The sequence below is a fragment of the Pelodiscus sinensis genome, chromosome 9, assembly GCF_049634645.1.
Source record: "Pelodiscus sinensis isolate JC-2024 chromosome 9, ASM4963464v1, whole genome shotgun sequence".
Lineage (NCBI taxonomy): Eukaryota > Metazoa > Chordata > Testudines > Trionychidae > Pelodiscus > Pelodiscus sinensis.
In genome coordinates this window covers 50,112,394-50,256,572 of record NC_134719.1, presented here as the reverse complement: position 1 = coordinate 50,256,572, position 144,179 = coordinate 50,112,394, and the positions used below count along the sequence as shown (strand labels likewise).

Below are 144,179 nucleotides of genomic sequence, written 5' to 3'. Positions count from 1 at the left end.
GAGGAAATCTGTAGTAGAACCAGGAAATGAATCCCTGAGTCCTAGGCCAGTGTCCTCACCACCACAAGACCACCTTCTTCTCTATATTGTTAGGGATTAATGCTACTCGACCCAATCATTTTTGAGAGGGCTCACTTTTTCAACTTGACCCCTACTTCCAAAAAATAGCCCATTTTATGTTTCCTAACCTCTAAAATGTAATGGGTTGTCTCTTTTGCTGTTTTTATCTACAAAGTTTGTGCTACTTCCTTCTCTTGACCTCAGCGATCTCACTGTTATGTCAATGAGCTCTACTGATTACATGACTAATGTCCAGATTAAGATCCAGTGATGCACAAAGATACATATCTACCATAATCATCTATTGCACCACTTTACGTGCCTTAAGCTGCAAGGAAGTGATACAGCATCAGCTAGTGAAAAAACGTATAGGCAAAAAATATCCATATGAGGAGCAAAGTAATTATGCCAGCTGGGTAAAAACCAACCAACTGTACTTGAAATTGAAATACAAATATGTTTTTTATAATAAGATTAGAGTGGGAAGCTGATCTGCTATTTTACCCCATGTTATTATCTACATGGTACTCTTTTCATAAATTTCTCAAAATTTCTTTCATCTGCTTTGCCTCTTTTGCCCTCTATATAGCAGCAAAACATGAACTGACAAAGCTGACATTCAGTCGCTGTAAGAATAATAATGTTCTGATCAAAAGAAGAACCAAATGGAGTGACCTGACCTATGTACTTTCATGAAAAAAAAGCAGAAGTACAAAAAAAAAGGAATCAAATTCACATGACTGGGAAGCGTTTTACCAACAATGGTTTTAACAGATTGTTCCATGCTGAAAACTACAAACTAGAACAGAAACCTGACTTTCAGGTTTTCATGTATCAGATGATGATGTTCTGAAAATGTCAAGGTATTTACAGAGGGGTTTTTATTAATCATTATTATTTGTAAAAAGGAAGCTGAGATCAAGTATATACAAATGTTTCTTCCAGAATTGACTGAAAAAATGGTGTGGGAGATGGTATTATATTCATAGATCCCATTCAGAGATTGGACTGCTGTGGTATACTCTGACCTCTGTATAACACAGGCCACTGACCTTCCCAAAATAATTCATGGAGCACATTTTTTAGAAAAACATCTCTGGTGCAATCTCATATATGAAGCCAGAGTGAACAAAATCTAGAAGATGTGGGGCGGATGCAGAATACAAAGACCACTTCCCTTCCCCAAGATCCCTAGTCAGCTTCAACAAATGCCCAGAAATCCCTGTGCCCAGCAAACTCATTTCTTACCTTTAGCAGAAATCATTTACCTTCTACTTTTGGCAAAAATACTGCCAACTATGTGTAGCCAGTAAGAACGGTTGGACTCCACTTCCACAACACCAAGATTCCCCAAGAATCCCAAGGTCTCTAAGCTTGTAAATAGTATCAGTTATGTATGGGAGGTCCCTTATGGCACATTTTATAAATCATTGAACCATTTTTTGCATAGTAATATGGTTACTTTGGGAGCCAGAATGTTTAGATCCTAGAAGGCACTAAGCCCGTGACAAGGCCACATCACATCAAAGGAAAAAATCAAAGGAAAAGAAAGTGTTACGCACCTTGTGCAGTAACTGAGGTTCTTTGAGATGGTTGTCCCTGTGGGTGCTCCACAGAATGTGCAGAGGCCCAGGTGGCCGGGCCACATGTCAGTAAAAGGTGTACTCTTTAGAAACCCTGTAGAGGTTGCCATTGCTCTTGTGGAAAGGACATGTAGCTGTAGCAGAGGGTCCTCTCCAAAGGTACGGTAAAGCCAGTCGTATACAGTTTGAGATCCACTTGGACAGTCTCTGTTTGGAAATTACCATGCCCCTGGACTTCTCAGTCATTGATACAAATAATCTTGGTGATTTACATATCTGTCTAATTCTGTCAAAATAAAATGTGACCGCTCTGCGGACATCTAGCGTGTGCAATACAGCCTCCCTGTTATCTGCAAGGGGCTTCAGGAAAAAAAAACAGGCAAGTAAATAGGTTCATTTTAATGGAAGGTAGTGGGGACCTTAGGAAGGGTGTGGCTGAAGAATGGTCTGCCATAAGGGCCTCTAGCTCCTCTACTGTCCTCACAGAAGTAATTGCAACTAGGAAAGCCATCTTCATAGAAAGGTGTAACATGGAGCAAATAGCTAGAAGCTCAAAGGGCTTGCCAGTTAGCACTCTAAACACTACGTTGAGGTCCCAGGCTAGGACCGTGATCTTTATGGGTGGATAAGTATTCTGGAAGCTCCTCATAAAATGTTTGGTGGTGGGATGAGTGAACACCAATTTTTCTTCTATGGAAATGCAAATGGAAATGAAATTAAGTTATTGCCGCTGGGTGAACTTTCAGAGAACTAAATCATAGCCCTGACCTCCTCAGGGATAATAGGTATTCGAGTATGAAAGGAAACGAGGCAGATGTGGACATTATTTGTTTCTCTTGGCATCACACAGAGAATCTGAACCATTTATATAGGTATGACTTTCTAGTGATCAGTCTGCATCAGTTCAGGAGAATTTCTTGTACAGATGCCGAACAAGATGATTCTATTGAGGTGAGCAAGTCAGATACCATGCCCATAAGTGCAGCATCTGAATGTGAAAATGTTTTATCTGACTATTGTTCTGAGTCAGAGGATGTGGGAGCATCAGGAAGCACCATGGAGTCCTTGTGGACATCTATTGTAGGTAAGGGTACTGGGTCTGTCTGTACCAACAGGATGCTACTAAGAGAACTGTGGCTTTGTCTTGTTTTATTTTGTGAATTACTCGGTGAAGAAGAGGCATTGGTGGGAAAGCATACAAAATCAGTGCGTTCCACATCACTCTGAATGCAGCTCCCAGTGACTATGGTCCAATGCCCACATGAGAACAGTACTGTGGACACTTCATGTTGGCACTGGTTGCAAACAAGTCCATCACTGGAAATACCCATAGATTGAATACTGGGTGAGAAGATTGGTATCGATATCCCACTTGTGGTTCAAAGTAAAGTGCCTGCTGAGCTCTTCCACTATTGTATTGTCCTTGCCTGGCAGGTGTATGTTGTGTGGGATGCACCATTTCCATAGCTGAATGGCTTCCAAGGAGAATCGGTAAGATCTGGCCCTGCCTTAATGGTTTATGTAATACATCTTTGTTAGCTTGTCTGTAAAAATCTGTACTGACCTTTTCCAAATTAAGTGAAGGAAGTGATAACATGAGTGCTTACTGCTCTGAGTTCCAACACATTTATGTGTAACTTGGACTCCTCTGGAGACTTGTACCACTCATTGATTGATATGAGCACTCCAGCCTAGAGGGATTTTTGAAGATCTATTTGCAAGCCAAAATTCTGAAAAGTTTATCTTGTAATGTTGATTGCTCTTTCTGTATCATTATAGGTATGTGCTTTTAGCAGGCAGTCATCAAAGTATGGGAAGAGGTGACTCCCATTCTGTGGAGGTGTGCTGCTACAACAGAAAGAACTTTGGAAAACACCCATTCTGCTGAAGTGAGGCCAAAGGGAAGCACCTTGTACTGGAAGTGTTCATTGTGGACAGCAAACTATAGGCATTTTTTGTTTGCTAGAAGTACAGACATGTGAAAATACACATCTTGCAGGTTGAGGTTCAATAACCATCTAAAGCAGGGATTATTGTGGACAGGGTCAGCATCTCGACGCGTTGTGAAAGAATGTAGTGGTTGAGTTTTCTTAGGTTTAGAATTGGCCTATATCCTCCTGTTTTCTTTGTTGTAAGAAAATAATGGGAGTAGAATCCCCTTCCCCTGTGATGGAGAGATATGAGCTCTGCAGCTCCCAATTAGAGCAGATGGTTCAAGTCCTGTGTGAGGATGAGCTTGTGAGATGGGTTCCTGAATAAGGATGAAGAGGGAGGATGGGTAGGAGGGACAAATGAAAAAGAGAGGCAATAGTCAGTTATGACAATCCTTAGCACCTATTTGTGTGTGGTAATGGACTTCCAGTCTGGATAGAAGAGTGCCAGGAGATTGTCAAATGTTACCACGTTGTCCCAGTGCCTTAGAGACATTGGGGCTATCATATGCTCTACCAGACCTTGCCTGGATGTTGAAGACTGGTCTGCACTTTGTTTGAACCTGGTCTCACACTGTCTGTGCCTGGCCTCGTACTATCTCTGAAGCTGGTTAAACAGTGTGGTCTTATACCTCTGAGTGAAATATTTTCCCTTTTTTGTCCTGGTTAAAGGCACGTGTATTCCCAGTGTTTTTAAGGTTGAATGAGAGTCCTTGAGAGTGTGAAAGCAACACATCTGTGGACTCAGCAAACAATTTCTGAGCCCTCAAAAGGCAGGTCCTCTATAGTTGACTACACTATCCTTGGGAGCCCAGATAGATGGAGTCAAAATTTCATAACCACCGCTGTGGAAATCGATTGGACCATCCTATTGGCAGAGTTCAGAGCTGCTTGTATTGTGGTACACGAGATGAGGGCTCCTTTGTTTATGTTCGTCCTAAACTGCTCCCTCTTGTTGTCTGGCAAACTGTCAACAAAATTTCAGAGGGGTAGCCGAGTTAGTCTATAACACAAAAAACTTAAAGAACAACAAATAGTCTGGTAGCACTTTAAAGACTAACAAAACATCTGAAGAAGTGGGCTGTGACCATGAACGCTCTTGATACCATCTACATGTTTTGTTAGTCTTTAAAGAGCTACCAGACTATTTGTTGTTTTTTAAGATTTTTGTGTCAATAAAATGTAACATCTGTTTGAATATGTTGCAAATATATTTTGCCAGGAGGGCAGTATAATTGGCAATCTGGAACTGCAATGTAGATGACAAGTATGCTTTCCTCCCTAAGAGGTCTAGGTGCTTCCAGTTCCTGTCGTAGGGAGTGGTATGAACAATACTTTGCTTTCCCCTCTGGTTCACTGCCTCAACTACCAGGGAAACAAGGAATGGATCAGATAAAAGAAAATCAGCCAATTGTGGAGCTACATAATATTTTCCTCTCTGACCTTTTGAAGATTGAGGGAACGGTGGCTGAGGTCTGACAGATTGACTTGGCTGGGTCCTTCAGGGCTTGATTCATTGGCAGGATCAGCTTAGCCACATAACAGTGTGCTTGGCACCAAGGTGACCCATAGTTCTTCACTTGTGCTAAAGAGTCGTGATTCCATGCTAGTCAGTGCCAGCAATGGTACCAGGGAAGGTGTCAGCAAGTCAAGTTGCATCATGGGTGCCCAATGCTTGTGATTCTTTGGTGCTCATGGAGGTAGCGGCACTTGATGCCAAGCAAGAGTGCAACTTTTTTTGGTGCCAATGAGGACTTGGACAGTACCAGCAGCACCTATTTTGATTTCACATTGACTAGTGCCTTAGAGCTAGCCCTTGCAAGGTCCTTAGCTCCTCAAAACATCTTGGTATCTGACAGTCCCAGTGCCTCTTGTTCTGATGCCTTGGGTGCTACCAGTGCTGGGGGCATTTTCTGTGGTGGTGCCCACTTCTTTGAGGGGGCGTCACCTCTGGATGAACAGTGAGCTCATTTCTTGGCCTGATAATCAGAAGTCAAGTCCTTGGCACTCGATCCTGAGTGCCGTCTCCTACACCGCAATGAGAGACAGCTGTCTTGGTGGTGTGGAGTGTTTGGGAATTCCAGGCTGGCCACTCTGTGTTCTCCAGAAGCAAGAGTTTCAGTTGGAGCTCCCTGGCTTTTCTGATTCTCACACTTACTTGTAGAGTGTGCCTGTCCCAGGTACCAGATACGCTGCAAGTGACCATCTGAGACTGGGATAGAAAACCTGCAGGACAGGCCGCAGGCATCCCAGGGAAGAAAAAATTGGCCAAAAGGGAAAAGGCACAATAAAACAAAATTTTAAAAAACAAATTAACTAGAACAATCTAATAACACTAAAACTACAATAAACAACTATTAACAACTACTAACAACACTAACCAACTCCAATCAAAGATGTTTGAAAAATATCAGGAGGGCAGCTATCAGTTCCGACTAAAGCCAGTGGCAGCAGAGAAGGAAACAAAGGGACAGTTGGCTGTGCACGCGAAGAGCACTGATACCTAAATTCGCTCACTAGAGGTACAGCAGCACCTCAGACACTGAAGGTGCAGCACCCACAGGGACAGTCCTCAAAGAACCTCAGCTTTCATTTTTAAAAAGCCTTTTCCCTTGTGAAGCAACCTAGAAAACATGTAAACTGCTCACTAGGGCTAAAACCTGCTACCTAATAAATTCCTAAACACTTTGGTGTTCCTGGGGTATCTAGACACAAGGGAAAAGCCCAGAGTTAATTTATGTATCAAATATGATACTGGCAATACTGCCTGAGGGTATGTCTACACTACAAAGTTAATTCGAACTAATCGACGTTAGTTCGAATTAACTTTGATAGGCGCTACACTAGCGCTCCTCTAGTTCGAACTTAATTTGAACTAGCGGAGCAGTTAGTTCGAACTAGGTAAACCTCATTCTATAAGGACTAAGCCTAGTTCGAACTTACTAGTTCGAATTAAGGGGTGTGTAGCCCCTTAATTTGAACTAGTGGGAGGCTAGCCCTCCCCAGCTTTCCCTGGTGGCCACTATGGCCAACACCAGGGAAACTCGTCTGCCCCCCTCCCAGCCCTGGACCCCTTAAAGGGGCTCGGGCTGGCTACAGTGCCAGTGCCAGGTGCAAGCCTGCCAGCACCCAGCCAGCAGACCCTGCACCTGGCACAGCTCGAGCCAGCCACCCGATGCCCCCCAGCCCTCCCCCTGTTCCCGGGACCAGGCTGCCGGCTCCCGGGAGCTTGCCCAGGACCGCAAGAGGAGGGCACCCGCCTGGTCTAGTGCGGACATCGTGGACCTTGTCCACGACCTCCACACTAGGAACAGGAAAGTGGCCGTCTAGGGCAGGATAGCTGCCAGCCTGGCCACCCAGGAGCAGGTGTGCATGAAAATCAAGGTGGTCCACTGACACCCCCGACCCTGAGCCCTTAGCTTACAATGGCGGTACTGGGTCAGACCAAAGGTCCATCTAGCCCAGTAGCCTGTCTGCCGACAGCGGCCAACCCTAGGGACCCTGGAGGGGATGGACCGATGACAGTGACCAAGCCACTTGTCTCGTGCCATCCCTCTCCAGCCTTCCACAAACTTTGGGCAGGGACACCACTTCTACCCCCTGGCTAATACCACTCCATGGACCCAACCTCCATGACTTGATCTCACTTCTCTTTAAACTCTGTTCTAGTTCTAGCCTTCACAGCCTCCTGCAGCAAGGAATTCCACAGGTTGACTCTTTGCTTTGTGAAGAACAACTTTCTGTTTCTAGTTTGAAGCCTGCTACCCATTCCTTTCCTTTGGTGTCCTCTAGTCCTTCTATTATGGGAACTAATGAAGAACTTTTCTTGATGCACCCTCTCCACCGCACTCATGCTTTTATAGACCTGTATCCTATCCCCCCTCAGTCTCCTCTTTTCTAAACTGAAAAGTCCCAGTCTCTTTAGCCTCTCTTCATATGGGACCTCTTCCAAACCTCTGATCATTGTAGTTGCCCTCCCCCTCCTACCCTCTCTCTTCCCCTCTCCCACCTCCTTTTCCTAGTCTCCCCGAGATTTGTTCAATAAAGAGAGATTCTATTTTGACCACACGTTTTCTTTATTTTGTACATCAGGAAGGGGGGCTAAGGAAGGGTAAGTGGAAGAAGGTGAGGGAGGAATGGGGTACGAGCCCCTGATGGGGAGGACTGGGCTGGCTCTGCAGGCTTCTGGGGGTGGAAGCTCTCCTGCAGCCCCCCAATTGTCCCCTCTCCCCAGATGGCAGCCTGCGGCAAGTGCAGCCAGTCTGATGGCTGAGTGCTGTGATGTGCCCAGTGTGGGCACTCAGGGCACTCCAAGCCAGGACTGCTTTGCAAGTGGGGAACCCCTGAGAACTGTCTGTCCGGGGTGGGGGTTGGGTCCCTTTAAGCACAGCCCTCGGCTAGCCTGACAGCAGCTCCACGCTCTAAGTCCTCATCTGATGCCCTGCCGGCACTGCTTCTGGCCATCCTTAACCCCGGTTCAGGGTCCACTTAGTGTGGACATGCTCGTTTGAATTAGCAAAATGCTAATTCAAACTAGTTTTTAGTCCTAGATGCGTTAGTTCAAATTAGCGCTGTAGTGTAGACATACCCTGAGCTACTAATGATGGCACTACGGCATATGGCTACAAAGTGCCTATAGGCTACATAGATACAAGTGCCTATGGATACAAAGAGGAGCAACTAAATAGCGTGTGAGACATGCCCTTTTGTAGGGGACTAGACATGTGTCAACACATGTGGGGTAAGCCTTTTTGTTCCTGGCTCTGACACCAGTTTTTCTGTACTATGGTCAGTTGACTACCTTTCTACCTTATTCCCCCTCCCTTTACCAAATGGGGACAGTATTTTCCTACCAGAGAGGAGAGTTTGTAAAACACTCTGCAGTTCATTAGACATAAAACCCACAAGGGCCTGGTATCCTCTCACACGTGTGTCTCTTGGAAAATATTTTGTAGTGCTGGCAATTTTGCACAAACCCTATCAAGTAGCTGAGTTTGCTTGGACACAAACATACCCTTCTCTCCCACCCCCTCCTGGCAAATGAGTCCTACACATTCAGAATGGATTTCCAAGAATCACCTTGAATTTCCTAAATCCTGAGAATATGCTTATAGCAAGCAGTTAGAGAATGGTGGAAAGGAGTTGATGATGTTTTAGGAGTAGGGGAACCAAAACTTATTTCACAGACACATCAAAAAAACTGCTAATTCTGAATGGCTTCCCTTCTGCTAGACACTGCAAGTAGATACTGCAGGTCTATCTGAGTTTTGGAGCTTACACAAGCTAAATGTCATTGTTTGTTCTTTCCTAGTCCAGATGTTCTTTCTCATTTTGGCAATACATTTGGAAAGTAATTATTTCCAAGCTTTCCTTTAAAGACAAATATGTGCACCTTTTGGTTTTCTGACACACTCCCACAGTTATCACATCTGTCTCTGCAGCTATAAATAGAACAGCCTCAAAAAATGGAAGTTCACAGAATGAATCACTGTCTCGAATAATTTCTCAAACTTTTCAAACTTCCCTCTTGTACGATTTCTTAGATACTTTCATTCTTTTAAAGGAAAACCCAAGAACAGTACCTAATTTTGATGATATTTTCAGGGAAAGTTGCTATGAATATGGAGAAATTCTGGACTAAAGTCAGCAAGTGGTCAAATTAGGAAGAAAATGTAGCCCTTTGCTTTAGAACCTTCTGAAGTCAATTACAGGATCTCCAGTGATATCAAAGGGAGAAGGATCTGTGGTTGGTTTCAAGCGGACTTTCCCAAGGATTGGTTCTAGGGCTGGTTTTGTTCAACAACTTTATTAATGATCTGGATGAGGGGATGGATTGCACCCTCAGTAAGTTTGTGGATGACACTAAGCTAGGGAGAGAGAGAGACATTGGAAGGTAGGGATAGGGTCCAGAGTAACCTAGACAAATTGGAGGATTGGGACAAAAGAACTCTGATGTGGCTCAACAAAGACAAGTGCACAGTTTTGCTCTTGGGACGGAAGAATCCCAAGCATTGTTACAGACTGGGGACCAACTGGCTAAGTAGCAGTTCAGCAGAAAAGGACCGGGGGATAACAATAGATGAGAAGCTGGATATGAGTCAATAGTGTTCCCTGGTAGCCAAGAAGGCCAATGGCATATTAGGGAGCATTAGGAAGAGCTTTGCCAGCAGATCTAGAGAAGTTATTCTTCTTCTTTATTCAGCACTGATGAGGCGCCACATCTGGAGTATTGCGTCCAGTTCTGGCCCCCCCCCCCCCCCCACTGTGTAGAAATTATGTGGATACACTGTAGAGGGCCTAGTGGAGGGCAACCAAAATGATTAGGGGGCTGGAGCACATGATCTGTGAGGAGAGGCTGAGGGATTTGCACTTGTTTAGTCTGCAGAAGAGAAGAGTGAGGGGGGATTTGATAGCCGCTTTCAATTTCCTGAAGGGAGGTTCCAAAGAGAATGGAGAAAGGCTGTTCTCAGTAGTGACGGATGGCAGAATAAGGAGCAATGGTCTCAAGTTATAGTGGGAGAGGTCCAGGTTGGATATTAGGAAAAACTATTTCACTAGTAGGGTGGTGAAGCACTGGAATGGGTTACCTAGGGAAGTGGTGGAATCTTTATCTGTAGACATGTTTAAGTTTTGGCTTGACAAAGCCCTGGATGGGATGATTTAGTTGGGGTTGGTCCTGCTCTGGGCAAGGGGCTAGACTCGATGACCTCCTGAGGTCTCTTCCAGCCATAGGATTCTATGATTCTGTGATTTCTGACACACAAGTCTAAGCTGTCATTAATTTTACTCATCCTTAATGTGTTACCCTTCTCCCCACATCTCACCTCTGAGCCTCTTTTTTTTTTTTTTGTCTCATTCATGTTAGTATTGTCCAATGGACCATCAGCTCTTTAAGGCAGGAATTTCTATTTTCTACGTACAATGTCTACCCACAATGGGGTCTTTACTTCAATGGTCTTTAAGTGTTACTGAAATATGATGTTAAATAATCATGAAAAGTTGGAAAATTGAGGTAGGGAGAACAAACTAGAAGTGCACACACTGTAAGTCCTGTCAGATGGATTTATTTTCTTTCTCTCTTTCTTTCTATTTGTGGTGTTAAGTTATCTCAGCTTTTGCCTAATTTTATTTTTTGATCATGTGAAAAAAAAATGTGTAGTGCATTCAGAACTTGTGGGTATTAGGATCTTCTGAGAAGAAACCCCTAAAGCTAAGCACTTGAGAGTTGCTGGTGAGTCTTCTTTTACCTTTATCTCATAAATAAGAAAAGGTTACAAAGAAAGGAAACATGTGTGATCATGAACCTATAAAAGCAAGAAAGTATCATTCAGAGAAATATTATTCACAGACCGTTCAATGCACTGAAACACATGATTCTTCTTGAAATGAGCCTACTGATCAGTAGGTAAGGGAGATAATATTTTATTACAATAATATATTAGAACAACTAAAAAGTATGATACGTGAATAGTAATATTGTGGGGTCCGTGATTATGTTTTTCCAGTTGTTTTGCTTTGTGACTGGAAAACTCAGCCAGCCTTCTGCCTTGTTATATCACAGTTCCCAAATATTTATAATGTTCCATAGCAACACACAGCAAAACTAAACCAGATGACAATAGAGTTCCACTAGTTTACTCAGTGAGCATAAGATAAACCCAAAGAGAAGGGGATGGCTTTTAAACAATGTACTTCACTATAACATCAATAAAAAAGCCTCTAGAAAAATAACCAGGAGGTTTACACAGATCACACTTTGGCATTTCTAATGTTTCCTGCTTCATTTGGTTTCTTTCTTGCTCACTCTGTGGTATTAATTAGATCAGTTAAGTTTTAGGGCACTGTTTGTATGAAAGACATAATACATAATGAAAATGTACTAGACTAGGCATGTACCTTATATGTTTCTGTTCAGCCTCTCCTACTTTTTAAAGCCCTCTTTGATTGCCATGGACACTGATCTGTGAATTTCAGTTTTAGACCACTGAAGTAAAATAGCTTTGTTGGTGCTTTAATACCAGGAAGAACCCTGGACAAATTAGACCAGTGTTGACTGGTAATTAGGATATGCCACTGTTAGCCAAAAACAACCCTATTGATGCTGGTTAGTGAAGTACTTAGCTATGAGAATAATGTATTGCACAGAAGGTTTCTATCAGATTTGTTGCACTGATACACTACTATCTGTAGGCTTCTGCATTCTCACCACTATTTTACAACACTTTGGCTACGTCTACACTGGCCCCTTTTCCGGAAGGGGCATGTAAATTTCACTAGTCGTCGTAGGGAAATCCGCGGGGGATTTAAATATCCCCCGCGGCATTTAAATAAAAATGTCCGCCGCTTTTTTCCGGCTTTTAAAAAAGCCGGAAAAGAGCGTCTAGACTGGCCCCGATCCTCCGGAAAAAGTGCCCTTTTCCGGAGGCTCTTACTTTGAAGTAAGAATAAGAGCCTCCGGAAAAGGGCACTTTTTCCGGAGGATCGGGGCCAGTCTAGACGCTCTTTTCCGGCTTTTTTAAAAGCCGGAAAAAAGCGGCGGACATTTTTATTTAAATGCCGCGGGGGATATTTAAATCCCCCGCGGATTTCCCTACGACGACTAGTGAAATTTACATGCCCCTTCCGGAAAAGGGGCCAGTGTAGACGTAGCCTTTGAGGATCTGCTATCCAAAGAAACATGAAACATACCATGCCCAGATTTAAGGAAAAAACCTCATGAATGATTTCAGTTGAGAGTCAGCTTCAAAGCAAATGCCATGACCCTTTGTTAGATCTGTCATAGGAAAAGAACAATGGGTCAAGAAAGACTTTGCCATTATTGAGGGAAAATGGTAAAGGAATTACCCAGCCATTTGTCTCTCTCCAGCACAAATAAGGGCTATTTATTATTCAGCATTTGAAACTCTATCTTTACTTAATGATACCATCTACAGGAGCATCTAGGCTGGCAAGATTTTGCGCAAAAGGAATTGTTTTTGCGCAAAAACTTGCCAGCTGTCTACACTGGCCGCTTGAATTTGCGCAAGAGCACTGACTTTGTAATGTACAAAATCAGTGCATCTTGCGCAAATACTTTCATGCTCCCACTCAGGAAAAAGCCTTCTTGCGCAAGAATACTTGCTCAAGAGTGCTAGTGTAGACAGGGAAGAATTGTTTTGCACAAAAAAGCCCCGATGGCTAAAATGGCGATCGGGGCTTTCTTGCGCAAAATCGCATCTAGACTGGCCACGGATGCTTTTGCGCAAAAGCACTACATGTTTGCGCTAGACACAGCCTACATGTTTTGTTAGTCTATAAAGTGCTACCAGACCATTTGCTTGCTGTTTTTTTTCTGTAACACACTAACTCGGCTACCCCCTGAAGCTATCTTTACTCAGTTATTCACTTGAGTTTCAGCCACAGAGAAAGTCTCAGAGGGGTTTGGCTTTGTCTTGTTTTCACTTTCTAACAGAACAATAAAGATTACATTTCAGGTATGTCAACTCAGGAAAAATAAATTAAAAACCTGGTGGCCGTGAATATCAGGGCCTGAATCAACTAAGTCAGGCTTGCACCAATGGGCTAAAAATAACAGTGTAGCCACTCAGGCTCAGGTTAGAAGCTGGGCTGCAGACTCTTTTCCTCATTGGGTTTCTAAGCTTGAGGTACATCTGAAGTCCAAGAGTCTAAATTGCAATTTTTAGCAATGCAGAACAAGTCTGAGTCAGTTGGTCAGAGCTTTGAGAATTGCTGCTTGGGATGGGGTGATCAGCTGTTGATTTTTTGATTGGCGCACTTGATAGAAAAGAGATCTTGTCTGTTCTGGTCAGCACTACTGACCTGGCCGTTGACTGGTTGGCGGTACTGCACAGCGGGACTAGCAAGCTCCCTGCTAGCCTCTGTACCACGCCTATGCCTACCTATGGGTTTGCTATGTAGAGGTACCCTTAGTTTTATACATCTATTATAGAACAGGATCAACAAAATAAAGCAAGTTCTATAATCACAAGAAAAATCTGCTTTCTGATTAACCTTTGCCCTGGTCTACTCTAAGGAGTTATTTTGGAATAACCTCCCTTATTTCAAAATGATAAGTGGAACATCCACATTACCCAGCCCATTATTTCATCCAGTGTCAGCCTCCACGAGGGTGGGAGGAGGAAAAGGAGGAGGAGCAGGCCAGCCAGGCGACCGTGCCTACAAGCCAGGAGCTGCTCCTCACTCTAGAGACAGTCCTTTGCTCCCTGGATGTCTCCCAGGCATTGGACAAACCCAGGAGATGCACTTCAGGTGAATTCTATAACTTTCCCTATACACACGCAGGGGCTGCATGAGCCTCGCTTGGCCTACTCAGCCTGGGGGGGGTCACACAACAGCCTGTGCACTTGGGTGCAGATAGAGCGCCAGTCTGAAGCACTCAGCCCCATGACGCTCTCACACAGGAACTCCTTGATCCTTCTCACAAGCTCCCTTACTCCCAACTCTGTGATGGGACACTTTCCCATGACTCATAGACTCATAGACTTGAAGGTCAGAAGGGACCATTATGATCATCTAGTCTGACCCCCTACACAGTGCAGGCCACAGAATCTCTCCCACCCCTCCCAGAATAATCCTCTCACCTATATCTCAGATATTGAAGCCTTCAAATACTTTGAAGACCCCAAGATGACAAGCCTCCACCATCCAGCAGTGCTGCACACAGCACAGGGTCATGCCCGCACTCAGGCAGCATCCATTCCTGGTCAAGTGTGGCAAAGCAGAGGAGACCAATCCCCTGCATAGGAACTTACCAGAGAGAGGATGAGGAGGGGACTCCAGTAACACACTCTGGCAAGCAACATCCACTGATCCCATACCCTTTCCCAACACCCTCCTGTCCTCTCCAGTGGGCATGGACAGATGTTCTCTTTCTGTGGGATGCCAACAGTACTGAACCTGGAATGTGAATAGGAGGCAGCAGAGCTGCCCTATCCCCCCTTCCCACCCACAGGCTCCTGGCCTGGCCAGCACCTTCCCATGTGCCGTAGGTGTAGCGATACTCCCCTGGGATGTCCATGCCTCGCTGGAAAGTGTCCACTTTCTAGGCAATATATTGCCTTATCAAAGCACATCACCATCATCTGAACTGAGAACTTCAGTGTCAGTTCAGAGATTAGGACTAGGCTTCATACACAGTGACTCCTGGGGTGACTGCCCTTGTCACTTTTCTTTGAAGCTGGGTAAGCTGCAAGCATGGCACATCCACCACTTCCCACACCATCTCCCTGACTCCACAGCATCCACTGGAGGAAACACACCTGGAAAAACCTGATGCATGAGCAGGTGGCCTGCTTCCAGTCCCTCACCTGGGGCCTTGACGAGGCGCACTGGAAGCAGGCCACTAACTAGGAGGAGCACCAGGCTGACCATGAGCAGAGGAAGGCCACCTGGGACCAGCTGATACTCCAACACGAGGCCATGTGCTCCTCCCTCTCTTTGGTGATGGAGGGTATGGCCTTGTGCATGGAGTGGGCCACCAGCCAGCTCTCTGCCACTGTCCCACTCCCCCTCTCCCCCCCCATGGCTTGCCCCAGAACACAAGATGGTAGAAGCTCAAGGGCAGCCAAAGACTCATGAACTGACTAAGGCAGGTGCCAGTCCCAGACCTATCCCTGAGCCCCTCTCCCCCTACTCCCTCCTCCTTCTTTCCAGAAACTACTTTTCCAGTCCCTCTCCTGTTTCATATCTCCAATATAAACAGACTTGTTTTTCAAACAAAAAAAGGTTTGGGGTTTTTTTTTTTGCTCTGCAGGGGAGGAGGTAAGGTGGCAAAGGAGGGCAGGGGAAGGCACACATGGGGAATGCAGGGGCCCCTTGTGGAAAGGCACAGGGGAGAGTCTCATAGTTGGCTTTGGCTGAAACTTTCCCTCAAGGCCTCCCTAATGAGCACAGCCCCTCATCGAATGGCTCTGGTGTCCAGCTGCTTGTAAGTACCTGGCCAGTTGTTCAGTCTCTGCCCCTCAGCCTGGCAGAAAAGTCTTCCCATTGCTCTCACTGACGTTGTGAAGTACACCACAGGTCACCACCATGAAGGGGATGTTGTGCTTGTTGAGGTCCAGGTGGGTCAGGAGACTCCTGAACCTCCCCTTTAAGCAAACGAATGCATGCTCCACCACCATGTGGCACCTGCTCAGCCTTGTGTAGAAGCTCTCCTTGGTGGGGTCCAGGCTACCTATATAGAGCTTCATAAGTCAGGGAAGAAAAAGAAGGTAGGCTGCATTGCCCAGGATACAGATGGGCATGTTGTGATGGACCGAGCCGTGTCTGGGCATAGCTGAGGGTGTCCGCTCAGGGTGAATTGCTCAAATCCGGGGCTCCTTACAGCCCCCAGACTGGTGACCTTTCCAAACCAGCCACAAACCAGTCCCACGGAGTGCTTCAGCAGCCTGCCTGAAGCCTCACGAGCAAAACCCCTCCGACACCCCAGCAATATCCGTGCCCCAGATGGCCCCGGACCTCATACACAGGTGGGAGGTCCTAGCACCCAATCCCACCTACCCCGAACAAGTTGTGTCCGGTTCCAAGAAACCAGCCACAGATCCCTGGTCAATTTACCCTCTGGACCTTACCCACAAATCACGCTGGGCCAATCCTTTAGAATCTAAAACTAAAGGTTTATTATCACAAGAAAGAAAAGCCTGAGAGTCAGGTTGTTAAAGAATAGTACGTTACATGCACCGAATCTCCAAGTCCTCGATGCAGGCTCTAGCAGAGATGTTACAGCTGCTGGTTTAAAAGTTCTTGTTGCACATCCTAACATCAGGATGGGTTCACAGGTCTTCCGGGCTCTTCGATCCCTGCAGTGCTGCCTCTGGGATGAAGTGCTGAGCTGAGAACAAAATGGCATCGACCACATGGCCTCTTTATACCTCCTTCCTGGCCTCTTCTTGTATGCAGCAGGTCACCTGGTCAGAGGCCAATCTCTGTGTTTCCTGCTGGCTGCTCTCAGGTGACAGCCCCCATTCTTTGGGTGTGTCCTTGGCCCATCAAGTGCCATTGTCCTACAGGGCCTGGCTAATCAGCCTGTCCATAGCAATGCTTAACCACATTCAGAGAAATATTCAGCTTCCACACAGATTACAGATTCCTACCTACACACACAGACATTATACACTCACATAAATAGCGTACATAAGATCAGCAAACAATAAGCTCCCATTCAATACCCCACATGGCTCCCTTTTCTACCAATTTCTGGGGCAAACCCCCCCCCCCACCTACGGGTGCAGCAGCGATCTGGCTGCTTCCCTCCAATTCGGTAATGTGACACATGTCCACGTCCCCAACATTAATGGTGCAGTCAGGGAAGAATGTACCAGCTTGCGTCTTCTGGAACAGGCATGAGTTCTGGAAAATTTAGGCATCGTGCACCTTCCCTGACCAGCCAATGCTGATATTGGTGAAGCAACCCTTGTTGCTCATGAAGGCCTGCAGCACCATTGAGAAGTACCCCTTTCTTTTATGTAGTCTGGGAATGTCTACACTACCACCCTAGTTTGAACTATGGTGGTTAATGTAGGCAACCGAAGTTGCAAATGAAGCCCGAGATTTAAATATCCCGGGCTTCATTTGCATCTTGCCGGGCACCGTCATTTTTAAATCCCTGGTAGTTCGGACTCTGTGCCCGAGGCACGGAGTAGGTAGTTAGAATTAGGCTTTCTAATTCGAACTACCGTTACTCCTCATGGAATGAGGCATAACAATTAATCCGAACTAAAGATTTAGTTCGGATTAACTTTAAACTGCCGCATGTAGCCGCAGGCAGTTCGTTCGAACTAAGGGGGATTTAAAAATGGCAGCCGGACGGGAGCATGCAAATAAAGCCCGGGATATTTAAATTCTGGGCTTCATTTGCAACTCCGGTTGCCTGATTTGCCTATCTAGCTTGAATTAAAGAGCTAGACATACCCTAAGGAAATTTGCATATCTTCTTCCGATCACACTTTTGAAAGAAGATCTTTCAAAAGTGAAAGTAGTCTGGACGTGTTTTTTTCAGGGAAAAAACGCTCTTCCTTAAAAAAGGAGGTTTATGAGGTTTTTTTCGAAAAAGGGGATTTTTATCGAAAAACCCGCATCCAGACTACTTTCACTTTCGAAAGATCCACTTCCAAAAGTGAGATCAGAAGAAGATATGCAAATTTCTTTAAAAAATGTAGATTAGACGTGCCCTTTGTTAATACTACAGCGTTTAGCTGCAGAGATAGCTAATATTTGTTTGCCTTCCTTATTTCCTGCACATATACATACCTGTTTCTAGCAGAGCTTCTCACATGCCTCTAACTTTTAGTTTCTTTTTAAAAAATCTGAATTGAGACTATTAAACTGTTTCCAATTTCCACTTTTCTTAGATTTCCTGACTTTTAACTCATCCAATTGCCAGGCAAGCAGTTCTGGAGATGAAGGAAGCAAGTGAAAGAAGCAGTATTTTTACTGAGCTACTTTTTGTACTGAGTTTTCCACCCTATTTTTCTTCATTTGAAATATTAAACTATTCCCAAGAGTCATTCATTAAATTAAACAATGCAAACATTGAGTCATATGCTATAGTCCATAATCAGGCAAAACTTAACTTTAATGGGAATTTAAAATAAAGCTGAGAATTTTCCCCTTTAGGTAAAACAACAACAATAAGCACCACAGTTGTGGGCCTGATTGTCCTATCACTTACACCAGGGCTGCATCTAGATTGGCATGATTTTCCGGAAATGCTGTTAACGGAAAAGTTTTCCGTTAAAAGCATTTTCAGAACAGAGCATCTAGATTGGCACAGATGCTTTTCCACAAAAGCATTTTTTGTGGAAAAGCGTCCGTGCCAATCTAGATGCGCTTTTCCACAAAAAACCCCGATCGCCATTTTCGCAATTGGGGCTTTTTTGAGGAAAACAAATCTGAGCTGTCTACACTGGCCCTTTTGCGCAAAAGCTTTGTGCAAAAGGACTTTTGCCCGAATGGGAGAAGAATAGTATTTCCGCAAGAAGCACTGATTTCTTACAGTAGGAAGTCAGTGCTTTGGCGGAAATTCAAGTGGCCATTGTAGACTGCTGGCAAGTTTTTCCGGAAAAGCGGCTGATTTTCCGGAAAAACTGGCCAGTCTAGACACAGCCTAGCAGTAAAGCAATAATCATACTAGTTTTAATGAAGGTACTTATTAACACCCTTGCAAGTGAGGAGAAAATCAGGCCCAATATCATCAAAAAGAAAATTAAAACACCACACTAAGGCTACATCTAGACTTCACTGCTTTTCCAGGATATCAGCGGTATCCCAGAAAATCAATGTCGCATCCAAGGAATGTGTCTGCTTTTTCGGAAAAATTTTCAAAAAAGAAGTTGCACTCTTTCGCCATCCCTATAAACCTTGTTTTATGAGGAATAAGAGATGTGTGGTAAGAGCACATTTTTCTGAAATTTGGCACCGTGTAGATGCTCCAAATTTCAGAAAAGCCTCTTTCGACAGGAAAGCAGAAAAAGATACTCAATTTGCATATCTCAAATTGCATATCTTTTTCCGACTTGCCCCATTGCAGTGAAGACCTAGACTAAGTGTGAAATACTTAGCAAACTGCTCCTCCCATAACACAAGTACAGTGCCTTTTGCATCTTATCACTTAATAGGACACTAGAAATAATAAGGTACTGATTCTGTGTGACCATGCTTGTGAGTGCAATAAATGTGAGCTGTGCAATTAGAAATGCTATCAGTTTCCCAGCTAGTGCAGCTAGCTAAATACATTTCCGGGACTGCAAAACATCAGAAGCAGGAAACAAACCATCCATGCCCAGAAGATACTGTACTGTTAGGGTGAGGTTTTTTTTTTTTTTTCTCATCCAGGTGTCTCAGTGTGGCTAAGAACCAGAAATCCCCTGATTTCACAGAATTAAAACAGTTATATTAGATGGAAAGCCCCAAAATGAAAGGGATCAGACTTCTAATAAACTGTACAAGTTTATTACACTGTAACAAGAAATGACTATGAGAGAGGAGAATTACCGGGTTTCTCTATATCTTAAAGTAAATGAAATGTGCTTGAGAAATATCAGGAAATATTATTAAGACTAAAGATATTTATAATTAATATCCCTTCATGTTCCTCCGTAAATTATAAAAAATAGAAAGGGTTCATAAATAACTTTAGAAGATGTCTCTCCCATACAATAAATGTGTAACAAATGTACTTTTACATACCACACTGCATTTTTATCTAAGGATAGCTAACCACTTCAAAATCTGTAATTAATGATGACTCTCGACCACCATTTTAGGAAGATAGGGAGAACTTAAAATAGCATTCTCAAGGTGACAGAGACTTTAACCACCCCTCCTGTAGAAAAATTCAAAGGAGGGCATTGAAATGAAAGGAAATTCTGTGGTAATTTTTTTCCAGATCTTAACTTCAATTTGTCCCCATTGAGGGCAAGGAGTGAACTATGCTTCTGCCCCCTAATACTATGCCATCCACAAACAGGAAGTTTTCTGCATGGAAGCACTCTGTCTCCTCACTGTCTCCAAACATGTCCTTCACCCTCTGGCAACACAGCTCCAATGTGTTCCCCGTAGATATTTATCCTCCCTCTTTAAAATGGGCTATTCCCTCAGGCCATGTGTTCACTAGAAAATTATTTTAAAATTAGTAAATTTGACTCAAAAACTCCCAATTTAACAAATTTTAATTAATGTGTCCACTCTATGGGGAAGCTTCGAAATTAGTCCGAAGCAGGGTCCATTAATGTGGATATGCTACCTTGGACTTAGAGCCCCAGGAAGTACCAGGGAGTTGTTAGTTCCAATTACTCTCGGGAGTAATTATTTCAAAATACTGGCATTGGAGTGTCCAAACTACCATTATTTTGAAATTACTCTTTCAGAATTAACGTTATTGCTGATGAATGCACTGTTGGCATCCCATAGATTTTAAATTCCATGGCCCCTCATTTCAAAATTACAGGCTTGGCTGTGTGGTCACAGAATCCTAGAATCCTAGGGCTGGAAGAGACCTCAGGAGGTCATCGAGTCCAACCCTCTGCCAAAAGCAGGACCAACCCCAACTAAATCATCTCAGCCAGGGCTTTGTGAAGCCAAGACTTAAATACATCTAGGGATGGAGAATCCATCACCTCCCTAGGTAACCCATTCCAGTGCTTCACCATCCTCCTGGGAAATAGTTTTTCCTAATATCCAGTCTAGACCTCCCCCACTCTAACTTGAAACCATTGCTCCTTATTCTGCCATCCGTCACTACTGAGAACAGCCTCTCTCCATCCTCTTTGGAACCTCCCTTCAGGAAGTTGAAGGCTGCTATCAACTAACTTCTGCAGACTAAACAAGTGGAAATCCCTCAGCCTCTCCTCATAGGTTATGTTCTCCAGCCCCCTAATCATTTTGGTTGCCCTTTGCTGCAACCAAATCATTTTGGTTGCTCTCCAATGTGCCCACATCCTTTCTGTAGTGGGGGGCCCAGAACTGGACACAAAACTCCAGATGTGGCGCCTCACCAGTGCCGAATACAGAGGAATAATCACTTTTCTAGATCTGCTAGCAATACTCCTCCAAATGCACCCTAATATGGTGCATATTGGCTACAAGGGCACACTGTTGACTCATATCCATCTTCTCATCCACTGTAATCCCCAGGTCCTTTTCTCCTGAACTGTTACTTAGCCAGTCGGTCCCCAGCCTGTTATAATGCTTGGGATTTTTCCATCCCCAGAGCAGAACTCTGTCCTTGTCTTTGTAGAACCTCATCAGATTTCTTTTGGCCCAATCCTCTGCTCTGTCTAGGTCACTCTGGACCCTATCCCGGCCCTCCAACATAACTACCTCTCCTCCTAGCTTAGTGTCATCCGCAAATTTGCTGAGGGTACAATTATCAATAGTAAAACATCTGTGAAATTCATAGGAATCACGTTAAGCCAATGTTGAGAATGTCTGAAAATCCATTCAAAGATCTCTGTCTCAAATAAAAGGATTCAATATTCCAGAACAATCCATTGGTCTATTAAATATACTAGTAATTGGTCTATCAAATGCCATCAATTCTAACTATACCGTTCTTTGAAATACTGAGATAGTTTCAGTATATATAAATTGCTATGAATGCCTAGAAAATATTTAAATTAAGATGTGTGTTTCCAGAAAGCCTGAGTTTTAGAAAAATCTACTTCCTAGCAAAACTAACGTGTATGCCTCAGATTAAGAAGGATTCATGCAATTACTCTAAAGGAAATAGAATTCCTTTCCACAGTAACATGAAAAAAAACCCGTAAACAACGAATGGTTCTGCAGAACCTTAGAGACTAACAAAAAATGTAGATGGTATCATGAGCTTTAGTGGGCACACCTCACTTCTTCAGATGCTTGTGCCCAAGAAAGCTCATGATACTATCTACATTTTTTTTAGTCTCTAAGGTTCTGCAGGACCATTTGTTGTTTTTTATTCTTTTTCAGTTACACACTAACATGGCTACCCCTCTGAGACTTTCCAAAGTAACTTGTCTTTTTTAAAAAATTTCCTTTGAGTTCTTTCTATGTTTGTAAAGGGTAGCACAACCATCATTTAATCATGTGCTTAGTGTTAAGCACATATGCATCTCCATTTGCCTCAATTATTTCAGTAATCCTGCTAATATACTTAAACACATCCTTAATTTTTTTTTTCTGAATCAGAGACATATCTGTCTATTGAGGACTCAGTCCTCATTACTCAAAGGAATAGCCTCATTCAACTCAATGAAACTACACACAACCATAAGGTTATGAATACATGTAAATGCATGCAGGATTTCAGTTTAATAGTGGTCTCCACCAGACATAATTAGAAACCTAAAAAACAGTGGTGAAATCCTGGCCCACTGAAATTGGTGACAAAACTCCCATTGATTTCGGTGGAATCATATTTTTACCTTGGGGGCATCTGCATACTTCTATTAAAAAGAGTGAATTATTTAAACAGATGGGATTGGAATTAGGGCAAAAATAGCCAGGATGTTCTTGCAGCCTGCACACTTATACACTCACCATCTCGTTAACTTTTATCCTCCAAAACATTAGCTAAAATACTAAGCTGTTAAAAAAACAACTTCCTCTCATACAGAAACTAGATTCTATTTCCTTGAAGTGCCTCTCTTAAGAAAAGGAGAGATCTGCATCTTATTTCTTCAGGTCATGTAGAAGACAACTGAATTTCAGAGAAATCACTTGTTTTCATTGTTAAAACTATGCTTCCATGATTGGAGAGGATTTTTAGGGGAGAACATCATAATGCTATCTGACTATTTGACTCAAACTCCTCACAGTAATCATATTGACAGTAATCATATGGAAGAGTGGGAGCCAATACATTTTGATTAAACAAAATGTAGTATATAAGAACTGGAGTGAGGCCAGCAGACAATGAAAGTAGCGTTAAGGCTAGTTTAATGAGTGATTTGAGAAAGAAAAAGAATTACAGAGAAAGAAAGAAGCAAGATATCAGTTGGACAACCCAGTCCTGCATGTGGACATCCAATTCAGGAAGCAGCCACAAGAAGAAGTCATTTAACCCACATTCCCCGAACACAAATCTGAATATCCAAATGTGATATTTATTGTCCACTTCTGAAAACTGGACTTCAGCTTTTCCACCTAGCCCCACCCACACTTACCTGATGAATTATTTTATAAGCTACAAAATTCCCCCTAGTACTTAAGGAACAAAATATAACACTTAGGGTATGTCTACACAGCAAAGTTATTTAGAAAAAGCAGCCATTATTGCAAAATAACTTTACCAGCGTCTACACAGCCAAACAACTATTTCAAAATTAAATCAAAATAGCAGCGAGCTTATTTCAAAATTGGTAAATCTCATTCTACAAGGAATAGCACCAATTTCAAAATTGCTATTTTGAAATATGCTTTGTGTAGACGCTTATTTCGAAATAGGGGGCCTCCAGGTCTTCCCAGAGTGCCTTGCTGGCCACTCTGCGCACAACCAAGAAAACTCCTCCCCCTCTCCCCAGGGCCCTTAAAGGCATAGACTGTGGCCACAGTGCCTGTGCCAGCTCCAAGCCTGCCAGCCCAGAGCCAGTAGTCGCTACGCCTGACCCAGTGGCCCCAGCACAAGGCAGGCAGCCAGTGCCAGCCAGCTCAACACTGATCCCCAGAACCAGTCTGCCAGCTCTCACGAGCCTGCCAGGGTCCGGAAAAGCCGGGCACCTGCCTGGTCCAGTGCAGAGATCAGGGACCTAATTCAGGTTTGGGGGGATGCCGCCAAGATCCATGATCTCCGCACTAAACAGAGGAATGCAACCGTCTACAGGTGGATGGCTGCTAGTCTGGCCACCAAAGGCCACATGCGATTCCAGGAGCAGGTTCACATGAAAGTAAAGGAGCTGTGGAAGGCATATGCCTGGGCCATAGGGGGCAGCTCCCAACCAGGGGCAGATCCAGACCCTTGCCCCTATTTTGATGCCATGGACCACATCCTGGGGGACAGGATGGTCCATACCTCCAAGTGGTCATCAACCCAGGTGCAGAGCTTGCTGCCTCCTGCTGCTCCAGCCTCTGATGCCTCCCCAGCTACCACTCCTCCTCCCACTCCTTCTCCCTCTCCTGCTTCTTCCTCCCCACCCTCCCCACACCCCCAGAGATGCAAAGGACCCTGCACCTGTGGTGCTGGGAGACAGTTGGGCTAGCGAGACCCCCTACCCTGAGCCCTGAGCTTCTCCTCCCCCTTCCTCCCCTTGCCTCCCCCTGCAAGCTCCCTCCTCCAAAGTTTTACCCTCCCCTCTCCCATCCTCTCTCCTCCCCTCTCCCACCTTCTTTCCCCAGCGTCACCTCAGTTTCATTCCCCCCCCCCCGCAGTTTTGTTCAATAAAGAGGCTTTGTTGTAATGAACAAATGTGTCTTTTATTGTACAGCAGGAAGGGGAGTTAGGGAGGGGTAAGTGGAAGGACATGAGGGAGGAATGAGGAACAAGCCCCCAGTAGGGCACACCAGGTAGACTGTTACTGCCTGCAGAACATGATGCCAGGCTCGCAGTGTCACGTCCAGGAGAAGCACCAGAGTGCTTGGGGCGGCTCTGGCTCCATGCTGCAGAGTGCTGTGGTGTCCTGAGTGAGGGCAACCAGAGCATACAGAGAAAAAAAAATGCTTTGCTGTCCCTCAGTGAGGTAGGCAAGCAAGCAGGGAAACCTTAGAACTGGCTGTCCGGGAGGGCGGGGGCGGTACCTTTAAGCACAGATAGGCTCAGGCAGCAGCCACACAAGGTAACGCCTGACCTGATGCCCTGACAGAATCGGTTCCAGCTGGCCTTAAATGCGATTCAGCGTCCTCTCAGTGTGGGTGCACTATTTCAAAATAGTAAAACACTATTACGAAATGCATTTTGTGTCTAGACGCGTTATTTTGAAATAAGCTATTTCAAAATAACTATTTTGAAATAAGATTTTTCAAAATAACGCTGTAATGTAGACATGCCCTCAGACAATTAATAGCTTTATTATAAAAAAACAATTTTCTGAAAGCAAATCACTATGCTTTCTTCCCCTCTTAGCCCTGCATGAGGTCAAAGAGTTTGAGAGCATTTAGTAAATAACTTGCCTCTGCGCACTTCTTTGTTTATATAACCTGAGCGTCAAATGCACCACAGGAAGCATTCAGACCGAAACACTGAGATCATCATGAACATTAGGAGAGCCAAACTGTCATCATCCTGATATACTCAGCATGAAAATTATCTTTCATACATCATGTCTGAATGTTTATATCAACCACAGAGACCTAATTTTCATTCAGACTATATCCTCAATACCACACTTCTACAAAGTAATTTCAAAGAGGTGAGCAAGTTTTCAGTCACTGAGATTCCAAAGCAACCTGCTTCCATTATCCATTAGTTAATACTTACAGTTCAAAAAGTAAATGAAGGGTTTAAGAAAAGGAAACAGCTGAAATTTCAGATAAGACCATAGCTTTCTGGGAGCAACTAAATTAGACAGAAGTTTCCAAATCAGCATCCCAAAGAGATGGATGTAGATAACTCACATGTCTCTGGGGCTACGTATACACAGCAGTGTTATTACAGAATCACTGACATTATTCCGAAATAACATAGTGTGCATCTATACTACAGTTATTTTGACATAAAGCCGAAATAATGTCAAAATAACTTTGGCTAGAGGACTTCTTACTCTGACTCCTGTAACCCTCATTTCACAAGGAATAAGAAAAGTCAGAGGAAGAATTCTCTTTCTCTGACTTCCTGCTGTGTAGACAGCGCCAAAAGCCAAAATAAGCTATTTCGACTTAAGCTATGCAATTGACATAGCTCAAGTTGCATAGCTTATTTCAGCTTTATCTCTGCTGTGTAGATGTGCTCTTGGGGAAGGGTTATGACTCCTCCCCTCACCTATGGAGGCTTCCCTAATACCAGAACTAGTGCAAATTTGTAGTGAAAGGGGTGAGATCTGATTTTGTTTATGTCTACACTGCAATTAGACACCTGCAGCTTCCTGTGAGGTTCAGGCTGTGGGCATGTTTAATTACAATGTGGACAACCAGGCTCCAAAACCCTGAGAGATGGGAGGGTTCTAGAGCTCAGGCTTCAGCCTGAGCTGGAACTTCTACACCACAATTAAACAACCCCACAGCCCAAGCCCCAGTCAGCTGGCACTGGCCAATTGTAGATGTCTAATTGCAGTCAAGACCAATCCTGAGGGAATCTCTGCAAGATAGATAGAAGATCAATTCTATAGAAACTCCCTGGCTGTGTCTACACTGGCACCCTTTTCCGTAAAAGGGATGCTAATGAGACACTTAGGAATTGCAAATTCCACGGGGGATTTAAATATCCCCCGCGGAATTTGCATGAACATGGCTGCCGCTTTTTTCCGGCTTGGGGTTTTGCCCTTTTCCGGAAAATAAGCCCTTTTCCGGAAGATCCCTTATTCCTACTTGAAAGGAGTAGCACAAGGAGTAACGGTAGTTCAGATTAGAGAGCCTAATCCGAACTACCTACTCCGTGCCGCTTGTAGCCGCGGGCATGGAGTCCGAACTACCGGGGCTTTAAAAATGGCGGCGCCCAGCAAGATGCAAATGAAGCCCGGAATATTTAAATCCCGGGCTTCATTTGCAACTTCAGTTGCCTACATTAACCACCCTAGTTCAAACTAGGGTGGTAGTGTAGACATACCCTCAGTGTGTTATATGTTTTCTCTGCTTTCTTCAAACATCAGTTGATAACAGCAATTTAAAAATAATTCCATCACAGCATTACAAATGATGGAGACACCTATTAAATATGGTTTTGAGCTTCTACAATAAGCATGATATAAAATGCAGTAATTGGATCAAATTTATTCAAGACAACTCTTAAGACCTTTCCTACAAAAGCCAGTTTGAAACACTTCTGTGGTATTCATAGTTTAGTCCAAGCATAAATAAGCTTATTGCAGTACTGAACGCAGAATTCTGACAGAAGGAGCAATTAACATATATAGGTTGCAAATAAAGGGCTGTATATGAATCCAGAACTCTGGTGATAATACGTTTCCTGACTTATTTTCTGCTGCATCACAGCACCAGTCCATGTAAAGGTATGTAATGTATGCAGTGTTAGCACTGGGATATTAGAGAGACAAGGGAAGTGTGGTCATATCTTTTATTGGACCAAAGTCTGTCAGTGTGAGGGAGAAACGTTGGAATTTAACAGAGTTCTTCTTTAGGTGAGACATTCCAATCTCAAGAGGTTTGCCTTTTTCACTGACAGAATTTGGTCCAATTTGATATTCCCTCACCCATAACTGATCCATTACAGAATACAGCAGATGCACTCTAACTAGATTAAATTAATCTGGAACATATGGAAGCACATCTAACAGAAGTCCTGAAACATACTCATAATAGACTTTTTCAAAACACCAATCAGAGCTACACAAGATTTTTGTGCATTTTTAAATTTTACTTAGACTTTTTTTTTTTTTTGCCTCGCATAACAGACCCAGTTTCATCCGGTTCAGACTTCACCACAAGACCAATGCTGTTTTCTTTTTGAAAGACACACGTCACTGTACTCTGAAAAAGGGGAACTTCCACCTCTTGTGGTTACATTGCATGATAAACAGCTCTGTTCACACCAACTCGAGAGGTTGCTTGGACTAATAAAAAGCAACGGGCACCAGAGGCAGAAAGGAGATGTTTGTGGCTCTCGGGACTATTACTTCAGAAGTCAATCCCATACTGAGACTAAGCAATATGCCCGGATTGTTTTTTCCTCACAATCACCTATCCGAATTGAAAGAAGCTGATTGCAAACTTGCAGAAGGCAAGGGTCGTAAAAAGAAGCAAAATGCTTTGTAAGTATATGTGACTTACTGTCAAATGAAAATGAACTTGAATTGAAAAAAAACATTAGAAAATTCAGAATTAGTGTTCTTTTACAGAGTTTGCCCAAAGCAAAGCTGCGTTCAGAACTGTAAAATGATACCATTATTATAACAGAGATTGAACTGAAAGGGAACTGGATGACTAGGTCCTAATATAAAAAAGTAGTGAGTAGGAAAAAAGGAGCAATTGATCGTAATTACTTGCATAAGTATCCCATTGGTATCAACAATGGAACAGAATGATCTGGCCTTAAAGATTTAGAAGTCCTAAGACCTTCATGCAGAATACTACCTAAATGTAAATGTGTTTAACCATAACCATCCATTTCTGATCATTCATTTCAGTGGTGCAAATCTGAAAAGCTATTTGAAGTCCATGGTACCACATATTGAATCTAGCATCAAGTCTAACTCCAGAAATATGATGTAAGTACTAGACTTTAGAAATACACAGTAATTATGAATTAAGACTAGATTACCATATTTTGTCCTCACAAACAAGTCTTTGAATTTGCAGTCATGTACAAAGTACATGATGAGCCATACATTATTTTTAAGATCAACCTAATTTCATTTTCCTAGTTACAAAATGGGGTTTTATAAATTGAGTAACAACATACTAGAGGGTATAAATGGTATAAATGTTTTCCTTTTTTCACTCTTTTTTATTTATGGGACATTATGAGGTGCTAATCACCATACCTATCGATTAATATCCCACTTACATTATTAATAAATTACAGCTTGACAAAACTCTTGTGAAATAGAGAACTATTCCCATTCCCATTTTAAAGATAGGGATAACAGCGATATGCACAGATGAAATGTTTTGCCCAAAGCCACAGAAGAAGCTAATGAGTCATGGAATGAAAACCAGATCTACCCAGGACTTTATTAACAGACCCTCCATTCTCCTATCATTTACTTCAAGAATTCCATTGTTTTTGACTTGTCCCATTTATAGGGCAACAGCATGCCACTAATTTCATGAACAGCTCACTAAAGACTTTTTCAGCAATCAATGCATTTTCCTAACATTAAATAATCAGCTATAACCTTTAAGTATTCCACAGAAGATGTTAAATAACATAATTAAATAGTCAATACTTTGTTTCTTCTGTTACATTTTTTTTCTTTTGAACTTCACAGGCTTTCTGCAGAGGACGTGATGCAATGGTCCCAGTCTTTGGAAAAGCTACTTGCCAGCCAAAGTAAGTATTATTTTATCGGTGCAACTTTCTTGTATTAATCTAGTGAGCTTTCATGCAGACTAAGCCAGTAGCATTCCGTGAATAATGTTAAAAATAATGTCCAGTTTCCTTTCAGTAATTCACATCTTCACTGTCACAAGACTATCTATTATAATATAGTTCCTTAATTTTGCAGCCTGTCTTTACATAGGCCCAGTGCTTCTCCTATTGATGTAAATGGAAATAATCTCATTAAATTCAGTGGGATTGGATTAGATCCCAAATGCCCAAGTTCTTCTAAAGAATGCAGTTAAGAGTTGTGTTTGCATTTGGAGCTGAAGAAAGCCCATGCAGAGTTGAACAGACTCTCACTGACTTCACTAGCCTTTCCATTGAAGTGCCCTGCAAAAAATAAATAAATAAATAAATAAATAAATAAATAAATAAATAAATATCAACAAAATCTTACTACTATAATAGAAGACATCTATGTGCAATTTACTGTAACTGTATTTATTTTATACTCCCAAACTTAAGTTATAAATATAATATTATAACTGATTAAGTTTTCCTTGTTTGTTGTAGGTGGTCAAGGTGCCTTCAGGGACTTTCTGAAGTCAGAATTCAGTGAGGAGAACATTGAGTTCTGGCTGGCTTGTGAGGACTACAAAAAAACCCAGTCTGATCACTTGCAAGACAAGGCAGAGAAAATTTATGAAGAATTTGTTCAGATAGATGCAGCTAAACAAGTAAGTACAAAGTTAATCTGTATTGTGTTATACATGAAAGATTATGGGAACTGAAAAACTGGGTTAAAACAAAAACAAATAAACAAAAATCTCTCCTCCAAAAAAAGAAGAGAAAGAAAATGTTGGTAAAAATCTAACAGGAAGGTGAAGTGACTGTTGTTGATTCAGCAGGTGGTATTCTTCCCTCTAAGTCAGTATGGATTTCAGCAAGATGTTAAGGGCTAGTTCTGCTGATGGTGGCGCTGTCACCTGAATGAGACATGAAACCACTCTGGATCACTTGAGTCTCTTAACGATCCAAAGACACTCTGAATAACATAGAGGTGGTAGCACAGGCCACATTCTACACCAGATGCCTACCTTCTGCCAAAAATTCCCCCTGAAATTGAATTGGATATTTCATTCATCATTTCCTGTCATGATTTCTCCTTCTGATCCCAAAAGTGGGTATACTTCAGTAGTGAATGATAATTCCTGTGTATAGTTTGTATACCATTTTAAGTTCAACCAATTTTAAATGACAGGTATTATTTAAGGATATGTTAATTATTGTAGCTTAAAGAAATCTTGGACAGTTTTAAGTCTGTGTTTCCGAAAAAGTGACAGAAAAATGAAGTGAGAGGAAAAATTATTTTTAAAATATTAACAAAGTTTGATTTTCTCTTCCTAGATCAATATTGACCATCATACAAGGGAAACTACAGCTAAAAAGGCTCAAGACCCAACTTTCACAAGTTTTGATGAAGCCCAAAAAACTGTATATGTGTTAATGGAGCGGGATTCATATCCTAGATTCTTGAAATCAAAAGCCTATCTTAATCTTTTAAACAAGCTTCAGGTCAACAGTATTAAGTGAAGAGTTTGATGCCATGGAAAACTGATGGTAGACTTTGTGTGTCAACTAACCTACAGTGAGGAGATCCCCCTGTGCAGCTTGAATTCAGTGCACAGAATGGAAACATTTGTCTTTGAAGTGCTGGGGGAAGTGCAGATAAATGATCCTACACAAGAGCTCATAAAACCCAACATGATGAAGGCACTCATGCTAGATTTCCAATCTGAGAGAGCGGGAAGGGGGCTGAAAGAGTGGAAAGGCCCTCTATCCTTTGCCACTAAACTGAAAATGGATACATAGTTAGTTATTATTTGTATTGCACTGTTCTGACGTATTACTAAATCCCACAAGTTGGATAATAGTTTGGAAGAGTTAGGGTAATGCCCTTGTTTCTGAGAATAATGGGTAAAATAATTAATACTGGGAGGAAAAAAATACTTTTAAGTTGTCAATTTCTGAAATAACCACAGAAATGCATAAAGCAGACCAATATGTTAAATGAGATCTTGCCCAGGATATGAAATGTTAATACATGTGCAGCAGTTCTATTGTATTGAATGAAATGTATTATAAATGTGACAATTGAGAATAAGTTTCTATTTTAAGTTGTATAAGCTAGTTATTACTATTTATATATTCAGCACTAGGTACGTAGCACATTTTCACTGTTTAATTTATTGCAAAGTGTGAAATGACAAGCAATTCCTAAATTAAAGTTTTGTGACAAAAACATAACAGTTCTATGGTCATTTTTCCTCTACCATAAGGTGGTTTTGACACCTGAATTAAGGATTTAAATACTGATGCACAGGATTCTCTTCTGCCATACCCCAGTGCCCTCTCTGTTATCCTCTGAAATCTTTTCATTCTCACATTCTAATTCTCCTCTCTTGCCCTTTTCTCTTGCACCCTATTTACAGCGACATACCTCCATTTCAATGAGATGTACTCAAAATAAGATCAGAATCAGGTCTAAAGTTTCTTCTCATTTTTTGCACATCCCCAACCTTAGCTGTTAAGTCTTTCAACAAGTACTGAAGCAGAGAGGTGAAAAGTAATCTCAGCAGAGCAACTCCAGAGCTCACTCCACTTTTCACATTGTTGAACTGTTAAACATCCGGACCACTCATGCTTATTTATCAAGAGTAACAGTAACGGCTGAGGCTGATCAGTAAACTCCCTGCAGTGTAAGTACTACAGAGCCTTGGTAGATGATATGACAGAATCTAATTTACGTTACAAGTATTAAGAACAAAGATCATTTACATTTCATTCTGATTCTTGTGTTAAATTTGCTCTGTAAACTGTGCCGTGTCATGGACAGGCGAGCACCAAAGTGGGCAATAATTACCGGGGAGACGGCCAAAGCAGGAGATCAAAGTTGTGTACTTGAAGTTACTAACTAATTCCAAAACACAATTACTATCAAATCCAGAGTTCAGAGAGCTCATAAAAGTAGAGTTTATAATGAAAGTAAGTAACCATGAACACTGTTGTCAGTGAGTTCACTTTGTGTTCAGGATAAAATCTTGTACTTCCCTCACATGCAGAACTTTTTTTATCTCACTGTTTCAGTTTTTCCATTCTCCCAAAGATACAATCTTAGACTCTGGGTTTGACTCACTCAGCTAAGACCAGGAAGTGAAAACCCATTGCCCATGACAAAACGAGCAGCACTGACTTGGCCTTTGTCACTCTCTTGGGGAGAACATGCTATGTTTGCGATTTCACCGCTGTGAAAGAGTGTTAGAGAAGGGGGATGAGCAAACATGGTGGATAACAGGTAATTTTCAAAGTAAAATAACCAAAAGAGAAACAAACAATTATCAACATTGACAACTGGGAGAAACAATTAGGTAGAATTATTAATTACATGCTTCTAACGTGACTAGTTCAGGAAAAGCAAATCAAAAGATGGCATTATATTTATTACTGAGACTGAACTTAAAGGGTAAATCACAATTTTTTCTTCTCGTACACTAAGAGATGCCCCCAAAATAAACTTGAAACAGAAAATGTTTATTTAAGTAATTAAAAACAAAACAATTAACTCAACAAAAAGTATACATGTGAGATTGCTACAAGGAAAGAAAGGTACATAAAATGAATGCTAGCAATGTAGCAATACTTAAAACAACCTCTTAACTAAATAAAAAATTCTTAATCTATAAAGTAAATTAAACTTTTGCTGAATAGACTATTATTATTATTATTAAGAATAATAAATGAGCATAACATTTAAAAAGATATGAGCATCAATAACAATGGTGTTCATTTAGTTACTAAGAATGCTAATAACATTAACAAGTTTTTTTGTCCAAATTAAGATTCCCTATTAGCTAAGCATTATTAGCATACATCAACAGCTAAACTTAGAGAAATGTATCAAGGAGCTACATGGGTTGGTTATGACAATATAATTGGAAACAGTAAGTCAAGTCAAACAAAAGCTAGCAAACCATTCTTACTACTTTTATGTTTGTTTTAAGGAAATAGTATTCTGAGGGGTAAGCATGATTCTATAGTTTGAAATTAAGCAGTGTTTAGACACACACCTAGTTCAAGCATGTTACTGTGACAACTTTCCTTCTTCCTTGACCTAAGCCCATCAAATGGGGTCCATTCTATAAATCTTCTTCATCCAAAGCACTCAGTTCAATGCCAGAACATATATCACACCACATATCAATAGGTTTTCCTATGTGGCATGTTTTAACTACTTTTTAGAGCGGCCTCTTTTTCCTTCAGTCCTGAACTTTTGGATTCTTACACACTTAGTTGTCAAGACTGCTCTTTACATGACCAAATGACCTGAGCTTGTCTCTAGCACACACATTCCTCACCTGGCTTGTCTTGCTTCCAGCCTGTCATTCATCTCAACAATTGCATTTCTGTGGAACAGATCATTTGCTCATGTTTCTTCATTGTTCTTCACACAGCATCATCCATTAAAAGTGGATTAACTTTCCCTTTTATATCACTGATATCATCCTCTCTCTCTCTCTCTCTCTCTCTCTCTCTCCATCTGAACCAGACATTTCTTATCTTCACTCTAATTTCATCTTTCATTTCCCTGCATTCTGAAATTCAAATGCTTGAACCAGGTGGTTGGGCAACTTGGGACGCCAAACAGTGCATGCGGGAAAGCCCATCCTCATTCCCATGTTGGGTTCCAGCCCTGTGGTGCACCCTGAATTGAAAAGGTTGTAGGGAAACAAACCACTGGGTGACCCTTATTTTCCTTATTTCGCTGCATCTATTGCAGTGGGGCATGGTATGTCACCAAGACAAAACATCGCTCAAGGAGGTAATATCATAGGGCCTCCATGGCCCATTTTATGGCAAGGCACTCCCTCTCAACTACAGCATACTTGCACTCCCTTGGGAGCAGTTCCCTGCTAAGATACAATACTGGGTGTTCTTCTTTCCCAATTGTTTGTGATAGGACTGTCCCTAACCCCATGTCCGACGAGTCCATTGTGCTCAGGTGAGACTAATTGGGAAACAAGAAGGCATTAACCCTCTCTCCAAGATAGCTGCCTTCTATAAGATTTTTGCAGTTCACAGGCTGTGGTCTGCCACATTTCAAATAGGATGAGTGTTCCCTTTGTTCTCTGGCCTTGATGTAGGTCTGCCTCAGCTCCTTTATCTTCATCCACATCTGGTCCTGGGTGCCGGTATGCTCCTTCTGGACCAGGCTGGCAGCCCTTCAGCCACAGAAGTCGGCATTTCTGCTGAGGTATCTTCCGAGTCAAGCACCAGTCCCAACCCCATCCCTGAGACCGTCCATCCCCCTCACTAGGGAACACAATTCCAGTGCTTCACCAGTCTCCCAGGACAATAGTAAGAGAGTCAATATGTACCAGTTCTGACTTACATACAAATTCAATTTAAGAACAAACCTACAGTCCCTATCTTGTACGTAACCCGGGGACTACCTGTAGTTAATTTGGCAGTTATTATTTCAAAATATCTTATTTTGAAATAACCTTGTAGTGTAGCCATAACGTTACTGGAAAGAGATAAAAAAAATAAGATTTAAAAAAAACACGCACAATTATCTCCTCATTCAGATATATTAAGGTGACAGCACATTTCCAAAAAAGGATCTGTTTAGTGATTAAATTATTTTTATATTGAACAGTCCAATATTTTGGGCTGTGTACAGATTCTTTGTTGCAGGTTGCAAATCTACCAACTGGACAGGTTAAAGTCACTGCACATTTCCTACCCATCTACTAGCTTCAGAAGAGTCCACGTTTCCAAGAGTTCCCAGCCTCTCCTTGGAATTACTTAATTTCTTCTTTAGCATTGTTAATTAAAATGTAAAACAAACAGAACTTTTTTAATGTCTTCTGGTTCAATTTCTTTTGCTAACTTCTCCAGCAATTTAACAGGATAAATGCTCTATCACTTTGTTGTAATTTGGTTAGTTTCTTCTTACTCTATATTTGAAGTTGAGGAAAGTTTATCTCATCTTTTTCTTACATGTAGGAAGAATTTTCACCGATTTGATTTTTTTTGGAATTCACCAAATTCCAAATTAATTATAAAATCAATAAATTAATCACAAATAGAGTATTTAGCTTATTTTAAGCATTGTCCTTCATACAAATCAGTCACAACACAAGACCATTATTTTTTTTATAATAAAGTTTCTAATATAACTTCATACTTCCTATACTTAATCTTTATACAACTGTCACATTACTGGATTTTAAGGATATCAGACAGGTCACTGCTATACCCAAAGGGGGTGGGGATTGCCCCAAGGTATGTACAAAGGGGGCCATGTGAGATGTCAAATGAAAGCTTATGTTCTACTGATTTTATGTATGTTATTTATGTACTTGTGTGATATCTGTATGTGGAGTTATAAATATGTACTGTGTGTGAGACAGATCAATGGGCCAGGAATGTTCAGTCAGTGACTAACTAGCTGGGCTCCAGGGACAAGGCTCTCAGAGAAGCCAATACATACCTGAGGAATGTGTCTGGGACCTGCAAACCAGCCAATATCATGACTGTTGACATGGGACACAGGTATAGGTCACTGGACCTGCCTCAGCTTGGAAGATACCAGGGATGGATATAAAATGCCATGAGGCGGACTCCATCCGCCTTCAATTCTGCTACTGATTCCAGCCTTGCAAGGAACAGCGAGTCGGGAAGAATCGTTGGCCCATCCTGACATAGGATGTACACCAGAGACTTTTAAGATAGCAGTTTTTAACATCTCTGCCAAGAGCCTGCATTGAGAAATTGGTGATTCGATGCATGTAATATATTCTCCTTAACAACCTTACTCTCATGCTTTTCTTTATTTCATTAATAAACCTTTATTTTTTAGATTCTAAAGGATTGGCCCAGTGTGATCTTGTGGGTAAGATCCAAAGTGTTAATTGACTGGGAACTGTGGCTGGTTCTTTGGGACAGGAAAGATCCATTCAGGGTAGGTGAGGTTGGGTTCTATAATCCCTTACCTGTGTGGAAGGCCTGGGGCTGATTGCGGCACAGGGAGAGCTGTGGTGTCTGAGGGGTTTTGCTCATGAAGTTTCCTGCTGGTCAGATTGGCAGCTGAAGCACTCGGTGAGACTGGTTTGTGGCCTATTTGGGGAAGACCTCCAGTCAGGGGCTGTAAGGAGCCCTGAGTTTGAGCAATTCACCTTGAGCAGATGCCACCTGCAGAGCCCAGACCCGGTCCGGTATATCACAACAACATTTCTAGATTTACTAATATATGAACATCCCCTATGATTTTTTACCTAAAACTCCAACTTCAGTTCTACCTTCCCCACACAACCTTTGTTTGAATATCTTGAGTTTTATTGCTCCATAGATGTTTAAAATGGTGGTTGTTTACTTTTCTTTGTTGTATGAATTAAATACAGTTATAAGATTGTTTATTTCATTTGTTCATTTGTACATTACTAAGAAGTACATTAACGGTGGTGATGGAGCCACAGGCTGCATCTAGACTGGCATGATTTTGTGCAAATACTTTTAACGGAAAAGTTTTTCCATTAAAAGTATTTGCGCAAGAGAGCATCTATACTGGTATGTGCCTTTGTGCAAAAGATTTGCTTTTGCGCAAAAGCATCTGTGCCAGTGTAGACACTCTCTTGTGCAAAAAAGCTTTGATGGCCATTTTAGCCATCGGGCTTTCTTGCGCAAGAAATTAACATGGTGCAAGAATACTTGCACAAGAGGGCTTATTCCTGAGCAGGCGCGCTGGAGTATTTGCACAAGAACCACTGATTTTGTACATTACAAAGTCAGAGTTCTTACACAAATACTCGTGACCAGTGTAGACAGGCAGCAAGATTTTGCGCAAAAGCGGCAACTTTTGCACAAAATCATGCCCGTCTAGACGTAGCCACAATGTTTAGTTTGATCAGAAATAAGAATCTTTTCCCAAAATGCATAATATGTTTATCTTACAAGATAGATTAATGGTCTCACTTTGCTAACTAAACTTCTTTTATAGCTTCTTTATGTAAAACCTCAGTTATTTTAGCAGAATGACACTCCAGCAAGGACATACATTTCTGTCTCACTTATATTAAGTTCTTAACTGAAACAGCTGTTTGGATTTCAAACATATTTTAAGACTTTTTGGCATATTACATTTCATTTCCTAGTATTAGCTTTGGCTTAACACAAGCTTATTCCAAGTGTTTAATGGAATTCTAAAAGAGAGGATGAGAAGAACACTCCACTCTTTTAGCATCTGGAAAGTGTGGTGACGTTAAGAGGCCTTTGTTTATTTTTTTCCCCTTACAACCATATACTTCCTCTTAAAGGTAACAAGATAACATTCAAATAGATCATGATGCAGGAAAAAGGATAATAAACCCATTTAAAATATTTCTGAGTTGAGTTGTCAGTAACTTAATGTAAAATCAGGCCTTTGTTAGGTTTTAATGCAAGCATACATGGTTCAAGTGTGAGCTTAGAACTTGTAAGTAAAAAAGAGTATAAAAAAACACAGGAGACCCTCATGATTTGTGGACTCACTATTTGCAATTTGGTGTATTTGTGGGTCTCTCCATTCTCCCATTGTAACCCATTTCCCAGCTGGGGGCGGGGTCTGGGGGAGGGAGGGGACATAGTCTTGGGGGAAGACTGTTGCTGGATGGCAGCATTGGTCATGACCGCCCATCCACTGCACTCACCATGGCAGTTGAGAGCTGTGGAGAATTCACCATGTCTGCCAGGAGCTACAAGGAACTCATCATAGCAGCTGTGAGCCAAAGGCTCACAGCCCCTGCAGTGAGTTCTCTGAGGCTCCCAGAAGCCGTGATGTGTTCAGAAGCTGCAGGGAGCTCAGGACAGCAGCAGGGAGTCACTGCCCTCAGTATTTGCAGATTTAGCCATTTGCTGTGGTTTCAGGAACACATTCACTGTGAATGGTGAGGGTTTACTCTACTGAGGAGCCAAAGGTAAACCTTCCAAGCATCACAACTTCTGATAGAGGCTCACAGCATTAATGGACAGCTCAAGCTCCACTGGAATCAGCACAGCCTCTACCAGTCCTGGCCACCTGCCCCTGCACCTCAACCAAACACTCTGGGGATTTATTTTTATTAAATACTTATCACACCTATATGACTAAAGGAATCTTTGGTCCTGCAAGTGTAATCACCTTGTTGATGTTGCAACATTAACTAATCCCAATGTCAGTCTCTCTTAGGTGTATTAGTTCTGTAGAGCTAGCAGGAATAAAAACTAACTTTTGTTACTAAACGTAATAAAGAGGCATTTTAAGTTTATTTTTGTGACCATAACTGCATTTTAAATACAGTTGTAGGCTGTTGCTAACATAATTCTGATCTTAGTTTGAAGGAGACAGAACTATTAATTGTCTGTATGGTCAAGTCACCTGTTGCTTATCTATTGATTTAATAGATTCTGAGAGAGTGGCAACATTGCCAGGTGGTTTTCATGCCTGAAGTCAAAGCCTCTACCAGTCTCCAAGAAGCCCCTGTCAAGTCTCCCTGTCAGCCCAGTCCAGTATAGTTAGAATTTCCAAAAACAATAAAAAATGTAATAAAGCCTTTAAAATACAGTTTTAAAATGCCTTATGTATTTGATAAGTGAAATCTGGCCATACTACTGCTAACATAGGTAGAACTTCACAAAATAAATATAGCCCAAAACTATGTGACACTCAGCTGGTTTGGAGTTTCCTTACAGACTTAAACCTCAAATCATCTTTATCAAGAACTGTCCATTTTTGAAGGAACCTTCAAGCCAGAATGGCCCCACTCAAAATTGTATATACAAATCATCAATTTTGATGGTTCTGCCACAAAACCAAGGGAAAATCAATTTCCATGTAAGAACTTTGTACTAACATTTAGGTTTTGTGCAAACTCCAGACTCTCAGGCTGCATCTAGACTGGCAAGTTTTTCCGCAAAAGCGACCGCTTTTGTGCAAAAATTTGCCAGCTGTCTACACTGGCCGCTTGATTTTGCACAAAAGCACTGACGTTCTACTGTCTGAAATCAGTGCTTCTTGCACAAATGCTTTGATGTTCCCGTTCGGGCAAAAGCCCTTTTCCGGAAATGTTTTTGCGCAAGAGGGCCAGTGTAGACAGCTAAAAACTTTTGCGCAAAAAAGCCCCGATGGCGAAAATGGCGATCGGGGCTTTCTTGCGCAAAACCACGTCTAGATTGGCATGGACGCTTTTCCTCAAAAAGTTCTTTTGCGGAAAAACATCCGTGCCAATCTAGATGCTCTTTTCCGTAAATGCTTTTAATGGAAAAACTTTTCCGTTAAAAGAATTTGCAGAAAATCATGCCAGTCTAGACGTAGCCCAATGAATAGAGAAATGCTCAGAACCAAAGTAAAATATTTATCTGTGCTCTTGCTGACCAAAACTGCATTTCATACATTACTGAATCTTTTATTTCATATGCAGTAAAAAAGCAAAAATAATTGCAGATTCATCCCTAAAAGTCTACTTATGCCAGACATATTCCAGGCCACTTCAGCTTCCTTAGCAACCTTGCCATGTTCCTGTAAGGAATAAACAGCATAGCAAAAACGTAGAGTACTCTCCGTCATACTGCTATAACCTTTGTACTATATTTCTGTTGCTATAGCACAGCTATACAAAGCTATTATTTAAACATAGTCTGAGGGGCCTGAAAATATTTTAATGTGATTTAGAGTTGAATCTATGCTAATTTGTTTAATCAAATGGCTTTAAGCAGTAGATGAATGACCCGAACATCAACAATTTATTAACAGTATGTTGAATTCTTTCCATACAAAGATATATAATTTACCAATATGCAGGCCATAATGCTTACATTTTGCAATGAATTCTTTCTTTGGAATATGCCTGTATGGAGCTCCACTACTCTAAATTTACAAAAATTTAAGCAAATATAATAATTCAAAGGATTAAGCACTTGATTGATTAAATGAAATAATATTAGTGCTTTTTTAAGTTCTCAGTTTGTTTTCTATTGTATGTGCACTCAGTCAAATCCATTCCATTTTTTGTTACTAACCCTCCTGCCCACCCAACCCCTACATACATGACACAAGCACTGCTAGTGGTTTCACAACTGTGGGAAGTGTGACACTAAGATCTAGCAGAAGCTTCCAAAACTCTGTATTACAAACCAGAGTATGGAAACTGTGTCTATTCTGTACCAGCCCACGCTCAAAGGCAAAATAATCTATCTACAGTTCTTAAAAAGTACTTTAGTTCTTCTTCCATAACAACTGGAAAAATCAGATAAATTAGAATAAATTATGTATAATTGAAAAAGGGCTATACAAAGTTCTCAGCATAATTTTAGCCTCCTATTAAGGGCGTTAAGTGGGTTAGTCCTATATATTGGTGTGAACTTCACCCTTTACTTTTAAATTATAGCTCACTGGATGTACAGATTCATGCCAGAAATAATCAATATTATAATTTAGTCTGATTTCCCACATAATATTGATCAACTGGTGCAGGAAATGGGATAGTGACTCACACCTTTAGCCTTCAGAGTTCACTCTAGTATTCTTTGTCAACATCTTGGAACACAGACAAGTAAATGACATAGATTTATCTTTGAGACTTTTTTTACATATGGTATAACAATAAAAGTGTGTGGGATTTACGATATTTTTTTAATTTCAGATGAGACACTAACCAGAAAATGTTATGAAATACTGATATAGACAATAGAATGGCACCCAGTGCGTCCTGTAATTGGAGAAATTAATCCACTCTAGAACATAAGTGAATAGAGAAATTTACCATGAATGGAATGTAAGAAAACCTTCTGCCCTTGGAGTAAAGCTTTTGTTGGCCTGTACAAGAGGTGAGCAAAGATTATATATACAGCCATCTACATCGACACACAGAAATGCACACATATGTATATTGGGGAAAGACCTGCAGAGCTTCCCACCCTCATGAGACATTAACCAACGTGTGTACCAATACACCTCTTTGTGCATACAAGGTTGGCATTTTACAGACACAATAATCTACTCATTGGACAGGACTTTCAAAGCTTGATTCTAAAATGATCAGAGCAGAATCATTATTAACAGTATTCCAACATGAAACATGTTCACAAATGCCAGGTAGAAATTATTTGTCACATTGTATAAAAACTGTTAAGGAAATTACACTAGTGGCTTTTATCACTGTAACAACACTAAACTTACAAGTATAAAGAAAAATAAAGATTTTGATTCAGTGGTTAGGAAAGGGAGTCAAGAAATATGGGTTCTGCATTACTTGGAGCAAACGACTTCTCTCTGCATAATTTTAATCACATATGGAAAAAACTAGTAATTCAAAATACTCCCTGGGTGTAATGTGGTCAAGTTAAGGTTATTAAAAGGGATGGGAATCAAAATTATTTTCTGAGTAGGGAATGTTTATGGTTTTAGGGTGGGAAAAAAGTACTCACAATGTCAATATTGCATAAAAGTGTAATATTAATTTCAGTTTTATAATTAATTTCCATATTTTAAGGAAACAAGAAAAAAGACTAAACATTAATCTGGTCTCAGACTTACTTATGACAAAAACTTAAGCAACAGCAAAAGTAGAATAAATAAAACCTTAATAAAAGGATTATTTTTATTTTCTTTATTATTAGTCATTTAAATAATAGCAGTCTAAAATTAGTGTAAATGTTTTATTGCACTGATTTTAATTTCGTGTATAGAAACTCATTTTTGTTAGAGATGTTTGAATTTGATTCCCAGTTAAACTGGAGAGAAGCTTTTAGTGATAGAGAAACATTCTTAACAGCTTTTTACAAGATAACTTAGTGATATTTACCAGCACTGAACTGAATTAATTTTGTTAAAACTTTCCAAAACAACTGATTTTCGCCAAGTTTAACAGAAGTTTTGTCTGATGAAGGGCTGCAGGATCAGGCCATGTATCTAATGTATAATAAAGCATTGATTTTGTAGGTCAAAACTGTTGTTTTGATTTTTAGGGTCAGATTTAGTCTTCTAACTTCAGAACATTAATGTATCAGAAGAGAATAGAAACCTCCAGGGGTGCATCTAGATTGGCAAGATTTTGCGCAAAAGCGCGTGCTTTTGCGCAAAAACTTGCCAGCTGTCTACACTGGCTGCTTGAATTTGTGCAAGAGTACTGACATTCTAATGTAAGAATTCAGTGCTTCTTGCGCAAATGCTTTGATGCTCCCGCACAGGGATAAGCCCTCTTGCGCAAGAGCACCAGTGTAGACAGGCACCTTAATTTTTTGCGCAAGAAAGCCCAATGGCTAAAATGGCCATCGGAGCTTTCTTGCACAAAAGTGAGTCTATTCCGGGCATGGATGCTTTTGTGCAAAAGCACTTTTTCCGCAAAAGCATCCATGCCAATCTGGACACTCTTTTGCGGAAATACTTTTAATGGAAAAACTTTTCCATTAAAAGTATTTCCGCAAAATCATGCCAGTCTAGACGCAGCCCAGGTCTATTTGTGGGATTCAGTTAGAGTCATTGAATCAAATCAGTGATCAAGTACATTTCCCATAGGGAAAGATGACGATAAAAGTCTCAATTACTGTTCTGTTAAACTAATCTCACAATCTGTGTTGTCCCTGAAGGGAATATTTTCATTGTTTCAAAGTTTTAATTGATAAATTAATCTACTGATCATGGGAGGAACCATTAAAGCGTGAGAAGTGAGGATACTTCAGTAGAAGCAGGTATTTAAAACATGATGGCTGTGTCTAGACTGGCCAGTTTTTCCGGAAAATCAGCTACTTTTCCGGAAAAACTTGCCAGCTGACTACACTGGCTGCTTGAATTTCCGCAAAAGCACTGACGATCTCATGTAAGATTGTCAGTGTTCTTGCAGAAATACTATGCTGCTCCCGTTCGGGCAAAAGTCCTTTTGCGCAAAAGTTTTGCACAAAAGGGCCAGTGTAGACAGTTCAGATTTGTTTTCCACAAAAAAGCCCCGATCGCGAAAATGGCGATCGGGGCTTTTTTGCGGAAAAGCGCGTCTAGATTGGCACGGACGCTTTTTTGCAAAAAGTGCTTTTGCGGAAAAGCATCCTGCCAATCTAGATGCTCTGTTCTGAAAATGCTTTTAACGGTTAAAAGCATTTCCGGAAAATCATGCCAGTCTAGATGTAGCTGATGTGTTACCAGGGGAAGACGGAAATACTCTCTAGCTCCAAAGCATCAGCTTTTCAAGGAGGGTTATTTCTTTCAACAAACAGAAAATTGTCTCAAAACTCCATCCTTAACCCCAGGTTTCAGGGCCACCACCTCTCTATCACTTCTGAGGTCTCTGGCACTCCAGCTCCTGGCCAAAGCCAGCTTTGCTCCCTTCCTGGAGCAACAGCCACAGGGCTGCTTCCCTAAGCCCCCTGCTCCTTGCTATACAGACCCACCACAAGGGTTAGTGCCATTACAATGTGTTTTTACTTCCCTAGCACTCAGGCCTTTCTCCCCCTGCTGCTTTCTAGCTGCCCTTTAGGCCCAGGTGTAATCTAGACCTCTTTAATTAGCTGGACTGGGGTCAGCTGCTCTGGAACCATGCTTAATCTATCCATAGGGACCAGTTAACTTGTGACAGGGCACTAAATATACCAGCTTTGCAGGATTATGGCCCTAAAGGTGAATTTTTGGGAACTAACTTTAGGCATCCAGGGGTGCATCTACACTGCACCATAGATCGAAATAAGATATATAAATTGAGCTATGCAAATTGCGTATCTTATTTTGATGTTATTTCAAAATAGCTTATTTCAAAATTTGGTACTGTCTACACAGCACCTATTCTGAAATAAATTGCTATTCTGAAATGCTCCTTACTTCTCAGGAACATTGAAATAGCGAGGCTGTTATATTTCAAAATATTGGGCACAATCAAAAGACGCAGATTAGCTATTTTGGGATACAATGTAGACATAGCCCAGGTTTGAAACTCAGTCTGAAAGACTGTTCCCTATTGATTATCCTCAATGGCAGTTAGAACAATGAAGCACATTGCATGTGCCAGGCACATATAAGGCTGCCAACAGAAACGTGATATTAAAGGCATCACAATATTATGTACAAACAGGAAGACAATTTAAAGGTCAGTACACAGCTGCAGAGCACGATGTAATTCATCACCGTACCATGCTATCGACACTCCCATCATGTCTTGACTGTGAAGCAATGGACTTTGTGACTGTCACTCTTCCTTTGTGGTTGCTGGGTGGGTGTGAAAGATACCAAACAAAGAACATATGACAAATGGTGGAAATATTAAACATTCTAATCTAAAACTTCCCTTCAGAAACATGGGGGTTTTAGTGTAGAGAGGTGATTCCCTACAAATGAAATCTTTTTACAAAGGAAGACTTTAGTCACCAAAATTGAAAAACAAATGTCTGCTTAATATTTCATACAATTATTTTGCTGAGGGCTGTTGAAACACACAGGAGGGGGGGATAGATTTATGTTTGAGCCCCTTATTGCTTTGATACACAGGATTTCAAAGATCTCATTTGCAATTTTTTTTCTGCTTCTAAACATTGAAGTATCAGGTATTGCCTTCCCTCATGTTAGCAAGAAGTCTAACAAAGATAATGACACCACAATAGACTGAACAGAACATGCAGCTTTAAGCATGAAGGGATTTACAATCATTTAAACTATGTCTGTAAACTATGTCTGTTTATGTTAAATCTTCTTAATTCAAATCTCAGATAGTTGGGAGAAAAGCACTTTTTCTGAAAAATTTAAAATTCCTTCTTCTTCAACACAGCACACCTTAACTTTCAGTGTATTTTCTGATTCTTCAAACATAGCAGAAAACCAAAACTTTATATTCCTGATATTTATTTATTTATTTATTTGAGGGTGAAATGGTCACTAAGCCACTTTTATCATAAAGGAGCAGTCACTAGGAAAGATTTTTTCTCCTTGCAGTCATTTTTAATGGGTTAAAGAATTCTTCGGTCTCTCTCTCTTTTCCTTAACCAGGGAATACCTTCTTTTGTTTTTAAGGTATAAAGCTAAGAAAGGAAGTGAATCCACCAACAACCATCACATGTGAAATTAACCTGTTCGTTGTAATGTTAAATTGCCAAGGGAGAAAAAACAATTTATTGCTAAACTATTGGGAGAAATTTTACTGTTTGAAAGGACTCCAAAGAAGTTGAGTATTCAATTCCAATTGGGTTTTTGCCATAAACTCCTTTGAAATTTCCACTCATTATGCCTAGTTAAGAAAGTTAAGATAAACTGTTATTGTGTTGTAAGTAACAGTCCCACTTCAATCTATATATTTTAGAAATGTCAGTCTTTCTGTCTGGCCATCCATCTGTGGGTCCCTTTGTTCAAGAATTATCTTTAATGGTAACAACTAGGAGCGAATTTAATATTCAGTTTCCTCTTATAACTTAAAGCAAGGTCAGGGTTTGCTTGTGCCCAGATAATGGGATGTGTGCAGGATGCGACTATTTCATATCAAATGTAAAGGGAGGAGTATGGATATGTCTACACTAGCCCCCTAGGGAGGCTAATGTAGGCATTCGAAGTTGCAAATGAAGCCCGGGATTTAAATATCCCAGGCTTTATTTGCATCTTCCCGTCTGGGTACCATTTTTTAATCCCCCTAGTCTGAACTAACTGCCCGCAGCTACACACAGCAGTCAAACGTTAACTCGAACTAAGTCGAGTTACACCATGAGGTGTAACAGTTAACTCGAACTAAGGACTTAGTTTGAGTTAACATTTGACTGCCACGTGTAGCCGCAGGCAGTTAATTCGGACTAGGGGGATTTAAAAATGGTGCCCGGATGGAAAGATGCAAATAAAGCCTGGGATATTTAAATCCCAGGCTTCATTTGTAACTTCGAATGCCTACATTAGCCTCCCTATTTCGAACTAGAGGGCTAGTGTAGACATACCCTATGAGAGTAGGAAATTATAATTACTCATGACCACAGGGGGCAGTAAGCACAGGAAGAAGAATGACCACAGGAGGGCAGCAAGTGCCCCAATGAGCAGCCTCTGGCTGGTAGGACAGGCCTACACCCCCCACATCGCCACCCCCCAGCCCTGAAGAATCCAAGCAATGCTGGGTAAGTCTTCCAGTTACTGATAAATTTTAGTTCCATTTCTTGAACAAAATACTAAAAACACAAACATAAAATCATAAAAACTTGTGTGCAAACAAGACACAAATGCAGCAGTTTTGCAAAGTGTGTATTTAAAATTTGGGTCATATTCAATGCTCTAAAGTTAAACCAAACTCCTCTGAAAATGTCAAACAGCCATGAGGTCTGTTCTTAAATCATATTAGCCAGAGCACTTGTTCAGAGAGTGTGAGGATTGTTTCTTTGTACCTAATAGTAGCAAGTTAGAGCACCATGTAGTCAACACTCTAGTGGAAAAAGGCTGTGCTATATGTAGTGTAACAAACCCCTCCTCAACAGAAAAGGTCAAGCTAACCTTAAAGAAGCACAGAAGTGGGCAACAGGTTGTTTTTAATTTAAGTGAATTGTCAACTAACACATTAGTATTTATAGTCTGAACACTCAACACGTGTTTGTGGTTTACTCAAACTGAGCCCTAGGGTCAACCACAAGTTGGAACAAATGTTTATGGAGCATTCCATTTAACATGTAAATTCAGATAAGTTAACATAATTCAATTGGCAGTTAAGTCAAAAAATAATAATAACTAGCATAAACATACCCTACACATGTTTATATTTCTTTAATCGTAAATATGTTGCAATGACAGCAAAAGTTCTAAAAATCCAATCCATTGCCACATTTAGTGTCCAGATCTCCCAAAAAACTAAGTTTTGTGGTGGGGAAAGTGCTTGGTGTCTCTATCTGTCATCTCTGCTTCACAATTCTTTTCAGAGAGTGAAGTAACAGCAGAATGGCTAAATTAGCAGAAGAGTATGTATAATTTCCAGCTGATGTAGGCATACCCACGTTATTTGGTTGAGCTAATGCACTAAACATAGCAATGTAGTTGTGGCTATGTGGGTGCCAGGACGGACTTGTTACCCAGCTACAATTCTGTCTGAAACCATAGGAACTTACTCATACAGTGCTGGTTGAGAAGAAAGGAACTGCAACAGCGATTGGTTTAGCACTGCTCTATATGCTCTCAGTACACAGAAAGAGGATAGCAGGTGTGTGGACTATGTAGGCACTGCTGGACAAGAAATTCCCAAACAAAAGCGCATGAAGTTTATGAACATTTGAAATAGAGTGCTCATAAAGACTATCACTTGAAGAACTGATGACAGCTGTTCCAGCGGTTATAATCTCTCTTCCGGCTCAGATAGACCAAAGATGAACCAGGCTGTTCCTGGTTGCACCCCCACTCTCCACCCCACCCCCGTATCAGGAATGAAGGCATGAAGAAGGCAGGTACCAGAGTAATTAGAGGGATCATAATGTCTCTCAGGTGAGGGATGGCAGGCTAGAGTGAATGTGAGATGATAGCATGCTGGGCATCAGCAAACTCATTTATCAGTGTGGGTGGATGTGAAGAGAGTGGGCAGCAACAAAAGTGAAAGAGATTAGGGGAGCAAAGTGTGGGTGTGCACTAGACTGTGACGAGAGGAAAATGAGAGAGGTGTCCATTATGCAGCAAGAGGATAAATATTAAGAAGGACTATTGAGGCAAGCATGTGAGAAAAACAAAGGAAAGAAAGGAGGAGAAAGAGGAAACAGAAAAGGAAGTGGAGAGAGAGAGAGAAAGCAAAATTAAATGAGGGAACAAAATGAGATATCATATATGACCGGGGAGAGGAAAAATTGGAATGAAGGAACAGAAAAGAGAGAGGAAATAAAGCAAGACAGAGAGACCAACCTAATTCCATTAAATACTTTCCACTGCCAAAATGGTACAATAGCAAAAAGGCAAATGTTTGATTTACACATGAACAGCCTTTTGAGTGGCCCATAAAATTTGGCTGCAACCTCTTTCAGTTTCTCAGAGCTCTCTTGTAGGATCACTCTCTGAATAGTATGCACAAATGGTTCTGAGACCTTTAGGGAGTCATAAAAGAATTTTTCAAGTCATAAAGAAGATACGGTCTGAAGTACAGCTGCATCTCCATCAGGCCTGGAGAGAATGGGACAAAAGGAGGAATTATAGCTGTGGCTTGTGGAGAGGAACAAGAGCACAGTTGTAGATGGGATGTGAAAACACTATATCCAGAGCTAGTCAAAATAAATTGCCTAGGCTACTTTGTGTCTGTCAGTCAGGCCTTAGAGGAGAAAATGTCATTGATGTAGCAGCTATATTATAACTTTATTTTAATTAAAGATGCTCTATTGTGGTTCCTCTGCTGTTTGTTTTCTTTGAATTTTTTTGCAATGCCGAAAAATATCTTGGAGCTTTCTCCTACTGCAGTGGTTCCCAACCTGTGCTCCACACACCCCTGAAAGTCCACGACGGTACAGTAGGGGGTCTGTGGAAAGTTTAAAATAGAAATTAGAAAAAATGTATGGAGCCTCTCTCAGCAAGCACATCCTTCAACCCGCTTTGCTTCCTGCGGATCTGGAAGCAGCATGGGCTCAGGGACATGCTGGCTACCAGCACAGCTATATTGTTTGGGGGTCTGTGACGGCTTGCGTGGGTGCGAACACCCCCTCCCGGTGGGGGGAGAGGGTTCAGCGGACCCGCTTTCTAAGGTTCCCGGTCGTATGCCCCGCAGTTCGAGTGCGATCACCCGGCCAATGGTCCGGCCTGGGGTTCAGCGGACTCGTCGCCCCGGCCCGCCTCTGGAGGCCCCGGGGTCCTAGTCCGAGCGGGTGCTATGGGCGAGGGGACGGGGTCGCACCCAGCGGCCTGTACGGAGACAAGGTCCTCGCCGGGGCGGAAAAGGGGGGAGGCTTCGGTTGCTTAGGGTCTAATGGCACAGTTCCCGTCGTCCACTGTACCTCAAGTTGTTCACACCCGTGACGGGTGGTGCGAAGGTTGGGGGTTTGTGGGAGGGAGTGGGGTGTGGGGGACCCGGGCCCACTCTCTCCACCGGGTCCCAGCCCAGGGCCCTAAGTGGGGGAACAACGGGGACGTTCCTCCCACGACAGGTGGGGACTATCCCCGTAACGCACCTGTCCACGGGCACCAAAAGGACCCCGCCCCGGGCTCCTTCCACTCCCCACTCCCCTTAGCCCCGTCTGCGTGTCTGCCAGTGGCGCTTACCCCGCCTGAAGCGTTGGCCCCATCCCGCTGCCGTCGTGTGGGCTTGGGGGCTGGCTTTCCTATCTTCCAACGGGGGGGAGTCTCTGCCTGGTAGCGGGGTCGGTGACGGCTCCTCCGGGTGCCACTTCGCGCTGTTCTGTCCGGCCGCTTTTCAAGCGGCCCGGGCAAGGACGCCGGGGACGTCAGCTCCGCCCCCTCGGCGTCCCAACGCACCCTGCCGTCAGGGCCAGGATGGGCCGCCCTCCCGCTGGCCTTGCCTCTGTTTGGGCAGCATGCCGTTCGGGTTCCCTGCACACCTGCCGCGGCTGTTCCTGACCCCTCCTTCCCCAGCGTGGGGCTGGCCGCTCCATCCCGGGGTGGGTTGCCCCCCGGTTCAGGGCTCCCCCGCCTCCCGGGTTGCCTGCCGGTTCACTCGGCGTCATTGGGGGGGGGCTCCCTACCCCGGGGTAAGTGCGGACCCGCCTGGGTCCGTCACAGGGTCCATAAAATTTTAACAGATTGAAAAGGGGTCTGTATGCTCAAAAATGTTGGAAGCCACGGTCTTACTGCATACTTAAAGCCACAACTGATTTCTTCATGAGAGTTGGCTTCATGCTATTCCTGTTTTCTTGCACCAACTAGTAGAAACCTTGGAAGAAAGGGCCTCAATGAACAAGCCTATATGAAAAGTTATGTAGACACCAATATACTACATGGCTATGTTTAGACTGGCATGATTTTCCACAAATGCTTTTAACGGAAAAGTTTTCCGTTAAAAGCATTTGCGGAAAAGAGCGTCTAGATTTGCACGGATGCTTTTCCACAAAAGCATTTTTTGCAGAAAAGCGTCTGTGCCAATCTAGATGCGCTTTTGCGCAAAAAAGCCCTGATAGCCATTTTAGCCATCGAGGCTTTTTTGCGCAAAACAGTACTGTGCTGTCTACACTGGCCCTCTTGTGCAAATGATTTGCGCAAGAGGGCTTTTGCCCAAACGGGAGCAGCATAGTATTTCCGCAAGAAGCACTGATTTCTTACAGTAGGAAGTCAGTGTTCTTGTGGAAATTCAAGCAACCAGTGTAGACAGCTGGCAAGCTTTTCCACAAAAGCAGCTGATTTTGCAGAAAAACTTGCCAGTGTAGACACAGCCCAGATGTTTAATCTATTAAAACTCTAGGTAATACCGTATATAAGAATGTCTCTTTCAGGACTGAATTAATGAGCTTATTCGTTATAATCAAGCGACAGAGAACAGATTATCTAAGAAGCTCAGATTACTGATTCTAATCGAATCACTACCTCAGTTAAAATTCATGCATGATTGACAATTTGTTCTCATTTAAGAAGATTCATGATGACATCTAGTGGGGCATTTGTGTAACAAAAATGAAAGCTACAGTGTAAGTTTACTTGATCAGATTACCTTTCAGTTAGGGAAGATTTATTACTTCTGATAAAGGATCAAAACTCAAACTGTCCTATTGAAGGATATGGAAAAGCTACATTATGGGTAACTGACTGTCTAGAAAGAAGGGGCAAAGGTTAAAGTGTGCACTCTACAAGAAACAATTGTAAAATATTACATAATAAACAGTGGAAATAGTACTTCACAGACAAATGGAAATGAGATGAAGTTTATGAGTAAGATAATCAGTTTTGGGGATGAGGGAGAAGAAATGTACAACACATATGTCTACTCCATATTGGTATTCCCTAATTTTGGAGAATCCTCGGCTGAGCAAGTAGTGGCCTCTTTGCACTGAGCTGAGGACAGGATCTGGCTAACTCCAAAGAACCTGTTGTAACTTTAAGTGTAATAGTTCACGCTGCACAATATTTTATATTATGGCATCTGCTAGGGGTTGTTGTACAGCACCTACATGTGGGGGCTCTTTAGACCCTCCAGAGAAAACTTGCTTCTTCCTAATCAGATTCATTGCATTCGGTCAGAACTCTATTTGAGGTCTGACATGTGTAACTACAGTTTATAAACTGTTAACTTGCTTCCAGGTACAAAGTTGTGGATGGTACCCAAGTTAAATTTATTTTCAGTCTACAAACATGATTATTCAAATGTACAGCCTGTTCACAAAAACTTGTTTAGGAACAAATTATATTTTAATCCTCCCTCAAAGACTTCAAGACGAGATATGGGATTTATTTTAATATTAAATAGTGGAAGGAAAGATTTTAGTGAACTATTCCCTGAAAAAAAAATAAAGAGAGGATGATGTCTTCTGTGCATAAAAAGGATAGATAATTACCACAATAGGACACACAAAATCGTGTAATTTACCTAAATAAAAACTAGTGAAGATTCCTTTGCGGAAGTATCCAAAAATCTGGATGGTTATGCAAAGTCTGTTCATCTACCTTCTTTGTTCCAGAAATCTCATGGGATCAGGTTATGATCCCCAGAATTTACACCTAGAATTCTGTGTTACACCCAGAATTTCCCATTTTAGTTTAGGTTGGATATAAATAATATTTTTCTGCAGTTTCATATGAATTAATCAACAGTTTACATTTTTTTAAAATGTAAATTTTGGACCTGATGCTGCACCACTGCAATCAACATGAGCTTTGCCATTAGCTTCAATTATAAGAAAGATGTTGGACTACTTGTTATGGAGAATCATATTCTTTCTTAATCCACAGAACAGATCCAGTAAAGCACTGAAGCATCTTTTAGGATTGCTATCTATCTTTTCCAATAATTTCTTATAGCAAGGGGGGAATCAAGTCTCTGCTTAGATGTAAGTACCTTAAGGAAGGAATTTCTTTTTTTTGCTCTGTGGCTTTATACATCATCTAGCACAATGGAGTTCTGGTCAATGATTGAGTCTCCCAGGCACTACTACAAATACAAATAATGAATAAAAATATTCCCATTTTGACCTGGGGACTCCACTGAGACTGTCAACAGAAATGTTAGCAAGTGTCAATGTAAGGGTGCAATTTTTAAAAGAACAACTGTCCATTAGCAACTAGACTGAGACCAGCACATTCATTTCCTATAAGCCAGTAAGAAATCATATGGCAGTAGCAGTCTTTAGCCATTACAAATTTTTTCATACAGATTGAAACTCTCTAAACCGAGACTCTAGTCCAGCAACATCCATGGTCTATCAGGGATGCTGCAGTACCCCTGGTTAATGTAGAGGGAGGCCTGATGTTCCGGGGCACGGATGGGGATGTGCGTCCCGTCGATGGCCACACCACAGCTGGGGAAGCCGATAGTGTCGAACCCCTGGATGACCATGTCCGGGTTGGTGAAGTGGACCACCCTGCGGAGCAGCACCCGGTTGATGGCCTTGACCACCTGCAAAGAGATACACCAACCACAAATCACTGGGGCGCCCGGGTGGCTGGGAGTGTTCATTCCCACACCTGGAAGCAACCCCCACTGAGATCCTGGCCGTGGCGCGTGGCGTGTAGTACAGCCAGGACAGACTGAACCCTCCCGTGTGGGGCACTTTCACCTCCTCCCTCGCCCATTTTCCCTGTGGCGGCCCATCCCCTCCTTGCAGCCCCCCTCTCCCCTTGGCCCAGTGGCCAGTGAGTACCGTACCTGCATGAGCACTGAACCAACGGTGGATTTCCCCATGCTGAACTGGTGCTTCTGGAGGGGGATGGCAGGCCTCATGCGAGTGTCCTGTCACTGCAGAGCTGGGGTGAGCCACTCGCAGAGCTCCAGGAAGGTGTCCTTCTTCATCCTGAAGTTCTGGGTCCACTGTTGGTCTCCCCAGCACTCCAGGACGATGCGGTCCCACCAGTCGCTGCTGGTGTCCAGATGCCAGATGCAGCGGGGCTCACTGGTGTCCGGAGGCTGCTGCGAATCCTCCATGGCCCCCAGGAAGGCCAGGGGGAGAGGCAGGGGGCTGACGTGCACCAGATGGTACCTGACAGCCTCCAGCCATTGCTGGCAGGCTTGCAGCAAGCAGCAAGTCCAAAAACTGGAGCAGAATGCCCAGGGCGAGCTCTGGCTCCATGGTGCCAACTGCAGCAGCATCCCCAATGGGAACCACTGACACAGGCAGACATACCCTTACTTTAGTTAAGAATTCTGAATTCCCAATCCTCTGTAGCCTGTAGCTACATGTAGCTTGTGCAAACACATGTTATTTTTGTTCAGGTATGCAAATAAAATTGGGCGAAGCATCTTTACAATTTATACTGGCAAATAAGGAGCTCGAGTTACACTGCACAAATATTTGTCCAGGGCTCTCTGTGAAAAATAATTAAGTGACACTCTGCTCCAAAAGCCTATGGTAAGATATGAAGAGTAAACAAAAGCAGAAAGAATATATTGTTTTATAACAAATCCTTCATAAAGAGATTGCTTAGAATTATGAATTTTAAAAGATTCAGAGGCTCTAATAGAAAAGCACATTAGCCGGTTCACCCCCCAAGCTTATCAGAATTTGAATCTTTGGATGTTCCTTCCCTTTTCTCCACACAAAACTCCCTTCTCCAGCAGGGTTGGGTGAATTATGAAATACTTACACTCAGAACATTTGTAATCTCCTGTTTGCAAAATGAGGTGCCAGTCCTACAATGAGTTCCACAAAGGTAGACCCTCATATCTATGTAGTATCCCACTGAAGTCCGTGGCAAAGTGTTCTCTACCAAATTACACACTCTAGATCATTCTAGAATATAGAATATAGGACTTTCTATTTCTTCTTAAACAGAATAACAGGTGTTGGAACAGACAAGGTGGGTATACATATTTATACAAAGCAAAAAGCCATACAGTGGTGAAGCCATCTGCAATAAAATAGGCCTGGTATAATAAACTATTATGGTTTTAAAACCTGACATTAACTTAAATGAACTGGGTTCATGTTTTCCTTACATGAGACTGAGTAAAACAAAAAAGAGAACAAGGAACAAAAGATCAAATGAAAAAAATAAAGTATGGTAGGCTGAGGAGGTAGTCCCTTTAAAATGCCAATTTGGCAACACCAGAACATTTTTGTCTGGTTTACTCAAGTGTTCATATCAAAACCATGGGTATGTCTACACTACAAAGTTAATTCAAACTAACAGACGTTAGTTCGAATTAACTTTGATAGGCGCTACACATACAAACAGCTAGTTCAAACTTAATTCGAACTAGCGGCGGAGCGCTCAATTCGAACTAGGTAAACCTCATTCTACGAGGACTAACGCCTAGTTCGAATTAAGCAGTTTGAATTAAGGGCTGTGTGGACACTTAATTCGAACTAATGGGAGACTAGCCCTCCCCAGCTTTCCCTGGTGGCCACTCTGGCCAATACCAGGGAAACTCGTCTGCCCCCCTCCCGGCCCCGGAGCCCTTAAAGGGGCATGGGCTGGCAATGGTGCCCGTGCCAGGTGCAAGCCTGCCAGCACCCAGCCAGCAGACCCTGCACCTGGCATGGCTCGAGCCAGCCACCCGCTGCCACCCAGCCCTCCCCCTCTTCCCGGGACCAGGCTTCCGGCTCCTGGGAGCCTGCCCAGGTCCGCAAGAGGCGGGCACCCGCCTGGTCTAGTGCGGACATCGTGGACCTCATCCACGACTTCCGCACTAGGCACAGGAAAGTGGCCGTCTAGGGCAGGAGAGATGCCAGCCTGGCCACCCAGGAGCAGGTTTGCATGAAAATCAAGGTGGTCCAGTGAGACCCCGACCCTGAGTCCTGAGCTTAGAATGACTGTACTGGGTCAGACCAAAGGTCCATCTAGCCCAATAGCCTGTCTGCCGACAGTGGCCAACACTAGGGACGCTGGAGGGGATGGACCAAAACAATGACCAAGCCATTTGTCTTGTGCCTTCCATCTCCAGCCTTCCACAAACAGAGGCCAAGGACACCATTTCTACCCCCTGGCTAATACCACTCCATGGAGCCAACTTCCATGACTTTATCTCACATCTCTTTAAATTCTGTTATAGTTCTAGCCTTTACAGCCTCCTGCAGCAAGGAGTTCCACAGGTTGACTATTTGCTTTGTGAAGAACAACTTTCTGTTATTAGTTTGAAGCCTGCTACCAATTCATTTCATTTGGTGTCCTCTAGTCCTTCTATTATGGGAACTACTGAAGAACTTTTCTGTATGCACCCTCTCCACACCACTCCTGCTTTTATAGACCTCTATCCTATCCCCCCTCAGTCTCCTCTTTTCTAAGCTGAGAAGTCACAGTCTCTTTTGCCTCTCTTCATATGGGACCTGTTCCAAACCTCTGATCATTTTAGTTGCCCTCCCCTCTCCCACCCTCTCTCTTCCCCCTCCCACCTCCTTTTCCTAGTCTCCCCGAGTTTTGTTCAATAAAGAGAGTTTCTATTTTTGAACACACGTGTCCTTTATTTTGTACATCAGGAAGGGGGGCTAGGGAGAGGTAAGTGGAAGGAGGTTAGGGAGGAATGGGGTACGAGCCCCCATTGGGGAGGACTGGGCTGGCTCTGCGGGCTCCTCGGGGTAGAAGCTCTCCTGAAGCCCCTTGATTAACCCCCCCTCCGGATGGCAGCCTGCGGCAAGTGCAGCCGGGCTGATGGCCGAGTGCTGTGATGTGCCGAGTGTGGGCACTCAGGGCACTCCAAGCCAGGACTGCTTTGCAAGTGAGGAACCCCTGAGAACTGTCTGTCCGGGGTGGGGGTTGGGTCCCTTTAAGCACAGCCCTCGGCTAGCCTGATACAGTAGCTCCATGCTCTAAGTCCTAACCTGATGCCCTGCCGGCACTGCTTCCGGCCATCCTTAACCTCAGTTCAGGATCCACTCAGTGTGGACATGCTAGTTCGAATTAGCAAAACGCTAATTCGAATTAGTTTTTAAGTGTAGATGCGCTAATTCGAATTAGCTTAGTTCGAATTAGTGCTGTAGTGTAGACATACCCCATGAGAGTACACTGAAGGAAATCTTTCACCCTATCGCCTATCTCCTAGAATAGAGGTTCAAAACCAGCAGGGTAGGACTCATCTGACTTCCTTGGGGAACAAAAATAATCCTTCAAATGGTTCACTGTTTATGGTACAAGTGGAGGAACCAAGTGACAGGTCACAGAGCCATTCATTCAGGTTTGCCCCAATGTCATGACAGCTCTAGCGCTAATGGTCATAATGCCACCCAGATTTTGCTCAGCTGTCCTTGTCACCATAGGGAAAATCCACCACCATAGGCAGTTAATTCTTTAAAAGTGTGGGTCTACTTCATTCATTCCTACATGGTATTAACTTAGACTAAAACTTAAGCAACCAGAACTCATCATCTGCTGATTCAGACACGAACTGGTGCCACTCAAGTACCACTAATCCTGCAAGTACTGCTAATGCCACAATTTCCCTGTGTATGCAGGAGTGACATAAAAGTCCTCAGACAATTCTCGGAGAAAGAATTCAGCTACCTGAAGGAGGAGGAAGGAGGTTCCAAAGATGATAGAGAGAGGCTATTCTCAGTAGTGACGGATGGCAGAACAAGGAGCAATGGTCTCAAGTTGCAATGGTAGAGGGTCTAGATTGGATATTAGGAAAAACTATTTCACTAGGAGGGTGGTAAAGCACTGGAATGGGTTACCTAGGGAGGTGGAGGAATCTCCATCCCTAGAGGTTTTTAAGTCCCAGTTTGACAAAGCCCTGGCTGAGATGATTTAGTTGGGATTGATCCTGCTTTTAGCAGGAGGTTGAATTCAATCACCTCCTAAGGTCTTTTCCAATTCTCTGATTCTATTATTCTATGACTGAGGCTAACTTGAGAGAATAACTAAAGTGCAGATAATTTGATCTAACTCTGTACTGATGACATACCCTTCTTGCCAACTATGATGACAATGATAAAGTTCCTCACGCAATGTAAAAACAAGTCCTCCTTTAACATAGTGCTTCAGGCTCAAACACAGTGCAATATGTTTAAATAGATTGAAAATGCACATCTACAACACCTATCATACTAAAGAACTCAAAGAGAATATACTTTCCGAGCAGAAAAATAATACTAACCAAACAACTGTAGGTAATCACTTCTTTATCACAACTATTACATGAATTTGCCAGTTTTCACGGTGGAATGGTTATCTTTTTTCAACAGTGTTTTTCTAACTTTTTCGTACAGTGTCATTTGATCGAGAGATGGAAAATATTAGTCACAGAATGGGCCCTGACCGAGAATGCATAAAAGGATTTCAATAATGTAAAATACTTCTTCTTTTCAGTTGATCATTACAGAGGTCACAATAGTGCCAGAACACACAGCCTCTTTATCAGTGGTCCATCAGGAGCCCAATGGAACTTTATTTTTCATATTAGCCACATACACTATTTGCACATATGTTTTCAGGAAAGGAGTCAGGCAACAGCACAATCAGTGTGGATACAACCAAAGTATGACAATACTTCTGTTTTACAAGAATATAAAGAAGAATGCTAAGGATGGAATTTGGAAACTTGCCTCTCTGGACAAGTGTTAATACTAAATGAAACATTTAAAAGAGGGTGACAATCCAAGAAAAAAAATTGTAAGTATAAGATTTTGTACAGCTCTTTTTGGAATTTAAATTGAAGTTGAATATTTCCTTTGGCAGATAAAGGTATGGCTTTTCTCTCCAGGATATACTTCCCGTCACACACTTATAAGGTCACTCTTACGGCAGCAGGACCTGTTTTCTAAATGTGCAAACAAATGTACGTCCATATGAACCTTCTGTAATAAATTCTCAGTAGGTTAAGATCAATATGATTCTATGCAATAAACTGAAAACGGAGAGGTTAAACTGAAATTAAACTTTTATCATAAAGGTTTCCTTATGAAGTCTTCAATATACAAACCGTCAAAATAGCTGCATACTAATAGAGTAAATAGCTTCTTTACAGCCTGATAGGCCATAATCTTTTCATACTTGAATTAAATGTACTTTACAGTTTTATTCAAAATAATGGCCTTGCTTTTTGATCTATTAGCACATTTTTCTGTTTCACAGGATGTTCTCTCATTATAGATTATTTTAACGACAGTCATGAGAGACCTATATTAACAAATTACTCATATCCTTTCCATTTGTGAACAGCTCTAGATTTTAGATTAATTTACTACCAAAAGTGTGATTCATTCTCAGAATGTGTGGGACTACTTCATTCATTCATATATTGTACTAACTCAGCTAGGGCCCTGAGATTTGCCTTTTGGGAAATGAAATCTGCTGGAAATGCACAATCTTACATGCTAAAATACTTATCATGAGCTATGTGGAAAAGCTTTATCATAAACCGAAGAAGAGATTTGTGTAATTTGCACACAACATTGGAAAATAGAAAACACCTCCTCTGAACTAAATCCACAGTATTCCCTTTGAAACTCACATGAATGTAGCAGTTATCAACAGTATAGAATATTTTTGTGCTAGTCCAGAGCAAAACAACAAATATACCAATCGTATGTCTCGGAAGATTCATGTGTGGGGAAGGGCTATGAAAGAAAAAGGAATGGTGATGAAAAAGAACTGCATAAAAATTCTAGACTTGTAATTTACCATGTATTTCCATTAATATATTAATCTAACTTAGCATATTCATTCATTTTATTCTTATCTTATTATTTGTATGCCAGTGTTTTAAAAATATTATGAAAGAAATGTTTATATTGTTTCATTATGTAATTTATAAACAGACTCGTGTGTGGATACAGTAGCTAAAAACTGACAAATGAAATTTATTATGAACAGTCAGTGTTAGGCTCAGATAGGGAATGAAAGTATTAGGATAAAAATTGAGCTTTTACATACAGCTTTTAATAAGCAGTGCAAATAGGCTAAGCAGCAGAATGTCAGGGTGAGCAGTGTAAGGATTTTTTTTTTCTAAAAACCGTTTTTGCATGAGAAGTGGAATCTGCAAATGCTGAGACTTAAAAACCCAGGTCACCTCCTGAATGGTGCAGAGAGCACATCTGCTAAATTTGGGCACCCAACACTTTACAGGCTTAAGTTACCAAAGTTACCACAGGCTTTCCCATAATATGACACCCAAACAACCACACTTCTGCAGAACGAAGCACTTGAAACTTCATGAGAAGTGCAATAACACAACTAAGTGGGATAACCCATTTTTCACTAAAAATACAACATTTCAAACTGTATAAAAGAAAGAAAGAAAGAAAGAAAGAAAGAAAGAAAGAAAGAAAGAAAGAAAGAAAGAAAGAAAGAAAGAAAGAAAGAAAGAAAGAAAGAAAGAAAGAAAGAAAGAAAGAAAGCAAGCTCTGGAGAGGGAGAATGCAGTGACTCTTTCTGCCAAATTCTGCATATGAACTGAAACATAACTAGGTAACTTGACACTTGCGCAACATAAATTAGAGAGGGAAGCTTCTGTTTATAAAAGTACAGTATACAAAAAAAAACCTTTCAGATGCAGCGTTACATACACCATCAGTTTCAAGAAAGAATGGGTGTTAATATATTTAGTACAAATATTAAGCTACAAATATTAAAGTTAAATCCATAAACCAACTAAAGACCAAGCAGAAGCATGAAATAGAAAGAAATTTCAATAATCCAAAAAAAGCAAAATATTTAGGAAAAAGGTATTTTAATTTTGCAAACAGTCTCACAACTGATAACCTAGGATAAAATTCTGTCCTCATGAACTCAATGGTATTTTGGTTTTAGGCTCTTCAGATAGTCTAACTGCTGAGCATGACAGAGACTGAATTACTTAGAAGTGACCTCTTGAGGATGCATATGGTATTTCAGTGAGGGAAAGGCTGCACATAGATGTGCAGGCTGTATATATTCTATAGACAGAAAACCTTGATCTTGATGCAATTACCATTATTAAAAGGCAATTAAAATACAGTGATATAAAAGCAATAAATGAATGAAATTGCAAAACACAGGGTCCAAATCTTCGATGCTTTGCACCTTGTTCAGTGTAGGGCTGCCCAATTGGACTGACTGGTATCTGGCAACCCTATCGCAGGGTGCACACTTGGTACAGGTGTAAATGATTACATAAGTTGTTAAGTAGCCAATAAAACTAGGCTCTACATCAGGGATGGGCAAAAGAGCCTCCATGGGCAGGATCCGGCCCACTAAGCGAGTGGATCCAGCCCACAGAGGCCCTGCTGCTCCCCCATCCCTGCCAATTAGGACCTGGGGGTGGGAGAGCATGCAAAGCCTCCTCCCGCCCTGCTAGGAGCACGCGGCACTTTGAAGTGCTGTGCGCTGCTCTCAGGGTGGGGGAGAGCGGAGGAGGCTTTGCACCCTCCCGCACCCCCAGGCCCTAATGGGCCTGGGAGCAGGGGATCATGTGAAGCCTCCTCACCCTGCCTGCAGCATGTGGTGCTTTGAAGCACCGTGCGCTGCTCGCAGTGTGAGGGGAGACTGGAGGAGGCTTCGCGTGCTCCCCAGCCCCCAGGCCGTAATTGGTCTGGGGGCAGGGGAGTGCACAAAGACTCCTCCCACCCTGCCAGGAGCACATGGCGCTTTGAAGTACCGCATGCTGCTCACGAGGGGGGTGGCAGCATAGGAGGCTTCAGCGCACTCCCCCGGCCCCTAATTGGCCTAGGGGCAGAGAAGTGAGGGAAGTCTCTCATGCCAGGGGCATGGGCACCTTGGGGGAACATGGGATGGAGGCAAAGGCACTCCCTCAACCCCAGACCAATCATTTTCTGGGGTTGGGGAACCCGGACACATCTTGGCCATGCCCCTTCTGCTCAATGCCCCGCCCCTTCCTGTGCGGCCTGGGGCCACTTCAAACATTTCCAAAGTGACCCCCAGCAAAAAATTATTGCCCACCCCTGACATAATGGCAGCTTTCAAAAAATGACTCAGCTCTTACTGACTTTATATATTTGTTCTGATTACAGCCATTTGCAGCCTGCCACCAGTGTAACCCCCGGGTCAAAATACTAGGGCTTGATTCTGCAATGGTGTTCATTGGGATAATACTCTGCTCAAGTAAATGAAGCCACACTTAAGGGTCCAGTAGATGTGACCTAATGTAGGCAGCTGAAGCCACTCTTTGCACCAGTGGATCATCGCTTGATTGAAACTGGCATAAGAAGCACCAGAGTCAGGGCCACCGACAGGGCAAAAGGGGAAGTTGCCCCAGGGCCCAGTGATTTAGAAGAGCCTGAGGCTCCGTGCCACCACTGCTGTTACTGTGGCAGCAGCAGCAGTCAGAGCCCTGGGCCCTTTAAATTGCTGCCAGAGCCCCAGGTGGCACAGTCCAGGCAGTGATAAAGGCTGGCAGGGGGACATGTGCACCATCTGGGCAGTGCTGAGGACTAGCTGCCCCTATCGCTACCATTTCTGCAGGGCCCAGAGCCCCATCCCACCACATTGCAAAGGGCCCAGTGAAGTTTGAACCAGCCCTGACCAGACTAATGCAGCATACCCTGTCTACATTATGAGGTGCAACAGTACAGCTACACAAATAGCTAGTACCAATGGCTGAAACACAACCTAATCCTCTGTGCAGACAAGCCTTCCAGGGGGAAAAAAACAAATTGAGATAAAATGATCAAATTCATATAATAGTGCTTCAAAAAGTATATTAGATAACAGGCAAAGAAATACGGTGTATTATCAAATGTTTCAAACAAAGGAGTAGTGAACAGCACAGTATGTTAGGGTATGTCTACACTACAGCACTAAATCGAACTAACTTAATTCGAATTAGTTAATTCGAACTAAGCTAATTCCAACTAGTGCATCTAGACCTAAAAACTAGTTCAAATTAGCATTTTGCAGACCCTGAACCCCTGACCCTCAATTAGCACATTGAGTGGACCCTGAACCAAAGTTAAGGCTGGCCAGAAGCAGTGCTGGCAGGGCATCAGGTTAGGACTTAGAGCATGGAGCTGCTGTCTCAGGCTAGCCGAGGGCTGTGCTTAAAGGGACCCGACCCCGACCCCGAACAGACAGTTCTCAGGGTTCCCCGCTCACTTGTCTACCTCGATGAGGGACAGCAAAGCAATCCTGTCTTGGAGTGCCCTGAGTGCCCACACTCGGCACATCACAGCACTCGGACATCAGCCTGGCTGCACTTGCCGCAGGCTGCCATCCGGGGGGGTCAGTCGGGAGGGGCTGCAGGAGAGTTTCCATCCCGAGGAGTCCGCAGAGCCACCCCAGTCCTCCTCATCGGAGGCTTGTACCCCATTCCTCCCTCACATCCTTCCGCTTACCCCTTCCTAACCCCCCCCTTCCTGATGTACAAAATAAAGGACACGTGGTAAAAAATAGAAACTCTCTTTATTTAACAAAACTGGGGGAGACTGGGAAAAGGAGGTGGGAAAGGGGAAGAGAGAGGGGAGGGGGAAACCTGGGAGGAGGGAGCTGAAAGGGGGAAGACAAGGGAACAAGGAGGATGGAAAGTATCAAACTATGGTACGCCATATCTTCAGTACTGTGTACAGATGTGATCTCCTCACCCCAGAAAAGATATTTTGGCCTTGGAAAGGGTTCAGAAAAGGGCAACTAAAATGATCAGAGGTTTGGAACAGGTCCCATATGAAGAGAGGCTAAAGAGACTGTGACTTTTCAGCTTAGAAAAGAGGAGACTGAGGGGGGATATGATAGAGGTCTATAAAAGCACGAGTGGTGTGGAAAGGGTGCATAAAGAAAAGTTCTTCATTCATTCCTATAATAGAAGGACTAGAGGACACCAAATGAAATGAATTGGTAGCAGGCTTCAAACTAATAACAGACAGTTCTTCTTCACAAAGCAAATAGTCAACCTGTGGAATTCCTTGCCTCAGGAGGCTGTGAAGGTTAGAATTATAACAGAGTTTAAAGAGAAGTTAGATAAAGTCATGGAGATTAGGTCCATGGAGTGGTATTATCCAGGGGGTAGAAATGGTGTCCCTGGCCTCTGTTTGTGGAAGGCTGGAGATGGATGACACGAGACAAATGGCTTGGTCATTGTCTTCGGTCCATCCCTTCCAGGGTACCTAGTGTGGACCGCTGTCAGCAGACAGGCTACTGGGCTAGATGGCTCTTTGCTCTGACCCAGTATGGCCATTCTTATGTTCTTATGTTCTAAGCTCAGGGCTCAGGGTCGGGGTCTCACTCGACCAACTTGATTTTCATGCAAACCTGCTCCTGGGTGGCCAGGCTGGCAGCTATACTGCCCCAGACGGCTACTTTCCTGTGCCTAGTGCAGAGGTTGTGGACGTTGGACGCCTCCCCCAAACTTGGATGAGGTCCACGATCTCCGCACTAGACCAGGCGGGCGCCCGCCTCATGCGGCCCCGGGCAGGTTTCTGGGAGCCGCCAGCCTGGTCCTGGGAAGAGGTGGAGGGCTGGGTGGCAGTAGGTGGCTGGCTCGTGCCGTACCAGGTGCAGGGTCTGCTGGCTGGGTGCTGGCAGGCTTGCACCTGGCACGGGCACCATAGCCAGACCGTGCCCCTTTAAGGGCTCCGTGGCCGGGAGGGGGGCAGACAAGTTTCCCTGGTTGTGCCTAGAGTGGTCACCAGGGCAAGCTGGGAAGGGCTAGCCTCCCACTAGTTTGAATTAAGTGGCTACACAGCCCTTAATTCAAACTACTTAATTCGAACAAGGCGTTAGTCCTCGTAGAATGAGGTTTACCTAGTTCGAATTAAGCTCGAACTTGCGGTTTGTATGTGTATTGCCTATTAAAGTTAATTCGAACTAACGGCTGTTAGATCGAATTAACTTTGTAGTGTAGACATACCCTTATTTATTCAAGCTCTAGGACACCATATTTGTTTAAAGAATGTATCTTTGCTGTAAGAAAAAAACAGTCTACTTTTACAATACAGTTTTCCAGACAGTAATCACCCCACAAAAATATATTTGTTATTAACTCATAGTTTAATAAAGAGTTCAACAATGTAGATTACCTTATATCTTAAAACCAAGCCATCCAGGTTATGTTTTGTTTGTGTTCCACTCCAGTTATCTAATATATATAAAGGCTGCAGATAAGTATTTCAAAAATGGGGGACTGAAGGTAGATGCTAAATCTATATTTAGATGCCTAAATACATGCCTTATTTTTGAAAGGATTAAGTACCCAGTTACTCACTTTGAAGTCTGTTTTAAATTTCAGTGGGGGTTTCAGCTGAATACATTATTTCAGTTTTGCTTGTGGGCATGTTTGGGGCATACAGGCAATCCCCAGGTTACATGGATCCGACTTACATCGGATCCCTACTTACAAATGGGGTGAGGCAACCCCGCACTAGCTGCTTCCCCTCAGCAGACCAGGGAGACGCGAAGCTAGCGCCCCTCCCCTCCCCCCAGCAGACCAGGGAGATGCGGAGCGGCTTTTCTCAGCAGACACCTCAGCCTGAGAATAAAGGACTGAGGGAAGTGAGGTGTGGGAGAATAAAACTGAGCTCTGGAGAAATGTTTGGCTTGAGTTTCCCCTACAATATGTACCAGTTCCGACTTACATACAAATTCAACTTAAGAACAAACCTACAGTCCCTATCTTGTACGTAACCCGGGGACTGCCCGTACAGTACACATACAATTTAGAAAAACCAGCTGTGATTGTGCAGGGAACTGTGCAAAGCCATAGAGCTAAGATTATTCTAGCAGCATTCTCCAGGATACTGGAATGTATTCTCTTGGTTTTGAGGGGATAAAACTTCATATAGTGTTATCAGCTATGGTGCTTTACAAATATGCATTTTAATTTCTGGTAGGAAACCTAATGGGTATTTTGCTGGTGTAAACTGATGTAGTTCCGTTGATTTTAGGCTCTAAGACTCTGTCCCAATTGTGAGAGAGATGAATTTAAGAATTCCATGGTTCACAGGGTACGTCTAGACTACAGGGTTTTGTCAACAGAAGTTTGTTGACAGATACGGCGAGCCCTGCTAATACCAATATATCTTTTTTGAGATGAGGAGGCTACATCTGTACGCAGTATTCCAGATGTGGGCGTACCATGGATTTCTATAAGGACAATAAGATATTCTCTGTCTTATTTTCTATCCCTTTTTTAATGATTCCTAACATCCTGTTTGCTTTTTTGACTGCCACTGAACACTGCGTGGATGTCTTCAGAGAACTCTCCACGATGACTCCAAGATCTCTTTCCTGATTAATTGTAGCTAAATTAGCCCCCATCATATTTTATGTATAGTTGGGATTATTTTTCCCAATGTGCATGACTTTACATTTATCCACATTAAATTTCATTTGCCATTTTGTTGCCCAGTCACTTAGCTTGGTGAGATCTTTTTGAAGTTCTTCACTGTCCGCTTTGGTCTTAACTACCTTGAGCAGTTTAGTATCATCTGCAAACTTTGCCACCTCACTGTTTACCCCTTTTTCCAGATCATTTATGAATATGTTGAATAGGATTGAACATATTAGTGTAGGGGTATGTCTACACTACAATGTTAGTTCGAACTAACAGACGTTCGTTTGAACTAACTTTAATAGGCGCTACACTAGCGCTCCGCTAGTTCGAATTTAATTTGAACTAGAGGAGCGCTTAGTTCGAACTAGGTAAACCTCATTTTACGAGGATTAAGCCTAGTTCGAACTAGCTAGTTCGAATTAAGGGGTGTGTAGTCCCTTAATTCGAACTAGTGGGAGGCTAGCCCTCCCCAGGTTTCCCTGGTGGCCACTCTGGCCAACACCAGGGAAACTCATCTGCCCCCCTCCCGGCCCCCAACCCCTTAAAGGGGCACGGGCTGGCAACGGTGCCCGTGCCAGGTGCAAGCCTGCCAGCACCCAGCCAGCAGATCCTGCACCTGGCACGGATCGAGCCACCCACCCGATGCCCCCCAGCCCATCCCCTCTTCCCGGGACCAGGCTGGCGGCTCCCAGGAGCTTGCCCAGGACCGCAAGAGGCGGGCACCCACCTGGGCTAGTGCGGACATCGTGGACCTCGTCCACAACCTCCGCACTAGGCACAGGAAAGTGGCCGGCTAGGGCAGGAGAGCGGCCAGCCTGGCCACCCAGGAGCAGGTGTGCATGAAAATCAAGGTAGTCCCTGAGACCCCTGACCCTGAGCCCTGAGCTTACAATGGCCGTCCTAGGTCAGACCAAAGGTCCATCTAGCCCAGCAGCCTGTCTGCCGACAGCGGCCAACCCTAGGAACCCTGGAGGGTATGGACCGAAGACAGTGACCAAGCCATTTGTCTCATTCCATCCCTCTCCAGCCTTCCACAAACCTAGGGCAGGGACACCACTCCTACCCCCTGGCTAATAGCACTCCATGGACCCAACCTCCATGACTTGATCTCACTTCCCTTTAAACTCTGTTCTAGTTCTAGCCTTCACAGCCTCCTGCAACAAGGAGTTCCACAGGTTGACTCTTTGCTTTGTCAAGAACAACTTTCTGTTACTAGTTTGTAGCCTGCTACCCATTCCTTTCCTTTGGTGTCCTCTAGTCCTTCTTTATGGGAACTACTGAAGAACTTTTCTGTATGCACCCTCTCCACCCAACTCCTGCTTTTAGAGACCTCTATCCTGTCCCCCCTCCGTCTCCTCTTTTCTAAGCTGAAAAGTCCCAGTGTCTTTAGCCTCTCTTCATAGGGGACCTATTCCCAACCCCTGATCATTTTAGTTGCCCTCCCCTCTCCCACCCTCTCTCTTCCCCTCTCCCATCTCCTTTTCCCAGTCTCCCCCAGTTTTGTTCAATAAAGACAGATTCCATTTTTGAACACAATTGTCCTTTATTTTGTACATCAAGAAAAGGGGCTAGGGAAGGGTAAGTGGAAGGAGGTGAGGGAGGAATGGGGTACGCGCCCCCGATGGGGAGGACTGGGCTGGCTCTGCGGGCTTCTGGAGGTGGAAGCTCTCCTGCAGCCCCCCAATTGCCCCCTCTGCCCAGATGGCAGCCTGCGGCAAGTGCAGCCGGGCTGATGGCCGAGTGCTGTGATATGCCCAATGTGGGCACTCAGTGCACTCCAAGCCAGGACTGCTTTGCAAGTGGGGCACCCCTGAGAACTGTCTGTCCAGGGTGGGGGTCGGGACCCTTTTAGCACAGCCCTCAGCTAGCCTGAGACAGCATCTCCACGCTCTAAGTCCTCCTCTGATGTCCTGCCGACACTGCTTCCGGCTATCCTTAAGCCTGCTTCAGGGTCCACTTAATGTGGACATGCTAGTTCGAATTAGCAAAACGGTAATTCGAACTAGTTTTTTAGTCTGGATCCGTTAGTTTGAATTAGCTTAGTTGGTTAGTTCGAATTAACGTTGTAATGTAGACGTACCCTAGTAATCTAACTACACTAATTAGATTAGTGTAGTAATGTAACTCTAGACTGAGAATAGTGTAGTAATCTAACTCTAGATGTATCTATCCAGGAATTCATTTTCAGGCCTGTCAACAGCAATGGGGAGGACTCAGCCTTGGGCAGAAGAGGTGGGATAGGAATAGCCAGCCCTCGTCACCACCTAGACTGTGCTGCATCTCCCTGACCCAGCCCTCAGAGCCATCAGGACCATCTGGTGGCAATTTAAAAGGGCTGGGGCTTTGGCCACTGCTTCCGCCATGGCAACAACAGTAGCAGCCCAGAAACCTGGGCCCTTTTAAATCACTGGGAACCAAGGCAACTGCCTCCCTCACTTCCCATTCGTGGCCCTGCTCATCTTAGAGAAAGACCTGCTTCATAACACAACATTATACATAAATGTATGGAAGAATTCAGCCTTCAGAATATATGGTATTACTTAAAGAAGGAAATGGACAAATTAATAAAAAAACTACAAATAAAAAGGAGAAGGGATACAGATTCTTTACTTCACAAATAATATCCTAGTATAGATATTTCCTCATTGCAACAACACAGACAGTACCCCTAGTTACGGACAGGAACCATATATCAGAACAAGTTTATTAAATCTGATCAACAATTTGTATTAATAGTAGTTCAGCATATCCCAATAACAAATTCAAAGTTATTCAATTTAAAAGTCTTGAGCTTTTACATACAAGTTTCAAAGCCTGTGACTGGAGAAATTCCCATTGACTTTAATGGACTTGGAGTCAGGCCTCAAATCTCCTAAATCTCTCAAGGCATATTTATAGTGTATGCTTCAAAATATTTTTAAGAGGAATACTTTACTTCTTAACAAAAGAGAATGAAAAACATAAAGCCCTGTAAAAAGGTCTAGGAAAAAGTCAAAGTTAGGAATAGCATTGCAGTAGATTTTAATAAGACTCAAGCTTTTCTAGAGTTATGTATCTGGGATTGTGGGATTACTGATGTGTTATTTTATAAAGAGAGGAAATTGCTACATTTATGGTTTTCTTTAAAAAAAAATACCAAAGAAACAAGTCTCTTTTAAAATGGAATAATTTAATTTGTTTCAATTAGGCCCTTAACAAACTTTTAAAAATAAAGTCTTTCAATTATTTTTTCATTAATGCTCAAGAGCCATGGGCTAAATATCCATTGAGATGAGTGAAGATGCCATCATTCTTATTGAATATTTCTATAAATATAGTAAGTGAATTTAAACAGTTAATTCCGGTTTTACAGGTGTGATCAATGCCAATCATATCTCCTTTATGTAAAAGGAGGAAAACAGTTGGAACTGGTCAGCTCTCTAAAACTCAAGTGGACTTTAAGCAGACTGGATATATCAGGTTCCAAATCTCACATGTTTTCTTTATTTAGGAGAATGAGCTCAAATATTTGTTGGCTTTGTAAGCTATTCAGAGAAGATGAAAATGGGATCAGTTCTAAGTAAGTAATACTATACTTCTGCAGTCACATAATCCAACAAGATATGAGGGATTTAGCCTCCTGACTAAAAAAGTCAAGAAATCTAAAGACACAACTTTATGCTGAATATTTTCCCATACCCATGTCGTCATCATGGTTGCACATATTGATCACCACTTATTCATGCTGTTGCTTCACAGAAGATCAATATATTTGCATTTTGTTTATGCTGTAAGTAATAGGATTATTTTTATTTGAAGTGTTCAGGCATAGACATCTTTGTCCAAATTCAACTTCTGATATAAGCCCACTAAAGTTAACTGAGCTATACCTGGGATGAATTTAACACAGAGTGTTTGGGTCCTACACCCTTTTATTATACACTCATCCCCACTGCCAGATATGTGGGCAGAACTGGCACCACGGTTTGTTGCAGAGATTGGTTCCAGAGTTAGAGTTACTGTGGTGTGGTGTACAGTTGCTGTTGAGAATTTGCTTCAGGTTGGTGGGTTGTCCGTGGCTGAGGGCTGGCCTGTCTCCCAAGGCCTGTGAAAATGATGGATCATTGTCCAGGATGGGTTGTAGATCACTGATGATGAGTTGGAGAAGTTTTAGCTGAGGACTGTAGGTGATGGCCAGTGGTGTTCTGTTGGTTTCATTGTTGGACTTCCTCGGGTGGGTATTGTAGTTTCAAGCTACGAGGAAGTGAGGAAACAGATCAACAGAGCCAGATGTGTACCCAGAAGCCTCCTACTACAAGACAAGCCCAACAAAGAAACCAACAGAACACCTCTCCAATGCATCATCAGTGATCTACAACCCATCCTGGACAACGATACATCACTTTCACAGGCCTTGGGAGGCAGGCCAGTCCTCGCCCACAGACAATCCACCAACCTGAAGCAAATTCTCAACAGCAACTATATACCACACCACAAGCGACGAGGAGTCCTGTGGCACCTTATTGACTAACTGAAGTGTAGGAGCATAAGCTTTCGTGGGCAAAGACCCACTTCGTCAGATGGGTCTTTGCCCACGAAAGCTTATGCTCCTACACTTCAGTTAGTCTATAAGGTGCCACAGGACTCCTCGTCGCTTTTGCAGATTCAGACTAACACGGCTACCCCTCTGATACCACACCACAGTAACTCTAACTCTGGAACCAATAGATGCAACAAACTTCAGTGCCAAATCTGCCCACATATCTACACCAGTAATACCATCACAGGACCTAACCAGATCAGCCACACCATCATGGGTTCATTCACCTGCACATCTACCAATGTAATACATGCCATCATATGCCAGCAATGCCCCTCTGCTATATACATTGGCCAAACTGGACAGTCCCTACGTAAAAGAATAAATGGACACAAATCAGATATCAGGAATGGCAATACACAAAAACCTGTAGGAGAATACTTCAATCTCCCTGGACACACAGTAGCAGATTTAAAGGTAGCCATCCTGCAACAAAAAAACTTCAAGAACAGTCTTCAGAGAGAAACTGCTGAGCTACATTCATCTGCAAATCTGACACCATCAGTTTAGGATTAAACAAAGACTATGAAAGGCTAGCCAAATACAAAAGCAGTTACTCCTCTCTTGATGTTCACACTTCCACATCAGCTGCTCTAAGTGGGCCTCATCCACCCTGACTGAATTGATCTTGTTATCTGTCTCTAGCCTTACTCTTGGTTGGTACTCTTTTCTTATGCCTGTATATTTATACCTGCCCCTGGAATTTCCACTACATGCATCTGATGAAGTGGGTCTTTGCCCATGAAAGCTTATGCTCCAATACATCTGTTAGTCTCTAAGGTGCCACAGGACTCCTCGTCACTTTTGCAGATGCAGACTAACACAGCTACCCCTCTGATACTTAACATTTTAATAGCCCATATTCATTTTCCCCACAGCGACTTCAATATATTTCATCAGTTTATGGTAAAACAAGGTCTTCCCTTTGGGTATGTCTAGACTATACAGTTTTTCCATGTCCAGGGAACGCATTTGTTCTTCCCCCTTTTTTTTGTGGAAGAGCAAACACGCTCTTTCAAAAGCCTCTGTATTCCTCGTTCTATATCCAGAAACTGAAATAAGAAGGCAGTTTTGCTAGTGCTCAGGGAAACTGACAAACAGGAATGTCACTTGCTCTGTATAAAAGCACTAATGCTGACAGCAGTAAAAATGCATCCGTCAGTAACAGCAGATATGACCCAAAAGCAGTTTTATCAAAGAATAAGCATTCTCAGGAACCAGATGCAACTTCTTTTCTACCCTTAACCTCACACCTCAAGTACTTATATAAAGGGGGGGGGGGGGTCAGTTAGGCACGAGAAAAGTCCTAATTGAACAAGAATCAATTGTGTGAGCGGAAAATATGGAATAGCTGAGACCACAGTTTGGTGCTCACAACATTTCTACCAAAAATATATGTTAAATTGTCCAGAAATTTCCTGAGAAAAGATTAGCTTCTTATAAACACACAGCAGTGATATCTGTCCTAGAATTATATCAAACAAACCTAAGAAATCACCACACACTAAACTACAAAACAAGCAAACAGCTGTTGTGCAGAGCATTCATTAGCACTCGCTATCCACAAGCCAACGCTGCTTTTAATCAAATATGGATTATTCTTGAACTTTATGGTACTTAAGTGGCTATAGTTGGGTTTCAGTAACTGGAAGGATCAAGCAAGAATGCCAACTCTTTCCAGTTTGATTAGAGGCTAATGTATTATGATGCATATTCTTTTTAATCTCTTACATTAATTGAATGTACAGTGGCATTTCTTTTAAATTAACAGTGGTTGGATATGAAAAATTATAAGACCAACAGACTCAGGTGGTATACATAAAGCTACACTGATTTATAACAATTCAGGATATGACTCTTAGAAATTTATTTTTCTTTGAGATTAGTTCTCTCTCTCCTCTGATGTTCAGAAATGAATTTGCACAAAGTCTGTCTAGAATTATGCAACAATACTTTCTTTTTATTTTAGCTTTATTTTTAAACCTAACATTAGACACACAGTTAACTTCAATTCTAATCCCACAATAACCTTTCCACTTTTGCAAAGAATGTCACTGGAGGAAGTGCTACAGTGGTCCCAATCTTTTGAAAAGCTGATGACTACTAAATGTAAGTAGTTGTATGTTTGTACTCTAGCAGAGATATTTACCAGTTACCTAACCCTTATTTAGAAATATGTGAATAAGGATGGGAGGGCTCAGATGATTTAATAGAATATCTCATTTACTGTGTTTTATGGAAACTGCCTTCTGTTAAAAAGGAAAATGAATGAAAGAATTGTAATAGCAAATCAATTACTAATGCTCTTGATGTCCATGGAATATAATTAGTCACTATGAATTCTTCCATGAGATAAAGATAGGTGAGGTAATAGCTTCTGCTGCTACAAGAGATAAGTTTTTGTGCTTCACAGAGCTCTTCCTCAGTTCTGGAGAAGGTAACCAGAGCATCCTAATTAAATATAAACCCAGATGGGCCATTAAGCAAAAAGGAATTCACAAATGCTGTAGGAGACCAGTTAAAATTAAGTAAGCCATTAAGGGTTATCAGATAGTAGGATATGTTACACGTTTTTGTAATAAACCATAAATCCAGCATCTATGTTAAGTCAATGGTTTTAAGTTTCAGCAAACTTATAAATTTAAGTTTCTAGTCTCATCTTGCAAAAGAAATCTGACTTTCCACAGGTTTACTTTGAGGATGAGGACTGAGAGGTCAAATATGGAGTGACTGCTTTGTGAAAAGTGTTTGTGACACTGTTGTTTTGGAACACTGGATGTGCTAGTTGTGGTACACCACAGGTTGATATAGGCATTTGATACAGGACGTATGAGTCTTGAAAGGTGTGCTCTGAGGAGTATTGATCATTGTAGCAATGGACAAACATCTGCAGGTTTGTATTTGTTATTATGGCAGAATCTAATGCTGTATTGAATTGGTGTGTCTTAGTGCATGGGAACCTTGGTTCTGATAATGATCTTGGTAAGGTTGGGAGGTTGTTTAAAGGCCAGAAGAGGGGGCTTAGGAAAGATTTATTTTAATATGTGGTCCCTTCAAGTATGGGTTGTAGTTTGATGAAATCCACTGTGGGTTCCAGCATGGAGTGCTGGTGAAAACTAGGGGTAAATGTTTAATGTCGGCTTTTTCCTGTTGTGAAGCAGCTTCTCCCAAGATATTTGTGTGACTCATTCTATGATGTGATCTGTTTTGCTGGTAGCATGTCCTTGTTTGGTGAAGACTTTTTATTAGTTTGTTTATGTTCATACCACGGACTTTCTCCTTGGAGTAAATTCTGTGGTAACAGAGGGTATGTCTAAACTGCATCCCTCTGCCGACTGAGGTTGACATTGCAAATGAGGCAGGGATTTAAATATCCCACACCTAATTTGCATAAAAATAGCTGCCGTATTTTGCAGACTCAGCACATTGTCTGAAAAAAAGCGGCAGTCTAGAGGGGGATCTGTCGAGAAAGAAAGCCTTTTTCGACAGATCCTGTAAACCTCCTTGCAGGCCATTTTTATGCAAACTAGGTGCGGGATATTTAAATCCCTGCCTCATTTGCAAAGTCAACCTGCCTAATCTGCATCCCTCTGCCGACAGAGGGATGCAGTCTAGACATACCCTAAGTGGTTGACTGTGGATAAATGGATTTCTTGGTGTGTCCAGAATGGTTGCTGAATCCATTGGTGTCATGTATATGGTTGTCTAAAGGATTCTGTTGTTGAAGCTGATCATAGTATCAAGAAGGTAGTATGGGAATGTTCTAGAATGTTTGATGGATGGGCAGTGATGCTTGAAGTTCTGGTGGAAATCTATTGGTAAGCTTAGGTGAATTGTCCAGAGGATGAAAATATCATCAATGTCCTCAGTTCTCATTCTAAATGGAAGCCTTCTCCTTCAAAGGACAAGCCTTGGAATTTAAATGTATATCTCTGATGAGCACGAAAAAGAATAGACTTAAACAGAGATACTGAATGTATGGCTTATAATTATATGCAACAGACCCCACTCCCTACTAACTCTTAAGTGCCTGCTTCATTTAAATGGTTTCCCACAACATATGTTAATCCTTCATATTTAAGGAGCTGTCCCATCTTGTATTTTCACCATGAATTTTTCTGGCATTCATAGAAATAAACCATAAATATTCTTTGGTCATGATATAAACCCTTAAAATTATCCATACATTTTTAAGTACCACCATTGTTTCAAATTTCAAAACAAATACTAAAAGAGCTGCAAACGGCAAGATTTTTATGTATTTAACACAAAAATCAAAGAAAAGGATATAAGAATGGCCATATTGGGTCAGATCAATTGTCCATTTAGGTCAGTTATCTGTCATCTGATAATGGCCAAAGCCAAATATTTCAAAAGGAATTAACAGAACAGATAAATTATCAAGTGATCCAGTCCACAAATATGACCATCTGAGTCTAGGGACACCCAGAGCATGGTATTGCATCCCTATACATATTAGCTAATAGCCATTCATTGGCCTATTCTCCATGGGCATGTCTACACAGCAAAGTTATTTCGAAATAACAGCCATTATTTCAAAATAACTTTATTAGCATCTACACAGCCAAAACGCTATTTAGAAATTAATTCGAAATAGCGAAGCGCTTATTTCAAAGTTGATAAACCTGATTCCACGAGGAATAACACCAAATTCGAAATAGCTATTTCAAAGTAAGTGCTGTGTAGACACTTATATCGAAATAGGGGGCCATCAGCCTTCCCAGGGTGCCCTGGTGGCCACTCCAGACTCAACCAAGAACTCTCCTCTCCCTCCTCTCTCCCTGGACCCTTAAAGGGGTTGACTCTGGTCACAGTGCCTTGCTAGCTCCAAGCCTGCCATCTCAGAGCCAGCAGTCACTGCCCCTGACCCAGTGACCCCAAAATATGAGTAAGCCACTGGCAGACAGCCCTCCACCACTCCCCAGGAGCAGTCTGTCAGCTCCCAGGAGCCTGCCAGGGACCGGAGAAGGTGGGCGTCTTCCTGGTCCAGGGTGGAGATCATGGACCTTATTCAGGTTTGGGGGAATGCCCCCAGCATCCAAGATCTCCGCACTAGATGGGGTAACACAGCTGTCTATGGCAGGATAGCTGCCAGCCTGGCCACTAAAGGCCACATGCGAACCCAGGAGCAAGTTTGCATGAAAAGCAAGTTGGTCCGGCGAGACCCCCAACCCTAGGCCCTGAGCTTCTCCTCCCCCTTCTTCCCCTTACTTCCCTCTTCCAGCTCCCTCCTCCCAGGTTTCCCCCTCCCCTCTCCCACTCTGTCTCTTCCCCTCTCCCACCTCCTTTTCCCAGTCTCCCCAGAGGTTTATCCCCCCTCCCCCAGTTTTGTTCAATAAACTCAGTTTCTATTTTTGAACATACATGTCTTTTATGTGACATCAGGAAAGGGGGTTAGGAAGGGGTAAGTGAAAGGGACATGAGGGAGGAATGAGGCATAAGCCCCTAGTGGGGCAGACCAGGGAGCCTCTTAGTGCTCCTCAGGGTGGAAGCTGTCCCATCGAGCCCCCTGGATACTGACAGTCCCCCGATGGACCTCCCAGATGGCAGTCCGCAGAAAGTGCAGCCAGGCTCGCAGCAATGCATCCACAAGAAGCACCAGAGTGCCCAGGGCAGTTCTGACTCCATGTTACAGAGTGCTGTGGTGTCCTGAGAGAGGGCAACCAGAAACAAAATGCTTTGTTGTCCGTCATTGAGGCAGGCAAGCAAGTAGGGAAAGCCAACAACCGGCTGTCTAGGGGGAGTCCCTTTAAGCACAGGCCTCAGCTAGCCTCAGGCAGCAGCCACACAAAGTAACTCCTTACCTGATGCCCTGCCAAACCTGGTTCCGGCCGGCCTTAAATGCAATTCAGCGTCCACTCAGTGTTGACGCATTATTTCAAAATAGCAAAACACTATTTTGAAATGCATTTTGTGTGTAGACACGCTATTTCGAAATAACTTATTTCAAATTAACTATTTCAAAATAAAATATTTCGAAATAACACTGTAGTGTAGACATACCCCATGAACTTATCTAATTATTTTTTGAACCCACTTATAGATTTCACCCCCACAACATCTCGTGGCCACAAATTACACAGATTAACTATGCATTATATGAAGAAGTACTTCCATTTGTTTAAAACCTCTTGCCTGCTAATTACATTGGCAGATAGATCCCTAATTCTTATATTAAAAACATTTCCTTAATCACTTCCTCCACACCACTCATAATTTTATAAATCTCTGTCATATTCTCTTTTCCAAAATGAACAGTTCTAGTCTTTTGAATCTATCTTCATATAGAAGCTATTCCATATTTCTAATAGTTTTGTTGCCTTTTTCTGCATCTTTTCCATTTCATTTGAAATGGAGAGACCAGAACTGCATGCAATATTCAATGTCTCAGTAACAGTATGGATTTATATAGTGGCATTATAATATTTCCTGTCTTATTGTCTTTTTCCAATGGTTCCTAATGTTATTCATTTTTGCTGCTACACAATTGATCAAATGTTTTCAGAAAACTATCCACAATGATGCCACAATCTCTTTCTTGAGTAGTAACACCTAAGTTAGACCCAACCTTTTTCTTGTATAGTTGGGAAGTTTCCCAATATGAATAAGCTCTCAGGAAGGATGATGCAAAAGGCCAAGTACGTGAACAGTGAGAAGCTTCACTTGAAGTCAGTGGAGGTGCAACTTCTTATCACAGAGCACTTCTTACCACCAATGAAACCAAAATCAATAGGATTCAGGATGTTTGGACAAAACAAAGAAGGCCCTTTGCAATAGAAAAACTTGGGTTATGTCAAACATGGTCCACAGATCTCATCCACCCTGCTCACGATGGCCTGTGGCCAGAGAACCTCTGTCTCCATCATGCCCCTTTTGCTATATGGAACAACTGGCTAGACTAAACAGCTGTCTTGCATCCCTAGCAATGTTCCCTCTAATTTTCCCCCCTCCATGTGTAGAATAATTTTATGTGCACTGAGATATGTGTGAATGTGTCCCCTCAGTTAAAACAAAAAACCTAGCAATGGGTGCTTTGATAATCAGTTGGGCAGCATTTGGATCTCTCATGACTGGCTGCACAAGCACACAGATTACAGGGAACACTGATCCCCAGGATTAGTTACAACAAGGGTGTACTGTACCGTTAATGTGCACTGGAATTGAAATATGCAAATCCTTTCAATTACTGGAGAGAAAATTCTAGCAGATTTCTTAGTTACAATGATGACAGCACTAAAAGTTATCTTTTCATTTGAAGAAACAAGGGGGAAAATGAAAAATTAAAACCTTCTTTCCCTTTTTTTCCAGACATACCATGATTTTCTGAGGTTTAGAAATTTTTCACTTCATTGCATAGCTGAATTTTCAAAATAATAAATTTTATACACACACACACACACACACACACACACACACACACACACACATGTTTTGTGACTTTTAAACCAAAGATGAGAGGGAAATTATTCAGTATTCTGCTTTCTGTGTACATGTGCAACTCTCACTAATGTTAAGGGAGTTATAAGCATATTTAAAAAGAAGACTATCAAAGCCTTAACCTTTTGAGTATCACATTGAGTAGGCATTTATTTCCTAAGTATTCTTTTAAAAGCCATTCTATTAACAGTCTCACATTTTTCTAAACAATATAAAACAAAAAGGGCCAGAAGAATTCCTTACTTATTTAAAAGTAGTCTGTGATACCCTTCCTGAGTTTGGATAGTACCTTATCCTGTAAGTAGCCCCATTGTCTTCTGTAAGATTCCTTGTGGAATCAGAAACTATACAACATAAATAAAAATATCAGAAACTGGTCCATAATTCTTATCTAGTCATTTTCATTCTGAGCTGAGCAAATCCTTCTTGAATTGTCTTCCTACGTGTAGCATTTATAGTTTATAATGTTAGATTTCTGTAACCCTTTCAGATGGGCCTGTAATGTACAAGACCTACCTGAAGACAGAGTACAGTGATGAGAACATTGAATTCTGGCTTGCATGTGAAACTTACAAGAAGATTGCATCAAGGAGGAAAAGAATTTCTGTGGCCAGGAAAATTTTTAAAAATTACATTCAACCTTTGGCACCTAAAGAGGTGAATAAACATTGTAAAAACTGATCTGCTCCTCCCTCCCACATGCATGTGTAAACACACACACACACACATGCACACACACACACACACACACACAGATGTTTATGTTAAAAATGTGTACATGTTATCTGTTGAAACTGAAAGCAGCAATTTGCAAAATTCAACAATACTTGGCAGTTGCACTCACTGTATAAAGCAGTGTAAAGATGTTTACTTGATTAAACCTCTTTGCAGCACCCTTCTGTGAAGTAGTTAATTAAGTATTTTAACCTTATTGAAACTGAGGCAGATTAGGTTCTAGATCTAAATTTCTGGGGTTTCTCCCCATTCTTTTAGGGAAATATACAAAGCTTGTTGACACCAATGAGAGTCTTTCCATATATTTCAGTAGACTTTACATAAGACCCTTATATATGAAAAGACTGGACTAAGTGCAGTAAAATTTTTGATATCCATCATGTTGGGAGGATGAGAGGTGCCGATGAGTCAAATATTCTTTTTAACTTAGTGTTTGGGATATAGGAAGGGGATCTAGGCTAGGGATGCAGGAGGGGGTTCAGGCTGGGTCCAGGGATTAGGACTGCAGGAAGATGCAGGGGGTTCAGGCTCAGAGAGGGAATTTAGGTGTGCCAGGGTTTGAGGAGTGCCATATCTGGGTGGTACTCATTTCAAGTGGCTCCCTACAAGCAGTAACATTTCCCTATTGCTTCTAGGCAGAGGCAAGGCTAGGTGACTCTGCGTGCTGCTTCTGGTCCCCAGGTGCCAGCCCCACAGCTCCGATTGGCCGTCATTCCCAGCCAATGGGAGCTGTGGAGCCAGAGCTCTGGGGGAGGGCTGAATGTTCCCCTGCCAAGGAAAAGCAAGCACGTCACCATTTCCGGAGAGGCACAAGAGTCACACCAGCCAGACTATAAACCAAGCTTTCAATGATGATCAGAAATGTCAGTCTAAAGAGCTTTGTGACTGGTACAGGGCCACACTAGATAATATTGCTCTTACTGTGTCTAGAAATTAAGTAGGATCTCCACCCAGTTCCATCCCTGTTGAGAATTGGCTGATGCAAGACCATCAATGTGACGGATTTTTTATTAGGTTTTTTGGCAACAGGGCAGTGAAGAAGAGCTTGATTGGTTGGCTCACTGTTTCCTGAGCTTTGCATGAATATTTGTAAGAGATTCCATCAGAAAATACACATGCTCCAAAATGGATAACCTTGCATTTGATTTTCACAAATGAAAAGCAGTGTAGCCAGCCTCAGATACTGAATAATCATGACAAAGTTCTCATACTCATGAGATCAGCATAAAAATTGTTAAAATAATAATTTATGAGTTCTTAATGTGTCTTCTAGTCTTGAGCTTTTAGGAATACACTTGCTTCCTATTTTCAAATTTTATTCTGCAAAATTAGGGCTTGAAACTTTCTCTTTTTTAAATGGAAGCTGATAGTAATCTCAATATAGTCTGTATAAACAAAAACAAAAACACAGCAGTAACCAGGAAGGCATAGATTGCACCTTAAAAAAAGAAATCCACATACTCTTGGTACAACAAGATCTTCATACATCAAAGATTACATTAATTCACATCCCTCCAACTCATCTTTCAGTTTCTAATAGACCAAGTTTAATTTATCAGAGCAAGTCTAACTTACCAAATGTTTTCTTGAAATGCTATTGTCTTAGTTAATCTGCTAGATCATAGTGAGGTTCAATTTTTATTTGCAGTACCTTTCTACCAGCAGTGATAGCTCTTATATATCCACAAACCTTCTACTCATTCACTGAAAATCTTCACTTGACTCCTGAGTCTCATACTCTATAATGAATAATCCATTTCCTAAACCAGATTGATGTACAATCTCTGTTGTATAATAACCCAGAAGCTACAGTGACTTGCATAGCCTGATTTTCAAGAGTGATGAGCACCCAAAGTATCCCACCAATTTCAGTGAGAACTTCTGAAAAACAGGCCTTCAGTTATCTAAATATGAACATAGGAACCTAAGTTTAAGTCAAGGAGACAAACACTTTGAAACAAGATTTTTAAATAATAGATTTTAATATTTCATAATATCTTCCTCCTGTATCCATAGTTAGGTAACTTAAGGCCTGTTCTTCAGAAGTTCTGACCAATAGGAGCCATTGGGTGCTCCATAGTCAACCTGGTGAGAAACCCAATCATATAGATATAAGGAATAGACTGCAGACTGCCAAGATTCATCTTTTATTTTCTGCCCTCAATATTTTTGTTGTAACTCCTTTAATTTTGCTTTATTTTTCAGATTAACATTGATAGTCCTGCAAGGGAAGCTATTATCAGAAATATTCAAGAACCAACTCAGTCTTGTTTTGATGAAGCTCAGAGAATAGTTTACATGCACATGGAAAGGGATTCTTATCCCAGATTTCTTGGATCAGAAATCTACCAGAAGCTCAAACACAGGTTTCAAAGTCACAGCAATGACTCATAAATACATTAGAGAAAGAGCTTAAGGATTTAGCAAAAGAGACTTCCTTCTGCTTTATTAATATTTTCAAATGCTAAATGAAGAACAGAAGAAATCAGACACTGGATGATGCCTTACAAAGAATGGCGGTATATTCCTATGCTGATATTAGAACTGAATATAAAATATATTAAAAAATTGAGAGCCAAAAATGTTGGCCAAAACCTTAAAAAAATTATTTAGAAATTCTGTATGGGACTCTCAGTTCTTCATGCAGCCATTCCTTCTATGGGTCAGGATTCCTTGCTAGAATACATTTCCCATAATGCATCATAGTCTACCCTCTTGCTGAGATATGCTGGTATATTATGGAACACTCATGGCTGGGTGCATCATGGGAAATATAATTCAGAGAGAGAACCTGACCCAAAGATAAGAAAAGAGACCTTTCTGGATCATACATTTCGGCTGTGTCTACACTGGCCCCTTCTTCGGAAGAGGCATGCTAATTTCTAACTTTGGAATAGGGAAATCCATGGGGGATTTAATAATTTCAGGTAGGAATAAGGCTTTATTCCGGAGGATCACGCCAGTCTGGATGCTCTTTTCCGGCTTTTCCCCAATCCGGAAAAAAAGCGGCGGCCATGTTTATTTAAATCCCACGGGGGATCTTTAAATCCCCCGCAGATTTCCCTATTCCAAAGTTAGAAATTAGCATGCCTCTTCCAAAGAAGGGGCCAGTCTAGACGTAGCCCAAGTGTTTAGTTCTTTTACAAAGTTGAAATTTTCCATGGAAACCAGATAACTTTCACAAAACAAAACAATTTTTTTTGACTCTCAGGGTAGGAATATTACCTTTACAAATGAAACAGCAGCTATTTTTTCAATGTAACTTTATGTCTTGGAACTCTCCCCTGCCTGATAGTAGTGGCAGACTCCAGAGACCTTAATCTGATTCAGACCAGCTCTTTGCACAAGTCTTGCTTTGTTCTGAACTTGATTCAGCGCCTGACTACAGCTAAGATCTTTGGCTCTGGTTCCTGGCCTACCAACCAACCACAAGGCCTGACCTTCCACATCTCAGATTTTGACATGACAATAGGTTACAATGGGGAGGGAAGAGGGAAGAGAATAGATTCATGAGCTGCACTAAGAATTTGTGAGCCACTTTTAGTTCACCTCATTCTTGTCTGGAATTTTTAAAAAGTCATTACAGGGAAGAAACTTAGGACTTCACTCACTTAAAACAATCTACGGAAAACTGGCTGCATCTTGTTCTTCTTCTACTATCTAGGGAAGACTAGTTCCATCCCCTCATCAACATCCACCATTATTCAGAAAAAATCATCAGCAGTGTAAGAAATAAGAGTGCTGAGGTTTATAATAGTAGTTACTATGCCATATTGTAAATGCTATACTGCACAAGCTAAAATTCATAGCATTGCACGGTTAATAATCTAAACAATCTCAAGTGAAAAGAGAAAAACTGCACATTATATTTGGTTAAACAAAAAAAATACATTACTTTTCAGAAGGCTTCAAGAATAGTTGTAACTGTCTCCAGGCATATTTAAGCTACTATGATGCATTTTGTACACAAAGACTCTGGGTATGTCTACACTACAGTGTTATTTCAAAATATCTTATTTCAAAATAGTTAATTCAAAATAAGTTATTTCAAAATAACGCATCTACACACAAAATACATTTTGAAATAGCATTTTGCTATTTTGAAATACCGCATCCACACTGCATGGACACTGATTCGGAGTTAAAGCCAGCCAGAACCAGTTCAGGGTTAGGGCATTAGGTAAGGAGTATCTTTGTGTGGCTGTTGCCTGAGGCTATCTGAGGCCCCTCTCCCCCGGCAGTCAGGTTTCAGGAATCCCTGCTTGCTTTCCTGACTTCCACTCCCCCCCCCCCCCCCTCCTGATGTCAAATAAAATACATGTATTTTCAAAAATATAAACTCTCTTTATTTAACAAAACTGGGGGGGGGGATAAAACTCTGGGGAGACTGGGGAAAGGAGGTGGGAGAGGGAGAAGACAGGGTGGAAGAGGGGAGGAGGAAACCTGGGAGGAGGGAGCTGGAAGGGGAAAGCAAGGGGAAGAAGGGGGAGGGGAAGCTCAGGGCTCTGGGGTGAGGGTCTCACCTGGCCAAGTGTCTCCAAGCACGGCAAGTGCGGGGGCCTCGGCATTCCCGGGATGATGGGGAGGAAGGTGTGGAGGTTGAGGTGGGGGGTATGGAGATTGAGGAGGAGGGTGTGGAGGTTAAGGAGGGAGAGGTAGTAGAGGGAGAAGGAGGAGGAGGAGGAGCAGGAGCTGGGGAGGCAGCAGGCACTGGAGTGGCACGAGGCAGCACGGTCTGCACCAGGGTTGGCAGATGGGCACAGATGGCATTACCCTGGGCAAGCAGCTCCCACCGGAAATCCCGGTTAGCCTGCACCCTGTGCTTTTGGTACCCCTGCAGTGTTTGGGTGGACCTGCTGAGCCCTCGGGTACAGAAGGATGTCCCAGGCGGGGTGGTGCGCCCTACACGCGCAGCTGGTGCGGCTGTGGAGAAAGAAGAGAAGTGGTCAGTTCTCACTGGGGACACAGTGGGTGAAGCCCAGCCCCGCTTTGCGAGGTGAGGATCACCGTGCCCTGCACCATCAGAGCCACTGTGCTTGCACAGAGGCCATGGTCGGAATGTCCGGCTATCCCCAGGAGTGAGAGCTGCCCCGAGACTGCACCCAGGCCCATGTGCTGTGTATAGTGTGGCTGAAGTGGGGGGGAGAAGTTAGAGGGGACTTGTGAAGGGAGGGCATCCTGCTGTGCCCTGGGGTCAGGAGCATGTCAGGTCTCTTCACACACACGTGTGACTATCAGGCCATGGCCCCTGTGCGGCACACAGCTACATCCACCTGCCCAGGGGTGGCATGGCACATGCTCACACATGCACAGGTTGCTGCATGATACATGGTAAGCAAGGGCCACGTGCGCGGACCCTGGTCTCCCTCCCTGGACCCTCCCCCTGGGAAGGGGACAGTGACGTCACTTACATGGTGTGGCCTCCCCAGACGATCCTGCTGACTCCTCTCCTGGGACTACTCGGGGGGTCCTGCTGGCGTGGCGGCTCCTCCTCCATGCCCTGCTCAAGGTCCTCCGGTCCCAGCTTGCTGCCCCCCGGGGTGGCATGGACCGCACCTCCCAACAGGATGCAGTCCAGGCTGCCAAAATAGGGGCAGCTGTCTGCCCCTGCTGCAGAGCTGCCCCAAGTGGCCCTGATGTATGCCTGCCGCAGCTCTTTAATCTTGAAGTGCACGAGCTCATGGGTGCGCCTGTGGCTTTTCTTGTGGTAGCTATGTGGCCATAGATGGCCGCATTCCTCCACCTAGTGTGGAGATCATGGACATTGGGGGCCTGCCCCCAAACCTCAATGAGGTCCATGATCTCCACAGTGCACCAGGCAGGTGCCCGCCTTTTCCGGCCCCTATGGTCTCACCCTCGTAGAATGAGGTTCAACTAATTTGAATTAAGCGCCCAGCTATTTCGATTTTATTTTGAAATAGCGGTTTGCCTGTATAGATGCTATTGAAATTAATTTGAAATAAGGGCTGTTATTTTGAATTGACTTTGCTGTGTAGACATACCCTCTTAGATTAACAAAGTAGGATAAAAAGCTGTTTGTTAAACCTTAGAGAGAAATGGAATGCTTTTGTTTAATGGGTCATGCTAAGAACTGCTTCATAAATCTGGCTTGCAGGGTCCAAAAGGTAAAAAAGCTAGATTAGTTCTGCATAACTCATGTTTTCAGAGCACCCACAACATTTCTTATAGATATCCCTATATTTCATGCCACTCACATTTTGGCAGATTCCCCTGATTTGCCAGTTCACTGCCCTACTCAAAGTGTAGCTTTTACCCCTTTATCATTAGATTCTTGTGTGAGGGCCTGATGGTGACATAAACATACTGATCCAAATGAAAAACTTTCTTGTAAATCTTTTTCATCTGTAAAATCTTGACAAGAACAATGGACTACTGTGAGTTGTCCACTACAAGAATAGGGCATGCTGCTAGCTTGGATAAACAGAATAAAGATAATGGATAATGGATTGAATTAGTGAGAAGTGGAGTTAGCATATTATAAGGTAAGATACTACTGGTTTTCACTTAGAATCATAGAATACTAGGACTGGAAGAGACCTCGAAATGTCATCAAGTACAGTCTCCTGCCCTCATGGCAGGACCCAGTACTGTCTAGACCATCCCTGATAGACATGTATCTAACCTACTCTTAAATATCTCCAGAGATGGAGATTCCACAACCTCCCTAGGTAATTTATTCCAGTGTTTAACCACCGTGACAGTTAGGAACCTTTTCCTAATGTCCAACCTAAACCTCCCTTACTGCCCATTGCTTCTTATTCTATCCTCAGAGGCCAGGAAGAACAATTTTTCTCCCTGCTCTTTGTGACACCCTTTTAGATACCTGAAAACCACTATTATGTCCCCCCTCAGTCTTCTCTTTTCCAAACTAAACAAACCCAATTCTTTCAGTCTTCCTTCATAGGTTATGTTCTTTAGACCTTTAATCATTCTACTTGCTCTTCTCTGGACCCTCTCCAATTACTCCACATCTTTCTTGAAATGTGGTGCCCAGAACTGGACACAATACTCCAACTGAGGCCTAATCAGCGCAGAGTAGAGTGGAAGAATGACTTCTCAAGTCTTGCTCACAACACTCCTGTTAATGCATCCCAGAATCATATTTGCTTTTTTTTGCAACAGCGTCACACTGTTGACTCATATTCAGCTTATGGTCCACTATAACCCCTAGATCCCTTTCTGCCATTTTCCTTCCTAGACAGTCGTTTCTCATTCTGTATGTGTGAAACTGATTGTTCCTTCCTAAGGGGAGCACTTTGCATTTGTCCTTATTAAACTTCATCCTGTTTACCTTAGACCATTTCTCCAATTTGTCCAGATCATTTTGAATTATGATCCTATCCTCCAAAGCAGTTACAACCACTCCCAGCTCGGTATCATCTGCAAACTTAATAAGTGTACTCTCTATGTCGATATCTAAATCGTTGATGAAGATATTGAAGAGAGCTGGTCCCAAAACAGACTCCTGCAGAACCCCACTTTTTATACCTTTCCAGCAGGATTGTGAACCGTTAATAACTACTCTCTGGGGGTATGTCTACACAGCAAAGTTAATTTGAAATAACAGCTGTTATTTCAAATTAATTTTAATAGCATCTATACACGCAAACTGCTATTTCAAAATTAATTCGAAATAGCAGAGCGCTTAATTTGAATTTGGTAAACCTCATTCTACGAGGAGTAATGCCAAATTTGACATAGCTAATTTGAAATAAGTGCTGTGTAGACACTTAATTCAAATAGCTGGCCTCCAGCTCTTCCCAGTTTCCCCTGGTGGCCACTCTGGGCCAAGCCAGGAAAACTCTCCTCTCCCCCAGAGCCTTAAAGGGGTAGACTCTGGCCAAACTGCACGTGCCAGATTCAGGCCTGCCAGCAGTCTCTGCTCCTGACCTAGTGGCCCCACCATCAGCCGGGCAGCCAGTGCCAGCCAGCAGTCCCCAGCCCAGTCTCCCAGCACCCAGGAGCCAGCCAGGGGTCATAGAGACCACACTCCCTCCTGGACCAGTGAGGAGATCATGGATCTCATTGAGGTTTGGGGGCAGGCCCCCAATGTCCATGATCTCCACACTAGATGGAAGAACATGACCGTCTACATCCGCATTGCCACCATGGCCCAGTAAAGGCTACAGGCGCACCCAGGTGCAGGTGCGCCGTAAAAAATTAAAGAGTTGTGGCAGGGGTACACCAGGGCCACTAAGGGCAGATCCTCAGCAGGGGCAGACACCTGACCCTATTTTGATGCCCTGGACCACATCCTGTGGGGCGGTGCGCTCCATGCTACCCCAGGGAACAGCAAGCTGGGACAGAGGACCCTGACCAGGCCACAGAGGAGGAGCCGCCATGCCAGCAGGACCCCTGAACAGTCCCAGGAAAGGAGTCAGCAGGGTTGTCCAGGGAGGCCACACCATATAAGTGCCGTCACTGTTCCCTTCCTGTGGGGAGGGCACAGAGGGAGACCAGGGTCCACGCACGTGGCCCTTGCTTACCATGCATCATGCAGTAACCTGTGCATGTGCGAGCATGTACCATGCTACCCCTGGGCAGGTGGCTCCAGCCGCCTGCCACACAGGGGCCATGGCCTGATAGCCAGATGAGTGTGTGAAGAGACCTGACATACTCCTGACCCCGGGGCGGGAAAAAACAGTACGCCCTCCCTTCATAAGCCCCCTCTAACATCCCCCCCACCACCTCACCCACACTATACACAGTACATGGGCCTGGGTGGTCTCTGGGCAGCTCCAACTCCTAGGGATAGCCGGACATTCCGACCATGGCCTCTATGCAAGCACAGCGGCTCTGATGGTGCAGGGCACAGTCATCCTCACCTCGCAGAGGGGGCCTGGGCTTCACCCTCTGTGTCCCCAGGGACAACTGACCACTTCTCCCACTTGGAGATGAATGCCTGGCTGCGAGGATGGTGTCGCCAGGAGGCCTCCACATGTGAGTACCATCATGCTCCCCTTATGTGTACGGGGGGCTGGGGAGAGAGAGAGAGCCCAGGGACTGTGCGCCTGGGCCTTGCCCACCACGGAGCAGCAGCTGGGTGTCATGCAGGGGCCCTGGCCTTGCAGAGGAGGGCTGGGTTTCACCCACTTGGGCCCCAGGGAGAATTGACCGCTGCTCTTGTTTCACCACAGCCGCAGCACCTGGGCCTGCAGGGCGCACCACCCCGCCTGCAGCAGCTGCCCGCGCCCGGGCCAGCAGGAGAGCCAGGAACCAGGAGGAGTACCAGCGGTGGCACCTCCGCTTCCTGGATCACCAGCTCCGCACCCAGGACCACTGGGTCCAGGAGGACCTTTGGCTGCGCCAGCGGAACTTGGAGGCGCTGGAGGAGCAGGGCTGTGCCCTCAGAGGCCACCTCCAGAGCCTCCTCGACCGGTTTCCACTTCCTCCTGTTCCTGCTCCTGCTCCCCCTGCTCCTGCTTCCTCCACAGCCCCCGTCCCTCCTTCCCCAACCTCCACACCCATTCCCCCCCGAGGCTCCCGCACCCGCAGTGCTGCAAGACGGGAGAGGCACGCTGACCCCCACCCCTGAGCTTTCCATTCCCTTCCTCCCTTCCCTCCCCTTTCAGCTCCCTCCTCCCAGGTTTCCCCCTCCCCTCTTCCACCCTCACTCCTCCATCCTCCTACTCCACTTATGTTAAATAAAAAGAGATGTTGTTTGCCAAAACAGGTGTCTTTATTTGACATTAGGAAGGGTGGTTAGGAAGGGGAAACGGGAAGAGGGGGAGGGTGGAAGAAGGCCCCAGTGGGGCATGCAGGGAGAGTTCAGTCCTCCTCCTCCTCCACCAGGAAGCTCTCCCACAGGGCTTCCCAGATCCGGACGGCCCCCTGGTGGGCTTCCCGGACAGCGGCGGTGCGGGGCTGAGCGTAGTGGCCAGCCATGCGGTCAGCCTCAGCCATCCAGGCTGGCAGGAAAGCCTCCCCCTTTCTCTCACACAAATTGTGCAGCACAGAACATGCTGCCACTACAGGAGGTATATTGTGCTCGGCGAGGTGCAGACGGGTGAGGAGGCATCGAAAGCGGGCTTTCAGTCACCTGAAGGCGCCCTCCACCACGATGCGGGCTCTGGTGAGCCTGGCATTGAAGGCCTGGTGGGAGGGATTGAGGTGCCCTGTGTAGGGCTTCATCAGCCACAGCTGTAGGGGGTAGGCTGCATCCCCCACCAGGCACATGGGCATGTCCACATCCACGACCCTGATGTGGTGGTTGGGGAAGAAGGTCCCGGCCTGCAGCCTCTGGCACACAGAGGAGTTGCGGTACACCCGTGCGTCGTGTGCCTTGCCTGACCAGCCCACATTAATGTCCGTGAACTGTCCCCGGTGGTCACACATGGCCTGCAGGATCACGGAGAAGTACCCCTTGCGGTTGACATACTGGGAGGCCTGGTGTTCTGGGGCACAGATGGGGAGGTGCGTCCCGTTGATGGCCCCCCCGCAGTTGGAGAAGCCCAGGGCGCTGAAGCCCCGGATGACGGCGTCCAGGTCGGCAAGGCGGACCACCCTGCAGAGCAGCACCCGGTTGATGGCCCTGACCACCTGCGGAGAGACACAGCAAAGCGCGAATCAGTGGGGCACCCGGGTGGCTGGGAGTGTTTGTGCCCTGGCAGTGCCCCGTGCCCCACTCCTGGAAGCAACCCCCTTGGGCAGCGTGTAGTATGTCCGGGAGAGACCGGTGTGGGGCACTTTTGCCTCCACCCTCCCCCCCCTTTTCCCTGGGGTGGCCCATCCCATCCTTGCAGCGCCCCTCCCTCCCCCGGTCTAGTGGCCGATGAGTGCCATACCTGCATGAGCACTGCTCCAACGGTGGATCTCCCCACGCTGAACTGGTTCCCGATGGATCGGTAGCTGGCCAACGTGGAGAGCTTCCAGAGGGCGATGGCCACACGCTTCTGGAGGGGGATGGCGGGCCTCATGCAAGTGTCACTTCTGCGCAGGGCAGGGGTGAGCCACTCACAGAGCTCCAGGAAGGTGTCCCTCCTCATCCTGAAGTTCTGGGTCCACTGTCGGTCTTCCCAGTGGTCCAGGACGATGCGGTCCCACCAGTCGCTGCTGGTGTCCAGACGCCAGATGCGGCGGGGCACGCCGGCATCCGGGCGCCACCGCGGCTCCTACATGGCCCCCAGGCGGAGAGGCAGGGGGCTGACGTGCACCAGGTGGTGCCAGGCAGCCTCCAGCCATTGCTGGCAGGCTTGCAGCAGCAAGTCCAAAGTGCACCAGAAGGTGCAGGGCGAGCTCTGGCTCCATGTTGCCACCTGCAGCGGCGTCCCCGAAGGGAAGCACCGACACAAACGGGCACAGAGACCGACGCTTTGCTGTCCCTCGGCGAGGTTGGCAAGCAAGCGGAAAAGCTGAGAACCGGCTGTCCAGGGGGGTCCTTTTAAGCACAAGCCTCAGATAGCCTGAGACAGCAGCCACACAAAGCAACTACTGACCTGATGCCCTGCCAGAACCAGTTTCAGGTGCCCTTAAATGCGCCCCTGCGTCCAATCAGTGTGGACGCGCTAGTTCGAATTAGCAAAATGCTAATTCGAACTAGTTTTTAGGTCTAGCTGCGTTAGTTCAAATTAGCTTAGTTCGAATTAGCGCTGTAGTGTAGACATACCCTTGGAGTGAGGTGGAGATGGACATAGGAGACGGAGGTGTTGAGAGTCTCTGGGTTAGGCTAAAAGGGGTTAAAAACAAGTATGATGTCATGGTAGGAGTCTACTACAGGCCACCTACCCAGGTGGAAGAAGTGGATGAGCCTTTTTTTAAACAACTAACAATATCATCCAAAGCCCAAGATTTGGTGATGATGAGGGACTTCAACTATCCAGATATATGTTGGGAAAATAACATACCATGGCACAGACTAACCAATAAGTGCTTGGACTGCATTGGAGACACATTTTTATTTCAGAAGGTTGAAAAAGCTACCGGGGGGGAAGCTGTTCTAGATTTGATCCTTACAAATAGGGAGGAACTGGCTGAGAATTTGAAAGTGGAAGGCACCTTGGGTGAAAGTGATCATGAAATCATACAGTTCACAATTCTAAGGAAGGATAGAAGGGAGAAGAGCAAAATAGAGACAGTGGATTTCGGGAAGAGGGATTTTGGTAAGCTCAGAGAGCTGATAGCTAAGGTCCCATGGGAATCAAGACTGAGGGGAAAAACAACTGAGGAGAGTTGGCAGTTTTTCAAAGGGACATTAATAAGGGCCCAAAAGCAAGCTATTCTGCTACATTGGAAAGATAGAAAATATGGCAAAAGACCGCCTTAGCTTAACCACGAGATCTTGAATGATATATAAATAAAAAAGGAGTCCTATAAAAAATGGAAAGTAGGACAAATTACAAAGGATGAATATAGGCAAACAGCACAGGAAGGCAGGGGCAAGATTAGAAAGGCAAAGGCACAAAATGAGCTCAAACTAGCTACGGGAATAAAGGGAAACAAGAAGACTTTTTATAAATACATTAGAAGCAAGAGGAAGACCAAGGACAGGGTAGGCCCACTGGTCAGTGAGGAGGGAGAAACAGTAACAGGAAACTTGGAAATGGCAGAGATGCTTATTGACTTCTTTGTTTCGGTCTTCACGAGAAGTCTGAAGGAATGCCTAATATAGTGAATGCTAGTGGGAAGGGGGGAAGGTTTAGAAGATAAAATAAAAAAAGAACAAGTTAAAATTCATCTAGAAAAGTTAGATGCCTGGAAGTCACCAGGGCCTGATGAAATGCAACCTAGAATACTGAAGGAGCTGATAGAGGAGGTATCTGAGCCTCTAGATATCATCTTTGGAAAATCATAGGAGACAGGAGAGATTCCAGAAGACTGGAAAAGGGCAAAAATTAGTGCCCATTTATAAAAAGGGAAATAAGAACAACCCAGGAAACTACAGACCAGTTAGTTTAACTTCTGTTGCAGGAGAGCTTCCGTACCGAAGAGCACTAACAGTCTCCCTGGTCTGCCCCACTGAGGAGTCCTCAGAACCACTGGTGGCTCATACCAAATTCCTCCCTCACGTCCCTTTCACTTACCCCTCCCTAGCCCCCTTCCTGATGTCAAATAAAAGACACGTATGTTCAAAAATAGGAACAGAGTTTATTGAACAAAACTGGGGGGGGAAGGTTGAACCTCTGGGGAGACTGGGAAAAGGAGGTGGGAGAGGGGAAGAGACAGAGTGGGAGAGGGGAGGGGGAAACCTGGGAGGACGGAGCTGGAAGGGGGAAGTAAGGGGAAGAAGGGGGAGGGGAAGCTCAGGGCCCAGGGTTGGGGGGTCTCGCTGGACCAACTTGATTTTCATGCAAACCTGCTCCTGGGCTCACATGTGGCCTTTAGTGGCCAGGCTGGCAGCTATCCTGCCATAGACAGCCGTGTTCCCCCATCTAGTGCAGAGATCATGGATGTTGGGGGCAACCCCCCACAACCTGAATAAAGTCCATGATCTCCACCGACCAGGAAGACGCCCACCTTCTTCGGGCCCTGGCAGGCTCCTGGGAGCTGGCAGGTTGCTCCTGGGGAGCGGTGGAGGGCTGGCTGCCAGTGGCTTGCTGGCTCATGTTTTAGGGCCACTGGGTCAGGGGCCGTGACTGCTGTGGGCTGGCAGGCTTGGAGCTGGCACAAGCACTGTGGCCAGAGTCGTCCCGTTTAAGGGCTCCGGGGAAAGGGGAGGGAGAGGAGAGTTCTTGGTTGAGGCTGGAGTGGCCACCAGGTCACCCTGGGAAGACTGGAGGCCTCCTATTTCAATATAAATATCTACACAGCACTTATTTTGAAATAGCTATTTCAAATTTGGTGTTACTCCTCTTGGAATGAGGTTTACCAAATTCGAATTAAATGCTCCGCTATTTTGAATTAATTTTGAAATAGCTGTTTGCATGTATAGATGCTATTAAGGTTAATTCAAAATAACGGCTGTTATTTCGATTTAACTTTGCAGTGTAGACATATCCTTAATGATTGGGGGAGTTTCCTCTACAACAAATACCTTTCAGTAGCTCCCCAGCCTTCTTTTTGTTGTGATTCATGTGGTATTAGTTTCAAAGTATCTTTTTTTAATAAAAGTATGCTCTGAAAGGGAGAACTTGCTGATCCAACAAATGTGTAACTTTTGATTTGAGGTAAGCATGCTGAAGTTTTCATGTTAGGGAGATCACATACAATGAGCAGCACCAAGGTCATGTTACAAGGGTACCCAATATCTGAAAGGGCTTAATGTGCCATAACTAATATTCATAGTGGAGTTGGTTACAGTAATATGCAGTGTGGCTGGGACCATGCACAACGCAATATTCCTCACACTTGGGAAATGATGATTATGAAAAATTAAAATTAACAATCAGCATTATATTTTGGCCTAAAACATCTTACATCTGGGGTTATTTTACTCAAGTCACATATTTAAATCACTTTTTCTAGGATGAAATTTCTAGGGTTTATCTATTTGATATTACAGTGCCAAAACTCTTCTGTCAGGAAATGACTAAAGGTTTTAGAATTTGTTTCTTTTCTCTATTAAACAGCTTCATCCTATTAACTGGAAACATGGCAATTGCCTTTCCTCATCAGTGGATGAACAATCACAATGCTTTTCATCGGGTCCTATGTTCATTACAGTAACTAATGGTAGCAAGAACAACAAGCCATTGACCTCATGCATTCACCATTGTCAGTAATAGCACTAGAATAGCTAGTTTACATGTACTTTCCATTTGTGCATGCCATTCAGAAATATATGTTCATATTAATCATTATCAATTTCAGGGAGACTGTTAAGAAAGAAAATGAAATCTAAAAACCCTGTAACCTTAGTAGTTAATTCTCCCTCTTATTCTTTAACTGTTTACTTAACAGTTAGGAACAAAAATAACAGATTTGAAATGATAAATATGGCAAATATTCAAATACAGTGTAAGAGACTAAGAAGTGTGCCACAAGTTAAATTCAGGTCAGACTACCAACTAAATGGATGCTGTCAAGATTAAAATAATATTTTAAAAATCCTTATCTCTGATACCAGTTAACACCTTCCAGATTAAATGCTAAACTAAAACTATTAACAATTACATTGACATTTCAACATTAATCCTCCTTATTTATGTGGTACTTTTTGCCAAGCAACTGACAAGAGCTGTCTTCCTGTTTTTTGAACATTCATCCTTAAATATAGACTTCAGGACACTGTGGCCAGTTTATTTCTAGGGTAATTAAGAAATGATTATGCTGCATTCAGTACCCTAGACTGAGGCTTTATATGTTTGAATAAATATTATGGACAGAGCTGTTCCCTATCCATTACAATAAAACTGACATGACCACCATTTTGTGTTTCCTCTCCAATGCAGACTGTCATCAAGCAAGCCACCATGCAGCCTACATAGGAGGAATAAGTGATAGAACTTTCATTTAGGTTAATGACAATATTTCCCTGAGTGTTTCTCACTGACATATAGTACAGTTCATTAGCACGGTGCTGTTGCCACTACCACAGACAATGTTAAAAATACAGTGGATATTTTCTTTAAAAAAAAAATAACATTCCCACTCAGTGAAATATTGTCATTAACCTAACTTTGAGGCCTACATGAAAATTCTATCACGTATTCCTCCTCTTTAAAGAGGCATGTCTTTAGTTTGGTCTTCTTCCCTCATTTTCAAAGAAACAATCACTAGACAAGTATAAACTAACCCGAAATAAAATTAATAATTTAAAGCTGCAAAGAACAGACACCAAGAAGTAAAGAAAGGCACAGAGGTAAAGGACTGACAGTCCCTTCAATTTTCATCAGCTCTGCATTCACAGTAAGTGACTAAATGCTGATAAAAGGAGGGTAGAAAACATTTGGGATAACAGATCAAAAAGATGCCAAATAAAGAACAGCTTGGATCAGTAGCAGAAGTTGGCAAGGCTCGTACAAACAGATTTTTTTTTAAAGTGCTAATGGATGACAAAGTACGTACTAGCAGTTTTTTATAATACACTTCTGGATCATCAAAAGTCTTCACAGAATAAACAACCTTTTCTCTCGTGTACTTCTGAATACATTTATATTTTCATGTTATCTGTGGATATTTAGTTCTTTTTTAAAGTTCAGGACACTGTGGCCAGTTCATTTCTAAAGTCATTAAGAAATGATTAGGCTGCATTCAGTACCCTAGACAGAGGCTTTATATGTTTGAATAAATATTATGGACAGAGCTGTTCTATAATTAGCTAAACAGAAAGGAACATTTTAGTATTCACAGCCTTGGAATTCAGTAAAATCGTATTATTCTACTTAATGCATTTTGACTGTTCTTTGAAGTGTCACAACTACATAATGCTTGGTCGAGAGTTGAACAGATACAAGAAAGAAGGAGCTGGGTGAAGACTGAAAACCAAAACATTTTGGAGCACTACTAAAGCCATACCTTCAATAGGCTATGGATTTTGGTCTCATTCAAGCATGGACTGCATTATTTTTTGTGTTTGTATATAGCCTATGGAGTCTTGATCCTGACTGAGGCTGTTTGAGGGTTAGCAGGATGCACTTTATATAATAATTAATACCTAGGATGGCCTGGGTCATGATACTCACTGGAATACTTTGAGAATGGCCTCTACAGTTGTACATTTCAGGATAAACCCCCGTGTTCTACTGAGCTTTGGAATACCTCTGAAAAGTGTGCCCCTTCCCCCAGCATGGCTCATGTTCTCTCATGACATGAATGTCTATAGTTAAGATTACAGAAAGCTGGCTCGGTTCCTTCTGCTAATTCTAAGGGTCCTAAAAGAGTAGAATTTGAGGAAAAAGGGAGCCTGGAGAATAGTATAAATATATCAGAAGAGCATCATTCTCAAAGCACATATTATTATTGTTAAGTGTAAATGGGATGTGACTGACATGTTAACCCTGGTCTACACTAGGGCTTTAGTTCAAAATAACCACCCCCAAGGTCAAATTTATAAGTGGAGCATCCACACTACCAAGCCAGTTATTTCAAAATGATGGGCCACTTAATTTGAAATCCATACTCCTGCTTTTCTCGAGCAATAATGCCAATTTCAAAAGGGTTATTTCAAAATAACAGTAATGTGGATGCTCTACAGAAAACCCACTGACTCATACAGTTACCTACATGCTTCCAGCTCCCATCCAGCACACACCATACGATCCATCATCTATAGCCAAGCCCTTCGATACAACCACATCTGCTCTAATCCCACAGACAGAGGCCAGAAACTTCAGGATCTCTACCAAGCATTTATAAACCTCAACTACCCACCTGGAGAAATAAAAAAGCAAATTGAAAGAGCCAGACGAATACCTAGAAACCATCTACTACAAGACAGACCCAAGAAAACCAACAACAGAACACCACTTGTCATCACCTACAGCTCCCAATTTATACCTGTCCAACACATTATCAATAGATTACAGCCTATACTGGAACAGGACACTAAACTCCAAGAAGCTCTGGGAGACAGACCCATAGTCTCCTAGGGTATGTCTACACTACAATGTTAGTTCGAACTAACAGACGTTAGTTCAAACTAACATTCATAGGCGCTACACTAGCGCTCCGCTAGTTCGAATTTAAATCGAACTAGCGGAGCGCTTAGTTCGAACTAGGAAAACTTCATTTTACGAGGATTAAGCCTAGTTCGAACTTACTAGTTCGAATTAAGGGCTGTGTAGCCCCTTAATTCGAACTAGTGGGAGGCTAGCCCTCCCCAGGTTTCCCTGGTGGCCACTCTGGCCAACACCAGGGAAACTCTATTGCCCCCCTCCTGGCCCCGGACCCCTTAAAGGGGCACGGGCTGGCTACGATGCCCGTGCCAGGTGCAAGACTGCCAGCACCCAGCCAGCAGACCCTGCACCTGGCACGGCACAGAGCCACCCACCCGATGTCCCCCAGCCCACCCCCTCTTCCCGGGACCAGGCTGGCGACTCCCGGGAGCTTGCCCGGGACCGCAAGAGGCAGGCACTCACCTGGGCTAGTGCAGACATCGTGGACCTCGTCCACGATCTCCACACTAGGCACAGGAAAGTGGCCGGCTAGGGCAGGAGAGCTGCCAGCCTGACCACCCAGGAGCAGGTTTGCATGAAAATCAAGGGGGTCCACTGAGACCCCCGACCCTGAGTCCTGAGCTTACAATGGCCATCCTGGGTCAGACCAAAGGTCCATCTAGCTCAGTAGCCTGTCTGCCGACAGTGGCCAACCCTAGGGACCCTGGAGGGGATGGACCGAAGACAGTGACCAAGCCATTTGTCTCGTGCCATCCCTCTCCAGCCTTCCACAAACTTGGGCAAGGACTCCACTCCTATCCCCTGGCTAAGACTACTCCATGGACCCAACCTCCATGACTTGATCTCACTTCCCTTTAAACTCTGTTCTAGTTGTAGCCTTCACAGCCTCCTGCAGCAAGGAGTTCAACAGATTAACTATTTGCTTTGTGAAGAACAACTTTCTCTTACTAGTTTGAAGCCTGCTACCCATTCCTTTCCTTTGGTGTCCTCTAGTCCTTCTATTATGGGAACTCATGAAGAACTTTTATGAATGCACCCTCTCCACCCAACCCCTGCTTTTAGAGACCTATATCCTGTCCCCCCTCCGTCTCCTCTTTTCTAAGCTGAACAGTCCCAGTCTCTGTAGCCTCTCTTCATAGGGGACCTGTTCCCAACCCCTGATCATGTTAGTTGCCCTCCCCTCTCCCAGCCTTTCTCTTCCCCTCTCCCACCTCCTTTTCCCAGTCTCCCCCAGTTTTGTTCAATAAAGACAGAGTCAATGTTGGAAGAAACGTTATCTTTATTTTGTACATCAGGAAGGGGGGCTAGGGAAGGGTCAGTGGAAGGAGGTGAGGGAGGAATGGGGTACAAGCCCCCGATGGGGAGGACTGGGCTGGCTCTGCGGGCTTCTGGGGGTGGAAGCTCTCCTGCAGCCCCCTAATTGTCCCCTCTCCCCAGGTGGCAGCCTGCAGCAAGTGCAGCCGGTCTGATGGCCGAGTGCTGTGATGTGCCCAGTGTGGGTAGTCCGGGCACTCCAAGCCAGGACTGCTTTGCAAGCGGGGCACCCCTGAGAATTGTCTGTCCGGGGTGGGAGTCGGGTCCCTTTAAGCACAGCCCTCGGCTAGCCTGAGACGGCAGCTCCATGCTCTAAGTCCTCATCTGATGCCCTGCCGGCACTGCTTCCGGCCAGCCTTAACTTTGGTTCAGGGTCCACTCAATGTGGACATGCTAGTTCGAATTAGCAAAACGGTAATTCGAACTAGTTTTTTAGTCTGGATCCGTTAGTTCAAATTAGCTTAGTTCGAATTAACTAATTCGAACTAAGTTAGTTCAAATTAACGTTGTAGTGTAGACGTACCCCATGTTACTCTGGCAAGCTATGTCATGCTGTGCCTTTTTTCTATAGATGCTACAATTCTGTAGCATTCCTATGTCAGAACATAGTTTATGTATTTTTTAGTCTTTACATCTGATATTTTTACACAAAATAGTGTAATCAAAGTTTATTTATGCATGCACCTAACTCGTCAGATATGGCAACTACAATGCCAACTACTCTCAACATGTACCAGAATTAAATTTCCAGGAAATCAGTCAGCTCCAGAAGATTGTGGTTTCAAGCTTGCTTACAATGTCATTCTTAGCACTTCATTTTAGGCTTTTAAAATGTGTCCTAATTTATTTTTACAGTCCAGGGATATGAAATATAAACACATTTTTAAATATCAAAAGCAAGAACCAAATCAAAGAGAGAAGGAAATCCTCACTATTTTGTAAAAGAAAAAAATCTGATTTCCCATTTAGTTTCAGTAGAAAGCTTTCAAACGTTTCACAAACACTTTAAATTCCACAATAGTTTTGGGATAGGTGTTTCCCCATTTCTCTGCCCACCCCAAATTGTGTCATCCATTGATGCAAGTAGCAAAGACAACATGGATACAACTGATTCTAGGAACGAGTATATTTGGCCCAGATATGTAATATTATTACAAAAGCAATAAAAAGAATACTTATGATCAGTACTGTAAAGGGGCCAATTTTAATCCCATGTGAAGCATCAGTGTAGAAACTCCATACGCCTTTAGTACTTGATGAAGAAGTAGAGAGGCTTGCACTCAGTTTTCCACTGCAGTTATTCTTCCTTTGTTTGACACTCCATCCTGCAGTCTTTGGCCAAACAGCTTTACCAGAAGATACACCAACAGTGGTACTACTTGGAAGGACAGGCATGATCGAGCGTATAGGAGACACAGCCCTCACAACAGCCGTCAACACAGAGATTCACTAACCAAGCAACCAGCTTCTTCAGTGCCTGTTATGGAAGGACACTATCATGAAGTGGCAACACCAACTCTTCTAGTCAATTGTATCCAACCAGATAACAATAAGAACTATTTCTGATATTGTGCGCATCAGAAAATGACATATTTGTTTATAAGCTCTGCAGTTGATTCCTGTAGGCTAATGAATGGGTAAGTGGGTGATACTTTAAAAAGCACACAAAGGTTAAGAACAATGGCATTCAGTTACACTACTAGAGTAGATCCTGTTTAAAGTAATCAAAGTTGCACTTATGTCATTCTTAGCAGAATTTACACCAAAACATATTAAAATTATTAGTGAAGAAGTGACAAAATTCAGGGCTCCTGACATGCCATTTGCAGCCCCACTGACTTGGATGGAGTTACAGAGAGTGTCAAGCAGGACAAAATTTGATCCACAATAGACCCAGAGGTACACATGACATTTATATTCTGAGGGTCAAATTAGGAAGTGTATGGCTTTGATGTAAGTTAAACATCTATTGTAAATTGGTTAGAAAGTAGTACCTAAACACTCTGGGGGCACATCAAAAGAGAAACTTCCTGAGGGTATGTCTACACTACACAGTTAATTCGAACTAACGGACGTTAGTTTGAATTAACTTTAATAGGTGCTACACTAGCGCTCCACTAGTTCGAACTTAATTCGAACTAGCGGAGCGCTTAGTTCGAACTAGGAAAACCTCATTTTATGAGGACTAAGCCTAGTTCGAACTTACTAGTTCGAATTAAGGGGTGTGTAGCCCCTTAATTCGAACTAATGGGAGGCTAGCCCTCCCCAGCTTTCCCTGGTGGCCACTCTGGCCAACACCAGGGAAACTCTATTGCCCCCCTCCCGGCCCCGGACCTCTTAATGGGGCACGGGCTGGCTACAGTGCCCGTGCCAGGTGCAAGCCTGCCAGCACCCAGCCAGCAGACCCTGCACCTGGCACGGCTCGAGCCAGCCACCCGATGCCCCCCAGCTCTCCCCCTCTTCCCGGGACCAGGCTGGCGGCTCCCGGGAGCTTGCCCAGGACCGCAAGAGGCGGGCACCCGCCTGGTCTAGTGCGGACATGGTGGACCTCGGCCACGACATCCGCACTAGGCACAGGAAAGTGGCCGGCTAGGGCAGGAGAGCTGCCAGCCTGACCACCCAGGAGCAGGTGTGCATGAAAATCAAGGGGGTCCACTGAGACCTCCGACCCTGAGCCCTGAGCTTAGAATGGCCGTACAGGGTCAGACCAAAGGTCCATCTAGCCCAGTAGCCTGTCTGCCGACAGCGGCCAACCCTAGGGACCCTGGAGGGGATGGACCGAAGACAATGACCAAGCCATTTGTCTCGTGCTATCCCTCTCCAGCCTTCCACAAACTTTGGGCAGGGACACCACTCCTACCCCCTGGCTAATAGCACTACATGGACCCAACCTCCATGACTTGATCTCACTTCTCTTTAAACTCTGTTCTAGTTGTAGCCTTCACAGCCTCCTGCAGCAAAGAGTTCCACAGGTTGACTATTTGCTTTGTGAAGAACAACTCTCTGTTACTAGTTTGAAGCCTGCTACCCATTCCTTTCCTTTGGTGTCCTCTAGTCCTTCTATTATGGGAACTAATGAAGAACTTTTCTTGATGCAGCCTCTCCACCCCACTCATGCTTTTATAGACCTCTATCCTATCCCCTCTCAGTCTCCTCTTTTCTAAGCTGAGAAGTCCCAGTCTCTTTAGCCTCTCTTCATAGGGGACCTGTTCCAAACCTCTGATCATTTTATTTGCCCTCCCCTCTCCCACCCTCTCTCTTCCCCTCTCCCACCTCCTTTTTCCAGTCTCCCCCAGTTTTGTTCAATAAAGAGAGATTCTATTTTTGACCACACATTTTATTTATTTTGTACATCAGGAAGGGGGACTAGGGAAGGGTCAGTGGAAGGAGATGAGGGAGGAATGGGGTATGAGCCCCCGATGGGGAGGACTGGGCTGTCTCTGCAGGCTTCTGTGGGTGGAAACTTTCCTGCAGCCCCCCAATTGCCTCCTCTCCCCAGATGGCAACCTGCGGCAAGTGCAGCCTGGCTGATGGCCGAGTGCTGTGATGTGCCCAGTGTGGGCACTCAGGGCACTCCAAGCCAGGACTGCTTTGAAAGCGGGGAACCCCTGAGAACTGTCTGTCCGGGGTGGGGGTCGGGTCCCTTTAAGCACAGCCCTCGGCTAGCCTGAGGCAGCAGCTCCACGCTCTAAGTCCTCCTCTGATGCCCTGCCGGCACTGCTTCCGGCCATTCTTAATCCCGGTTCAGGGTCCACTTAATGTGGACATGCTAGTTTGAATTAGCAAAACGCTAATTCGAACTAGTTTTTTAGTCTGGATCCGTTAGTTCAAATTAGCTTAGTTTGAATTAACTAATTCGAACTCAGTTAGTTCGAATTAGCACTGTAGTGTAGACATACCCTGAGAGAGTAGATCCGTGGTGTCCAACCAGTTTGGAAGCAATAGTCACTATACTGGCTACAGCTATAGCAAACTAGCTATAATACACACAACCAGCCAAATAGCCACATGTGTGGACACCATGGGTACATGTGGACAGCGTGTTGGACACCATGGGTACATGGTAGAACAGCTTAGAAAAGGTACTAAGGATATGTGCAAAAGTGATGTGGAAACTGGGAGGAAGAGATAGAGCTCCTAGGCTTTATCCAATATCAACCTGTTAGATGCTTTTTGTATCACATTTCCCTTTTGGCTTTGCAGTCTATGTCTACACTGCCAGCTTTGCCGGCAGTACCTATGCAAATGAAGTGTGGTTTGGCATATTACTGCAGAGCATTTGCATAATTTATTCAAGCCATTTTTGCGCAAAAACAAGCAGTGTTGATGAGGAGTTTTTAGCGCAAAAAAAATTGTTGTGCACAAGATCTTCATGCCAGTGTTATAAACTGATCAAAGCACTTTTAGCACTGGAAGTTTCAGTATCCAAAATACAACCTGTGAAAACAGAAAGATAAAAATTCCTTAATTTAAACTGTTAACCTTATTGCCTTAATTTTCTTTATTCCATTATCTCCTTAACTTTCAATCACTTATACTACAAGCATTTCAGCAGGCTATAAATCCAAAATGATCTATTGATTTCAGATTATATATTATGCAGTTTAGGTGACATTCAACCTTCATGCACATAGCCAGAGTCAAGTAGACACAGCCTCAGGGAAGTTGAACTAATGCATGTGGCAGGAACAAAGATACATTGATGTGTAACTTAACCCACTATTTACAGCAATGTTGTGTTTGGGGAACCGACTTCCATGAGTTTCTCCCACTTTCACGTAATCCAAGTTGGGTGCAAAAATCTTACTAAGATCAGTTTAATGGGCATGTGGGATCTTTTTGGTAGAGGCACAATTCTCATTTATGTCAATGGGAGCTACACATTCAGGCTGTGTCTACACTGGGCCATTTATTCCGGAAAAGCAGTCGCTTTTTTGGAATAAGCTGCGAGCTGTCTACACTGGTCCCCTGAATTTCCAGAAAAGCACTGACGATCTACTGTAAGAAATCAGCTGCTTTTCCGGAAAAACTATGCTGCTCCCGCTCAGGCAAAAGTCCTATTTCCAGAAAACTGTTCAGGAAAAGGGCCAGTGTAGACAGCCCAGTAGTCTTTTCCGCAAAAAAGCCCGGATCGCGAAAATGACGATCGGGGCTTTTTTCCGGAAAAGCGTGGCTACATTGGCCATGGGCGCTTTTCCGGAAAAAGGGCTTTTCCGGAAAAGCATCCTGCCAATGTAGATGCTCTTTTTCCGGAAATACTTATAATGGAAAACTGTTCCGTTTTAAGCATTTCGGAAAAAGGTGCCAGTGTAGACGTAGCCTCAGTGTATGTCTACACTGCCACTCTGGTTCGAACTAGGGTGGCTAATGTAGGCAATCGAAGTTGCAAATGAAGCCCGGGATTTAAATATCCTGGGCTTCATTTGCATCTTGCCGGGCGCCGCCATTTTTAAATCCCCCTTAGTGCGGACTCCGTGCCCGCGGCTACACACGGCACGGAGTAGGTAGTTCAAATTAGGCTCTCCAATTCGAACTACTGTTATTCCTCGTGGAACGAGGTGTACTGGTAGTTCAAATTGGAGAGCCTAATTCGAACTACCTACTCTGTGCCGCGTGTAGCCGCGGGCATGGAGTCCGCACTAAGGGGGATTTAAAAATGGCAGTGCCCGGCAAGATGCAAATGAAGCCCAGGATATTTAAATCCCGGGCTTCATTTGCAACTTCGAATGCCTACATTAGCCACCCTAGTTCGAACTAGGGTGGCAGTGTAGACATACCCTCACTGAGGAAATACTATTCTCCTATATACTTTGGTAATATTTAGATGAAAGACAGAATTAAAACCAAACTATCAACTTTAAAAATAATCGGAAATATTGCCTTCTTTTATAAACACACTAGCAAACTTAACTGGTGTTGCCTGGATCATTCAGGACAGAGACTGGTGGTGCGGGGGATGGGAGAGAGTGTCACAAGAGTCAGGGCAAAGGATATGGGGAGGGAGGCAGGGCAAGAGGCTGAGGGGTATGACAGTGAAGATTGTGGGGTGAGGAGGGACCCAGGGCAGGGGGCGGCATCTGGCATGGGTCTTTTCTCTCCCTCTCAGTCATCCCCCAGCAGCTGGGGGAGTTTTCTCTCCCCTTAGTCCTCTCCCCAGTCTTGAGGGGCATTTTGTTTCCCCCCAGGAACTCCTCCACTACCAAAGGCATTTTCTCTCACCTCAGCCCTCTTGCTTCAGACTCTTCCCCCCATCCCCTCCGCTACTGCCAGGGGTGTTTTCTCTGATTTCAGCCCTCTCCCAGATGCCAGTAGCATTTTCTCTCCCCCAGGTGCCCAGCTTCAGTACTGCAGCCAAGGGCCAGGATTGGGGCCAGGAGGGGGAAAAGGGTTTGGAGTAGGAGAGCTACTTACTTGGTGTGCTGGCAGGCAAGATGATGGCCACTCCCTGGTGGTACAGCTGCCTCCAGTGGACACTCTGTGGGATAGCTCTCCCCTGCAGACTCAACTGCGCTCAGTGACCACTCTCATATCAAGTCCCTCTGAACAGCAACTCCACCCTTTTCATGTTATGGTAAACAGTCATTTCCCCTGGGCTTCTGGTTGTCCTGGCACAACCAAACCCTGACCTTGCTTTACGTTAGTAGGAGAGGAAGTTGCATAGTGAGTTTGGTGGCTCCACTCTTACCATTTGGGAGGTGTTGTTGAAGAAAAGGACTCACAGATAGACACACAGAAAGATAGATGCACTCTAAAATATACATAGATAGCTATAGATACACACATAGGCTGTGTCTACATTGGCACCCCTTTCCGGAAAAGGGATGCTAATGAGACACTTCAGAATTGCAAATTCTGCGGGGGATTTAAATATCCCCCGCGGCATTTGCATGAACATGGCTGCCGCTTTTTTCCGGCTCGGGGTTTTGCTGGAGAAAAGCGCCAGTTAGACAGAATCTTTCAAGTAGGAATAAGGGATCTTCCGGAAAAGCGCTTATTTTCCACAAGATCCCGTCTAGACTGGCGCTTTTCTCCGGCAAAACCCCAAGCCGGAAAAAAGTGGCAGCCATGTTCATGCAAATGCCACAGGGGATATTTAAATCCCCCGCAGAATTTGCAATTCCAAAGTGTCTCATTAGCATCCCTTTTCCGGAAAAGGGTGCCAGTGTAGACACCGCCATATTGATTTTGGCGATTATGTATTTTATCCTGATTTCATTTGGCAATAAAAGTTGTATTATTAAGATATGGGGGCTGGAGCATATGATTTATGAGGAGAGGCTGAGGGACTTGGGTTTGTTTAGTCTGCAGAAGCAAAGAGTGAGGGGGGATTTGATAGCAGCCTCACACCTTTGTTAGTATAAAAGACATTTTCTGTCCTTGGTTATAATTAACAGTTTAGCAATAATCTCAGCTTTCCTCCAAGCCCACCCTCTGTGCTGTTACCAAAACTATCCCAAAGAAAAGATGGAAAATAAACTCATTTTGAAGCATGCTATTTCTTACTGTTTGGTGAACAAACAACAGGTTTTCAGTTGGTCCCTGATACCACAGCAGCTAGGAAGAACCTACTCAGAACTGCCATTTCCAACCACCCAGGAACCTTCTGATCCAAGAATTCCAGGCCTTCTTCTTTGAATCTAAATCATTCTATCACTCACTACTGTCACCCTCTCCCCCTAGCTTAGGGTCATCCACAAACATTCTGAGGGTGCAATCCATTCCCTCATCAAGGTCATTAATAAAGATTTTGAACAAAATCAGCCCCGGAACTGCTTGATGCCAACTACCAACCTGACATTGATCTATTGATCACTGTGACCCATAGAACCCAATAACCTAGCCAGCTTTCTATGCACCTTACAGTTCATTTATCCAATCCATACTTCCTTAACTTTCTGGCAAGAATACTGCAGGAGACCATATCAAAAGCCTTGTTAAAGTTAAAGTATATCATATCCACAGAGCCAGTTACCTAGGCATAGAAGGGAATTAGGCCAGTCAGACATGATTTGCCCTTGGTGAATACATGTTGACTATTCCTAATCACTGTCCTCTCCTCTAAGTATTTCAAAATGGACTCCATGAGGATCCCACTATGATTTTTCCAGGGACTGAGGTGAGGCTGACTGGTCTGTAATTCCCTGGGTTCTCCTTTTTTAAAGATAGGCACTACATTTGCCTTTTTCCAGTTGTTTGGGACCTACCCCAATCACCATGAGTGAATGGGCAATTAGCTCTGCAATCACATCAAGATAATGCAATCACATCAACCAAATCCAGAAGGAACTAGATGAAGGAACAATGCTCAGTCATCCATCAACTCTTAGCTTCAGAGATGCACCACCTCATGCAATTATTAATCCAACCCCAGTTCAACTCCAGCTGGGAGTTTCATCCCTTGACAGTTGCTATTGAGAATCAGGCATCACTCTTCCCACAGCAGCATGGAGAGAACCTGAAAACAGTTGCCTACTCATTTTTCTGATGGATTGTTAAAAGCAGAGATTTTTTCTTATATCCTAGCAAATGTGTTGCAAAGATTTGAGGGATGGTTTTTTTATGAGAGTTGACTATGGAAAAATCTTGCCACTTTGTTTGAGAAAGACCACTTAAGTCAAAAAGAATGTGAGAAATGCCTTACAGTGCATAGTGCTTTGTCCAAGCTAGTTTTCTTCTGGAACTGAGTTACTTCTGTAATTTATAGATTACAGGACTATGTGCAATGTTGTTGGGTTGGGGAGTGGTAATTTGGGTAATGAGAATGAACACAGATGAATTTTGAGCTGAGGTGTCAATAGTGGAGATTCATGGGAGATGATAAGTCATCTGAACATATTTAATAACTTTAAATCTAAGTCACACATCAAACTTTGGTTATCTTAAATCCAAACATGCATATTCCATTAGACCTACAAGCGCAGTGAAACCAACCCTGCTGGTTACCTGACTCACTTTTCTCAATTCAGATGTTATTCCCTGGGATGACCTATTTGATTACAAAGTTGCATGTGTGACATGTGCTGATCACCTCCAGAGATAAGAAGTCTACACAATGGACAACTGGGAATATGATTGGACAAGAGTAAGGAAGCATGACAGGATAGTGTTTGGGACTCAAACAGGGTTGTGAGGGCTGCCATGTGAGATGCTAGAGTAGCTACCCTAGATGTGACTTTAGCTAGATATCTAGCTAAGACCTGGTCCACACTAGAAAATTAGGTCAGTTTAATTATATCAGTCAGGGGTGTGACAAATCCACTCCCTAAGAGGCATAGTTAAATTGACCTAAATCCCTTTGTAGAAAGCTGAAGAATTAATCTATAGATTTAACTACCACCTCTCAGGAAGGTGGATTACCTATGCCAGGTGTTGGCCTATCAGGATAATCCGCTGACGGGCTGTGAGACATTTTGCTGATGTTGACCATAGACAGACATAGCCCCCCTGCTACTCCCAGTGGCCACAGTTCACTGTTCCTAGCCAACCGGAGCTGTGGGAAGCAACAGCCAGCATGTGCCTGCAGCCCACACCACTTCCTGCAGTTCCCATTGGCCAGGAACAGCAAACTGTGGCCACTGGGAGCCATGGGGAACTCTGCCTGTGTATGGTCAACATAAGTAAAATACCTTGTGGCCCACTAGAGGATTACCCTTATGGGCAAGAGCCAAAGGTTGTCAACTCCTGACCAATGCCAATGGGAGAACCCCTACAGTTGTTACAGGTAGTATAGACAAGTTCTAAGAGGAGGTAATGCAGCCTGTTTGCAAGAACCATTCAGCAGCCTGGTAGAATACAGTGGCACCTCCAATGAGATCCGCCACAGAATTGAATTCTGTCAGGGAAGGGGATCTACATGAACATCTAAAGACATGTATTGGACCTACTAAGTGCTAGAACATATGGAGGCCTAGTAACTGATGTACTTGGGGCTGATGTACCAGGACAATGGCCCTACCAAATTTAGGGCCATGAAAAATGTGTCATGGACTATGAAAACTTGTCTTCTCCCATGAAATCTGGTCTTGTGTGCTTTTTATATAACACTATATACATTTCATGGGGAAGACCAGTCTGTCTCAAATTGTGGGTACTAACCCAAAAGAGGGTCTCAAATCTATTGAAAAGGGTTGCAGTATTGTTATACAGGCAGTCCCCGGGTTACATAAAAGATAGGGACTGTAGGTTTGTTCTTAAGTTGAATTTGTATGTAAGTCGGAACTGGTACATATTGTAGGGGAAACTCTAGCCAAACATTTCTCCAGAGCTCAGTTTTATTCTCCCACACCTCACTTCCCTCAGTCCTTTATTCTCAAGCTGAGGTGTCTGCTGAGAAAAGCCGCTCCACGTCTCCCTGGTCTGCTGGGGGGGGGGTTGCTAGCTTCGCGTCTCCCTGGTCTGCTGGGGGGAAGCAGCTAGTGCGGGGCTGCCTCACCCCGTTTGTAAGTAGGGATCTGATGTAAGTCGGATCCATGTAACCCGGGGACTGCCTGTACTTACTTCTGCACTGCCTTCAGATCAGGTTGTCTGGAGAGCAGTGGCTGCTAGCCAAGGACTCCATTTGGAAGTAAGGGTCAGATGGCATAGCATTGCCATCCTTACTTCTACACTGGTTTTGGCAGCACTGCTGCCTTCAGAGTTGGGTGCCTGGCCAGCAGCCGCCACTCTCGGGCCACCTAACTCTGAAGACAGCACAGAAGTAAGGGTGGTAATATTGTGACCTCCCCCAAACATAATTGCCTAGTAACACTCGCAGTTCTACCACTCGGCATCATCCCAGACCTTCTTGGCCAGGGTTTGCTGCATGTCGTTCAGGACAGCCACGTTCTCCCTCATGAGGTCCTCACAGAGTTGTGTGCTTGCAGCTTCCCCGGGGTTGGGCAGCTGCTTTGGATGGTGTGGATCACCCCTCAGAGACGGCTGGTCCGGCTGTGGAGAATAAAGAGGGAGAGGTGGTCAGTCATCCATGCAGACACTGTCCTTGAGCCCATGCCCTCTTCTGTGAGCTGCGAGCAACAGTCCTCAGGCCAGAGGATGGAGAGGTCCCTGGAGCAAGGACATGTGTGGGCTGTATAGCGGGACCTGCCTCAAAGGGGCCCCGAGGCACCCAGGGGACCATGTTCCCCCCCGCCCCATTCCATGACCAAGCAGGCAAGGGAAGTGGAATCCCATGGGCGGGAGAGGGGATTGGAGCAGCCTGGCCTTCCATGGGGCCCGCACACACAATTGTGCCAGGCAGCGATGTCCACAGGAGTGGGTGGTGTCTCACATGGGCAGGCGTGCCCATGTACTCTGTATGGCACTCCTTGGTCTGTGTGGGATTGTTCCTGCACCCTTGTGCCCATCCTGCTTCCAGCGGTGCCTGGTGCTGGGAAGGTATCCCCCACAGGGGTCAGACATGTGGGGAGCCTCCCCTAAGCCTGTGAGCAGGAATCTGGGGGGTGCTCTGGAGATGCTTCCTGAGGCCATGTGGCGCACACTGGTGCTGCTTGTGGTTCCACATGCACGGAGTACAGCACAATGTCCAGGACGAGTGAGGATCACACCCCATGCACTCTGCGCCACCCTCTCCCACCCTGTAGGTATGTCTACACTACAAAGTTAATTCGAACTAACAGCCGTTAGTTCGAATTAACTTTAATAGGCGCTACACATACAAACCGCTAGTTCAAATTTAAATCGAACTAGTGAAGTGCTTAATTCGAACTAGGTAAACCTCATTCTACGAGGACTAACGCCTAGTTCGAATTAAGTAGTTCGAATTAAGGGCTGTGTAGCCACTTAATTCGAACTAGTGGGAGGCTAGCCCTCCCCAGCTTGCCCTGGTGGCCACTCTGGGCGAAACCAGGGAAACTCTTCTGCCCCCCTCCTGGCCCCGGAGCCCTTAAAGGGCCACGGTTTGGCTACGGTGCCTGTGCCAGGTGCAAGCCTGCCAGCACCCAACCAGCAGACCCTGCACCTGGCACGGCACGAGCCAGCCACCCGCTGCCACCCAGCCCTCCGCCTCTTCCTGGGATCAGGCTGGTGGCTCCCAGGAGCCTGCCAGGGGCTACAAGAGGCGGGCACCCGCCTGGTCTAGTGCGGACATCATGGACCTCATCCAGGTTTGGGGGGAGGCCTCTAACGTCCATGACCTCCGCACTAGGCACAGGAAAGTGGCCGTCTAGGGCAGGATACCTGCTAGCCTGGCCACCAAAGGCCACATGGAAACTCAGGATCAGGTTTGTATGAAAATCAAGATGGTCCAGTGAGACCCCCGACCCTGAGCCCTGGGCTTAGAACATAAGAATATAAGAACGGCCGTACTGGGTCAGACTAAAGGTCCATCTAGCCCAGTAGCCTGTCTGCCGACAGTGGCCAACACCAGCTACTCTGAAGAGGATGGACCGAAGACAATGACCAAGCCATTTGTCTCGTGCCATCCATCTCCAGCCTTCCACAAACAGAGGCCAGGGACACCGTTCCTACCCCCTGGCTAATAGCACTCCATGGACCCAACCTCCATGACTTTATCTAACTTCTCTTTAAACTCTGTTCTAGTTGTAGCCTTCACAGCCTCCTGCAGCAAGGAGTTCCACAGGTTGACTATTTGCTTTGTGAAGAAGAACTTTCTTTTATTAGTTTGAAGCCTGCTACCTATTCATTTCATTTGGTGTCCTCTAGTCCTTATATTAAGGGAACTAATGAAGAACTTTTCTTTATTCACCCTTTCCACACCATTCATGATTTTATAGACCTCTATCATATCCCCCCTCAGTCTCCTCTTTTCTAAGCTGAAAAGTCCCAGTCTCTTTAGCCTCTCTTCATATGGGATCTGTTCCAAACCCCTAATCATTTTAGTTGCCCTTTTCTGAACCCTTTCTAAGGCCAAAATATCTTTTTTGAGGTGAGGAGACCACATCTGTACCCAGTACTGAAGATATGGTGTACCATAGTTTTATACTTCCCCTCCTCCTTCTTCCTCTGGATTGCCCCTTCCAGCTCCCTCCTCCCAGGTTTTCCCCTCCCCTCTTCCACCCTCTCCCTTTTCCTCTCTCCCCTCAGTTTTGTTAAATAAAGAATTTCTATTTTTGAACACGTGTCCTTTATTTTTCACATCAGGAAGGGGGACTAGGGAGGGGTAAGTGGAAGGAGGTGAGGTAGGAATGGGGCACGAGCCCCCACTGGGAAGGACTGGGTGGCTCTGCGGGCTCCTCGGGGTGGAAGCTCTCCTGCAGGGCCTTCTGGATCCTGACAGCCCCCCGATTCAGCCCCCCAGAATGCAGCCTGCGTCAAGTGCAGCCGGGCTGATGGCCGAGTGCTGTGATGTGCCGAGTGTGGGCACTCAGAGCACTCCAAGACAAGACTGCTTTGCTGTCCCTCATGTAGTTAGACAAGTGTAACCCTTCTACCGGGTAGGCCTGGCAGTAACAAGGGCTGGGTTCAATATCTTGGGGTCCATCTCACATAGAACCCAGTAATCTGGGAAATTCCCCCTCCCCCCCCCCCCCGCTCCCCGGGTACCTCTGAGAGGCAATCCTTCCCCACTCGCAAGCACTGAGTCTGAGTGTAGGAAAGAAACATTTAATGAAACAGAGAGAGCAGTCATACGGCATTAACTTGGGGAAAACACCACAAACAGAGTTCATAACTCAAACATGAACCAAGCTCCCTCCCCTCCCAGCCAAGAATCACCCAACGTCCAAAGAGTCAGACACCACAAAAGTCTCTGTCCTTGGTCTGTGTCACCCAGAGTCCCAAAGTTCACCCGCAGGGTTTCACCTCCCAACCTGGGTAGAAATAGGGTGGGGGGATAGATAGGGGACACCTTATATGAAACTCTGCCACCCTCCACCAGCTATCTTGTCCCACGCCACTGGACGCTCCGCTGGACGCCTGCCGCCACTCCTTGCCTGCTGCCACCGCTAGTTGCCACTCCTCATCTGCCACCGCTCCATGCCACACCACCGGTCGCCGCTCCTGCCTACCGCCACTCCACGCCATGTCACTCCTCGCCTGCTGCCGCTCCACTCCACACTGCCAGTCGCTGTGCCTCGCCTGCTGCCGCTCCACGCCACACTGCTGGTCGCGGCCACTTCACTGGCTGCAATATGTCTGGCCTCAGCCAAATCAGTGATTTCAGCTCTCTACGATTTCAACTCTTTAGCCACAAGTTGGACTGGCCAAGGAATTCAGCTTCCACTGGACTAGCAAAATAAAAGACAACCTCAGGGGCTACATCTAGACTGACATGATTTTCCGCAAATGCTTTTAACGGAAAACTTTTCCGTTAAAAGCATTTGTGGAAAAGAGCGTCTAGATTGCCCTTTTACACAAAAAAGCCCCTATCACCATTTTAGCCATCGGGGCTTTTTTGCGCAAAACAGTACTGTGCTGTCTACACTGGCCCTCTTGCGCAAATGATTTGCATAAGAGGGCTTTTGCCCGAACGGGAGCAGCATAGTATTTCCGCAAGAAGCACTGATTTCTTACAGTAGGAAGTCAGTGTTCTTGTGGAAATTCAAGCAACCAGTGTAGACAGCTGCCAAGTTTTTCCCAGAAAAAGCAGCTGATTTTGTGGAAAAACTTGACAGTCTAGACACAACCAGGGAGTCTGCTTTAGGTCTGTCCTTAAAACAAAGGGGTAAAGGGGCAGGTTAGGCCAGTCTCACAGCTCACACCTGGCAGGTGTGAAACAGGCTGACTCAAGTCCTTTAACCTTTCTCCCCAGCTCAGTTCACTCAAGTCTGGAAGGGAGGAGGCTTGTTCCTCTGAGACCTCTTACCATGATGGTGGTGTGTCTCCTGCAAGCACTGGTGGCATGTTTTACAGTTCCCACATTTAGGGGTAGCATGATTAGTGACCCCCACAACTGTCCCAAATTATTTACAATTTTCCACATTCCATTCCAACACTGACCTTCCATCAGCCCTGGCTGAATGGGATTTACATAGCCACACCTCGGATTCTCTCCTGAGCAGTATTTACATATCAGCAGTTAACAGTTAATTACCTTGCAGAGCTATACAATTGTAGTGGGCACACCCACCCCTCCTTTTAGCTGGCTGATAGCAAGCAGCAGTTCAGCCCCTGCTTACACAAGCAAGCGGGGAACCCTGAGAACTGTCTGTCCAGGGTGGGGGTCGGGTCCCTTTAAGCACAGCCCTCTGCTAGCCTGAGGCAGCAGCTCCACACTCTAAGTCCTAACCTGATGCCCTGCCAGCACTGGTTCCAGCCAGCCTTAACTTCGGTTCAGGGTCCACTCAATGTGGACATGCTAGTTCGAATTAGCAAAACGCTAATACAAATTAGTTTTTAGGTCTAGATGCACTAGTTCGAATTATCTGATTTCTAATTAACTAATTCGAATTAAGTTAGCTTGAATTAATGCTGTGTAGACATACCCTGTGTGTGTGACAAACTGAGAGTACTCACCTGATGATTCCTCCTCTTCTTTGGCAGGAAGCTCCAGGTGGGTGACAACAGGCATCTCTAGCCCAGAGTTCACCACCATGGGTGGGAAAAGGGCTTCACCACCCCCCAGGATTTGGTAGTAGGGGCAGTAGTAGGGTTCTGCCCCAGAGCAAGAGCTGCACTCCCTGGCCCTGGCAAAGCCCTGGTGGAGCTCTTTTACCTTGTTCTGCACCTGTTCTAATGTGCGGGGTGGGGAGGTTGTCCCCTCACAGCCAGGGCCTCAGCCATCCAGCCTTATATGTCAGTGTTTCGCCTCCAGGAGCGGTGATCCTGCAGGGTCTCCTCCTCACCCCACAGCTCCAGGAAGGACAGGATTTCTGCCCTGGACCAGGAGAACACATGCTGTTTGGTGCAAGGGTCATAGAATCATAGAATCATAGGACTGGAAGGGACCTCGAGAGGTCATCGAGTCCAGCCCCCCGCCCTCAAGGCAGGACCAAGCTCCGTCTACACCATCCCTGACAGATGTCCATCTAACCTGTTCTTAAATATCTCCAGAGAGGGAGATTCCACCACCTCCCTTGGCAATTTATTCCAATATTTGACCACCCTGACAGTTAGGAATTTTTTCTGGAAGCTCTCCCTGGTGGTGCTCCTTGTGAGGGCCAGGAGGATCTCAGGCAGCATGTGGCTGAGCTATAGCTCCAAATATGGGTGGCAATCAGAGCCAAGCAGTCAAGTGGAGCTCCCAGGCCTGGCTTCCTGCCACAAGGCTTGTCCAGAGTGCCTGCAGCTTTAAGAGCTGGTGGGAGACAGGAACTATAGAGTTCAGATGAGTTTGGATGAAGTGGCCATTAAGGCACCTGTGTTATTCCCTGGGGGCCTCTTCTTTTGGGGGGAAAAAACCCCCTCTTCCATATCCACACACACTTTTTTCCAAAAGAGCTCTTTTGGAAAAAGGCTTCTTCCTCGTAGAAAGAAGTTTACTGCTGTCAGAAAAACCCCTATGTTCTTTCGACTTTCTGTCGAAAGAACGCAATAGTAGTGTGGACACAAGTATTGTTTTTCTGGAAAGCTGCAGTGTAGATGCACCTAATTGAGTGAGGGCTGGGGGACTTTTCTGCTTCCAATAGGGCACTCATGAGAATAGGGCAATCTATCAATTAGGGACTTGAGTTTGGAACCAGATATGATTTCTTGCCACCCCAGACCAGCAGAGTCTGGGAAAGAGGTAGAAGCATGTTCAGATTCTGTGAAAAGGGCACTCAGATGACTTTTACTTTTGTTGAAGCAGAGTAACTTTGACAGGTTTTCATGAATATCCCAGAAAGAGCACCAGTAGTTTAAAAAATAATTAAAAACACAAAAAAGCCCAAAATGGGAGATCTAGAAGGATTGTCTCAAACAATCATATACATCAGATTTTCTGCCACACACTTACACAGCTCCAGCTTGAAAGAACTAATGTGTTAAACCTAAATATTTCTTAACAGATCTATATCCATTTATTGTTCCTGGGGATGAGAGAAAGGGAATTAAAGCTATTTTAAAGCTCCTTTTCTCATGTCAGACCAAATCTGGAGAATTTTTTAACAATACATTTCTCTTTGATCTTATCACATTTCATATAATTTTTAATGTAGCTCAGCCTGATTCACATTCCATTTTCTCCCTTAGTGTGTCTATATTTGATATGAAGAAAGGTGACGTGGTTAATAAATTGCAACCCTTGCAGTTGTCATGTGTACATGCAGCGCAAATCAAGTTGCTCGTGATCTTCTAGCCATTTTATAAATATTCATGAGGAAGCATTGTGATGCGTCACTGGTGTTCCCTTTTTAATAAATCTTTAAAAAGCTCGTGCTGCCAGAGTTAGAAATTATTTTTGCCTTCCGGCTACTTTGAACAATGAAGCCTTCTTTAGTATTCCTTAAGAGACTTAGAAATCCTGGAGACAGGTCACAAATTACTCATAAATGAATATGTATAAAGTGAATAGTTAGCTTTATATCTTTAAAAAGTCAAATGTGGACCTTTATAAACTCTTATTTTTGTTCTTTCAATTGAGGCAGCTGCAGGCAAAATAATTGTAGAATAATCTTACTAGTATTTATTACGCTTAGATATTGACTTGGATGTATGGCCTAAAAGAGCTTTAGTTATCATTCTGACTCTCCACAGAACACTGGTAAATTATGAAACTAGTGTGTTGGAATGTGCAAACAGTCTATAAGAATCCCCAAGCAAGCTAGCTGATGACAGACAGTTTAGCATCCCATAAGCGAAGCAAGTTGTGAATCCAAAAAGTCCTGGTTTTGACACACATATCTAGAATTTTCAAAATAAGACAAAACACATACATCCAGATTTTTAAAATTGATCTCCCCTGGGTACAGTCATTTTAGGTATGTTGTGATTTGGTTTTGTTGCACCTGGCCTACTAGGTATTTTGAAAGCCAGCTGCTCTAGTTTTCATAAAAATTGGAACAAAGTCACTCAGCTGGACATTCAATGTCTACTACCTCCACCATAATGCTGGACCTTGAGATCTTCATGCTTCCCGAGTCCTTCCCTTTATTTATAAGTATAATTGCTATTGATAAGAGCCAAAATTCAGTATAGCATTTCAGTGGGCATTATCAAGGCGAAGGAATCAAACAACTTAGATACTGTTTTATGGATTTAGCTGCCTAACTTCAGTCACACAGGTTTGAAAATTTTGACCTGAAAGACTTGCCCCCGGTGACGCAACAAGCTACTATCATTGCTAGAGCTACTATCATAGCTAGAGTCCAAAATTCCCAGGTAAACAGTCACTGGAGCCTTCTCTCTTCTGTCCTTTGTTCCCCTCTGACTGGGACCGGATTATCAGGTCAGCCCAGTGGCCAGACCCAGTGACCAGAACTGGCTGCTTTTCAAGCTGGGCTGGGCTTCTTGGTCACCAGGTCACCAGTCGCTAGGTCCCCCATATCTCCAGGCCACTGTCCAGGGCTCCCAGCTGATGGGCAAGATCACACCTGGGCCTCTGCAACAACAAACCCTCTCTCTCTCACCTTTTAAACATGCAGCACATGGGGAAACTGAGGTGAACACAACAAAACACTACAAAACTTCCCACTCGATCTCACCTCATCCCTCAGATGGCAGGGTGATGGGCCAGCAGTAACCTAAAAAGAACAGAACAAACCAAACCAAAACCTGTTCAAATGTGTTAGCACACACTAAACAAATTTAGCTTTTTCACACTTGGTGAAATAGAGAAGCACTAGATACCAAGATAGTCTTGTAAAAACTTAAAATATGAACATGCCCTGTGTAATAATCTCAAGAAAATCCCCAGTTGGAATTACTGCCCCCCCTTCAGAGCAACACAGACACTGCACCAAATCAGCTCTGGGAGGGCTCAGCTATGAGTGCTCAGTATTCAAGAAACCAACCCCCAAAAGGGACCAAAACCCCAAATAAATCCATTTTACTCTGTGTAAACATTGGACAATAAATACTCAATAGGGTTTCTGCCCCCTTTATCAGTGAAAGGGAGATATGCACTATGGTTGCTTCTTCCCTCCCCCGATAGCAATTATTTATACTGGGCTTGATAATAAACAAAAAAGTGTTTTTATTAAATACAAAAAGTAGTATTTAAGTGGTTGCATGTGAAGACAGTCAGCTCAAAGTAATTTACTAAATTAAAATGAACAAAAAACACTTAGCTAGTTCTAATCCACTAAGAAACTTGTTACCTGGAAATTCTTACCCTAAACAGTTGTTTTTGTCTTGCATAAGAAGCTTTAAGTCAGAGCTGATCTTTACTCTGGCTTATGTCTATAGATTTTCAGAGTTCTTCATTCTCACGTATCTACGGTTGGCAGATGGTTTAACCAAAAATACCAAACACCCCCCAAAAAAGAAAAACACTGTTGAGAAAAAAAGGGTGAGACCAAAGTTGTTGAAAAAAAAAGGACCCCAACAATTATTAAGCAAAAAAAATTTAAAAATACAAAAAAACAGCATGGCCTCTTTAAGGCCTTTATGGCTTTTTTTTGCTGGTGGCCGTCTTGTTTTCCTCCTCTGTGCCACAAGATAGCTTCCCGGCAGAACCAGGTAAGCAGAGGAAGGGTCTGGGGGGAGTCTGGAAGGGGCCCGGTTGTTGACTGTGTCGCAGGGTTGCCAGGTGTTTGGTATTTTCGCCTCCTGTCAGGGAAAGAAATCAGAAAATACTGGACATTTTAGGTGTCCGATATTGTCTGATTTTTTTACCGGGCAGAAGGTGAAAATACCAGACTGGACACCTGGCAATACTGGATACCTGGCAACCCTACAAGTATCCTATGGGGGAAGGAGGAAGCAGGCAGTTTCAAAGGCCAGCTGAAGATGAAAGACTGATTGCTTCCCATTGGTTAAATAGATTTTCTCCCAGGGCAAGAACCCTTTGTTTGGCACTGCCCATCCCCATGGAAAAATATCAGATTCAAGATGAATTCCAGTACTATGTGGCATGCTTTCTAGGACTAACCACAGTTTGGGCTTAGAGGACAAACAAGACTACTCACAAATCGTCAATTTGATCATTGAACCATTAATTTTCCAAGGTATCAGTAAAGACCCTCATTAGCATATTTAGATTTATAAACAGATCCACACTTCGTATTTCTAATTTCACATACAAAAATGATACATGCACAAAAATCGGATATACACATTCAGCAGATTATTGCATTAAAATTTATATATTGCATGAGGTATTTTGTCATATTCATAAACCAATTTTCATAAGGCATGGGAGGGTCCCATGACAAGCAGCATTTGTTATCAGCCCAGAAGCTAGACAGCTACTAAACCTTATACATTAGTTCGGAAAATATAGTCCCCAAATCAACAAAGTATGTATGCACAGGCCTAACTACACATTTGAGTATTCTCATTAAATTCAATGGGATTACTCACATGCTTGCAGCTAGTCATGTGCTTAAGTTCTTGCTGAATCAGGACCTTTATGGTCATTCATTTGGATGGCAAGAAACTTCTCTATATAGCAGGGGTTCCCAAACTTTTTGACACAGGGACCAGTAAATCCATTCATGAGCTTTTGGAGGACCACCAATCTCCCCCGGCCAGCCCTGCTCCACCAACGACCCCTCTCCCCAACCAGCCCAGCTGCCCCTGTCCAGCTCTGCTTCCCGCAGCTGGTTCTCCCATCCTGCTGAAGATCTAGCTGGCTTCAAGATTAAACTAGATGGGTTTCTGAAGGGGATGGTTTGATGAGATAACATGATCTTGGTAACTAATTGACCATTCATTATCAGTGGGAAATAGGTCAATGGAGGGATGATAGGAGTTACTATAGTGAACTTTCTGGGTGTCTGGCTGGTGAGTCTTGCCCACATGCTCAGGGTTTAGCTGATCGCCATATTTGGGGTCGGGAAGGAATTTTCCTCCAGGGTAGATTGGCAGAGGCCCTGGAGGTTTTTCGCCTTCCTCTGCAGCATGGGATACCGATCACAGCTGGAGGATTCTCTGCATCTTGGGGTCTTCAAAGTATTTGAAGGCTTCAATATCTGAGATATAGGTGAGAGGATTATTCTAGGAGGGGTGGGTGAGATTTTGTGGCCTGCACTGTGCAGGGGGTCAGACTAGATGATCATAATGGTCCCTTCTGACCTTAAAGTCTATGAGTCTATGACTCTATGAGTCTATCCTCTTCTTCCTGTTCTCCCCTGGCCAGCCCTTCTACCCCCCATCCAGCCCTGGTTCCACCGCCTGCCCTCCCTGATTTCTGCTGGACAGCCCCACTGCCTCCAACCCTGCTTCCGCCACCTGCCCCCCCCCCGCCATCTCTGTGGGACAGCCCCGCTACCCCCAACCTTGCTTCCACCCCCCGCCTGTCCCCCCATCTCCGTGGGACAGCCCCGTTGCCACCAGCCCTGCTTCTGCCGCCCGCCTGCTCGCCCAGATCTCCACGGGACAGCACCACTGCCTCCAACCCTGCTTCTGCTGCCTGCTCGCTCCCTCCTTCCCCCATCTCTGCAGGACAGCCCCGATGCCGCCAGCCCTGCTTCTGCCACCCTCCCGCCTGGATCTCCACAGGACAGCGCCGCTGCCTCCAAACCTGCTTCTGCCGCCTGCCGCCCACCCACCTGGATCTTCACGGGAGAGCCCTGCTACCCCTAACCCTGCTTCCACCGGCCACTCACCCGCCTGCCCTGATCTTTGTGGGACAGCCCCACTGCCCCCAGCCCTTCTTCCCAGCAGCCGGTACTCCCTTCCCCCCACTGCCACCTCCTCCCAGCCTGCCCCACTCTGCTTCCCTACTGGCAGCCATCCTGAGGCCCGGTATTTTTTTCCCGTGGCCTGGTATTGGGCCGCGGCTCATAGTTTGCTATATAGTCTTCATTCCACATCTAGTGGATATGGGGAAAGTAATTTGCAGAATGGAGAAAAAGACACTGTTGGTGTCACAAGGCACCATTACACATAGCCAAGAAAATCTCCATAAATAGGAGAAACCTAGGAATGGCTTCTCATCACACCATTTTCTATTATTTCCTCGTATTTTAAAAAGGCTTTTACAGGAAGTGAAAAGTAAATTTACTCATGAGTGGTCAAAACCAGGAATATGTAGTAAATATATAGGTAAATGTTATAATCACTTAATGGTTTCTGTTGACACAGCATTTTATATGCAATTTGGTGCACATGTGAGTGGTGTAAGACTGTTATAATTCAGAAGATACGGGTTTTGAATGTGTATATCATTGTGGCTTTACTATCTATGGGGAGATACTGAATTCTTATTATGGCTGTCAGTGTATTTTCAGCACAAGAGTATGTCTAGACTGCATCCCTCTGTTGACAGAGGGATGCAGATTAGGCAGATCAATATTGCAAATGAGGCAGGGATTTAAATATCCTGTGCCTAATTTGCATAAAAATGGTTCCCGCGTTTTGCAGACTCAGCACTTTGAGAAAGAAAGCCTTTTTCAACAGATCCCGTATGTGTCTTTCTCGACAGATACCCCCTCTAGACTGCCACTTTTTGCCAACAAAGTGCTGAGTCAACAAAATGCGGTGGCCATTTTTATGCAAATTAGGCACCGGATATTTAAATCCATGCCTCATTTGCAACGTCAACCTGCCTAATATGTCTGCTAACAGAGGGATGCAGTCTAGACATACCCCTAGTGGCTAATAAGCATGAAAAATGTTGAGACCCTGAGATAAGTCATTGAATTATATGCAGGTATTATATAAATAATGTCTTACCAGAGTGCAGCTCTTTGTGGATTTAATTTTTGACTTATTATGTGGGAGGGAGGGAGGATGAAGTAGCCTTAAATTTCTATTTCCTCTTCAGGCTATATCTGGATTTTAAAAAGGGGATTAGTCAGTAAAGTGATACTAAAACATTGGGGATTGTTTATAGCTTGGGGATTTAAAAGCTTAAAGTTTTTTACTAAAAAAGGAGTGAGAATAGGATTGATGTGTGTGGAGGTTTGCTTTCATTTTGCAAGTTTCTTTATGTGAGAAAACAGGAATGAGAAAGACAGGAAGCCAAGTTTTCTTTTATGATTAGTTTTACAAATTTACTAGCTGAATCATAGACATGGATGCTAGGTTGAAAGTTCATCAACTACCAGCACTGAGCTAGAAATCTAACATAAATAAATCTTCTATTCTTTTCTGTTTGTTTAAAATCTGTGCTAAAACCCAGCTCCTTTTTGCTATTGTCAATTACTGCCTTTTTTCCAATGTGAATAAAACAAATGAGAAATCAGTAATAAAAAGGGGGAAACAGAGGGCACACAGCATATTGAACTAAACAAAGAATGCTATGTTAATTGATTTGGGAATGATTTAAAGTTATTTTTAAATTTCTTATCATCAAAACCCTAATTCTTTCTTCCACTTCCTATATATACCTTCACCATCAAACCTGACAACAAAAATAAACTGCAGAGCAAATCCATCTTGGTGCAATTTCAGTGGAGTTAAATAAAAATTAATTTAGCCTTTTGAGTTTACTATGTATGATCCACAACACCTGAAACCATTACTCACACATCAAATGTGAAATAAAAGTGATTTTTGTTTGTTGATGCAGTTCTAATCATGAGGATTGAAATAACAGTCTGTCATGCAAATAAAGAGGATAATGCAGATGATCCAGAGTTTGGCACCAAGAGGGACCACAGACAAATAGTGTTATTTTATAAAATTGGCCTGTGTTTATTCAATCAGATTTTTTAAAAAGTGTCCCCAGTGTCTGAGCCATACTACTTCCTAGTATGATTAGAAAGAACAACAAAAGCAGATAACCTGCCTCCACCAGGATCATTGTCTTCGTACTGTTTTCAGAAAGCTGTTCACATGGACCCACCTGTATCTTCCTTTGTGCATTTTTACCCCCTCGTACGCCCCCTGAGGCCTATACTAAACTAGAAAAAGTTTGCTACTGCTGTTATATCAGCAAACCCTCTTCAGACTCAACTTAAACCAGCAAGTGTGCACTTTTTCAATGTAACATACTAGTTTCTAGAGTGAATTAAACTATCCCAGCAAAAAGCATATACACTAGAATCCTTTGCTAGTACAGAAATGTTGTAAAATAACATACCCCACACTGACAATGCTACGCTAGCAAAAGTTTCTAGACTCAAGCCAGTAAAACAAGGACCACCCAAAACAACTGACAGACTCCAACATATAGCTATTTTCATTTAGTTCAGACTAGGAAGGAAGTAAAGCTAACAACAGCATTTCTTGAGCCATTTGGAAATTTCCTTAAAATGAAGATTTAGGTTGTCTCTGGTCACACATACTAGCCAGAAATGGTTTGCATAGTACACTCCATTATAGCTAAAATAGATAGCAAATAAATGACATGGAGAATTTCCATTCCCTGCCTCATCCACCATTCTGTTTAATTTTATTTTCAATTTTCATAGAATCATAGAATCCTAGTGTTTGAAAGAGACCTCAGAAGGTCATGGAGTCCAACCCCCTACCCAAAGCAGAACCAACCCCAACTATATCAACCCAGCCAGGGCTTTATCAAGCCAGGGCTTAAACACCTCTAGGGGTGGAGATTCTACCACGGGATGGACAATAATTTTTGATGAGGGGCCATTCCAAGAATTTGGAAAGTGGTCCAGGGTTGCATTCTTCAATGATATTAATGGAGGAGATGAGGAGTCTGGGATGGAAGTTGGGTGCAGAATGGAGCTTGGGGTAAAGGAGGGAGTTTGAGTGAAGGAGGCAGGTATGACCTGGGGCACTGGACTGGGATGGAGGGGGTTGGATTGTGACATAGGGCAGGGAATTGGGGTACAGGAGTGAGTGCAGGGATTTGAGTTGTGAGCTAGGGCAGGAGGGGACTGTGATCTGGGAGGGGATATGGGGACACGAGAAGGACACAGGGTTGGGGAAGGGAAGGACTAGGGTGCCAGAGACAGGATCTGGCCAGAAGAATTACCAGCTAGCAGCCATTCCTGAATCAGCCTCCTTGCCTGCCAGCGTTCCCTCTAAGCTGCTCAGCAGCACAGCTTCACAGGTGACTAATCAACCCTACCCAGTCAGTCAGCTCCATGCACTGAGCCTGAGCCTCTGACTAGGTGGGGCAGATTAATCACCTGTGAAGCTGTGCTGCCACACAGCTTAGAAGGAACATTGCTGCCTGCCTCTCCCCCCCCCCCCACCTCTCACAGGCAGCAGCCATGTGATCTGGAGCCCCTTGTGCTTTGTGGCTGCCTGTTATTTAAACAGGCAGCTTCCATTGGCCAGTTTCTCATCAGGAACTGGCCAATGGGATTGTGCTGGAGGCGGGAGCAGCTCCTAGATCTTTTCCCCCTCCCCTCCGGACTCTGTTTATAGAGAAAACCCACACCACAATCACTTTTCTGAGTGGTGTGAGAATGGGGCAAGGCAAGGAGGGAGTCTTCCTGGGGCTCCCCACAGTGTCTATGGGCCAGATCTGGTGGCATGGCAGGCCGGATCTGGCCAGGGAAGAGTAGAAGGGTCTCTGCCATGTGGCCAGTGTTGCCAACCCACTCATATGGCTATAAATCTGGACCTTATGTTGCACGACACCAGACCACTTCCTGGTGGCCTGGCATGGGAAGTGGCCTACCGTGGAGGATGGCATAAGGTTGGCCTTCCCCAAAAAATTGTCAGAAAGATCAAAGTGTTCCTATGTGAGAGCTTCATAGAGCTGTGCAAACAAGACTCCTGCTCCATCTGCAGACACATGAATAAGCTGTTCTGCGCTCCCTGTGCTGTGTAAGTATAGAGTGTGCTGCACATCACACCCCATGGCCTTAACCCACATGTAGTTAGACTAAGTTTATGAACTCTCCAGAAGTGCTCTTTCCGGGGTTGATGCTGGACTGGAAGACATCCTGAGAGGTGTGGGACTGGCTCCAGTGACATGACCAGCTCCAGGTTTTTGGAGATCAGTGTCTGATTATTCTTCTCCTCCTCCTCCTCTTCCTGCACCTCCACCACCACAGTGTCCTTCAGGCTGATGCCAGACATGTCTTGTCCAGACTCCATGACCACACTCAGAATACTGGCCAGGCCACTCAATACAATGGCATCTAGCTGATTGTGCAAATAGCACATTGGAGGCGCTCTGCTCCTTCACCTTGTGATAGGATTGGTGCAGCTTTTTGGTCTTGACTCAATATTCCTGCACATCCCTGGAATATCCTTTTAGCCCCCATGAAGCTTGCAATCCTGCCATATATCTCAGCATTCCTACTGCTGGTTCAGAGGACATTAAGGATGACTTCATCCTCCTACACTTCAATGAGGTCCAAGATCTCCTAGATGCTCCAGGTAGGAGCTCTTCTGCACCCTAGGAACTGGAGTCCCAGGGAGCAGAAGTCCTCAAAGTCATTGTACTATTGTTGGGATTACTCAATGCCATTTCCACGTGTGCTGCGGTATGCTGCTCACTCATGAATGGGTTGCAAAATAAGGACCAGGTTTATAGCCACAGTCAGCATCCATTCCCGATCTTGGTGTGATTCGGAGAAGACTAATATCTCACATAGCAACTTGTATGAAGGTGGAGGGGAACCATTAGCACTCTTCCCAGGAGGCTGCATGGACACATATTAACCCCCCATCTCAGCAGGAAAGGAGCCAGTGTCCCCATAAAGCCGTGTGTGAAGGACCTGACCTGTGCCAGATGCAGCAGCAAGCCAACCTGCCCCTTTCCCATTTCACTCCCATCTGTGGGCTCCTGCCCTGGCTGGGAATGTAGCATTGTCCTGGGAAGTCATGTGTGTCGGACACAGCAGGAAGCTGCTGTCTACCCCCACTCCCTCCCACCTGCAGAAGGGGAAGAAAGTTCTGGCGCGCATCTTTCTGAAGAAGAAGGCAATCCAAAAGGTGCAGGCATCATGCACCTTTCCCAACCATCCCACACTGAGAAAAAAAACCTTGTGATCGACAAGTGCCTGCAGCACCATGGAGAATTACCCATTATACTCCATGGCAAGATGTTCAGAAACCAAAATAGAGACAAGTGCATTCTGGGACACTGGCAACATGAGCCCCTGACCATCTGCTGCAGAGTTTTGGACACCATGAGCATAGCCTAGAATGCAAAGCTGCCCATGGTGCATCGCTCTGTGAGTTGACTGTAGACTCCCTAATCGGGATGCGCTACTTTGGACTACATTTGATTCTTCCCCACAATGAGCACGTGAACCTTTGACTTCACAAAATCAAGTGGTAGGAAATCAACCATATCTTGTAGTGTAGATGTGCCCTAAAACAGTCAGAGGACGGATTAGAACAAGCAAAACATGAGACAGGTCATTTCTACCCATCTTTGCACTCAATACAGTACCAGTGCTCATTGACTCCCTTCTGGACTCTGTGACTTAAGCATATTATTTGTTTTTATTCTTTAAAATAATGTTTTATTCTGAAAAATAACTACATAAAAATCTGTAAATTGACATCAATTCAGAGATTTAATGACAGACGGGACCTTCCAGTCCAATACTCCAACTTCACCCAGGAATTCTAGAGCTAATTCTATTTTAATTTGGTTTTAACTGGCCTCACTCCACCTGAAGATGGAGCCCATATTCCCTAAAAAGATGTATTTTCTTTTTTCTTTTTTAGTCACAAAAAAAGGTCTTGTCACAGTTTTACTATAGCTTTGACATCTAGGCTACATCTACACTGGCATGAATTTCCGGAAATGCTTAAAACGGAATACATTCCGTTTTCAGCTTTTCCGGAAAAGGAGCGTCTACATTGGCCATGGAGTTTCCGCGATAACGATGCGCTTTTCCGGAAAAGCGCGTCTACATTGGCGGCGCGCTTTTCCGGAAAAGCAAAAAGCCCGGAACCATTTTGAAAAGGGCAAAGGCCACCAGACCTTTCCGGGGGCGGGGCCGGAGCTCCGTCCAGACGCGTGGTTAAAGGGGTCTCGCCGGGCAGCCGTTTGTCTCGTGCTCCCGTGCCTTGTGACCTCTGCCAGAGACTGGCACCCTTCACAGGGTCGGTGGTTGCCCTGTGAGTTTTGGGGACACCACCCTTTGGCCCCCCACCAGCTTTTCCTGGCATTTTATTTTTTCTGCTCTGCACTGTCTGCTATGGAGCCGTGGGTGGCCATGTACCTGCTCGGGCCCCTGTTAGACCTGTACAGGTGCCTGGAGCTCGTGCTGCAGGCTGGTGCCCTGCTGTACACATACCAGGAGGCAGAGATTGCCTTGGACTCCCTCACCAGGGAGGTCCTGGCAACCGCGTGGCATCAGCACCCAACGATAGACCGGCCCATTTGGACTTTGGAAACGAGCACCGACTGGTGGGACCGTGTGGTCCTCGGACGATGGGACGACTACCAGTGGATCCGGAATTTCCGAATGAGAAAGCGGACCTTTTTGATGCTGTGCTCCTGGCTGACCCCCGCGCTGCAGAGAACCGCCACCCGGCTGCGGGCACCCATCCCCGTCAACAAGAGGGTTGCCATCGCGCTGTGGAAGCTGGCCACACCGGACAGCTACCGCTCGGTGGCACACCAGTTCGGGGTGGGAAGATCCACCGTTGGTGTTATCGTCATCCACGTAAGTCCCAGGGGGAGTGAGATGGGGGGAGGGTGCTCCACTCCAGGCCCAGGGACACCCAAGACTCGAGGCTGGGTCGCTCAGGGGTTTCGACCGTCCCTCCCTTGCACCGGCCCACTGGTGGGGGGGGGCGTGGGGCGAGGGGGGCCCTGTGTGTGTGTGTGTGTGTGTGTGTGTGTGTGTGTGTGTACAGAGGGAATCAAGGGGGGGACTCAAGGGAGCGCACACTCACCCCTGGCTGTATGTAATATGTTCCCTTGTGTTTCTCTGCACCCTTCTGCAGGTCGTCCATGCCATCAACGACGTCCTGCTGCCAAGAATCATCCGCCTGCGCGACGTCGATGAGACCATGGCCGGCTTCGCTGCCCTCGGGTTCCCCAACTGCGGGGGAGCCCTGGACGCCACCCACATCGCCATCCGGGCCCCAGAGCATCGAGCAGCCCACTTTATGAACAGAAAGGGGTACTGCTCCATCGTCCTGCAAGCCCTCGTGGATCACCGGGGTCGCTTCCTGGACATCTACGGCGGCTGGTCCGGCCGGGCACACGACGCCCGCATCCTCCGGAACTCAGGACTGTTTCAGAGGTTGGAGGCGGGCACCTACTTCCCCCGGCGGGACTTGACTGTCGGGAATGTGCCGATGCCCATCTGCATCGTCGGGGATGCGGCCTACCCCCTGATGCCCTGGCTCATGCAGCCCTACACGGGGCAGCCGGACCAGAACCGGGCCCGGTTCAACGACCGCCTCAACCGGGCCCGAAACCCAGTGGAGCTGGCGTTTGGACGGTTAAAAGCCCGCTTTCGTTGTTTGCTCACCCGTCTCGACATGGGTGAGCAGAATGCAACGGAAGTGCTGGCCGCGTGCTGCGTGCTCCACAATATTGTGGAGCGCAGTGGGGAGGCCTTCCTCCCTGCATGGGTGGCAGCTGAGGCACAGACCTTGGACCAGCCCGACACAGCTGCCATCCGCCAGGCGCGCCAGGAGGCGGTGCGCATTAGAGAGGCCCTGGTGGACATGTTTGCCCAAGCCCCGTAGCAGGGTCGCTTGGGTCACCCCAGAGTACTCTGTCCCAGCTCCTACCCTTCCCCACCTCCTCCCTTTACCTCCCCCCTCCCCATAGTATAGTAAAGCGTCGGGTCACAGCACATCGCGGCCGTCATCGAGTCTGTTCGTCGGGTGCGTCGGGTGTAGCTAGGGTTTTTCTTTTAAGTTAGGCTAGGGTTTAGGCCACCATCGCCGTCCTGAGGAACAGCCAACAGGATTTGGGACTTGTGTGGAAGGCTTACATCAGTGCCATCTTCAATGGATCTCCTGGCTGTTCCTCTCCTGAGGCCCGGAAGGCCCAAAGGACTGACATGGCCAGCAACACCACAGTCATCCGTCGAGGGATCTCCTGGCTGTTCCTCTCCTGAGGCCCGGAAGGCCCAAAGGACTGACATGGCCAGCAACACCACAGTCATCCGTCGAGGGATCTCCTGGCTGTTCCTCTCCTGAGGCCCGGAAGGCCCAAAGGATCGAGGTGGCCAGCAACACCACAATCGTCCTCCCTGCGCCTAACTTATATTTTTGAATCTGTACTGTACTGCATATTGTAACCATTTTTTTCTACTTGTTTGTTGCTATGTAAATATAGTTTCTGGTTTACATCTTTTACTGAAAAGTCTCAGTATTTCTTTATGCGCCGCGAACCAATGACCACTGAAAAAGCCCCCCCCCCCCCCCCCCCCGGTGATAGAGTCATGAATTTGTTGTCCACAGTTGTAACCCTCTTAAATTGAAGTGGCTAATTGGCATCTCACATAATTTCTGTACAGTTACTAGAGGAACACAATAACCACACAAGATTGAAATGAAAACAGAACTTTTTATTTACAAAGGAGGGGGGGGGGAGCTTTAACTGCGAGAAGGAGGGGGGGGACCTTTAACTGCGAGAAGGACGGGGGGGGACCTTTAACTGCGAGAATGAGGGGGGGGAGCTTTAACTGCGAGAAGGATGGGGGGGACCTTTAACTGCGAGAAGGAGGGGGGGACCTTTAACTGCGAGAAGGAGGGGGGGGAGCTTTAACTGCGAGAAGGACGGGGGGACCTTTAACTGCGAGAAGGAGGGGGGGGACCTTTAACTGCGAGAAGGAGGGGGGGCAGTTACTGGGACGGGTGGCCCCTGCGAGCGCCCCTCTGGGGGCGGACCTGCCCACGCTGGGCAGACCGCGTTGGGGCAGCCTGCACGCTGAGGTGCCCACGAGTAGGAGCACGAGTAGGAGCACGAGTAGAAGCACGAGTAGGAGCATGGTCTTCAGGGTCAGGAGCAGGAGCATGAGCAGGGTCAGGAGCACGAGTAGGAGCACGGTCTTCAGGGTCAGGAGCAGGAGCATGAGCAGGGTCAGGAGCATGAGCACGGTCAGGGTCAGGGTCAGGAGCATGAGCAGGAGCAGGGAGAGGAGCAGGAGCTGGGAGAGGAGCAGGGATAGGAGGGGGCATGGGCTGTGCTCCCGGAGGGATGGCGGGGGCATGCGGTCCGGCCATGCCATAGTGGATGGCATGTATTAAATGTGCCGTCAGGGTGCCCATTGTGGCACGCATCTCGCGGCATTCCTCCAGGAACGCAGCCCATCCCTCATGCCGCCACTCCTGGTCCCCCTGCACACGCTCCGCAATGGAGGTCTGGATCCCCTCCACCGCGGTGACATGACGCCGAAGCAGCTGGTCCCGGTGTCGGAGCCTGGTCCTCCGGGCTTGGGCAGCTGGGGGTGCCGCTGCTGCTGGAGTCGCTGGTCTGGTGCTGGGTCCCGCTGCAGGGAAGAGAAGAAAGGACGGGTCAGTCAGGCAGGCCATCCACTGTCCCCACACCTCCATGCCCTCCACCCCAGAGCCCCAGGTGACCGCACAGTTGTGGCTTGGGCCCACTCAGTTCCCCTCCTGCTCCCGGGGGGTGTTGTATGTTGGCAAGAAGGACCACCCCTGGGAGTAGGGTCCTCCCTGCAGTATTGTAAGCACCGGTCTGTATCCTGGCTCCGTGCAGGGCAGGAGGGTGCTTGTGCTGCGTTCACCTGTGGAACTCCCTGCCGGTGGACACTGTGAAAAGCTTAGGGCTAATCACTGGTGTTTGACAGGGAGCGAGATGCATCCCCACGCAGTGCCTGGGAGCACACCTGTCAGTGGCGGTCTGGGCTCTCAGATCCCATTGCGTGCGATATCTCCTGGTCAGAACCAGAAAGGGTGACTGGGTGGGGGGATGTCCCATCCTTGCAGCAAAACTCAGGGGCCCATCTCCCTCCCACTATCCCTCCCACAAGCCTGGTAGCCCAGGGACAGGTGTGGCCGCAGTGGGGACTTCCCTCGGGGAACCTGCCAAGGCACTGGGAGCAGGTGAGCGGCTCGGTGGCGGTCCATGGTCACAGGACTGTGACGCTGCACTTATCCCAGGAGCAGCTGGCTGTGCCTCACAGCCAGGCCTGGGACAGTGTGCCATTCCCTGTGCTGCACCCCTTGGTGGAGCAGCAGGCTCTGGGCTGAGTCCCTTGGACCCTGGCCGGTTCCAGCCGGCATCCACCCTTCCCCCTGATCCCGCTGAAATGTGTTGTGAGAAGCGCGGTCCCAGCCGTGCCCGCAGCTGCCTGCCACGGCCACCTGCCGCTCAGTCACCAGGCTGCACGTGGTTGCACGTGCTGCTAACTGCCGCATGCTATGCAGCGTGCAGCTCACGTGGCCTGAGTGACATGCTCTCCCCTTCCCCCCTCCGGACACTTGGGTCTCGCTCCCCCCCGCCCTCCGCCCCCCGCCCTTTGGGAGTGTAACCTTCAAAGACTCACCAGTGGGTTCCTCCCCGGCCACAGAGGAGCTGCTGGAGGGGGCCTGCTGGGTGGCAACGCTGGCCTCCTCTCCCGAAGCGCCGCCGCTCTCGTCTTCCTCCTCCGGTTCGGTGGGACGAATGATCGGGGGTTGCTGGCAGGTGTCAACGGGGACAGCTGGGCCTTGCGGGGCTGGCTCGCCCAAAAATGAGTTCAGCCGCTCAAAATAGGGGCAGGCATCAGGCCCTGCTCCCCTCCCCTCCGTGGCCCGCACGTACCCCAGCCGCAGCTCCTTAACCTTCGAGCGGACCTGCTCGCAGTTGCGGCTGGGGTGCCCTTGCTGGGCGAGGTTCCGGGCCATCCGGGTGTACAGCTCAGCATTCCGGCGGCGGGACTGGAGGTCATGGAGACCCTCCTCCTCCTCCCACAGGTCCAGGAGGGCCTCCAGCTCCCTGGGGGTCCAGGATGGGGCCCTGCGCTTCCGGGCCCTGGGGGCTTCCTCCTCTGCCCCGGGTGACGGTGGCTGACGACCACCTCGAGCTGCCATGCCTCCGCTCAGGTGGCTGGGCAGCACACTTGCCACATCGCAGAGCTGGGAAGGGAGGTCTCTGGGGGCCTCCTGCCACGTGCGGCCAGTAGTGTGCGTGCTCTTTAAGCCCTCGGGTAATGCGGAAGTCCGTGGCTTCTACGGGGTCTCCCGCCGTCCAAACCTCTTTTTTACGTTTCTTCTGCTTTTCCGGAAAAGCTGTCTACACTGGCCCTTTTCCGGAAAAGCTTTTCCGGAAAAAGGACTTATGCCCGAGTGGGAGCATCGTACGGTTTCCGGAATAGCGGCTGATTTTGTACAGTACAGCATCGTTGCTTTTCCGGAAATTCAAGGGCCAGTGTAGACAGCTCGCGGCTTATTCCGGAAAAGCGGCTGATTCTCCGGAATAAGTGGCCCAGTGTAGACACACCCCTAGAGACAGAAATGCTAGAGTGCAAAATGTTTTAGACCAGAGTGCTCAAATTCATTTCCAGCTTTATAAGTGAACTATTACTTTCTGCTTCACTGATTTTTGGTATGTTTTTCCAGATATCATCTTCTGTGATGCAGGATCAATTAATACAAAGTTTTAAATTATATATAGATATATGGATGGCCAAGTTTCATCATATGAAATCAGAGGACAACTCCCTGAGCCCGGTATTTTGGAGTTTTATATGATAAACATGCATTGCTAGAGTGGTTATTGATTCTTGTAGTATGTGCAGTTTTGCACACTTTCTTAAACACACAGGCTATGTCTACACTGGTGGGTTCTTGTGCAAGAATGGCCATTCTTCTGCAGAGCGTCCACACTGCCCGCCTGCTCTTGTGCAAGAATATTTACAGTAGGGCGTGGGAAGACAGGGCTTCTTGTGCAAGAGCTACGCTTTTTTCTAACAGGTGTAAGGCCTCTTGCGCAGGAGCTCTTGCGCAAGAAGGCAGTGTGGACGCGCAGCGGGGTTTCTTAGGCAAGAAAGCCCTATGACTAAAATGGCTATCAGAGCTTTCTTGTGCAAGAGAGCATCCACATTGCCATGGATGCTCTTGCGCAAAAACACATGGCAGTGTGGATGTGTTCTTGTGCAAGAATTCTTGCACAGGAACCCTCCAGTGTAGACATAGCTACAAAGTACTCCACACGTATCGAGCAATATTGTTACATGCTTTAGACTGCCAATAATTCTAAAAACAATATATTACAAACAGGTGGTTCCATTTGTAGAATCAGATAATACTCTGCTTTACTTACAGATACGTTGTCAATCTGACTATTTTTAAAAATGTCTAACTTCAAAAACATTTCAGGTTTTCATAAAACATTCTTAAAATATGCTTTTTTCAACCCTTTCATTTAAAACGCATACAGGCAACTTCTACTCTTCTGTTTAAAATTATGGCCCTATCCAATATACACTGTAGTCAATAGGAGCATGTCTAGACTGCATCCCTCTGTCTGCAGAGGGATGCAGATTAGGCAGGTCGAAATTGCAAATGAGGCAGAGATTTAAATATCCGGTGCCTAATTTGCATAAAAATGGCTGCCGCGTTTTGCCGACTCCGCACTTCGTTGGCAAAAAGCGGCAGTCTAGAGGGGGATCTGTAGAGAAAGAAAGCCTTTTTCGACAGATCCCTTATGCTTCCTGCAAGGAGGTTTACAGGATCTGTTAAAAAAGGCTTTCTTTCTCAACAGATCCCCCTCTAGACTGTCGCTTTTTGTGGACAAAGTGCTAAGTCGGCATAAAGAGGCAGCCATTTTATGCAAATTAGGCACAGGCATTTAAATCCATGCCTCATTTGCAATGTCAACCTGCCTAATCTGCATCCTTCTCCTCGTTGCTTTTGCAGATTCAGACTAACTCGGCTACCCCTCTGACATTTTTCAAAAGATTGCCTGCAAGCACAGTGACCAAAGCTGCTAGTACATGGAGGTAAATTTATTCCTCTTCCTAAAGATACCATCCAATCAATAGATAGATAGATAATGTGAAACACAGAAAGGAAAAATAAACATGACTGAAAATATGAAAAATAAACTTTTGGAGCAACCTGGTGACTGGTAACCAACAGCTTTGCTTTCCATAGGCCAGGCCCAATTTGGGGAGGTCTAGTATGCTGGACCTCCCTCAAACTAGTGCTGGACAAATTCATTTTGTCTCATTTCAAAAACTGCAAATTTCAAAGCTGTATTTTAACAATTCTGGATTTGCATTATAATTAGAAGAAACTATCTATATCGCTAACCTTGAGTCCAAAATGTTTACAGCAGAACTTTCATTATTTGAACTCTTGGCACAGTGAATCCCAGTTAAGTAGGAAAATTATTTGTAATAACCTATCACGTTGAATTCCATTGTCTACAAACATAACATGACTCGCATTAATTTGATCACTCATAATTATTCAATGAGTTTTTATGCTCACATTTTAGCCTATAACTTGCTCACAAATATTTTTCTCTAACTATTTTGATATTCGAGTTGTGTAGATAGTCACTTAAGTCAACATGGTAGTGTTTCTGTTCCCTAACTAGACAACCACACAAAAGGATTGAATGAATGAATTTTCATGCATAAATGAAAGAACCAGTCAGAGCCTACATAGTTAAAATAGGTGGTACAAGAAATAGATTTAGAGTTCATCTAGGTTCTAGGTATCTCAGAAAAGCTCTGCCACATCCAAAGAATGCGGTGCTTTTCCAAAAATTTTTGGAAAAGCAGACACATTTTTTGGCATCCCTGTAAATCTCATTTTACAAGGAATAAGGGATGCTCCAAAAGAGGGTTTTTTTCTGACATTTGGCCCCACCTAGACAGGCCAAATGTCAGAAAAACCTCTTTCAGAAGAAAAGCAGAAAAAGATACGTAAATTGCGGTTCACAATTTGCGTATCTTTTTCCAACTTTTCTTTGTAGTGTAGATACAGACTCAGAAAGCTTTAACCTTTCCTGCTGTTCTATTTGCCACTAGAATATTATACTCTACCTTCAAATATTTAATTTAGGTTTAAAAATCTGGGGAGGGAGGAGAGACAAAACAACTGGAAGCAAATTATTTCGGCTGTTTTCAGAATAATTTACATTCAATTTTTTATTGTTATAATCGTATTTGAACGTACATGCACAGTTCCATTCCACTGAATTGCCTAAGTGCCCATATAAATGCCAGCGCATCTATTCATTCACATTCACTTCTGAAGCAAAACACAAGTTTTCCCCACAAAAGCTTTTTCATTCAAACCTTTCCCTTCACCTCAGATGTTCAAGGAGAGGGGGGGAAAAGATGAAAATACTGTTAGAATCAAATGTGATGAAGGAAGAGATGATGCAGCTCTAAGTGAAACTGCCAAGGTTTGGCTTCACAGAATTAACTTTTCTATATAAAAACTTTACACTCAAGAGCTTAAGCCTTCCGAATTTCCAAATTCTGCCTGCTCGTAGTCCCAATGATTCTCATAACTGGCCCCCATGATTGTTTAAATTGATGTCCTGTTACCAGGGTGGCCGACAGGCTTCAGTGGGCCTGGGGGAAGGTAGGATGGGCAACTCCAGAGCCCCTGGAAAGGGTGGGGCTTAGGGCAAATGAGGTGGGATTGGGTTAGTTTCCCTCAGCCGACCCTTCAGCACTGCCTGGTGCATGCTGCCTGGAGCTCCAGCAGTGATTTAAAGGGCCTGGGCTCTGACACCTGCTGTTGTCATGGCAGCAGTGGGGAATCCCAGCCCCTTTTAAATTTCCAAGCCCTGGAGGCAGCTGCTCTCTTTGTTCCTCCTCCCCTGCCATTCAGTGGGACTGCTGTTACGCTTGGATAGTGAAGGTTAGACTGTAAATAGATGGTGTGTGATGAAACGCAAGAAGTGTGTGCTTGAGACTGCATGCTGGTCACTCGGAGGCTAATTAGTGCCCCAGGAGAAACTCGCTGGGGGTAATGCTAGTGTGCTAGTGGGCTAGTGTGCAAAAAACTCAATTGGCTCCCATCAGTCCAGAGGTGATTTTAAAAAACAGGCACAGTCAGTCACAGTTACACGGAAAGCTCAGAGTACGAAGACCTCTATTCCCCACAGGTCCTGCAGAGAGGGCCTACACTTTAGCAAACACTGTAAATAGATTGGAGTATGGAGGACTGTGGTAATATTGGTGAAGAGGATGTGAAATAAAGCTTCATTGAGAACATATCTGGAAGACTCCGTTCAGTTTCTGCGTGAAGATGACAAGCGTGGAGCAGGGACCATATTAAAAAGTAGAAGAGACAGGGACTGTATTTCAAAACTACTTATTTTGAAGCTACTCATCTTACTGATGCTCTTTCACTACTTTTTAATTTTTTCTCTTCCATGAACAATGTGCACCTTATTTCGCATTATAGTAAGTAAAGTTAAAGTGCACCTCCTTAAAAAATTTTCAATACCATAATTATGAAGTTTTCATAGGTTTGTACATTTTCTGAAATTGTTCAGTTTTATTATGAAATCAGAGATACTAAAAAGCCTTTTAGAAGCAAGGGAAAATACTAATATTTCCTTATGTTGCTCATGCTATACAAAGCGTGTAATGAAGTAATTGTAACTCTTTTTAATCCTGATATGTCAAAAGAACAATGCAACTTCAATTTAATATGTAAATGCAACTTCTCTTTTTAAATGAATACCTTTTGCATTGGTAAATGTGGATTTGCAAAAGCTCTGAGTTATAATCCCCATAGCTAGCAAACTAAAAGCTTGAAAGCCATCATCACATCAGCTTTGTTAAACAAAGTGAACTTTTCTTTCCATACTCTATATCTGTGGTAGGAGAAGAACTATTTATCATTTTTCTAAATGGTTGAACATTTGTAATCTGAGGTCAGTGCTTCTCTAGTACTAATGAAAAATGGAAAACCACACAAGGTCTGCCAATTACTGTAGCTGAATTCTAAATGTGGGATGATCCCAAAGCAGAACCCTGACCTAACTCCACCTTTGACATGGTACAGATCTAAATCAAAATTTCACAGCTCAGGCACATCTTAGTTTTCTAAACATAAGATACGACATAGGATGCACTATTTTAATAAAGCATCTGCCAAGTGATAAAGGCTTGGGTTTTTTATACTTGTGCAGATGGGGGCCAATATTTTCAAGAATAGGTGCCAAAAACTAGGCTCCTAAATCCAGCACCTAATTAATTGGCCTGATTCTCAAACGCACTGACCAGCCAGCAGCTCCTACAGACTTCAGTTTAGCAGCCTGCATCATGACTGTGCACAAAACATGATTTCAATATCACCTCCTGGAAATACAATCCTTCCTTACAGTGGAACCTCAGAGTTACAAAATCACTTTTGGAATGGAGATTTTTCATAACTCTGAAATTGTTCCATAATGTTTTGTTCAGAGTTATGCTGTTCTCTCAAAAATTTACAACTGTACATTGACTTAGTATAGCTTTGAAACTTTACTATGCAGAAGAAAAATGTTGTTCCCTTATTTTTAGTAGTTTAATAAACTAGTAATAGATATTATAGTAGTAGATATTTAATAAAGTATTGTATTTTTGTTGTTTTCCCTGCTTCTGCCTGGATTATATGCTTCTGGTTCCAAATGAGGTGTGTGGTTGACTGGTCAGTTTATAACTCTAAAGTTCTATGGTAATTCAGTAGCTAAATACAGATATAGAAACCTAACCACAGAAACTCTTAAAAAAAAGACTTGGCCTTTGTTTCCAACTAGAAAGACAAACAGAAATTATAATCTAATTCAGGCTTCTCATGGACATGTGTCCACTTAACACAATGATCTCATAATGTAATGAGAGAGAAAGTTTTCAGCCAGGAGAAACTTATTCCTCAAGGGGCTACCTAGCTAAAATAGCATTTCTGTCCTACTCACTGTAAAAGATGATAAATGGAGAGTGTTACTCAATATTGGCAATCAAATATTTTCCAACACACTCTGCAGTACTGCATTCCACGTGTGTGATATTTTTCAACAGATGTCATCTGCTGCCTATGGAAAGTGGCAATTACATTTTGTCTAAAGAATAACATTATCACCTAGCAACATCAGCTCACCCTTCATATATATTATCTGTTCCACTCTTCTTTCTGCTCCTGTCTTTTATGGAAACATTTTCCTTTCATCTTATTTTAGCTCTTAAGACGCAAGCTGTAGTCTACATCCTCATATCAAGCTAAGGAACAGTTAGAGCCATTTGGAACAACAGATAAGGCAAATGTTCTCACAATGTTCTGAACCCTGTCCAGTCTTGCGCTGCATCTTGCCCAGGTTTATTTCTGTGTTTAGTACCTGCTCCCCTTAGAAAACGTTAAAGGCAGAGAAACCATCTGAAGTTTAGCTGAGACGTGAAACAAATGGAAAAGGACTACTGAACAGATTTGTGGGTATTTCAGTCCTGCTTATATTTTATGTATTAGTTAATTTTAATCCATTTCTCAATATTTTATTTGCTTTATCACACTTATCGACTTCTTGTTCCTTATTTTACTTTTTCTTACCATAGTAGGTCCCATTTATTTCCTTTTTCCATAGAAACTTCATTTCCACTATACTGCATTATACATCTTGGAGCAGATTTACCCTTCATTGTAATTATGTGTATTTCTATTTCAGTAATGCATAGGGGATCTAGTCCCCATTTTGAGAGGCACTGTACAAAGTAACTGTGCCTACCCTGGGGTGTGTCTAAACTACATGGCTTTGTCAACAGAGCCATGTAGATTAGGCAGGACGACAAAGGGAAATGAAGTGGCGATTTAAATAAGAGTTGCTTCATTTAAATCAAAATAGTCACCGCGCTGGGCCGATCAGCTGATTGTCGGCACAGCACAGCAGTCTAGACGGGGATCTGCAGACCCAGAACCCTTTGTCGGCAGATCCTGTAAGCCTCGTTTCATGAGTGTGGTGGGCCCCTCCCACCTGAGTCCATAACACAGTTAAAGCTGGCCCTTTAAGCCAAGGCCAAGGCCCTCCAGCCTGAGTCCAGAACACAGTTCAGGGTTGTAGCGGGGACGCCCCCTAAAATAGGGGGACCCAGGCCCACCCTACTCCACCGGGTCCTGGCCCAGGGCCCTGTGAGCGACTGGGTAGCGGGTCACTCCCTCAACAGGGCAATCCGGCCGAAACGTGCCGAGGTTCTCTGGGCGGGAGAGGAGGCTCTCGATCCTGCCCTTGGCCACTTTCTACCTGGTTCCTGGGGTTCCTTCCCTTGTACTTGCCCCACTTGCTGTGACCTCCGGGCTGGCGTCTCCTCGGCAGGCAGTCCCTGGGTCACACTCTGCAGTCCCCTCCAGCCTCACCTGGCATCTCCGGTGTGGGCGCTCCCTTCACAGGCCCTTTTCCTCCGCCTGTCTCCCCAGACTGAGTCCTTCCCCAGGCTTTTATAGTGGAGCTACAGCCCGGGCATGCTCGGTAGGGCTGTGGGGGAGGGTCCTCTGCAGCCAGGTAACCCTGGCTGGCCCCTGCAGGTTCAGTGCGGGGCTGCCTCGCCCTGTCACAACAGGCATAAAGGATCTGCTGATGAAGGGTTCTGGGGTCGGCAGATCCCCGTCTAGACTGCCGTGCTGTGCCAACAATCAGCTGATCGGCACAGCTCAGTGGCCATTTTGATTTAAATGAAGCGGCGATTATTTAAATTGCCAATTCATTTCCCTTTTTCGAGTAAACTAATCTATATGGCTCCATTGACAGAGCCATGTAGTTTAGACATATCCCTGGAGAGTTTATATTCTAAGTTTAGAGCCCTGACACGCCATAGGGGATTTCTGTTTCCTTTCCTTCTGCCTCCCTCCAAATCCATACTGCCCAGCCTGTGACTCTGATCATTATTTATCCATTTCATGACCCTGCCCCTCCATTCTCCTTGACATTCCTTTCTTTGTCTTTTCCCCACAATTTCCTGACCATCCCATAAATGTGTCACCTTTCCCTCTCCCCTAAACATATATGTCTCGCTCAAATCAACCACATAGCTTGGATTCCAAAGGAGCTAGTTTTGGGGGAAATTGTGGTATGGGGGAAGAGGTTAAAATCTTAAAATCTTATTTTCCGTCTGAGCTATGGATTTTCCTACACCACTACAGTTTTAAAGGAAAACCCTTCTGACTGGCTGCCCAACTTCCATTCCCACCTCTCGGGGAAGGCCAGAGCTGCTACCCTCTACACCCTTCAAGTCAAGACCAGCAGCTCCTGCTAGCTCTGCATCCTCCGCTACTGCCCCACACCGTACCTGGGAGCAGGGTGGTGAAGCCTGGGTGACCATAACTCTGACTTTGGCCTGGTTGGTCCTTTTTTTAAGCCCTGTCCTGGCCATCCTGAGAGGAGGCAACATTAAACTGAGCTTTTCTTCCTTTTGCTTTTGCCAACATGTTGCTCTTGCCTTGTTGATCAGTGGACAAATACCACATTTGTCAAAATCTGGGGTGTAGAAGAATGGGCAAGATGAGGGGTGAACAAAGCGGGGAGGGAGAGCAGTGGTTCATGTGAGTCCTGCAGTGCCCCATTTTCCTTTTGGGAAATATGGTCATCCTAGAGGGAGATGAAAAGGCCTCCATTAATAGCACCTTCCCAGAGCCAGGGGTTAGAAAAGTGCTGCTACTAATCCCAAAAGGCTTGAGCTCTAGAAAGCAGAATAAAGAGGCTACAGTCTTTTTCCTTGAAAGGCCTGAATGATGGTAGAGAGAGTGCTACCCACCACTCCTTCCTGTAAGGACAGGAAAGAGGAAGAGAACAAATCTCCAATGCTGCTGTTCCTCCCTTCACCTTCCAAGGTCTGGGTGGATGGTGAAGAAGATGATCCTGTTGCTACTGCTCAGCCCAGGATGGACAGGAAGATGGCCCTTGATTTCTGCACCCATGAAACAGTGTGGTGGGGGGGCAGGTTTGACCAGGGGCAGACTGGGGTGGCAAAACTGATTAGCAGAGTTGTGGCATTAATTGGGGATACCTGTGTGTATGTAAGAGCAAAATTAATCAAAGTAGCCTGCACATGTATGAACGTGCATTATAGAATCAGAGGAGCTGTATGTGTAGTGACATGCCTGAGCTAGCTCCTGGAGAGAGCACACTATTGCTGATTGATACATGTTACAAAGTTAAATTGAGAATATGAGAGAATCACAGAATTAGTTTGAGGCTCCTGAGTGCATGGGAGGGAATCAGAATCAATTGGTGCATCCTGCTTTTGCATGTAAGAGGTGTACACAATTAACTGGAGAAGTCTGTGGATGGGGTTATAGGATTAATCTTTAGGGTGATGGAATTAATTGCTGATGGTTTAGAGACAGAACTGATATGATGTATGTATTTCTGGGGTGATGAGAAAGAAGGAAAGGTGACAGGCACAGGGGTCTTTTCTCTGCCACTGTGAGTTTCTGCCACTTAAAATCCAGACTTTTTTCCCCATTACTAACCTCCTTTGATTTCTTACTCCGGCCATTTCCCCTCCCTTTCCTCCTCATTTTACAATAGGAAAGATGATAAAATGTAAAAGGTAATAGAATATGAAAGAAGGAGTCAGAACTTCCAGCAATAGCCACTCTTCTGACGTAAATCCATCCGAGAATACCTTCTCATTATACTTGAACTCCCAGTTCAAGCCTGAAGGACTTCTTAATGGGTTAAGGAGTAGGGTGTGGTGAGATGGTAGTTGCTTAAATATTATCCTTCTATAGTTAAATTAATTTTGATGTTTGCAAATTTAATGTTAGGTAATACATAATAGGGAGCTAGCTTTGGCTATAACTATGGAGTGGAAACTACATGTCCATAGCATTTGGAGCAGCTGAAAAAAAACCAGACATTAGGCAAAAAACTGTTGCACGGAGAGAAAAATGTTGTGTCCAACATTTAAGACATGAAAAACAAGAATACCACATAGAACCTCTCAGAGACATTCCATGTGCATCATTAGTAATTGACAAAAGAGGAGATGGTGGGCAAAGTTGCACCCCCATATCATCTGACACAACTCTAGCCTCTTCAGTGTTGTTTCATTCTTCAACCAGGACTATGATAAACCCATCTTTGTTGCACAGATTTTTTAAGAAAGCCAGTCCTGAGACTGTTAGTCATGCACTAAATGAAATCACTTCAAAAACTGAATAGCTTTTCCTATGAAATTTAGTAATTCTGCTTTGCTCCTGTGATGTAAAGCTTAAATAAATATTTTGGATTATGATGTAGAATATTATTCCACATAGTGCAAGGCTCTTCTTATCCCCAAAATATGGCAAATATTTACAAGACAAAGGCGTGAAACCACTAACAGGAAGAATGTTATCCTAGGTGGCTTAAAAATAGCCTTTGACTCATTCCCTGCACAATCATATGAGGTGACCTTGTTTTCCTGCACCATACCATTGAAACAAGAGTAAGATTATACCTTACAACAAAAGCAAATATAAAATTCCCTGGGACCATAACAAATTGTATTATTCAGACCACGTGGTTTTTCACTGATCACTGTGGGTACATCTACACAGCATGCTTATTTAAAAATAAGCTATTTTTCCCCAAAAAATAGCACATCTACACTACAGGAAAGCCTAAAAATTAGTCAAAGGAAGGCTTCACTTATTTGGACATGATACCTCAATTTAGAGCCCCAGAAGGCACTGTAGAATAATTAGTTTGAATGGCCCTGGGGAGGAGATATTTCAAAATAGCAGCACTGCAGCATCCATACTACAGATATTTTGAAATAGCTATTTTGGAATAGGTATTATTCCTTGTGGAATGAGGTTTATAGAAGTCAGAATAAGCCGTTTGTTATTTTGAATTTATTTAGAAATAACAAAATTATTGAGTAGACACTCACATTGTTATTTTGAAATAACTGTGCTGTGTAGGGACAGCCTATCTTATTAAGTCTCAGAGGGGTAGCTGTGTAAATCCATATCTGCGAAAACAATGAGGAGTCCTGTGGCACCTTAAAGACTATCAGATTCATTAAAGCAAAAGCTTTCAGGGGTAAAACACACTTCATCAAATGAATTGGAGTGAACGTTACAGAAGCAGAGATACAAATAAGGAAGAAGTTGCTTGAGTTAATGAAGCTAATCAAGTCAGAGTGGAAGTGGATAATTCACAGCATTTGGTGTGGAGATGTGACTATCCAGAGAGGAATTTGAAATTCTTATGTAGAAAGATGGCTACTTTCAAATGTATTACTGAATGTCTAGGGAGGTTAAAGTGTTCCCCTATAGGTTTATGTCTGTAACCTTTGCTGAAGTCTGATTTGTGTCCATTTATCCTTTGGCATAGAGACCATCTGGTTTGGCCACTATACATGGCAGAGGGGCACTACTGGCACTTGATGGAATACATCACATTAGTGGATGAGCATGTGGATGAGCCCCAGGTGGTATGGTTTATGTGGCTAGGCGATGGTGTTGCTTGTATAAATATGTGGGCAGAGGTGGCAATGACGTTTATTGCCAAGATTTGTTGCAAGTAACCCCAGGAAATTCCCTGGTTTGAGAACAGTCAGGCCCTGTGGGAAGTGGACCATAGAGGTTCTACTTGTAGTAATACACCTCACTAACTCAATCCTAATTTGCATATCTTATTTTGAGTTAAGCCCTGCACCATAGACACACCCTAAGTGTTTACACTACACTGAGCTGAAAGGCTCAGAAAAGAGGGTCTAGAAAATATTAGTAGAGTAAAGGACTAACATTCCCTTTCCCCTGTTCATTTGGGGAATGCAGCATGTAATAGTGTAGTTTGATGTTTTGTTCAGTACATTTTCAGATCAAGAAATAAAGGTATAAGAAGTGAATAAAGGAATTTTAAGTGAAGCTTGGATTCTCTTTAAGAAATCACCTCTTGATATATTCCATAAAGTTACAAGGATAGTAGTTACACTCATCTCAAGTTGATGTATCTAGCTATTCCCTTTAGACAATAATAAATCCTCCCTAGCAAATTCCTAGAGTAAGTGCTCATTTGAGTAATAGATTGGTAATGTCTTGTTTATAGCCCGTTCTTTTGTTTTGTCTAATAAGTGTTGTGTTCATCCTTAGGTATTTTGATTGCATCTGTTGGTATAAATGATTTTTGTATCATATATTATGGGAACCAATTGTTATGTCTGTTTAAACTGTATCCGCAGTTTACTTTAAGCTGGCTGTGCTCTGACTAGTTTGTCACAATGTATAAACTGTTCAAAAGGTAAACCAAAAACAACGAAAAGCTCCTTAATAAATAATAGCCCGAAATAATAGTCCTACATTGAAAGTATACCATACTTCAGCTGAAGCTCTAACAGCATTTTTCAAAAGTGATCTGGGGAAACTGAGGCACAGATTAACACTAAAAGGACTTGAAGAAGATCAACAGGGTAACAGCCAAGGACCATAACCCAGTCCTCCTGAATCCTGGTCTGCTACCTGAAAGACTGTCACACTGCTTCCAAAATTAATCTCAAGTTAAGATAGATGTCATTATTCAAATTGTTTATGTTCAATTAATCAAATGATTCATGGCACTAAGATGATAGTTTAGGCTAGATTTTATAAAATTCCAGTATTAGGAAGGATCTACAATTTCTTAGCCTTACAATGTTATCCAAGTTACCTACCGTGCACCAGCATAATTCAGGCACAATTCAGTTACACTAGGAAAGCAAACCTTTGCTCCCACATGGAATCCAATGGATTACAAATAGAGCTCCATGCAGCCCCAACAATTTGTCAGAGAGGAACAATTTGCCATCTTGTAGGTTCAGCCCCCTCCCACACTACAAATCTTTTGACCACAAACTATAGCCCCCTCCTATACCCTCAAAACCTCATCTCCAGCCCCACTCCAGATCCCACACTGCCATTTGGAGCCCTCATCCCCTCCCACACCCATCTTCCACCCTCAACCCACAGCCCCCTCCCACACACTGATACCCTAATTTTTGGCCCCACTCCAGAGCCTAAGGGCCTCCTGAAGAGTTAATCCAGCTCTGAATACATCAGATATCTATATTATTGACTTACTATTTGTGTCCTTCTATAACCAAAACAACAGGGGAGATAAGCAATTAATCTGTAGTAGTCTGCCTAACTAAGGAAAAGTGATAAAGGCGATAAATATGAATCTTCAATAATGCCGTAGGTATCTAATATTGATTTTACTATAGCCAAGGCAAAACATATAGCCAAGATAAACAAATATGTATGTTTACATTTTCATGCACTGAAATTTTCCTTTGTGTGAGTATTTGCACAACCTGGGAAGCAGTGATCATGAGATGGTAGATTTCAGAATCCTGACCAAAGGAAGAAAGGGGAGTAGCAAAATACACACCCTGGACTTCAGCAAAGCAGACTTTGACTCCCTCAGAGAACTGTTGGGCAGGATTCCCTGGGATGCTAACATGATGGGGAAAGGAGTCCAGGAGAGCTGGCAGTATTTTAAAGAAGCCTTATTAAGGGTACAGGAAGAAACTATCCCAATGTGTAATAAGAAAAGCAAATACAGTAGGCGACCAGATTGGCTTTCCGGGAAATCATTGGCGAGCTTAAACATAAAAAAGAAGCTTACAAGAAGTGGAAACTTGGACAGATGACAAGGGAGGAGTATAAATATATTGCTCGAGAATGCAGGGGAGTTATCAGGAAGGCGAACGCACAATTGGAATTGCAGCTAGCAAAGGATATGAAGGGTAACAAGCAGGGCTGGATTAAGACCTTTAGAGGCCCTAAGCACTGAAAAGATTATGGTGTACTCTCCTCCATATGTAATTCAACATAAAAAAAATACTTTACCGTAAAATAAAATTTTATTTTTCAAAATGACACAAAACTTACATGTATGCTGAAATTAAAATAGCTTCTTTCTAGATTTTCTGATTGCAAACTTCTGGATAAGTTCATCAAAGCTGACTCGACGAAGCATGTCTGCTTCCTTACACAATAGGGAAAGTGAATCAAGTCTGTCCTGACACGTTGTTCTCTGAGGGTTTTTTATTCTTTTCAGCTGAGAAAAAAAGTGTTCTGAGGAGTTCTGATTTTTCCCATGATGACTACTTCAATGCTTTTTTTGACATATCAAATATCAAATATTTTTTAAAAAAATCTTTTTTTTTTTTTTGGTGTTCCTGCTTTGCTGGTGCCCTAAGCATGTGCTTAGTCTGCCTATTGGGTAATCCAGCCCTGGTAACAAGAAAGGCTTCTACAGGCATGTTAGCAATAAGAGGGTGATCAGAGAGGGTTTGGGGCCCCTACTGGATGAGGGAGTTAACCAAGTGACAGATGATGTGGGAAAAGCTGAAGTACTCAATGCTTTCTTTGTGTCTGTCTTCACAGATGAGGTCAGCTCCCAGACTAATGCACTAAACAACACAGTAAGGGAAGGAGGTGGACAGCCCTAGGTGGGGAAAGAACA

The 144,179-nt window shown here is 44.3% G+C and overlaps 3 protein-coding genes and 1 long non-coding RNA gene across 5 annotated transcripts; 2 read left to right on the top strand and 2 right to left on the bottom strand.

Moving 5' to 3' along the window:
• Positions 1–27,693: 27,693 nt before the first annotated feature.
• On the top strand, positions 27,694–31,466 carry RGS1 (regulator of G protein signaling 1). Its single transcript, XM_006129137.4, has 5 exons — positions 27,694–27,927; positions 28,303–28,383; positions 29,107–29,168; positions 29,733–29,896; positions 30,567–31,466. Exons 1-5 carry the CDS (start codon positions 27,767–27,769, stop codon positions 30,750–30,752), a joined length of 654 nt encoding a protein of 217 aa, XP_006129199.2. The 5' UTR covers positions 27,694–27,766; the 3' UTR covers positions 30,753–31,466.
• Positions 31,467–48,479: 17,013 nt separating this feature from the next.
• LOC142830678 (uncharacterized) lies at positions 48,480–49,659 on the bottom strand. The gene is made up of 2 exons (XR_012906127.1): positions 49,396–49,659; positions 48,480–48,658 (listed from the first exon to the last, which is right to left on the bottom strand). It is a non-coding gene; the product is annotated as an uncharacterized LOC142830678 (long non-coding RNA).
• A 7,889-nt stretch (positions 49,660–57,548) lies between these two features.
• RGS13 (regulator of G protein signaling 13) lies at positions 57,549–82,417 on the top strand. 2 transcript variants are annotated; one of them, XM_075936742.1, is made up of 5 exons: positions 57,549–57,837; positions 68,916–68,984; positions 72,052–72,113; positions 77,953–78,119; positions 80,403–82,417. In XM_075936742.1, the coding sequence occupies exons 2-5, from the start codon at positions 68,920–68,922 to the stop codon at positions 80,589–80,591; spliced, it is 483 nt and encodes a 160-aa protein (XP_075792857.1). In that variant the 5' UTR covers positions 57,549–57,837; positions 68,916–68,919; the 3' UTR covers positions 80,592–82,417. The 2 variants fall into 2 exon arrangements, with proteins under 2 accessions (XP_075792857.1, XP_075792858.1); XM_075936743.1 differs by lacking the exon at positions 68,916–68,984.
• A 25,362-nt stretch (positions 82,418–107,779) lies between these two features.
• Positions 107,780–129,889, bottom strand: LOC142830642 (uncharacterized). The gene is made up of 4 exons (XM_075937119.1): positions 129,307–129,889; positions 128,051–128,286; positions 122,843–123,010; positions 107,780–107,950 (listed from the first exon to the last, which is right to left on the bottom strand). The coding sequence occupies exons 1-4, from the start codon at positions 129,830–129,832 to the stop codon at positions 107,780–107,782; spliced, it is 1,101 nt and encodes a 366-aa protein (XP_075793234.1). The 5' UTR covers positions 129,833–129,889.
• Between the last annotated feature and the right edge of the window lie 14,290 nt (positions 129,890–144,179).

Coding starts and splice junctions, on each gene's coding strand:
- RGS13 (XM_075936742.1), top strand. CDS start 68,920: ATGAGCTCAAATATTTGTTGGCTTTGTAAGCTATTCAGAGAAGATGAA. Junction 68,985..72,051: donor GAAAATGGGATCAGTTCTAA/GTAAGTAATACT, acceptor ACTTTTGCAAAG/AATGTCACTGGAGGAAGTGC. Junction 78,120..80,402: donor AACCTTTGGCACCTAAAGAG/GTGAATAAACAT, acceptor TTTATTTTTCAG/ATTAACATTGATAGTCCTGC.
- RGS1 (XM_006129137.4), top strand. CDS start 27,767: ATGTTTGTGGCTCTCGGGACTATTACTTCAGAAGTCAATCCCATACTG. Junction 28,384..29,106: donor TCTAACTCCAGAAATATGAT/GTAAGTACTAGA, acceptor TGAACTTCACAG/GCTTTCTGCAGAGGACGTGA. Junction 29,897..30,566: donor AGATAGATGCAGCTAAACAA/GTAAGTACAAAG, acceptor TTCTCTTCCTAG/ATCAATATTGACCATCATAC.
- LOC142830642 (XM_075937119.1), bottom strand. CDS start 129,832: ATGGCAGCTCGAGGTGGTCGTCAGCCACCGTCACCCGGGGCAGAGGAG. Junction 128,287..129,306: donor GGCCGGGGAGGAACCCACTG/GTGAGTCTTTGA, acceptor TCTTCCCTGCAG/CGGGACCCAGCACCAGACCA. Junction 107,951..122,842: donor TCTCCAAAAACCTGGAGCTG/GTCATGTCACTG, acceptor TATTCTCCACAG/CCGGACCAGCCGTCTCTGAG.